This window comes from Emydura macquarii, unplaced genomic scaffold (genome assembly GCF_026122565.2).
Source record: "Emydura macquarii macquarii isolate MOO-44397 ecotype Brisbane River unplaced genomic scaffold, CSIRO-AGI_Emac_v2 contig_1363, whole genome shotgun sequence".
NCBI classification, from domain to species: domain Eukaryota; kingdom Metazoa; phylum Chordata; order Testudines; family Chelidae; genus Emydura; species Emydura macquarii.
This window is the reverse complement of record NW_027131500.1, coordinates 19,264,942-19,404,745: the sequence shown is the minus strand read 5'-3', so window position 1 is coordinate 19,404,745 and position 139,804 is coordinate 19,264,942. Positions and strand designations below refer to the sequence as shown.

General features: G+C 39.4%; 2 protein-coding genes across 3 annotated transcripts; one reads left to right on the top strand and one right to left on the bottom strand.

Annotated features, from left to right (window-relative positions):
• Positions 1–11,134: 11,134 nt before the first annotated feature.
• On the bottom strand, positions 11,135–18,209 carry FGG (fibrinogen gamma chain). Of its 2 annotated transcripts, XM_067551860.1 has the most exons (10): positions 18,029–18,208; positions 17,893–17,937; positions 17,189–17,372; positions 16,982–17,075; positions 15,375–15,505; positions 14,434–14,567; positions 14,132–14,316; positions 12,967–13,247; positions 11,778–11,950; positions 11,135–11,385 (listed from the first exon to the last, which is right to left on the bottom strand). In XM_067551860.1, exons 1-10 carry the CDS (start codon positions 18,095–18,097, stop codon positions 11,371–11,373), a joined length of 1,311 nt encoding a protein of 436 aa, XP_067407961.1. In that variant the 5' UTR covers positions 18,098–18,208; the 3' UTR covers positions 11,135–11,370. The 2 variants fall into 2 exon arrangements, with proteins under 2 accessions (XP_067407961.1, XP_067407960.1); XM_067551859.1 differs by lacking the exon at positions 11,135–11,385 and having other exon boundaries at positions 11,535–11,950; positions 18,029–18,209.
• A 14,710-nt stretch (positions 18,210–32,919) lies between these two features.
• LOC137155515 (uncharacterized) lies at positions 32,920–136,283 on the top strand. Its single transcript, XM_067551855.1, has 20 exons — positions 32,920–33,319; positions 34,627–34,727; positions 36,258–36,327; positions 37,669–37,799; positions 40,552–40,640; positions 44,034–44,133; positions 46,188–46,231; positions 47,121–47,198; positions 63,338–63,534; positions 66,008–66,072; positions 68,923–69,029; positions 72,700–72,811; positions 81,436–81,535; positions 104,835–104,874; positions 105,813–105,864; positions 108,541–108,652; positions 120,758–120,841; positions 123,091–123,214; positions 128,919–129,009; positions 131,118–136,283. The coding sequence occupies exons 1-20, from the start codon at positions 33,145–33,147 to the stop codon at positions 131,190–131,192; spliced, it is 1,947 nt and encodes a 648-aa protein (XP_067407956.1). The 5' UTR covers positions 32,920–33,144; the 3' UTR covers positions 131,193–136,283.
• Positions 136,284–139,804: the final 3,521 nt, after the last annotated feature.

Genomic DNA, 139,804 nt, shown 5'->3' with positions numbered 1-139,804 from the left:
CATACACTTTAAGATCCAGGCATTTCTAAAGGAAAGTATGAAGAACAGAAAATATAAGAACATACATTATGAGATGGGGTTTGATGGTGGAGGGGTTATTTCTCTCAAGTCATTATTTCTGCTGGGGAAATAGGGATTGGTTCAGTCTTGTTTAATATCACTGATTTAATGTCAATGTAGTTATTACTAGTGTGTAGTTTCATATTTTGAATGAAGTAGGTGCTTTTAGCATAGCAGAAATATTTTTAGAATTAACACATCACACTTAAAATCCCTGTACTGCATGGCATGGTGACTATTGCAATTATATCAATAGGTGTAACCATGCCATTATAGAAGGAACCTGTTTAATGAATAACATGATGGCACAAAACCATCAACATGTTGTTTATTTGATAGATGTTGGTCGACAGTATTATTAAATGTGCTTTGGCAGTCACACAAAAGAAAATACATTCATTTAGAATTTATGCTTTTACTAGTTCACCTTTCTTTATATTTTGCTTCTTAGAACTTTGGATTCTTATAGAGTTTATAAATCACATAGCATCCAGGCAAAATTATTAAGATCCAGTCCATGTGGAGGTTGTAAGTTTCTTGCTACAGAATTAATAAGGATGGTTCATCAGCTCATATGAAGCTTTTGTATATTGATCAGAGACATGAGCGTATTTTAACTGTAAATCCAACAGACTGGCAGAGTTTATAAACTCTGCTGGTGTGCAACTGTGCTTGTGCTGTTTATAAATTTCATTGGCTGAGCCTTTCCTATTGGATTAAAGAATAGGGTCCAGATTGGATAACAGATTTGCATTTGCCCTTAAATAGCAGGAGAGTTTCTCCTTCACTACAGTATAGTCTATGTACCTCTTCCACTCAGCTTTGACAATGACCTGTTTCTTTCAGTTAAGAGGCAAAACATTATAGGCTGCCATAATAACTTAAGAGCTGCGCATATGCACGTGTCTTTGCTGGAGTGGGGCCTTATTCTGTGAACTCTTCTAAACATGAATCGTGTGTGGTTCTGCGTGCCATTGGAATATAAAACAAAGATGATGATGATCATTGATAGCTATTTCAAAACAAAATTTGGAGTGTTTAAGGGAGGGGAGAATGAAGTAAATATTATACTGCCTCTCAAAAACTTGACTGGGGAACTTTTTTAGGGGGAAAAAAAAGGGTCACCAAAAATAACTAAATCTAGCATGTGCAAACGTGGGACTATGCAGTTTAGAAAGTGAATAAAACTTTCTCTTTTGTTTTTAAAACTGTGCCATGCTAAGCATTCACAAACTTCTCCATCACTCGTGTGCCATTCTATAGCAGCATTTTAAAACTTACTGCTAACTGCATGCAACAAAGTTAATTTGTAACAATTCCTTCTAACTGATCCAACAGTCCTTTTGTGTTCCCCTTCTCACCTTCTCAATTCTTATGCTCCTGCTTCTCCTCTATTCATTGCTCCCATTGCCAGTGAAATCAAAGGGAATTGAACTGAATCTTTTGTCTTTTTCTTCCATTCTTATCTTTATGCCCTGTTTTATGCTGCTCCTATGCTTGTCAACAAAGGGCTAGATTCACAAAGGGACTTTCTGTAAAGTCTAACTCCTAGTCACCCTTTTGCCTGGTGACATTCTCAGCCCCGAGTTAGGCATCCAGGCTACCCATAGAACGCATGGGGAGAGTTGGGCATCTGAGAAACAGATTCTCAGAAGTCAGCAACCTGAGCAAGGAGTTACCTATGCTAGATAGGAGTGATTATGCAGAGGAAAGGGTTGGGGTTTAAGGTGCAGATCCCAATGGGACATAGGTGCCCTAACCACCGGGCTATTGGGTATTCAGGGACACATACCAGTCACAAAAATTATTGATCTCACCCTGGATGGGGTCTGATCCAATAGGGGCCTGATCTAATAGGTGTGATCTGAGCACGCTCAGTGAATCAGGTCCCCAGGTTAGAAAGTCGGGGAACACCTAGTTTGACAATCCCACCAAGGTTTTGGCTTGCATTAGGGCTCGAAGTAGTTTGTTAGCTGTAGGGTAGTGTCAGGACTTAGGCAAGTTTTGTGCATGCCTACTGGCAACGATCTAGGTGCATACGGGACATTAGGTGCCTGTCAGGTTAGACAGCAGCGGAATAGTGATTTTAAGAATGTCAGGGGGGGCACTAAAAGTTGGACTTAGATGTCTAAAGAGGCACTTACATGCATAAGTCCCTTTGTGAATATAGTCCAAAGTGCTCTTCTCTCCCTTATAACCTACTTAATCTTGTTAGGACATAAAGAACACAAGAACGGTCGTATCTGGTCAGACCAGTGGACCATCTGGTTCAGTATCCTGTCTTCAACAGCGGGCAGTGCCAGATGCTTCAAAGGGAATGGAAAAAACAGGGCAGTTATCAAGTGATCCCTCTCCTGTCATCCAGTCCCAGCTTCTGATGGTCAGAGGTTTAGGGACACCCACAGCATAGGGTTGCATCCCTGCCCATCCTGGCTAATAGTCATTGATGGACTTATTTTCCATGAACTTATCTCATTCTTTTTTTAACCTAGTGACAATTTTGGCCTTCACAACATCCCCTGGCAAAGAGTTCCACAAGTTGACTGCGCATTGTGTAAAGAAATACTTCCTTTTGTTTGTTTTAAACCTGCTGCCTATTACTTTCATTGGGTGACCCCTGGTTTTTGTGTTATGTGGAGGGGTAAATAACACTTCCTTTTTCACTTTCTCCACACCAGTCATGATTTTATCGACCTCTTTCATATCCCCTCTTAGTCATCTTTTTTCCAAGATGAAAAGTCACAGTCTTTTTAATTTCTCCTCATATGGAAGCCGTTCCAAACCCTTAATTATTTCTGTGCCCTTTTGTGTACCTTTCCCACTTACATCTTTTTTGAGATGGGGTGACCATAACTGTATTCACGGTGCGAGCATACCATGGATTAGATAGTAGCATTATGATATCTACTGTCTTATTATCTACCCCTTTCCTAATGGTTCCTAGCATTCTGCTAGCTTTTTTGACTGCTGATACACATTGAGTGGATGTTTTCAGAGAACTATCCACACTGACTCCAAGATCTCTTTCTTGAGTGATAACAGCTAATTTAGGCCCCCTCATTTTATATGTATAGCTGGGATTATATTTTCTAAGATGCATTACTTTGAATTTATCAACATTGAATTTAATCTGCCATTTTGTTCTCCCAATCATCCAATTTTGTGAGATCCCTTTGTAACTCTTTGTAGTCTGCTTGGGACGTACCTATCTTGAGTAATCATCTGTAAACTTTCTATCTCACTGTTTACCCCTTTTCCCAGATCATTTATGAATATGTTGAACAGCAGTGGTTCCTGTGCACATCTCTGGGATACACCACTATTCACTTCTCTCCATTCTGAAAACTAATAATTTATTCCTACCCTTTGTTTCCTGTCTTTAAATCAGTTACTAATCCATGGGAGGACCTTCCCTCTTATTCCATGGCTGCTTATTTTTCTTAAGAGATTTCGGTGCCAGACCTCGTCAAAAGTTTTCTGAAAGTCCAAGTACACTATATTCACTGGATTACCTTTGTTAACATGTTTATTGACCCACTCAGAGTTCTAATAGATTGGTGAGGTGTGATTTCCCTTGACAAAAGCCGTATTGACTCTTCCACAAAAATCATGTTAATCTATGTTTCTGGTAATTTTATTCTTTACTATAGTCTCAACCAATTTGTCTGGTACTGAAGTTAGGTTTACCGACCTGTAATTGCCAGGATCACCTCTGGAGCCTTTTAAAAAAAATAGGCATTACATTAGCTATCCTCCAGTCATCTGGTACAGAAGCTGATTTAAATGATAGGTTACATACCAGAGTTAATAGTTCTGCAGTTTCACATTTGAGTTCTTTCAGAACTTTTGAGTGATTATTATCTGGGCCTGGTGGTTTATTACTGTTTAATTTATCAATTTGTTTCAAAACCTCCTCTACTGACACCTCAATCTGGGACAGTTCCTCAGATTTGTCACCTAAAAAGAATGGCTCAGCTGTGGAAAACTCCCTCATATCCTCTGCAATCATAACTGATGTAAAGAATGCATTTAGCTTCTCCACAATGACCTTATCATCCTTGAGTGCTCCTTTAGCACCTCTATTGTCTAGTGACTCTACTGATTGCTTGCCAGAGTTTATGATCCTTTCTATTTTTCTCAGAATGATTTGATTTCCAATTTTTAAAAGATATTTTTGTGCCTTTTCCCTTTTACCCTGATGTTTAGCCATAGTGGCTTTTTTTTTTTTTGGTCCTTTATTTATTTTTATTTTATTTGTGGTATACATTTAATTTGAATCTCTATTTTGGTGTTTTTAGAAAGATTCCATGCAGCTTGTAGGCATTTAGCTCTGGTGACTGTTCCTTTTAGTTTCCTTTTAACTGGCTTCCCCATTTTTGTTAACACTTTTTACATCGATCTAACCCATAGTAGATCAGATCCTCAGCTGGTATAAATCAATGAAGCTGTGCTGATTAACACCAGCTGTCTGTTTCTCTGTCTGTGTAGCTGTCTGATGCAGGGTGGCTGGTCTTTTTAAGAGGAAAAAGGTTCAGTTCTCCTGTGACTAGTTAGTTGACTCCTGACAAATGATGGGGCCTGACTGAGGCCTTTAAGGTTACGTCTACACTACAGTAAAGGACGTGTGGCATGGCTGTGGCTGACTCAGACTTGAGACACTCAGGATGCAGGGCTAAAGTATCAATGTAGGCTTTCAAGCTCAGGCTGGAGCCTGTGGGCTCTGAAAGCCCAAGCTATAGCTTGAGCCCAAACATCTGCACTGCAATTTTTAGCCCCACAGGCCATGCCTGGTGCTCCCAAATCAGCTGACTTGGGGTCTAAGACTCAGTGCTGTGGTTTTTTGATTGCCATTTAGATATATCCTCTAAAGACCCAGGAAAGAGTTGAGAAAGGGGAACAGAAAGGAGCAGCAGTGAACCAGTGAAAGTTACCAGGAGAGAGCTGCATGAAACGTAGGGTGTGTCTATACTAACGGTGGCAAGTCGCTGCTGCCAGATCGATCTTTCTGGATTGATTGAGCGGTCAGTGTAGACCCACTCAATCGATCAGGAACTCAACTGAGTAAAACCACCTCCTCAAGTAGCGCAGTGCAGTGAAAACGGCGCGTAGAAGGGAAGCACAGCAGTCGACGGGAGTTATGCAAGCTACTCTGTGTAGTTTGCGTAACTCCCGTCAACTGCCGCCGAATCTCCAGACAAGGGCTGAGAGAGCAGTAGCTGAGAGCTGTTGGGGAAGAGACTAAGCCCTGAGAGAGAATGGCTGAGAGCTGTTGGGAGATTATTGCAGATGAAAGCTATCGGGAAGAACTGACCAGAGTTGAGAAACCCAGCCAAGTAGAAATCTCCTGCAGAGGCCCTGAGGTAAAAGGGAGAAACTAGCTCAGAGAGGCAGGCTGAGCCCAGGAACAAAAGGAAGTTTGACTGAGCAGGGATAGGACTGACAGGCAAAGGGGAATGGGGAGTGGAACACTTCAGGGACAAAAAGATGTGAGTTGAGAGATGTGGAAGAAGAGCTGCAAGAAGCATGGAGAATTGACGGAGCTGTGGAGTTCCTGAAACAGTGGCACAGGAATTGGACAAGAGGGATTGTTGACCCTCGAATGGGCTTCTTTGAGATGGTGACCCTGGAACGTAGGGCTGGACGACTGCTGCATTTTAACTTGTCTTACTCTGGGGGGTTTGGAGAATTGTCTTAGCTGGAGAACTTGTTGAAGGTTGAAATTGTTCTAATAAATTATACCTGGCAGCAGGGCTTGTGTTGGATTCCAAGAAGAACAAAACTCCTGGCTTGGGTGGGTGAGATGATCGTCAATTGGATCGGTGGAGAAATCGTGCAACTCTAACACCCTTATCCCCCAGTGGGAGGGGAGATGAAGGGAAAACTGAGGCTTGTATTGCCATGGTTGTCCACAAGAGGGTGCCCTGGTAAGGGTGAGCCCTCTAAAGCCTTTCCCCTTCCACAGTTGTCCTTCTGCTCTGCTTTCTGTTTATTATTTTTAAGTTCATTGGGTCAGGGACGATGTCTTTTTCCACTTTGAAAGTAGATATTTAATTTATTTCTGTCTCCTAAGGCTACCTCTGGTAAAATTATCTATTGAATTTTAGTCTGTGGATAATAGCAATATGATTCAACAGTCTCTTCTAACTTCAGCAGTGGACGTGTAAAATGATCCCTAAACTGGATTCTTATAAAGCTAAGATTTTGTCACGGAGGTCATAGAAGTAACGGACTCCATGATGTTCAGAGACATCTGTGACATTATAGTGGCCCCGGAGCTCCCAGGCACTAAAAGAGTTTAAACCCCAAACCAAGAACACGCTAACGGCTTATGAAGAACCCACAGTTCGTGCTCATCAAGTCACAAATGACATGCGCGATCTGGCTTTGTGGGCAGAGAGCTGCTCTGAAACTTGTGAACACAACAGCAAAAACAGCACACTTGGAAAGCTCGAGAAAAATGAAGCCCCTTTCTTCAGTGCAGGCTGTGTATTTGAGCCAAATGAAGCAAAACACCTTGACATTTGTGAAAACACAGTATTTGAAAATATACCACTGATTGAAAACAACATTCCAGCACAGAGAGACTAATTTGAACTTACTGTGTAGCAGTTCAAGACTTGAGAAAGGAGGATGTTTTCCGGTTCTTGAGGAGCATGATGTCCAGACTCCCAGCTCCTTCAGTAGTTGCCCTGCGATGTTTAGCAGTACCAGTCAATAGTGTGGACGCCAAACGCCCCTTCTCTTCTAAAAATATGCATGGGGACAACAGATGCCACATAAAAAAAATCTATCTATGTATATAACTTGTTATACCAAAATTGCAACAGTTTGGAAAAGCGTCTTTACTAATAAGAATCAGTTATTTTTGTTCTATAGTTTTTTGTTGTTTTTGTTTTAAAATGTTTGCACAATAAGCATATATAATTTCAAAATTGTTTTCTATGTCAAAGAAGTGAAAACAAGTGCATTAACATTGTTTATTTCATGTAAATGTTACACTATAATACTTTATTGTTAAATTATTACACATTTCTGTGGCCATGACCATACCATGATTTTGTTCGTTTTTTACCATGACTGTTCTGTGAATTTTACCTAATTTTACCATGACAAAATCTTATCCATACTCATAAACTTCAGGTCAGACTGTAATGATGGCGTTGGCATATTACATCAGAAAAAAAGTGTGTAAGGATAAGGCTGATGTATAAATATGGAATCAGATTAAATCATGCTAACACATAAACAGACTCTTGGGCCCAGATTTTTAAAGATATTTAGGCAGTGTGGTGCTCTGTTTTGCAATATCTAACTGATTTAGGAGCCTAAATCTTATTTTCAAAAGTAATGTAGGCACTTTGGGGTGGAAATCCCACAGACTATAAAGGGGATTTTGAACAGGAGATTTAGGCTGTGAAATCAATCAGGCATTGCAATGCTGAGCCCAGCAATGGCTATATGCCATTAAAAATCTGGGCCTTAGCATCTAACTTCAGCAATCGTATGATTGACGGTGCCCTCTCACTTCAAATCCTCTTCAATTTTGTTCTCTCTATCTCAGAAATGATATAGCAAAACTAGAAAAGGCAAAGAGAAAAGTAAAATGGTTAGAGGCAGGAAAGAAAACACTAAAAGGATTTGGACAATTTGATTTCAAGAATTGATGAATAAGGGCCTGATCCAAAACCCATGAAGAGTCTCCCATTGTCTTAAGTGAGCACTGGATTAGGATCAAAGAGACCACAAGACAGATATGCATAAAATTGAGTATCTCTAAGATTGCAAACAAAGCACTGAATAATTAAGAAAAACCACAATTCAGACTGCTTGTGCCATCTTCTTTAGGCCCCTTTGTGAGTTTGCATTAAGATATTGTCTTTAAGTACCTGATCACATACGATTTTTCCCCCCACAGGATCCATGAATGACCAGCTATTCAATATTTTGTTTTATCCTCATTGTTCGGTGCATGGCTCTGGACATTATTCAAATCCTCAGGAGCTTTTCTGTGGTGCTCATCTCTATAGAATGTGAGTGCTTGACAAACTTAAATGTATATATTTTCCCAAGACTGCTATGAGTGGAGATGGGATTATTCCTATTTCAGCGATGGGGAGCTAAGGCAAAGGCGCTTAAAGCCACAAAGTTATTTAGATGCCTAACTGCTTCTAGGGACCTATGTCCAGCATTTATGTGCCATTGACATTCTCAAAACCATTACTCAGTTGTTGCCCAACTCTGAGGGTTTCTGTGGGGCTCAGGTGTCAAAGTTGTCACTCACAGGCATTCCCACAGCTGCCTAAGTACTGATACCACCTCCCAGCTAAAGAACACTCATAACTCTGGCAGCCCCAAGCAAGATTCTTAAAGTAGGCATGCCACTAGAGTATATCTTGCTAGCAGGATCAGACCCCATAAGCATGCTCAGAGCACACCTAAGAACTGATAGAGAAGTTGCAGAAGATAGTTGGCAAACAGGCCAGGAATCATTTGGGGGTGTGTGTGTGGGGGGGGAGGGGGGAGGAGATGGAGGGATGCCTCACCCATCCTTGTGGGTAGGCAGTCACCTGGGATGTGGAAGACCTGAGTTCCATCTCCCCGGTGAGTGCCGTAATCACCAGGCCATCTCTGTCGGTCTCTCCTGTTGTGAAGCTGTTCTACTTTGTACATATAACTAAATGTTATTGGGCCAAAGAGAAAAGGAAACTGCTTCTACAGCTAGCAGTTATGGGACTCACCTAGGACCAGATTTAAGTCTCTGTTCCAAATCATAGCAGAATAGGGACTTGAACTCAGGTCGTCAATCCCATGTGGGCTAGTCTATGGGGCTAGCGGGTATACGGGGATGAGGCTAGCTCTTCTGTCTAGGTTTCAGCTAATTGGATATGGGTTACATAGGTGGCTGATCTGTGCTAGGCAACTAACTCCAGGAGAGCATTCATGAGATGAGATTCCCGAGCAGAAGGAGATGCCTCCATGTTGACTCCATCAAATCAATGGGAGTGAGGCACCTAAATACTTCTGAGGAAATGGGTCTAAGTCCTGCCCCTTTCCTTTGCATGTCACTCCTGGCTGGCATAGGCAGCTCACCACTCAGCTTGCTGGCTTCTGAGGATCCCTTCTTTAGGTACCTACCACTCCCATGCCCTATATGTGGAGCTGGGGTGCCTTGCTCAGGGGTGAGGATTCCAGTAGGCGACACAGTGCCTAGGGTGTAAGCATTACACTGCTGAGCAGAACAACGCTTAAGTAACTTTGTGGACCTGGCCCAGAGAGGTTAAGGCCAGAGTGCTGACTAATTCTGTGATGTGTCGATCCTGATCTTGCTCAGGACTCAGCATTTTATAGCAGTTTACGTATTCGAAGCACAGCTTCTATTGAATTCAGTTTTGCTGTCATGCTCAGCTCCAGGATCTCAAGTAGAATATCCACAAAATGAGGAACATACAGTAGCCTACAATCCCATTTATGCAGAGTAAAGGGGCTGAAGCAGCATAAAGGGGCTCTAAAAATCCTGGATCCCATTGGGGAAGAATGTCCCAGTGCAGGAATTCAGGAAGAAAGCTACAGGCTGGCTTCTGAAGACACGCTGGCAGAGGAGATGTGCAGGGGGGCATGGATCCTTGGACTGAACAACTCTAGTCCCCAGACCCAGTGAAGTAAACAGGGGCTGTTCATAAATAACAGAATGCATTAGGGGATGGGTGAGTGGTTAATTTTCCATGTTTGCTGCAGTTTTACAAAGTATTACAAGGGTTGGGTGCATCAGGGTGTAGAAAATATATTCTGCAAATGTATTACACAACTTATGGACAGCACCACAACCAAAACTGAGAGATGCTCGAAGTGTGAGAGCAGCACTTAAAACACCACTATACAAGTCACAGGGAAGAGCAATCCAAAAACGGCAACAAGCTGGACTGCTTCAGATCCCTGCACTGACCAATGCACTAGCAGACATCACCGTGAAATGTATCTAACTAAGGCAGACTCTCACCAAAGACAGAATCAGTAACCATAAACTAGGGATGGAAATCAGGAGACACAAAGCACAGTCTAAACCCAAAGTCTGACTATGTAGTCAATGTGACTGAAGACAGAATGAGACAAACTCTACTCCCACGTCCCATATATAATAATATCTAGCTCGTATATAGCACTTTTCATCAACAGATCTCCAAGTGCTTTACAAAGGACAGCAGTATCATTATCTCCATTTTGCAGATGGGAAACTGAGGCACAGAGCTGAGAAGTGACTTGTCTAAGGTCATCCAGCAGATCTGTGACAGACCCAGGAATAGAACCAACTGCAAGTCCCAGTCCACTGCATTACCCACTAGGCCACCTCAGTGCCAGCCCAAGCTACGGTCTGACTGGGCAACAGCCCGGGACGCCTGATAGTATGGGGCACCAAAATGACTCCGGAGTGACTCCGGGCTCGCTGGCCGACTTATCAGGGATGCGCAGCAGCAGCGGAGCCTGGGGAAGGGGGTGAGAGAGACAGAGAAACAGGAGAGGGATGAGGCGGCCACACGGCAGGGTGGCAAAACGGCTCCCATGATCCCTCTCCGAAATGGGCGCGACACAATTATAATGTCTGCCCGGGGTGCAAGAATTGCTCGGGCCAGCCCTGGGCCATCCAGTACAATATGCGGGAATGTGAGAAATATACTCCTCAAACTACAATTAACCATGAAAGAAGTCTCAGTAAAAAACAATGAGGAAAAACTGTGCCTGACTCTGGTAGAAGGGAGATGGCATCATGTTTACAGCAACCTATCACCAGATTACAAATGGACTGTAATAACGATGACACATTGAGATCATAAACACCATGTGTAACCAAATCCTGGGTGGGTTGTACCTGCCTCTGACAGGTATCCAAAGAGTTAAATATGGGCATTTTGAAGAAAGCATAACAATGTGAAAAAAAACAGTGTATGGTTTTCAATGGCTTGTCTCTAAATTAATAATAGGAAAGTACCAGTTTATAAACAGATTTTTAGGACAACTTTTCAACCTTTGTAATATTTGTTTTGATTTGTTTGCTTGCTATTGGATCATTAATGGCAAGTTTTATGTGTTTTTTGTAATCAAATTTTATTGAAAGTGAATACAGAAAAATAACCATGCACAGAGCAGACACAGCAACCTGCTCATGGAGAAAGGCAGGGCATTTAATGATTTTGTTGTAATAGTGGGCATCAGTTAACAGCCAGAGCTGAACTGAAGAAGTTTAAATGAAGTCAGTATCCCAGAGGTAAAAGATTTTGTTTTCCTGTCCAGATAAATCTTTGTTAAACTGTCTCTTTAAATGTCTCCAACCTACAACAGAAGAAAAAAGTATTAAAATATTCAGCACCAAATGATGAAATATGTATGATTATGATAGTATGTTTATGGTGGTCATATATATTTATACTAGTTGAATTTCAACGGGACAGTGCTCAAAATATATAAAGGCTAAGAGTCAGTTCTGATTACAAGACCGAATCCCTTTATTTGTCAGTCAGCTGAAATAACAATTGTACAAAGATACTCAATTATACAAATATACTGATGGGATCTGGGGCCTGGTTTTCTGAGAAAAAGCTGCACAGTGATAGCTTTTATAGGCTATTCTGGAACTCAGAGTGCAGCTATAAATATATTATTGTTTGAACTGATAACTGCTTTCTGTTATGTTTCTAAATATCGCCTCGGCCATCTGATCCAACCTGTTTGGCACCACCGACGTTGGTCTGTTGTCCATCTCCTATTGAAAGTCTGTTGAATGGGATGACTTTCATCGTAGTTTTCTTCATGGAATACCACCGCGAACGCCAAGTTGCCCAGATAATACCATTGTCGTATCCAGCTTTACCGGTCTCTTTTGCTGTGTAAGTACCACCTAAAATATAAGTTGCAGCAGAATATAAAATTATTCGTAAAATAATTTATATGCACATGCATGTATGTAGTAAATCCCCATGTTAAATTACACTTATTGTACACAATTGACTGCCTCTACCTACTTATCTATCTCCCCCAGGATTTCTTGTAACATTCCATATCTCTGAGTAGCTTCAAACTGCTGTTATTGTAAAAATTGCCAACCTGCCAGAAAAAATGTTTCCATCTCGTTCTCCAAATCTAGTTTTCCCCTCAAATTACACTGTTCTCAGGTGCAGACAGCCAATATTCAGCCCTGCATGAGTGATAGGTTTAAGGTCTGAAATCTCTAGATCAACCATCAATCCATGGTGGTGTGGTGTGGAATAAAGGTTTTATTGGTACTTGGCATGAAACCTACATGACTCCATCATGGCTACATGATTTGAGAGTAATGTAGTTGTCCCAAACTTATACAGATAAACTCTTTCTGCCACATCACATCACCATGTACACAGTATATCCCAAACACTGCCAGTGCAGATTCCCTCTCCTCTTCTCCATTCATACAAATTGCTCTACTATCAAGTCTGTTTCTCTACTGAATTCCCCATCTCACCCTTTTTTTTCTTATCTTCTCCCTTCCCTTGTTTTTCTTTTTTTTAACCTGTCCTCCCCCCCGCCTGGATTATGATTCAGGCTCTGCTGCTGGAGACAACACTTTTGTAATCACAAAACCAAAGGGAGAAACTTCCTGTCTTTGCCACTAGCAACAGTTGAAGACAGCACCTGTGCTTTAGCTCTTGCATACTGTTTTTCCCCCTCCAGGCTCAGCAGGACTACTTGGAGTAACAAATAAAGGCAGGGTGTTAATCTGTGTCTCTCAGCAGCAAGGATCAGCTGTGAAGTGTAAGGAATGGGATGGCCAAAAATAAACAGCTAAAATCTACACAATATTTTTTTCCATCATTTGAATTTGTTGTAAAGCCACGAAGTTATTTTGTATATGAAGAAGGTGCCCAGATATCACAGTACCTGTATAATATTTGCCATTGAGGTTAGCAGCATGACATCTGTTCATCCACCATCCAGCTCCATCCTGATCAGCACAATTGCCCTCAAACTTGTCATTGTCATTGTCATAGGTACTGAACTGCATGCCATTATGGGATGTAAAAAATTTGTCACTTGGATCATCTCCAAAATCATAACCATCAAAACTATCCCCAGCTTCACCGCCAGTAATAAAATAGGCATAGGTCAGTCGGTACTTGTCTGTTTCAGCTCCCACTCTGAACATGGCATAGTCTGCAGTACTGTTAAAAAAAACAACAGTGAATTTGTGTACACTGTATTCCCAAAACAGACACAATCAGACCATGACTACAATAAGGAGATGGTTCCTGTATCACTCTGTGTCTAACTAGAAAAAAGATATTTCCTTGCAAAATTATAATACGTCACTTTAGTGCATCGTAATGAACCATTCTGTACCCCCCAACTTCAGATAATCACAGACAGGTAAAGTGAGTCATCTCAGTGGCCTTAGAGTAGTGCTTTGCAGTGGCATTCAGGAGATCTGAATTAGACAGATAATCACAGTGTCATATTGTCTATGTTGGGATGAAATGGGGAAGGTGGGAGCAAATTGCTCCTGGAAGGAGCAAATGGCTTGCACCCCTCAACACCTGTCTCTTTATGTGGAGAAGTATGACAGCCACAGGCTCAATGGAGTCTCATCTAATTTCCATCAGTTAGAAGGATGATAGCTATCAAAAGGGATGTCAGGGGTGTCATGGCATGCTAACCTAGGGGAAAAGGTAGAACACCCTAAGTGTTCCACATGGGGTGTGAAGAAACTGTGAAGGGAAGAAACAGATACATTCTGCAAAGTAAATTATATTTTCCCAGGAAGATGGCAACATGGAACTTTCATAAGCACAGACAGTTTCCTTTTTGATCACAAAGTTGCAGGTAGTGAGAGAAGATTCAACTGCAAATGTATTTATGGTTTTATAAACTGATAGAGAAGGTACTTTGCTATGAATGAGTTAATGACTAGGCATTATCCATTCTTCTGAAAGTTGTACAAGCTGATCTGGTAGTACAGACAGCTATCTGTGATTGTACTAAAAAATCAGTACAGCTGACAGGTGTGTGTTTTAAGTTGATTTTTTTAGAAGCCTCATTAGTAAAATACCTTTTTTTATTGTCCCAGTCTTCCAGTTCTATCCTTAAGGCATATGGAATAATAGATTGAGTGGTTATTAAATGAATCTTTTCATTTCCCAGCCAGTATTCTGACTGGTCATCCGGTGACAGGTGTCCAAATCCTTCTTTGTACTGAACCCAGTTTTTCTTGAAGTTCACGTTCCCATCCCGTCTCTGGTAACAGATTCAGAAAGAAAGAAAGAAAGAAAGTCAACCAAAGCAGCGTCCTTGTAAATTACATATGGTTTTATAATCAGATTTATTAATGACCTGAATTTACAAATGACATACTCTCTGGAACACTGTCCATCCATTGCCAAATGTGTCAATCTCACAATAGACTAGGAACTGCTGCTTAGCTTTTGCAGGTTTGATGAAGTAAAGACCACTGTGTCTGGCACCTTTATTTGCAATGTCTTGACAATCTGCAATAAACAAACACCACTGTTTGTATGCTGGCTACAGTCTTATCTTGTTTTAAACATGGTTTTAAAAGTATCTGATCTACCATTTTGGAGTACAATTCAACACATACAGTACATATAATAATTACTATGGCAAAGTTATCTATGTTGGCTAGGTCTTCATCTCATTCACACAGGAAGTCCTATTGAAGTTCATGGGACTTGCATAAAGATGAGCGGGATTTTGCTATTAATAAGTATCTAGGTAGTGTAACTTGAATGTAAAATAAATAATTGTATTCGTTTCTGCAGTCAGAAAAAGGGCATTTTTAGGCCTAATGTATTAGACTAAGTATCTCTGTGTGGCTGAGCAGAAATATTATAATATAATATCCTTCCTGTTTTTATAACTCTATAAAAGTACTTGCCTTTTCCATTGAACCCAATAAATATAGGGTTTACTGGGATAGTCAAATTCTGGCTAATCATGCAAAAATGAGACAATATGACCTCTTCCTCAGCCTACTGTATGCAGAACACCTGCCTAGTATTTCTGTTGAATGAAGAACTAACAATCAAACAAATAGCCATAAAAATAGCATTAAGAAAATGAAAATATGGAAGAATGTTCTTTATATTGGTCATGATGCTGTGTTCCTTATTCCCATGAGTAATCCTTACAGAAATCATGTGATTAAGAATAATTCCTGTAAGTAAGTTTTGCAGGCTAATCCTTTTAAGTACTAAAATGGCCTTCTCACTATTTTGTCCATCGATAACACTTAAAATAAGAATGAATATAAGCCACACAATGAGCATTTCATGTACCTCTTCCAGTTGTTTCCAGTATTTGGACTGTGTCTCTGCATGGCTCCTGACATTGTAACGCGAGCTGACTAGTCTTCTGTTTTAGTTGTGAAATCTTGTTAGTGTTTAATATCAACATATCTGTCAGTTGCCTAAAGAGAAAAACATAAAACGTACGTGTCATGCCAGTATTTTTTAATGAGAACAATGCATATTTCCCTGAAATATGCCTTGCATATCTAATGTACGAATCTAAAATGTGTTGCTTTATTTAATGATCAAGAATCTTTAAAGCAGGAGACAATCATTTTGAACTACAGTGTGGTATTTAGCCACAGTCCTACACTGCATGCAGTGTGTTCCCGTACAAGCAATTGGACATGCAGTCTGCCTTCCAGAGCTACCCATGTGCACTGGGAGGATAATAATTTGCTAAAACCAGTGCCTGGCTGGTGCACAAGGAAGGCTACACAAAGTGGGTAGGCTCCCTCCGCAATCCCATTCTCCGTATGCTGTTGCATAATGCCCAGCCACATTCTAGCCCTTTGCAAGTACCTCTGAGGGCTTCCATGTTTATACACGTTTTCTAGAATTTTCGCTATGATTCAATGTTTATTTCACGTATCAAGAACTGATATTGTATTTACCTGATCGGTTCCAAATTTTATCCCTTTGCTACCTCCCTGCTGTTTGAATATCTTTTGCCTTGTGTATGGCTCAGTCCTCCAACATACTGAGCACTCTGGCCCTAATCCAATGAAGTACTTAAACACATCCTTAAATTTGAGCAGGCGCATTGCCTGATTCAGGAAAGCACTGAAGCACATGCTTAACTTGGACCAGTATCTCTTTAACCAGTGAAGCCCCTTTCTGCAGTCAATACATAGATAAAGCTCTATGGGAATTTTTCTTTTGTGAAAATTGTACATCTGAGTTCTGGAGGTAAAATATGTAAGATGCATGAAAGTACAACAGAAACCTGATTTTATGAAGGTTTGGAGGACTCTTGAAACCTTCATAAAACTGGGCGTTCATAAAATCATGGGAACCTGAAATAACATGAAAAGATAACAGGAATCTGTATCCACAGCCATAAATATTATGAAAACTAACAATTGCATATTTATGTTCTAAAAAGAGTAAATACATTTGAGAGCAATTCAGTCTAATATTATACAGAGTATATTAATTAAAAATGTAATATATAATAAAAACTTCTAATATGAAAATTAAAATCTGTCATCAGTGGTAAGATTATTTGGTAAGATCCATGTTACAGTCTCATGTTACTAATATCTCTGAAGTCCAAGAATAATTAATAGAAAAATTTTGAACAATTACTTAAACAAAAATACTGATTGAAAAAAAAAAAAAAGAATAGCCAAACTTTCCTATATTCTTATAGCCTGTATTCCTTGTAAACCCAGTAGGAGATGTGGGTATTCAAGAAATGCAGGATCAGTTCCTAATTGTGGTTCAGTATGCAGTTATAAGAGAAAACCCAGCAAAATGGTCTTTATAAGCAGAAATGAAATGCTGTGAAAAATTGCAGCTGGTAAAATAAAATAAAGGAACAGATCTGCATTCTTAGACAATGTTAGATAATATAAAAAGTGAAAAATACCTACTGTATAGTATTTTCATGTTCCACAATAGTGTTTTCATATCTGATAATTTCATCAATTATTTTCCTGGTCTTTTGAGTAAAACCATCAATCACATCTGTAGAACAGGTATAAATATGTACAAAATATTAATGCAATTACATGTAAAAGTAAGAAAACTAAATTAATGCATATTTTTTCTCAATTTTGTAGTTGTTTTTATATTCTCACTTGGCTGAGTCTGTTTCTCTGGGGGGCTCAGATGTCGGATTTGGCGGATCAATTGTTCGGTTATAACTGAGGAGTTAGTTAGGTCCCGCAAGAGATTTTCAAGGACCTGCAGATCCTTATCCACATTACTGTGGTATTTATCCAAGAAGTCTGCAATGCCGCATGTGGTTGGGCAATAGCTACCCTAAAGGGAAAAGAATAATTAAACATGATAACAATAATAGTTAATAATAAATTATAGTAATAATAAAGGACCAGTCCAGTTTTTACAGTAAGGCAAAACAGATGGTCTCTTAGGACAGGAAAATATTAAGGGCAGTCAACGACTCAATAAGCATTTATGTAGGTGACTGTGGACAGTGAGGACTGGGTATTTGCTACTTTGCCTGTAGAATCAGAATCTGTAGAGACAGTCCTGATAATGCATATTAGCATTAAATATTAAAAATAACGACACATTATTGATAATAGTATATTTTATAATAATACATGCAACTATTAATAATGGAATTTACAGTAAATTTTAGAACAATGAAGGCTGTTATTAAGAGTGAACCTTAAAGCATAATAATACATTTAATAACAATAGCTATTGAAAATAACAATGCATGTTAAAATAAAATAATGATGAATGTTAATTATAAGCGCAACAAGATTTTATTAAATTTCTGAATTTAGAAGAAAGGAATCACACAGTTACTTACAAATCGTTCATCTAAGATGCAGCAGTTTTCTCTGGTAGGAATATACTGAAAGGGGAAAAACATTATGTTTTAGTTATTTTTCTCCTTATAGTACTTTTGGGGCATTGCACTTTTTTTACTGGTCAGTTTCACTTACTGCCATGCAAGCTGAAAAGAGTAAGCACAGGAGATGTGCGGTAGCCCAGCTGTGTAACTTCGGCACCATTGTGTCTATACCAACGTGTGCTCCCAGGTAGAGTGTGTGCGGAGTCAGTGGCTGAAGGGAGTCGAGCACTGTCCGGGCTGCTGTAACCTGCCCTGGCTCCTCTGCACTTCACAGCAGCAGTTTAAGGGAGCAGGCTAAATGTGGGGGCGGGCCCCCTGATGCAATGCGTAGGGGTGGTGAAAGAACAACCTCTCCTGCTTTCCTCATGGATTCCCAGAATTTGCACAGACGCTCCTCCCATTTTTAGCACCAGCTCCACACATGCCCACACTCTAAGTCTTTTGCAGCTAGGGCAGATTTAGCAGCTGCAGAAAGGTAAAGAGAGGCATGGAGCAATCACTTCCAGTAACACTAGTAATAAAACTAACATGCGATTCTGAACAATGCTGGAATGGTGCCTGAGATGAATCCCAGTTGTTTAGTCCAAGGAGAAGCCCCAGTAACTCTGAGAGGCTAACTGTGCGAGGCACAGGTTGTTTAATAAAAACATGCTGCTGTTTTTTCAGAGGGAGAGGAAGAGGGGTTCTCCCTGCCTCCAATTCAAGCAGTTGCATTCTTACAATCCACAGATTCCATTCTAGGGAACTGTGTGTGTCAGTGGCAAGGATCAAAGAGTTTTCCTTTCTAGTTACCACCCACTGGTTCAGAACTAATACTTGGAAAAGTGTATATTGCATCTGTAAGCAAGACTGGAAGTTCTTTGGGGGCAGGGACTGTCTCCTATGTTATGTATGTACAGTGCCTTGCCCATTAAGGCCTAGAGAAAGGACAACCTTGTGGTTCAGACATTGAACATAGGTTCTGTTCCCAGCTCTGCTACAGACTTCAGGCAAGGTCCCCAAAGAACTTAGGTATTCCAATCCTCAGCACTGCAGTGTCTACCTTTTACGTGCCCTGCACTCCAGTGGAATTCACAGCTCCAGATCAGCTCCAGTGGAATTCACAGCTCCAGGTTCATGGGGAAAGATTGGTGCTTAAGGAAGGAATTCTCAAAAGCCAGCAAGCTTACCAGGGAGCCACCTAACCTAACCAGTAGGAAATGCCTGCCAAAGATAGTTAGGTGCCTAACTCCAGGCCAGAGGGAATAGCCTATCTCTTCTCGGGAGTCACAGACTTGTGCCCTCTCCTGGAGTTAGGCATCTAATCCAGGTCAGCTCTTTCTCATGAACAACTACAGAAAGAGTGAATCTCTCTATGGCCAATAGCCGACTGGTTAGGGCACTCGTCTAGGAGACCAATTTTCAAGTCACTGCTCCGCCTGATTTGGAGCAGAGACTTGAATTCGGGTCTCCCATATCTTTGATTAGTGTCCTGACCACCAGACTATTGGGTATTCTAGAAAGGGGCTTTCTCAATCTCTTTGGCTAAAGCTGAACCATTTTGTATAAACAAATATTGATAGGAGCAAGGATATGAACTTGGTTTCCCACATCCCAAGTGAGTGCCCCAGCTATTGGGTATTCTGGGGCTCACTCACACCAGGCAGCTCCAAAAATTCCCAGTCAGGTTGCCCCCAGCTGTCTTTTATGTGAGGCCTATTTGGGCCCTGCAGATGAGACAGGCAGGGGAATGCCTAGTTTGAGGCTCCTAGAAGAGCTTAGGCCTGAGCTAAAGCACTGAGCAGCTTTAGGAGTTAGGTGCCTTTGCACATGCCCCCAGCAGAAACTTAAATGCCTAGGGGACTTCATTGATGACACCTATAGCATTTAGGAAGGGACGATGGATTGGCATTCACATGTCTCCCGTAAGTACCCAGCTGCAGCTTCTCTACGGTCTGGAGAAATGGATGATCCAACTACAAGATACATACACCAGATAAATAGAGTTTCAGCACTTTCAGGATTAGGTGGCATCTGAGCAGGACTTTTGAAGCTTTCAGTGTTGCCTAAACGTTGGACCAAGGCATCTAACATGACAGCTAAATTCTTTGCAGTTCTACCCCTTCCTGTATAACCAGCAGCAACTCACTTCACTGCTCTGTGCCTCAGTTTCCCAGCTGTAAAATAGGGATAATACTATAGCTCATCTGACATTCTTTACTTATCTCTTCCATTAGGACTGTAAATCTTATGATAGAAAGACTGTCTCTAACTTTGTTTTTGTACAATGCCTAGAGTTCTGAGGCCCTTATCTTGGTTGGGACCTCTAGGTGTAATTAATAATTGACTAATTGATGACAAGCAATATGGCCTCTTGGAATGAGGCTGAGACAGGATCCAGAGGCATCTAGAAAGCACTGTGTCAATAGTTGTGGACAACACCAATTTCAATGTTCCATTAGACCATCTAGGCTGTCTAAATTGAAAACACCAATGAAAAGTAACTGGACTAATCTTGAGTCCTAAATGTGTATTCACAAATGCACAAATGGACTTGAGGGCAGGAGAAGGGTCCTGCCCAACGTCTCTTCCTGCACAAGCTCCATTTGTTTGAGGGGTGAACTATATAACAAACTATTGATATGTTCGGTACTTTATCAGGACTAGAGAAAGTGACCTTCTTTCCTCCACAGAAGAGATATTATCCAGGCTTGAGATAGGCCCCTCAGTGACAAGCGTGTGTGGGATGTTGTTTATTTATTCTACGCAGGAGTTTCAGGGTTCATAAAGAATGTCAAGAGTCTACATTGGTGTTGATAACTACTATTATCCCTTGGGGGTAAATGTATTATTTCCAAAACATATAGCTTGAAAATGCTTTTGAGGGTAATGCAATAATTCTCAATGAAGTATCTATCCTCTGCTATCCTTACTAAGGAACATCCACTGCTAAGAATTTGACTGTCTTAGGTAATTGACAAGTTGGATTCTGCACACGATATCATAAGAACTAGCACTGGGTATCTGGGATCCAAATTTGTGGTAAATTGCTTGTATTACACAATAGTGATATTATTTATCTATGGCTTTAAAGTCTATGGAAAGATGAATTGGCTCGTCTGTATGGTGATTATCTGGTATCTGTTTCATTTCTAAATGTTACCATTTTTCATTCCCAACCAGCACCTACTTTACTTCTCAAAAGGAGCTGCAGGGTTCTACACCTCATAAAATATACATAGACTCATAGACTTTAAGGTCAGAAGGGACCATTATGATCATCTAGTCTGACCTCCTGCACAACACAGGCCACAGAACCTCACCCACCCTATTACCCACCACTATTACTCCTGTAATAGACCCCTTACCTGTGATTGAGTTATTGAAGTCCTCAAATAATGGTTTAAAGCCTTCAAGGTACAGAGAATCCACCCTGCTTCCTGAGCTTTGCCATGGTTTATGTGGTCATGATCTGGCCTAATGGGAGTTAGGTGCCTAAATATTGTTGAGGATCTGGATCTAACTCCATTGTATCTCTACTTTCTTACACCCTCATCCTGATCTATCATTTTGCATAAACCTGGAAATGAGTTATTCCTGGCTTTCTGCTGGCTCCATATCTGAAAATCAGATGTGTTCTTAGCATAAAGGACATATGGCATTTTTGCGGTTTTTTTACCTCCCTTGCATGCCACTTTCTTTGTGTTAGTTATGGCCCCAACAGAGTTAATCCATTTATAAAATGAATGTTCTCTTAGACAATGGATGATTCACGTTTTTGGAGATCTATTTGCCCTCTACGTGTCCAATTTAACTTGGCTATATTGATTTTTTTTGAGCAATTTTAGCTTTCCTGTGGTTTATTTACTCATTTGCTAAGAAATGATGAATGATTAATGTACTGCAGACAGAAGGAAGATTTCTTAAATTCAGTTTGCTTTTTCCATGGAGTGTATTTTTTGAGTAGATAGCAAAGGTGAATCAGTAGTTAAAAGAGGATTGTTGATCTAGTTCAAAAGGCTAGTGGCATACTTATTAATCAGATAAGGTGACAGGCAGAATTTGGGTTCATTTGTTGTTGTAAACACAGCTTTAATTCAATAGTGAGTTTTTGTTTTTTGTGTATGTGTGTTTTTGTCAAAGCGTCATTGAAAAGCTATCCAACACTTTCCTGTTAATGGTGATAAATCCTTATGTTCAGAAAAACAAAACCAAACCAGGAAATGTGTCCATGATTGTGAAGTAGTTGCTAATATCTAGGTCATTTTTAAAATTTCATTTGGAAAATTAAACTAGCTTCTACATATCTATTTCTCTCAGATTTTTTACATAGCATTTATTACTGTGCTATCTAATTATTGTCGCACTGATCATATCACAAAAGGCCTATTGTTGTAGCTTCCTATGAAAAATAGAAGCAAATGCACTTAAGTGGGCAGACATTAATGTGCAGAAACAGTATTATTTTATGCCCATATTTTGGGATAGATTCTAATCTCATTTACACTCATGTAAACCCAGACTAAGTCCACTCAGATCAATAGAGTTTTTTTTCAGATTTACATTGTTGTAATGAATACCAGAATCTGGCCCTTTGATTGGCAAACCTTGCCTCCGACTCCACAACCACTCACTAACATACATTATTCCTGCCTGGAGCACAAATAATCTGTACTAATAAGGGTGCATAATTCCCAGTGCCAGGTCAAAGGTACTACATGACAAAACTGGATGCATGTATGGACTGGTAATAGGGACAGAAGTAAAGATGATTTAAAAAATGAATTGACTATCCTTTTAAGCACTGCATAATATCAAAGTGTGTCAGTGTACTATAGACCTATTTATCTGAACTGTTACTTAATTCATAAATAGCTATGCAAAAGTGAAAATGAAAAAAGTTTCTGAGTCATTTCACCAATGCACACTTTCTGTTTCAATATGTAAATCTGGGGAAAGCAATAAAAAACAACATTTCCTTGCCAATTCAATAGTCCATTCCCTCCAGAAGACATGCTGCCTCATGCTTCCTGAAATACAATATGTGAAAATTTTCTGAATCAGCAAATTGTTAGCATGGCTCTATGGGTGATGTCAAATGTTTCTACTTCTTGCTAGTAAGAAACTGTTCCCTCCCTTTATTACAAATAGCCATGGACTGCATGGCATTTGTGCCCTTCCATTCAAACTTAGATTGGAAACTTATGTCTCTGAAATACAAATTTTAAAAGTGTGAAATTGCTTAGCTTCATGCCATTGGACAGCTTCTGTTTGGTGCATTTTTTAAAGAGTTTATAACATATTTAGCTGCTTATACTTCAGTTATAAAAATAACTAAAGATATTTTCAAATCTCTGAAGACTGTGTATTTATATATTTGTGTGTAAGTGGATGGATATATAAACAGATGCTTGATCTATGCCATTAAAACATGTAGCTCTTTTGGCAGGATTAATTTGCTTCCTTAAAAAAATTCTAACAGATGTTGGCTGCATGTATGGAGAACAGTATGCTGACATGTGGTGGGATAGCATGTGGTTGTATAGAAGTTACATTTCCATAAGAAATGTTGACTATTTCTGTTTTAAATAAAACTCAGATAAACTAGGATGTTATATAATTTAAAAATCACTCCTTCCTTCTCTAAATCCTCTTTTTTTTAAAAAAAATTGCTCTATAGAGCTCATGATGCTACAGTGGATGGGTGCTTTCGAAGTGACATTTCGTTTTTGTGGATCCAATTCAATACAAATATTAGGACAAAGAAAATGGATATTTTAAATAACAATAATGTTCTGTTTTAAAAATTGGGAAAGCAGACCCCTCCACTGCAAGTGTACTGCATCAAAATATTCCAAGTTCTTTATAAAAAAATCCCCAGACATTTGCACATGATAATGAATACTTTTTCTTAGAATTGGCACTGTAGTAAAACATCACTAATATGTACACTGATAATTTGGAAATCTGAAAAACTCTGATTACTTTGGATCTGTGTACCTCTAATTTCTAAACAATCTTGTCAGCTGGCCATCCTCAAGACTGGAAAAAAAAAAGTGTTTTGCTGCAGCACAAAGGCCTTATAACAATATATTTTATGCAATTTGTGTTTGTAAAATTCAGTATTTGCCAAGGATCTTGCAACACTCCATTGTTAAGGTAAATTAATGAGTTTGTATTGTAGGTGTCTGATCCAACAATATTTGTACAGGATCTCACAACATAGCCATTAATGCAGCAGAGTGAGATTGTACGATAAAGGTCTGATCCTACAGTCCATATAAATAAGTACTTCAAGATCAGACGGTGGCCTACATATTGTAGAGGAACAAAATAAAACAAAATGCAGTTAGAAACAAACATTACATTAAAGATACCTGCTAATCAGGATGCTTTAAAAACTGTGCTATTAGTATAGTACTTTTTCCTTTTGATAGGAATTATTTAGGGCCCAATCTTCTGCTTGGGTAAATCAGTGTAGCTCCATTAATTCCACAAAGCTACACTGATTTATACCAGCTGAGAATCTGGCCCACTGAGTGGCAATATTCAAAATTCATTGTTTTAACCAATCCCTAGGTACAATTGTTTAAATGTAGTATATTAAATGGGTTTTACTGCTGTAATTCCTTTTGAAAAATGCTTATATTTACTGGAATTCAGCCTGATCCTATGGTCAGATCTGTATAGGCAGAACCTTGAATCCATGCAAAGCTCCCCTGAAGTCAAGGATCAAAGCCTAAGGGTTGTACCACCATCTGTGGAAGCAAATTCCAGTGCCATTTACAGGAATTCCATCATGAACTAATCATACATATCATCACACCTATCAAGATCCATGGTTCCTACACATGCCTATCACAACATGGGGTGTACCTCTAAAATGTCCTAAATGCCCCGATAACAGCTATGTGGGTGAAGCCAGACAATCACTGAATGAACTCACACAGAAAAATGATAAAAAACAAAAACACCATATAACCTATGGACGAACGCTTTTCATAAAACAATCACTTCATATTTGACATCAGTCCTCATTCTCAAAGGAAACCTGAATAACACCCTCACAAGACAGGCCTGGGAGCTTAACATAACTTTGCTATACACAAAAAATCATGGTCTTAATAAAGATACTGGATTTTATTGCTTTATTACAACAATCTGTAACCCACCATCTACTTTTGTCCTATGACTGCAAGGGTGTTAACAGACCACTTCACCTTAAATGGTCCCTCTTGTAATATGTATTAACTACTTATGCTAAACAATCTGTTCCACCTTGTATTTAGCTGTGACACTCTGAGTACATTTCCCAGACTCCGAAGCTTCTCTGTCTCACCAACAGAAGTTGGTCCAATGAAAGATATTATCTCACCCACCTTGTCCATCATGAACTAAGGACAGTACAGGCACTGCTTGTTTTGATTTTTGTTTGAGAAGAGCAAATAAGTAGAAAGTGTAGGTCTATCTCTGCACTACAAGGACAGCACAGCTTACACAAAAAGCACTGCCAATTTAGGCAATTCTGTGTATGTGGATCTGCCAGTGGGCAGTGTTCCCATATCCGTTCTCTGATAAATACAGTTATAGTTTAAACCAGGCAGTGTCTGTCCTCAGATCCATACATTTATTTCAGTATCTAAAAAATTGATAAACTTTTTGTTTAGAGTACCTACGGTTGCTTGGAAGATTATGAAGATTTATACATGCCCAATCCTGTACTCCTTCCATGACCAATACTCTTTTGACATCAAAAGGAGTTATAAGTAAAATTTTCAGAAGCAACTGGTGGTTTAGGGATCCTGAAAATCAATGAGACTTAAGCTCCTAAATTACTTAAGTGCTTTTGAAAATTTTATGAAAGGCACTAAAGAACTTAGGACCAGGTTTTTAATAACCTGATGATTTGAAGGAATTATCAGCCTTTTGAAAAGTCTCTTCATATGCATTTTAAACTATGTGCACATTTAAATGATAAATAACACTAGTGATTTTGTTTAGCTACCATTCAATCCCAAGCAATTAAGAGAGAAAACGTCTTTAATAACAATAGATATGTGATACAAGGCAACAAGAGCAATAGTTTGTGCTTATAAAAGATTGTATGTTATTATTTTGCTCTATTGTAGCTGGGGTTTGTCTGGGTCATAGAGCATGTGATGGACCTTACATTTGTAATTTGTGTTTGCTAAAATTCCTAAACACAATAGGATGAGCTGGGAACGACTTCAGCATTAGCTTTGAATTATCCTGCTTTTGGGAGTTTGTGACCCAATGTTTTCTATAAAATGCTGCATTGCAAATTCCAGCTTTTTACTGATTTACACAGAACAGTTTAGATTGTTGGTTCATTCAGAAAGGTTAATTTTAGAGTATCTTCAAAAGAGAGATTACAAAGTATACTTTACCTTGAGTAGAAAAGTGGTGAACTCCATTTGTTTAACAAAAATGCGCACTAATTTGTAATGATAAGATAAGAAATCAATTCAAATATTTGCTGAATATTTTGAAATTAGTTGAGGCCAGAGTGTACAATAAACTGAACTATTTGTTGGTAGCTATTGATGCAGTAGTTTCAGAAAGGAACATGCAGATAATAACAACATTAATGGCAACGTAGAAAATGTATTACTGGATTGCAGGGTTTGGATTGTAGAACACTGTGTTACAACGGTTTAGGAAGTGTGATTTTTAATTGCATGCTAATAAAAAACCCAGCCGAACATGTTGAGATGTTTTTGCATACTTTCTTCAGCAATAAGAAAAACTCACTATCCTATGCCCTTCACTATCGTACAGGCTCCTCTACCTTATGCCTGGAGTCCAGCCATGAATGCTTCAGGATTATGAGAATGCAAAAGTGAGCTTTGTGCTACCTTTCCTCACTCTCTGACTTGCACTGTGTACTCCTCAGTCATAGCTGAGGATTTGGCTGAGTTTAGTCCCTAGTTTTACTATACTCCATTGCAGCATTATTAACTGCTGTAATTAGCTGCTCTCTTGATATAACCCAAGTTTCTTAAAGCATAATTTAAAGTGATTGTATCATGCTCATTCCTTGCTATTCTTGAGTTTTTCTGGTTAGAAACAAGAGCTATTGAGCATAAACAAGCTATCACAAAGCAAGTAAGCATTTCTCTTTTTTTTCAATTTCCAGGAGCAGCATAGATTTGTATCATGAGGATCAGGGGGACAATTACAATATCGATAAATCAGAATTTTGAGAATTAAAACTGGAAAATCTTTTGAGTGAAGAGACAATTTAAGTTATAAAATTCTCTTGAGGCCTCTTTTCTAGCAAATAACGACTACAGAGTTTCTAATCTCTGTAATGGCTATTCTATAGCTTCTAAATTCTGCAGCAGTCTCTCTGGAATTTATAAACTCGGTAATATTCCTTGTGACCTGTTCTTGCAGACAGTAGAAATGTTTGACATAGCTTATAATACCTGCAGGCAGAATCTGTGGGCACTGAAATAGCTAGTAAGGATTTTTTATTGTTTTTCACTGACTTCTGTGTGTGGGCTTTGGGGTCTGTCTGTATGGAGCTCTTTACAGGACTGGGTCTAATACTCTAAAAAGAGAACAATAAATCTGTGTAATAGAGGTCACTGGGGACAAATCTATAAAACAATTTTGAAGTTTTTAGGTCAACCTGTTTTTGAGTTGTAGACAGAGAATTTAGAATAATTTTCACTCACACTCACAAATATTTCTTTTATATTCTCTAACTTGAAGCAGGCTTGTTCAATCACTTTTTCCCAAAAGTATTCTCTGATATAAAAATTAGGCTAGTAAAATTTCAGGCCAGAAGGCATTTTTTTCTCTCTCAAATTTTAGGTGAAAGGGGAAAAGGCTCAAAATAGAAAGTGTTTTATAACCTGTTACACTAGCCACCAGTATCGGTGGCAACTGCCCTTTCCCAGATGACAGGATTTTCACCTTTTGTAATGCTGACCCTCATGTGACTATGGTTTGGAAATAAAGATATTTCTATCTTATCTATATCTTATCAGCAACCCTATGCATCATACCATTACTACATAATCTTTACTATGCGGTCACTGCTGGACTTCAGTAACCATCACATAGTGCCATCTAATGTTTTCTAAGTGCAATTTTACTTTTTTAAATCTGTATTAGGTGATTCAAGTAAAAAACCCAAATCACAAAATTGAAACTTACAACACTGCAATGTTTCCCAAACCCAGCATGAGCCCTTACGTAGCTCACTTACACTTTCACTGAGGCATAAAGAAGCATGTTAATCCTGTGGCAGTTGACAGTTAAGTGGTTCTTGTAGTTGCATCCCAACTGCTACAACCCAGTTCTTTCAGAGACACAGTAAGTACTTTCTAAAAGGCATGATTCGCCTTTATGCAGGGTTACTAGCTAGTGAATCGGCAATGAACTAGGAATCAGGACACCTGTTTTTTTATTCCTAGCTCTGCTGCAGACATGTTGTGTGGTTTTAAGCACCTCACCTCTCTATACCTCTGTTTCTCCTTCCCCTGGCCTTCATTTGTCTATTTAGATTGTAAGTTCTTCAGGAAAGCATCTATCTTTTTTTATGATGTGTTTGCACTCAGATCCTACAGTGATGGGCAGCAGGATAAAACTCAAAGTTAGATGGATCAAGCACAGTGGGACCCTGATCTCAGCAAACGTCTTAGGTGCTACTGGAATACAAATGCCTAATAAATAAAAATAATAATAATAAAAAATTAATAATAAGGGCTGGCTCTAGTTCTGCAGCTCTAAGCAAAATGGCAAATGACTGCCCTTAATTTCCCACAGGCACTGGCTCTTTTGTTGCCACTATCATTTAGATATCCTAGGTGACCACCTCTTCTGACTGTAAAGAAGAGCCGGTCCTTTGTAAATGTATACACCATTTTTATCTCATTTTTAATTACTCTGAGTTCAAAGAAAATGCAGCCCTCCACTCAAGTTAAATGAAGTTGATGAATACATAGACCACTAGAAGGGATTATGTGCTTGATTTAGTTTTAGCACATACAGACCTATAGGTTGCTTATCCACTCAGAGAGAGGTATGCATAAGGGATTTAAAATAGGTATGACAAAAGAAGTCCTGACCAATCAGAAAAGACCTGTGGACAATCACTGTAAAAATCTATGTTATGATAGTATGTGAAGACAGTTACAAGAATAAGTGAAGCATCTTCTGTCTCTCTGAGATCCAAGTGAATCCCCTGTGCAGTACATCAAAATAAGCTAACTCATGTTTGTGGTTTTTTTGCTCTGCCAAGCAATAAATACAACATTTGCCTGATAATATACCAGTTATATCACAAACTACCGTTGGCGTTGGCTAGAATAATGACATTTATTGGCTTGACAAAGGCACTTCTTTTTGACTAGATAATTCTTTTGCAGTGTTAGGTCAGGATCATGGATGTAACTGTGGTGCAACACAGCCATCTACTGGTCATTCTAGTAAAATTATTTGTACTAATAGCACCATCAGTTTGAGTAGTGTGCCTTTTAAACTCCAAACATTTGCTTTCTTGGTGTGTAATCATGGGTCCACAGAAGTCAATGGGAGTTTTGCCATTGACTTCAGTGGAACCAGGATTCATCCCAGTACATAGTATGCGAATGTACAGAGTTTTATACTAGGTAGTGATTGGCAGTTCCTTTGAACATTTCTCAACCACAGACATGAATAAGGTTGCTGTAGAGGAGCACTATTAGATCCTCAACTGATTATGGAGTCTCAGCTAGCCGCCAAGACTAAGTCTCCTTTATTACATTTGAATTTTGCCAAAAGGTCTGTGACCTTTCCTATCTGAATGCAGATCTCACTACAGATATCCATGCCTTTCTCACCTGTCCATTATTGTAAGGTGATCTACATGGGACTACACCTGAAGACCACTTTAAAACTTCCACTACTTCAGACTGTGGCAATCTATATTGCTAAGCAGATGGCTCTTGCGTTTTGTACCAGTTGGTGATTTTTCAGGCTGTGAGTCTATTCCTAAACATAATAAGCTACAATAAATATGTTTGGATCATTAGCACGTGAATCACTGTGGTCAGATCTGTGCGCGTTGTAGACAGACTGACAAGAGTATTTTTTATCCTACCATGGCTATCTAATAGCACTGAAGAATCCAAAAGGACCCCATCGGTATGTCTACACAGCAAAAAAAAAATCCCCCAAAACACTATATGGCAGTGAGTCTCAGAACCTGGGTAAATTGCTTCGGGTTTGTGCTTCAGGGCAAAAAACAGTGTAGATGTTCAGGCTTGGGCTGGAGCCCAGGCTCTGAAACCCAGCAAAGGGGGTAGGATCTTGAAGTCCAGGCTGCAGCTGGGGCCTGAATGGCTACATTGCTATTTTTAGCCCTGCTGCGAGAGCTTGAGTCAGTTGTCCTAGGCTCTAAGGCTTGCTCGCTGCTGGTTTTTTTTTTGTTTTTTTTTTACTGTGTGGACATATCCCATGACTGCAGATTTATTTAATAAACTGAGGGTAGACCTCTTGATAATGGAGATGATGTTTTGGAGGGAGCAAGTTTTTCTACGTGTTTCCCCTCTTCTTATCAGCATCACCTCCATTTTGCCAGCGTACGGCTTCAGCTTCGGCTAGGCATTGAGAAAGCCAAGAGATGGTGCAGTTTACATTTCCTAAAGGAGATGCAGAGTGGGTGTTATCTGCATGTTGCTGACAAATCAGCCTCAGTGATCTCACCAACTCTTCCAATGGCTCCATATCGTGTGGAAAATTACAGGAGAGGACACTGAGCCTTGAGGGACTTTGGAGGTGGAGAAACAGTTGCCTGTGATGGCCCCTTGAATATAGTCTGAAAGGAAGAACTGGAGTGTTTCCATTCACCTCTGCAATTGTGTGGAGACAGCTGGTGATCAGCAGTATCAAATGATTCAGCTAGGTCTAGCAGAATGAGTAGTGGTATACAAGTGCTGTGGATGGACAATGCTCTAACCCACTGGTTTCCAACCTGTGGCCTGCAGGGACTTTCAAAGTGGTCCACCACTCCCCTTCCACTGGCTGTAGAAGGGAGTTGCTGGCCTAAGGACCCATGCAGAGTGCTGCCACGGAGCTACGAGACTGGTGCAGACTCCTTGCTGCAGCCAAAGGGATGGGAGATCAGCTCTCCCTTCCCTCTGACTGTAGCAGGGATCCCGGCAAAGCACTCCGCCTGGGTGTCTAGCTGCTGGGGTCCCTGCTGGAGCCGGAGGGAGGGGAGATCAGCACTCCCCGCTGAACTCCTTCAGTCTGGCTGCACTGGGGGCGGGCGGGTGGGGAGGGAGGAGACTGGTGGCCCTTCAGGGCTGTAAAAATGATATCTGTGGCCCTTAAGCCAAAAAGGTTGGGAACCACTGCTCTAGCCTGAAGTCTGATTGACAAGGATCCAGGACTCTGGCAGTCAATTCACGGCACTGGAGATTGGTTTGTTTTTTTGCTAGCTTCTCCATAAGTTTCCCTACAAAAGTGGGGGTAGCAAAGGAAGAGGGGTAGGTTAGACACTGGGTGGTAGTTTTTGAGGTTTCTAGCATTGGTAATTTTAATTTTAATCTATATTTTCCAAGGCTGGATAATCTAAAACAAATAAGAGTTGTATGGCTTTATAAAATAAGTTTCAGTTAGAATAATCTTGAGCCTCATGAAATAAATTATACAATTGAGTTCTAAGATCAAGGTATAATTACATATTTTCCACCTTTACTCAGTTGTATAGTTTCTTTCAGATATTTTGTAGCCATTTATGTTGCCATCAGAGGTCCATATATTTTATAAACAATTTTAAAAACATTTAAATATTTTCTTCATGGATATTTTTATGCCAATAAAAACAATCTCTCCTTATAATTTCCTTGCAAGTGTTTCAGAGTTTGCTTTCAAATACATTTTTCAGCTTTTCTATCAAAACACAAAATAAACCATAGCTTTTCTTAATAGTCCAATCCTGCTACTACAGAAATTATAAAAGCAAAGTTAATTATAAACATTAAGATAAACACTGATCAAATCAGGAGAAAAATAGCACTTATATTGCTGTAATAGGATTAGCAGATGATCATTAAAAATAGCTTTCTATACAAAGTCATTCATGTTTCTCACAAATAACTCATGAGATGCAAGATGGATTAATTTATGCCTATATTTCAATAAAGGGCCAAATTTAGACCTGATGTAAGCAGTTGCAAATTCAGTTGCAGCATTTTGAATCAATTAGGAGAGAATGAGAGTTACCTTAGTTCATGGTTTAGGGAGACATTGTGAAGTAGTTTAGGATCGAAATGTGTATTTTAAGGATCATCTTCTGATTAATACACTGGACTAGGAAGGAGCTCTGCTGCAATTCTTGTCTCCACCACAGGCTTCTTTTGTCACCTTGGACAAATGCCTTTTTCTCTCTCTCTGCCCCAGTTCCCTATCTGTCAAATGGGGATAATTATGATCCTCATCATCTAGGATTGTTGTTGCCAGGACAAACTGATTTCTGTTTCTGAAGTGAGAGATATTAGATAAAAACCAGATTTGTAACCATTCATGTGAAATGTTGCTCTACTGGGCGTGCATAAAAATTAGAAAGTAAAACGAACGGAAGAAAACGGGAATCTGGCTGGTTCAGTTTCATTCTTCAAGGTGAAAAGTTCCAGAGGGGTAGCTGTGTTAGTCTGTATACAGCAAAAACAATGAGAGTCCTGTAGTACTTTAAAGACTAACAAATGGAGTGGGTTGCAGCGCAGGAAAGCTTATGCCTGCAGAAATTAAGTTTGTTAGTCTTCAAAGTGCTGCAGGACTCTCCTTATTCTTTAAGGTGCGAGGAATGTTTCTTTAGCTATGCCCCCCAGAAGGGCTCCCTGAGGCGACTGGTGGGTTCATGTGCATGCTTTTGGGGAGGTTCCATACGTTACAATATAGACACCACTCCCAGCACTGACATCTGAGCCGGGTCGGTCTGCTTCCCCGCCCCATGCTACAGCCCTTCTCCCCTCTCCTGAAGGGAGGCGGCCAGCCCAGGCCAGCTCCTCTCCCGCAGAGCCAGGGCAGGGCCGGCTCCCCGCGGCTCTGGTGGGCACAGGGCTGCACCGATCGGGCCCGATCCAGCCGCGGGGAGGCAGCGGGAGCCGCCGGATCGGGCCCGGGGCTGAGTCAGCGGCGGCGTCCAGCCCTTCGCCTCCGCCTCCCGCCGGCAGCGCGCCCCGGCCTCGCCCGTCCGGAGCCGGAGCCACCATGAGCTGCGCCGCGCTGCTCGGCCTGAGGGAGGCCGCCGCCGCCCCTCGGCTTCTGCGGGCAACGTGCAGCCGCCGCTGCGGCCGCCTGAGCAGCGGCTCCTGCGAGGCCCAGGCGGGCGCGGCCGTGCGGGTCGGCTGTGCCGCCGGCTTCTGGGGAGACACGGCGGCCTCAGGTACCGGGGAGGGGCCCAGCCGCCGGGGAGAACCGCTGCACGGTTCGGGCTCGCCGCGGGGGGAGGGGCGAGCCCCAGCACCACAAACCCCAGGCACCGGAAGCGGAGGGGCCGGGCCGGGTCGGGTGAGTCCCGCCAACGCTCCGCGGGCGCCTGCTGCTCCCGGCCCAGCTCCTGGGAATCCCCCAGTCCCCGGCGAAGGAGCAAAGCCGAGCCGGGGCCCGGGCCTGAGGAGATGTGTAGAGCCCGCACTCAGCTGAGGCGGGGCCGGCCCCGGGCACTGGCCAGGCAGGGATCCTTGAGCTGCTTGTCACAGCCCAACTTGATCTGAAGCAGCCACGTGTGGACGGGGCGCGCAGCGGTGGGGTTACACTCGCCGGCTACACTGGCATTAGGGCAGCAATTACCGCTGTGCTGCATGTCCCCACTCCAGCCCTTGGGTGGGTGGTGCACCGCCTCACCAAGGGTACTTCCACTGACCTAAGAGGGGCAGGGTGGGGAGCTTCGCTGCTCCCAGACTCCCTGCAGGCTGCCCCCTACTTCCCAACCCCCCTGGAGGAAGACGTCAGGGCTTCTCCCCTTCCTATTCCACAACAGGAGCCCGGGGCTTGTTTCCCTGGCTACCAGCTGGAAGTGGGGGCCAAAGCGACCCTGCTTTCAGCCAGGAGCTGAGTCTGAAGCCACTGGGGCTTCTTACCCCGGCTCCCAGCGGGGTCCAGCTGCTCAGCGCTTGCTTGTCAATTTCACAGCTCCTGCACTTGTATTGGGGGAGGAAGGCTATGGTGTAGACACTGACATAATTAGGTCCTGTGGACCTAATTGTGTAGTGTAGGCCAGCCCAGAGTCATTGGCAAAGCCAGTATGAGGCCTCTTTTTCCCCACTCCTCTTTTGTATATATAATTCTATACATGTAAGGTGTTTTGTGTTGGGGTTGTTTGTTTTTTAAAAACAGTTTCCCCTTCCACTCCAATACATAAATAAAACAGGGCTCACAGCACCAAGCAGGCATCAACCGCACAATAGCAAAATATTTAGAGTCCAATACTACAGACACCTATGCATGTGAGTAATTTATTCATACAATAGTCCCATTTACTTGAGTGGGACTGGTTACATGAGTAAAATACCTCTCATGTATGTTTGCAGGATTGGGCCCAAAATCTTAAAAGTGATATTTCCATCACTAATATATTGTGTTGTGCTTTGCAGTCATGTTTGTTTTACTGATTTAGTTTTTCAAAAATGAAATGGCTTTTTACTATAAAATATGACTTTCAATTAAGAGTTACTTAATATCTTTGATTAGTTCCTCAGCTTCTTTATGGAGGAAAACTGGATTTTCTGGTTTTTGATTATCTTTCTGAAATTACAATGTCTCTGTTGACTGCTGCAAAAGCCAAATCTCCGGTAAGAAAGCACGATTTTAATTATGAAATAATTCAAGCAAATTCACATGAGAAAGGAATCACATGAATTGTATAAATGATTGTTTGATTTAGTTAGCTACGTTTTACAATTTAAGTTGTTTGAAATGTTCAATTCTCAAAACAAAGTGATCAATATTTTAAAAGTGCTTCAAATCTTTGCAGTTGATGAGTGATGCCAGACAGTTGACTGGAAAGCATTGTCATACAAACATTAAGATTTTAAAATAACTCAGGCCCAGTCCTGTCAATTCTCATGGGAGTACTTGCATGAGTAAGAATCTGCAGGAGTATTTAGTATTAGTATTTTACATAGGAAAACGTTAATTGTCTCACAGTGCACATGATCAGTCCTGATCATTTGAATTTTAGATAATGACAGCTGGCAGATCTGATTTGATTGACTGAACATTAAATTTTACTATTCATGAATACCAGCAATAGAGCTCTTTTAGAAGGACACTGTTAGTTACAATGTAAACATACTGGAAGATCAGAGTAAGTGTCATTGTAGTTTCATTATTCATTCTTATTCTGTAAATTATAGTCATGTCTGAATACAAGATGTACTGTAATATAAACATAGTAAAAGTACCAGTAGCTTAATAAGTTAATAATACACATACTATAACAAAATTTGAGATTCAGATATTTGATCTTAGCCACTTCAGAGATCACTGCATTTCAGTAGAGGAGGAAATGATCCCTCACCATTGATATATCAATTTAAGGGTGTAATCTTGAGAGGTACTAAACATCATTAGCCTTTATTATTTCAGCAGTTGGTCAGTCCCTCACAAGGTTCAGGCCCATTGAATTAAAAAGGGGTTTTCCCATTATCTTCAGTAAGAGCAGGGTTGAGTCCTTAGACCCTGATCCTGCAAAAAACTAGTCACATGGGTAATGTTAGTCATATGCGTTGTCCGGTGATTATATAGTGGATGAATTCAATTTAGTGTTAAAAACAATCTGCCAAATTTTTGCTAATGAAACTGGCAGAACTTCATTGCCTTCAAAGGAGTTCCATCAATTTACACTAGCAAAGAGATGGGTATGCATGGCTTGAAACTTGAATGTGTGTCTTAGTTCAGATAGAGTCAATGAAACCTCTCCGGGGATAGTTGTGAATTTATTTTTGTTGTATGATGTCAACATTTTGTATTTTACTTTATAAATGGAATTGATTGGATCATTTGTTCCCTGTATGATTCCAAAGGCTATTTAAAAATAATTGTGTTTGTAATATATACTTAAACTCCTGTGAAATTATACTGATGTCCATTTGTATCGTATCTATTTTAACCTATATATTGTTAAATTAAGGATTTTTGTATTTCAGAGAAACATACATTTTCCTTTAGAAAAAGAAATTCATTATTTTTAATTATGTAATTATGAAAATGAGTATAGGCTGTTTTTCAATCTTTTCTGAAATGTAAGAGCCAATAAAGAGGAGTTATTTTACCCATGCAAAGATTTGGCAAGTAAATTATATAACTTCATGTTATTTCAGGACTTGGGTTACACTCCTGATTTTGTGGTGACCGCAATGGCTCCCTATATTAAGGACATTCACAGAAAAGGTATGTTACAGAATAATGCAGGTTGGATAACTTTAATAATTTATAGCTTGATCTTTGAAGTGCTCATCACTCTTAAACTATTGCCTTCAGTATTAGTGGGGGCACTCAGAACCACACAGGATCAGACCCTTAGTGTTCATATCTTCATTGTGTACTTTGTTATTTCAAAACTTTTTTTCTAGGGTTTGAATGAAACCGTTTAACAAAGGGAATTCTCATTTTCCCCATTCCTAATAATTATATATTATATACTGTATACATTGAACTATGAATTTATTTTAAAAGGGAAATTGAATTTTTCTGATCTCTTTTGAGATGTACTTTTATTCAGTTTCATGTTTTTATTGTTAACTCTTTAACGAGTGGTGTGGGAAATGGTTTTCCTGTCTCATGAGAATTTTCAGAATTAAAAAAACCTCCCAAAACCAATCCCCCCTCCCAAAAAACTATTCCCCATCCTGAATTGGAGGAAGAAGTTGAAATCTTGAAAACTTTAGTGAACAGAAAATCTGAATATAAAATTGGATTGGGTCAACTGAAATGTTTAACGTGGATAATTCTGAAACGTTTTGATTTCAACCTTTTTATTTTTCTGCTTTTTTTTTTACTATAAATTAACATAAATTTCAAAATGAAAAGTCATTTTGACCTGAAAAACTGAAGTTTTTCATTTAGAAAGCATCAAAACAGGATGTTTAGACAATTTCAAACTTTTTTTTTTTTCTTCAAAATGTTGTTGAAGAACAAAAATCCATCAAAACAAGTCTTTTCCCATGAACAATTTCGGTTTTGATAGATCGGCATTTTCCAATGAAAAAACATGTCAATGAAAAATTTGTGACCAGTTCTAACTATTTATATTAATAGACAAAGTAGATGAGGTAATATCTTTTACTGGACCAGCTTCTGTTGGTAGAAGAGACATACTAATCTACACTAATAGAATGTTTATACTAATAGTTAGTATGCAGCCGTGCCACTTTTCTTCACAACTCTCTAGAAGTCAGATTTATTTTAAAAGGGAAATTATAATTGTAATCTCCCTAAGATCCTCACACAATTCAAGACTATGCCTGTAATGTTAGAATAGCTCTTTGTTTATGCCAAAGTGATTTTAAGTGAAATAGTGAACAGCGTGGACATTTAAATTATCATTAGGTTTCAGAGTTGCACCTGTCAGAACAGTTGTTTATCTGTAGACTTAAGACAGCACAACACCTGGTTTGTTGTTCTGATTGATTATGTGCTTGGCAACATGCAACAGTGCATTCTGGGTCTCAGGTATAGCCTTTTTGGTAGTATCATTGGTGGTTTTAACACTGAACTTTTTGTTTTGTTAAGGTGTTCGAGTCATTAGTAATGCTGGTGGAATGAATCCACTTGCATGTGCTGCTGGTCTTCAAGAGGTGGCAAAGAAAGCTGATGTTGATTTGAAAATAGCTGTTGTTGCTGGAGACAATCTGATGGGCGAGGTATTTTATTGATATTTTATGGCTCAGTAAAAGTATGGGAAGTTTGATAATTCTTTCATGCAGCGCAGAGGTGACATTTAAAATATATGGTGTCACTGGGAGAACTTAATTTTGTTTAATTAATTGTTATACATTACATCATTGATATATTGATGATTGAAATAACCTCTATTCTTGATTTGTTTTGTATATAGTGTACACAGAAGTTAAACATATATTATTCAAATCAAATTTAACTCAAACAAGCTAGACTGATTGTAGACATAGCTGATTCCATAATCCCTGCTAAGGATCATGTTTTCTGTTTGCTAAACTCAGAGGACATGAGTTATCTGATCTGAGAGATTGCAAGAAAGAGCCCAACCTGGATCTGGTGTTTCAGTTCTCAGTGGTATGTTCACAAAAGTGATGTTTAGTACAGATAAATGGTAATGTGAGTGTGCCTAGAAGCTAATGAATTCTCTTTTTTGAGCTGACATTGTAAGACTAGTGTTGAGTTCTAATGTACTAATAGTCGGCCCTCTTATTATTCTATCTTATCTTTTGTCCATGGTTCAACAAAATTCTAATTTTGGTATTCCCAGTGGATCATGTTTCAAAAGTATCTATTTATTTGTCAGGGCAAGAGGAAAATGTTTACTAACCAGACAGGACATTTGAATTTCTAATAAGTTTAATATTCAGAAAAATGTCCAACTTTTCCCCCCAATTATTCATGAAGGATGTTACATAAATTATGTATGTTAGAAAAATAACTCACTTTAAAGGGAATGCTTTGTGTATTTCAGATCCATTTAAAAGAAAAGTTAATAATAAAGTCCTACTGAAAGCGGTGGGAGTTCTGCCATTGCCTTCAGTGGGGCCAGAATTTCATCCCAAATCTGCTCCAACTTCCCTTGTGCTGAATCTGGGTAGCCACTTTGCTTCTGGCTGTGTAGTGGCTGTAGAGTTGCTCAATTACTTTTGCCTTGAGGATACCTTTAATGGCAGATATCCTGGCCTGCCTCAGATACTGTAGTACTGGGCTTGGTAGCATGCAGCAGGTGCAACCCCACCGGCAAGTCCTTGTCCACCCTATACAGAACCTCAGCTGTTCCCTAAGCAATTGTTCTTTTTTTTTTGGGGGGGGGGCTACTTGCTGTATAAACTAAATAACAATGAATCTTTGATCTCTTACATTGAACGATAGTTTCCGTAGATGCAAAGCTTTCATGTCTGTTGACTGCTTCCAATAGCTTATAAAACACTAGCAGGATTCTTTAGTAGGTAATTTACTGTGATCAGTCTAAGATTGGGAGGTTTGAGTTTGGGTGCCTTAAGACATTTGAAATCTAGGTAATATTGTGCTAAGAGACCGCATTTTTCCTCTATCTGCAGAGCACCTCTGCAAAAACGGAATTAGAATGGAAAATGCTGTGTTTCGTATAGTATCTTTTGCAGATGTGATTATTATTACTTCAACTCAGGAAGTCTAGCATAAAACTGTTGGATATTTCAGTGCATTGTATATTACACTTGATTGGAAAACTGGTATAACCTATGACAGAGATGCCCACAGTATTGCTCAAATGTACTTCCAAGAGTCACAGATTGACCAGCACCCTCTTAAATTATTAATACAGAGGCAAGGCCAACTGACACTACAGTTCCTAGCATGCCATTAAATATGAAGAAAGCTGAAATCTGCTCTATTGTTTACAAATTAGATGCAACCCTTTGACTTCTGGGGTGAAATCCTGACCCTGTTGAAATCAATGAGTTTTGCCATTGATCTTAAAGGGGCCAGGAATTCACCCTTGGAATGTTGTTGATCTGATCATCCTGTGACCACATCTTGAACATTTCTGGGTAGTCACTTTGCAGTCAGCATTTATATTCTCTAATTTATTGTTAGTCCAGTAATCAAATGAGTGATGAATAGTTATGTAGAAGGTAATGATCTGGTTTGTTGACCAAGCATTTTAAATTGATAAATGCAGTGTGATACAAATTTACTGTGTCTGACATTCCAATTTTACACTTAATAAAAAGAAATGTAGCAGAAGTGGAGATTTTTGTCAAAGGCTAAGTTACTAATCAGTTAGAGTAGTCTCTGTCTTTAGCTTTGGTAATGAGAAATAGGGATGGACTGAAGAGAAAAGGTCAAAGATCAAGGCACTAAAATCCACTTTATTAATTGGATCAATACAGAAGGCCTGGCTGCACCTGTAACATTGACATACGTGGGGGTCCTCAGAAAGGTTGATGAGATAGGTATTCCGGATTCAAATGTTGTTGTATGTGACCCCAGAGAAGTTTTTCCACAATTAATGAACTGTCAGCTATCCACTTGAAGACTGAATAGATAGTGCGCTACTGAAACCAGTGAGGTGATGTTTAAGCCTCAGCACTAGCTTCATTTTCTGACCTTTAACTACTGTGATTACAGCAGATATATCTGTGAAAAAGGTTTGATTATGTTCAATTTTAAATGTGTTAAGGACATCTGAAGAAACTGTAACTTACAATGAGTTGATAAATTGTGTAGGTTTACTATCTTTGAACTGGAAGACTTTGTTTTCTCTGATTTCAAGAAAGGTCTGATGAAAAAAGACTAACTCAGCTTCTCTTGGACAGTGTTTGTTAAACTGATTTATTTTTTGTTAGGTATTTTAACAATACCATTTTGCCTAGAGTTGCTAAAAGATGGATATTTTGTTGTTGTCTGATATTTAATACTGTAAAATATTCAGAGATCTGGATGTTTTAACAGAAAGACAACCTACAAGGAGCTGGTATCACAGATCTGGAGAGTGGGAAACCATTTCCAAAGAGTATTCACAGCATGAATGCATATCTTGGGTGAGATATTTTTAAAAGGTTTATGTTTTGTATGTTGTTTTTAAAACTTTGATGTCATACACATTCTGTTGATTGCATCAGGATAGTTTGTTTTGGGTTGCAAGTAAAATAATATAGTGTAGTGAATTAATGGTGCCTGGCAACCTGCAATATCAGATTTATTTTCTTTCTGTCTCATAAATATTTTGCACTGAGCTTTTCCTGTGGTAGCTCTTTGGCATTGCATCTCTCCATTCGTCCTCAGCTTTTATTTCATGCCAAAAAAAATGTAGTTTCATTTAATTTTAAACAGTGCAAACAATCCCTTCAGATCCATGGGCAGAGGCTCTTCTCCTTGCAGAGAACAGGAGAGGGGGGCAACTGCACTGGAGGTATCATCCCTAGACTAAGGCAAATGTTGTGCCTGGAATCTGTGAAAAAAGTAAAATAATCTTAGGCTGCATTAACTTTTCTGTGGAGCTTCTCCCTGCTGTGAAACTCCCGATTGAGCTGAGCTGTATAGGAGCCGTGAAGCTCACAAGCCTCTGTGTAGCTGGCCCTGCCCTCCAGAACCTTCAGGCATCTGAGGATTCTGGGAACCAAACTCCCAGTCTGTCCCATGTGTAAGATAACTCTTCTTCCTGCCTGAAGGAATGGTTCAGAGAAAACTTCAGAAGAGGAACTTTCAAGTTTTCTTCTACTTGTCCCACTTCTGCAAGTTTTTCTATGAAAAGGGGTGGTCTGGCCCTTTATTCCTATTCTATATTCAGACTTTTTAAATAGCTGTTCATTTATAAGTATACACGCATTCCTGGTTTACTTGCAGACAATGAGTGTGTTGGCATATGATCCTTAAAAGACTAAATGTCTTTACTTCTCTTTTCTTTGTGAAAATACTACTCTTGTAACTCTTCTCTCTGATTTTTGGCAGTCCAAAGTCTGTTTTTTGCAGAGAACTCAAGATATGCTTTAGCTCAACCAGAAGTCATGAGCCCAATGCAGAATTTCTCACCAGGAGAAATTCTGTGGCCTATTTGATGCAGGAGCTCAGACTAGAATTAGGTGATCATAATTGTCACTTCTAGCCTTAAAATCTATGAATCCCTGTAACGTAATCAAAAAGAATACAAATATATTGTAAGCTTTTTGTTGTAAATTTACTGATGATGAAAGGTGCCAGAGTTCTAGCCCTGAATGCAATAGTAATCTCCTAACGTAACAGATACAAAATAAATAGAAGCAGTGCAGTAGTCCCCACATAGCCCCATTATTATTATTTTACACTGCTCAGTAGGGACAACTTCTGTGGATAACAGTAGTTTCTATCTCACTCATCCTCTTTGCTGTGACTTCCCAAAGGGCTGTCTATTGTAATGGTAATTTTAAAATATAGGTACCTGCCCACAGTAAAGTGGACAGAGTCCACCCGTTTCCTCCACATAGGCCACCAAAATTCATTAAATGGTTTAACCATCCTCCCCCTAAACCCTCCCAAAAACCCAAAACAAAAATAGCTAATGTTTCTACTTCTCGAACATTTTCTATCTACAAAAATCCATAGTCCTCCTGTGTGAAAGTGGAGTTTTTTAAGTATTCAAAGAACAATAGGGAGGTATTTAATGCACCATACATATTTTTCTAGATGGAACAAAAGAGTTGAAAGAGAGCGCTGTGTCAGTCAGTATTTTCTTTTGAAATTACTATTGGCTTGTTTACTTTTTGACCCTCAATATATAAAAAACCAGAGGTCACAGTGAGCTAAAAATGAGGCATCAGAACATAAGAACATGGTCATATTTGGTCAGACCAGTGGTCCATCTAGCCCAATATCCTGTTTTCTGACAGTAGCCAGTGCCAGATGGGTTTGGATTCTGAACTTTCTCCTAAATCCCCTCCCTCCCCCCAATTTTGTAGGTGTTCAGTTCTTGGCATTCGATTCAGATCCATCTTTAATTCATTTATTTTTTTTTAAAAAAAGATCACATTAGTTTATTTACTATGATGACCTTCAGTTTTTAAACATGTGAAGCCAGTTTGCCCTATAAAATGTTCTACAAGTATGCATGATTTATCATTGCTGTCTACTGCATATTTGTAGTCGGAGAACCCCATTGCTCATTTTAATATAAAAGAAGAGTTTTAATACAGAATACCATAGGAAAAGGTGTAAGTTGTTTCACTGTATTTTATCTTTTATTCTAAATATTATTGGTCATCATCAAGTAGCATATTTGTCTGCCTACTATCATTTTATGTATGTGCATTGCTTTAAAAAACCTGATATTTATGCCTGCCTCATTGAGATGATTGAAGTGCCTTCTCAATGTGTTCTAATTTGCTTTCTGGCAAAGAGACGGTTAAATCTATCTCTCAAGAGTTGCAGAAATGCAAAAGGCACTCATTTAATGTTAAAGTTCATAAGTGGGTTACAGGAAGGCAGTGTGATCCAGAGGATAGGGTACTGAACTGGGAGTCAGGAGATACAGATTCTGTTCCAAGTTCTTTCGCTGACTCATTGTGTAATCTTGGAAGTTCACTAAGGGTATGTCTACACTGCAATTAAAAGCCTGCAGCTGGCCTGTGTCAGCAGACTTTGGGCTTGCAGGGCTTGGGCTGCGGGGCTATAAAATTGCTGTGTAAATGTTTGGGCTTGGGCTGGCGCCCGAGCTCTGGGACTTCACGAGTGGGGGAGGTCCGAGAGCTCGGGCACCAGACCAAGTCTGAATGTCTACATTGCAGTTAAACAGACCCTTAGCCTGAGTCAGCTGACATGGGCCAGCAGCGGGTTTAATTGCAGTTTAGACATACCCAAAATTAATGGATTTAGGGTGGTCCAGTTTTTGACTGCCCAGCTTGAGATACCTAGATTTTCTGAAGTACAAAGCACCCATTATTACTTGCATCAATTAAAGTAGTGGGTGTTAGCACTTCTGAAAACCAGCCTTATGTGTCTCAAGTTGGGGAGCCAAACTTAGTGAACACTTTTGAAAATGTGAGTCTTGACATCTCTGAACATCAGTTTTCCCCTCTGTGAAATAATAATGATACTTGCCCTTCTTTGTAAAGCACTTTGAAATCTGCAGATCAGAGTGCTAAATATTATCGTTATTAATAAAAAAATGGAACCCACAGATTACACATATCTCTTAGTGTGTGTGAAGACCACATTTGGCTGTATAATTTAGGTGGCTAGTTATATTAGTTTGCCCTATTTGTTCTACTGAATGATCCTTATATAATGGAAATATTCAGATAGACAGAATGGGTGTTTTTAAGTTAATACCATAAAGGATGCGTGAGTGACGAAATATGATACCTCTAGCATAGATCTAATTTTTAAAAGAAATTTCAAAAATAGTTATTTAAAAATGTGAATTAAATACTCATAAAACATTGTTGTTTTTGTTATGTTAGAGCAAGACCAATAAGCAGGGCTCTGGACCTTGGAGCTGATATTGTTGTGACTGGTAGATGTGTTGACAGTGGCATTGTATTAGGACCCCTCATTCATTCTGTAAGTATGTCAGTTTTTCATAATTGGGGCTTAACCCTCTTTTCATAATATTGTGAATTCATATGAATGAATAGTCTGTAATCATTGTCAGGTTATTTTCTTTTTAATTTAATATCTATGTTTTAATAAAAATAATGAGATCATGCAGCTTTTGGCCTTTTCTTTGACATTTGACATTCATGTTAATTTGCCGTTAGGCACATGACGTTATTTCAGTTTCATTTAATACATATGTTAAAATGGTCCTTTATAACAGGATGGCTTGCCCTTTAAGGGCTGGCGGGCCTGAGGCTAGCCAACCAATACTAAAGAGACACCTCTGAGTTGTATCAGGTAATTCCCTATAAAGTGCAGCAGGTGGTTGCAGTGACGGTGGAAGCTCAGGAAATTGTAGAGAAACTGTAGCGAGTAAGAAAGGGCCCTGTAGTGAAGACCCTAATACCAGTAGATTTGAGTAGCCAGAGTCATGATGCTGAACTCCAGCCAGGTAAAACCTGGGAGTGAATGTGAATTAGGACCCAGCTTTGTGAAGGAGGGCTGGGAACCCTCTACCTAAGAGGGGGAGAGACACTGAATTGGGGTTGGCACCTTGAGGGCCAGTGTGTATTGATAAGACTAAATAAATTAGACCCCCCAGAAGGGGAGTGACTTAGTTACCTTTGGACTGAGTTATTGAGGGTCCTTGAAAAGGAGGATATGGAGGCAGTGTGCCACAGAGTGATCTGTGGCCGTAAGGGGGCATTCAAGAGATCCTGCTATAGTCCTATTACAAATTTAGGACCAGAAGAAACTGGCAAGCTTTCTTGTTCCATGTGGGATTTATTGTTCAAATAATGTTTTATCTGAAGTACAAAAACAGAGATGCTGGATGAAATCATGGCCCCCTTAAAGTCAATGAGAATTTCGATGTTGATTTCAGCAGAGCCAGGATTTCACCCTTAATCTTTCCTATGTTCAAATTGTGTAAGGTTGTGAAGTGGAAAATGTCCTTCACCACAAGGTGGCTCCAGTGGTTTTCTGTTTTGTTTATAAAATGATCATGAACAGTTCTTTCTACTCTTGTGCTGGTCTGTTTTCTATGGGTAAACAATTAAAAAAATAACTTGAGTTTTAGCGTGACATTTCTCAGATTAGTCAAGTTACAGAAACAACGCAAGGCAGAATGTGTGGTTTGCTTGAGCACTTGTATAGTTCCTTTATGACCACACACCCTGGAATGTTCACATTTTTTTTTCCTTTTTGGTCATGTTAAAATATTACTAGGTGTGTGTGAATATATGGTTCATAAATAGTTCATTTAAAAACCTTTATACTTTTTTTGACTGCATGCTTAGAAAACCAGCTAAACTTTTCCTTTTTTAGTTTAGGTCATTAGTAGTTTGTCTATCCATAACCTACTTAAATATATGAGAGGAAAATTATTTAGTTTCTCTCATGAAAAGTTGCCAGACTACATTATTAACCCCAGTGTGGCCAGTATGTGGTTTATCATATGTTGCTTGTCTTTTCTGTTAAATAGTGTAATGCTGAATACTTGATGGTTTGTATTGTGTTAATTTTAATCGATTAATGCATTATACCATTAAAACAAACACAAAAAAATCCATTCAGATTTTCAAGGAAGATTGGTCTGCTGCCAATCATTGGTAAGTTTCAAAGATCAGAAAAAATGCCATGACTCGGGTAGCTGGAAATTGGTGCTAAATAGCATACTCAGATTTTAAGGGTGCTAATCTTAATATTTTATATTTTTTTAATAATAGGGAAAAATATTAAAGAAGACCTACCCATTATTTTTTATTTATGTTGGGTGAATTGATATCAGAGAGGTCAATACAATGAGTTAGCACAGTAGTTCTGATCTGTGTGGCAATAAAATTTTATATATACAGTTTGAAAACCCTATCAATCAGTCAGAATGTTCTTTGATTTTTGTTCATTGTACAAATATAATTTTAAATGCTTTGTTACTCAGAGCATCCAGTTAATTTGATTCTCTCTCAAAGCCTGTGTGTGTGTGTGTGTGTGTACATAATGTATTTGTATTTTTTTAGTTTGGCTGGAACAGGGATGAGTTTGACTTATTAGCAGCTGGAAGGTAAATGATATAATTATTAGAAATTTTATAAAATTGTCTTCATTTTAAAATAAAATTGACATAAGTGAACTATTAAGGAGCTTCAACATACAGAATACATGGATGCCCATTTTATTAAATACACTTGTTTGGATGCTACAGTTTATTAAATAAACTTTTAAAAAAAGTAATATTCTGTGAAGCTTTGGAACCTAAATTTGAATAAAAGAATGAGGAAAATTAAAAACATCCTTTAAGAAACTATACAGATTTTCTTTGTCCATTTTATGAGAAAAAGAGTAAAACCTTTTATTAGAGAGAATAAGGCTATTGAGCTGAATGCAGGCATTATTGGGTAAACTAGATGGTCTCTTTTGGCCTTGAAATCTATAAAAGAGTGATACTCAGCTAATCCCCGGGGACCCATTAACAGAGCTGGTTGAAATTCAGAATATCTATTCTGCAGAAAATTCCGACACTTCAAAAAAGGTTTTGATCTGATTTGGTATGAAAACTTGAAATTTCAGAATTTCCTACAGAACAAACATTCTGAAAAGTTTTTGTTTTGGAAAAATTGAAACATTTTGGTTTGACTGTTCCAAACCAAGTCAGCAACCTGACTCCCGGTGAGTTCCTAGTGGATTCCTTGTCATGGAGCAGGGTCCCTAGAAACCCAGGATTTTAGCTGGAAGTTCCCAGGTCTGCCAGGCTCCCAGCTGGGTGCACTCAAAATCACTAGTCGTTATTTAAAATCTTGGCCTTGATACATAAAACTGCATCAAATGGCTATGAAGGTGTTGTCCAGCATGTTCCTTTCTGTCTTATTTAACTCCTCTAATACTGTATTTGTAGATAAGTGGCAGCTTGTTTTTCAGTGTAGTTACTCATTGGAGTGTTTTTTGTTTTCCAGTCTTGCAGGCCATCTCATTGAATGTGGTGCTCAGTGTACAGGTGGAATATTCACAGACTGGCATACTATACCAGACTGGTAGGGAGCAGTAATACTGATCTAAAAGTGTTTGTGTATAGCTATTAGGCCCAGTTTTCTACTCTGTGCTTTTTATTCTTTTCCTTTGTCTAGGTATTTTGTCATATTTCCTCTTTGATATTCATACTCTTTATTTCTGTTACCTTTCCTACCTAGGGCTATCATGTTCCAAATGGAGTCCTGCCATCCATTTTGATAAATGCAGCTCTGGGGCATTTATCAGCATGTTTATTGCCCTTTAGTATTGTTTTCTCTAAAATATTTTTTTATCTTCTACTCTTTAGAATGATCTGGTATCATTTTTGGTTCTCTGTCTGTTGTCTTCTTACTGTGTTGTTTGATAATGGTAATCATTTATTTGATAACTACTATGTCAAGTCTTCAGTTGGATCACCCAGGCTGCTATGCTTTTTCTGTTGCAAAATATGTTTTTGTCCAGGCTTGATTCTGCAAAGTGCTTAAACCCCTTTTGTGAATTACATAATGCCTCCAATTCCCATTCAAGAGAGAAAGAGCGCTCAGCATCTCTCAGGGTTAGATACTCTTTTTCTGGAACTTAGTTCATTTTTGGATAGTGTTCTCTGACACATAATAATCCTAATGATTGTATTGTTCAGCCTAAGAGTCAAATGACAGAGTTAGTGTTTGTGGGAACAAGACATTCTGTTCAGCTTACAAAATTATAAAACTAATCGTACTTATTGGCATATCCCCTTGTATCCTGCAGTACCATGAAACTGCTTAAAAATCCTATGTAACTGGATTCCTCAAGAGCCTTGTTATATAAAATAATGAGCAAAAGAAAATGTCTTTTTCCTGTAAAAATGCTAAAAAGGAGCTTTTGTTTCTGGGAGTTTTTAATACAAAATGATAGAGGTATATGGTTTTAATAAAAAAGGAAAAAAGATGTTTCAAATATATACAACTCTATGATCTGTACATGTACACACACTATCTGTAGGTGTAGTTAACCTACTTCAGTGTGTGTGTATGTCTGCTCACACATTATGTATGGGTATATGTATGCGTGAATATTTATGTACCTAAATATGGCTATCTAAAATCATGGTATTTCTGTGACACTAGTGCTGATTGCTGGTGGAATCATGCAGTTAGTGCATAATAGTAGCACTGATCAGTGGTCTTCTGTCATGTCCCATTCCCCCACCTGTGCACACACGTTTGCATTAATAATACTACCAATAGTTTCTCAGTAATTCTCTGCCCCTGCAGGTTAAATCTGTTGAAGAGGAAGGATTAGTTGCAGTGCTCTGAAACTGGGGAAATCTTTATTTTTAGATTTTGATTAAACACAGATTTTTAAACAATTTCTAAAATCAAAAAGCATTTTGTGTGTCCACCCATACTATCCTCTACTTTAAAGACACTGCAAGTAAATGATTAAAACACATTTAAAAGAAAAATTCCTCTGAGTTTTATTATTTTAAACTTAGAGGGGAAAAGAAGAGGGCTTGCTTGCTTGGCATAGTGGATTTGTGTTCAGCACTTCTGCCCTGGAACACAGTAAAGAAAATTGATTCATCATAAAGATGTCCTCTGAAAACTGGTCAGTTGTAAAAGAGTTGATTCCTATATATAGGCCCGGGTGTATTAAGAAGAAACATGTTATCAAAGGCTTCAGGCTGCAGATAACCAAATAAACTCAGAATCATAGTTAACTACTTCAAAATTATTAGACCATTGACTCTTACACTTATGGAAGTGTTCAGTCTTTTGTATTTGAATGTATGGAAGCGTACATTGGCTCACTTAGATCCAGGTGATTGTATAATGATCTTTTGTTTTATTGTAATAATGATCAAAATGCATCAATATCTTCTTCCCTATCAGCATACCACCAGTACGCTGATGAAGTGCCCAAAAAGAGCCAGCTGCAGCTAGTGGATTTGACAGCAGTCTTTACATACCTTAATAGGATTTTTACCAGGTTAGAAAGAACTAACTTTATCAGCTTCTCCAAAATGAATTTATATAGCTTAAAAATAAATGTTATAGTTTCTGAGGTATGCTCGGTTACCCACAATCCAATACCACCCAAATCAGAAATTGGGTAAGGAATCCATGTGCTGCCAGTAAAATACAGTTTCTGTATAACTCTTTTACACTCATGCATCCACTTGTGCAGCCAGTGCAAAAACTCTGATTAATCAACGCCAAAAATCTCTACTGGGCCCCTGCACTTAAGCTAAAGGGCTTTTAGCTTTCAGTAATAACAGGGTTTTTAAAAATTCTCTCTGTAGACTAGCCATTAGAGGGCAACCTTGCTCACCCACATGTTTTGCCATTTTCTTCTGTCCTCTTTCACCCTCCTGCCCACCAGTTAGGGTATAAGCAGCTTGGCTTTTTGTAAATTTCAGTACTCTATCTACTTACAAGAACAGAAGATAACAGCCAGGCCTATTGCTGAGAGAAAGTAACTCAGGTGACCTGGAAACAAAAACAAAGCTGGATCTGATAGATCAAGTTTTTGGCCTACAAGCCATAACTGTCTAAGCAGAAAATGTAATCATGCATAAATAAAAGGTGGTTTAATTTAAACTTAGTAAAGCCAGGCAAATCAGAATTAAACCTGTTATTTGATCTGTGTATTATTAGGGTTATATTACTGTATCTCTTTTGGTATTAAAATGGGAGCTGGTTGTTACCTATTCTATTTGTCTATGGATTTTTAAAACTTCACTCTGAAAAATTTGATATTGGCCACTCTTAGAAACAGAACATTAGAGCAGATGGAAGCATAGAAGAAGGCCAAGTTAAAGTAGTGGTTGCAACAGTAGTATGGTATTTCCTTGCAACAAGTGCTTTAGCTGGGCAAACCCTATCCTTCTCGTAACAGTGTTTTTGTTTTTTATTCCTCTTTGCTGAGGCAGAACAAAGTAATGAGGCAATGCCCTTATTCTGAATCATAACTCTAAAAGTTACTTTCATGAACTGAAGCTGAGCTTGAGGGTTTTTTCCCTTTCCATTATTGATTTAAAATGAATAAAAACCTCCAAAAAGTGACACAATTCCTTTTCTATCCTTCAGGTGTTATAATTAGTTAGAAATTCATTGTTTATGCATTGACCAACTTAGATATTTTTAGAAGATTGACATTAAGAGGTGGCTTATGCTGGTACTGGACTGTTACATACTATCACCACTGCTATTTAATATTGATGCACAGCCTATAGCAGAGAGAGAGTGAGACTAAATGGCCTGTGACGCCAGCAATATGCTGATGACATGCATTTCTGTTTTTCCTTTTCATCTACCCCACACACTGCTTCCTCTTATTTAGTGCTGGTGAGTGATTTGGAACGTGTTTGAAGACCAAAACTAAATCCAGGAAAGAGTGAAGTAATGCTAATTAGCAGAGTCATCACTCTTAAGGAGCCTCCTGGCTCTCAGTCAAGGGTGTTTTCCTTCCAGCAGTTAAGATATCAGAAAGCCCTTTGGGCCATACTGGATTTGTCACCGACCCTGGAGAACCAAATTGCAGCAGTCACTAAAGGTATTTCTTGACTAAGGATAAAAATGTTCTTCATGTCCATCGTTGCGGATCCCACTTTAGGAGTGTGTGTCCCATGGGCATGAGATTGGATATGCTTTCGAATAGCAGTGTCTGTTGGGGCTGTGTATTCGTTCTGTGCCTCCTGAGGCTCTTGCAGAGCCAGCACTCTCCCTCAGTTCCCCCTGGCCTCTGCAAGCCTCCTTACTGCCTCTGGCAAGTGAGATAGAACACAGTGAGTGTCCTCCAGCCACTGCTCTTATTAGAGACCCTAAAAACCATTTTCTTTATGAAATGTGTTCAGTCTGACCTCCACATGTGAAAATACCAAAATAAAATAAAAAGATTGGTGACCTTCCCAGTCACCTCCCTGTCCAGTGGGACGATGCAGTCTGTGCCAACTGCAGCACCTCACAGCAGATTCAAAACCCTCACGGTTCAACCCTGCCAGTCCTGCAACAGGCTGATCCCCCATCAAAGACAGGCACAGTTGATGCCTTTTCTGTCCAGAGGAGAGCCCCATCCAGGACAGATATACAGTGTACAAGACTTTCTCCACTAGGACCCACAGATCCAGAGATGCTCCGCTCAAGTTACATTTGCTAGAACAGTCCAGGCAGGTCACTTTGGACCCAGAAGTGATTATCTGAAGAAGGCCAGATAAACCGGTATTGATCGTCCAGTACTCTTTTGAGCACACATCATGCCCTGGGATCTCAGGTAGGGGAAAGAAGGCAAAAAGGATGCTGACAGATCTGGCACTGGTGATTTCAATGTTGATCACCTCATTGAAATCCCCTGCTCCAAGAGCCTCGGCCATGGCCATCTTGACAATATAGTAGCCCTGGCACCGACATCTCTGGCACCTATACCAGCCACACCAATACCAACACTCTAGGCAATAAAACTCTGGGACCCTCTCACAAAGGGAGAAACTGAGCCATGGGGCCACATGGAGCCTAAACATAGTTCCAAAGCCAAAGGAAAGTCTTGAAAGGAAGACATAAAACAACAATCCTCCAAGGACAGAGCCTTTAAGCTCTTGGTCAGGGCATCTCAGGGAGTGAGAACCTGGCAGTGAAATGATTAAGCCCTGAAAGGGCCCAAGATATACCCTGGAGGAATTAACATCACTTCTGAAGATGATCCCAGTGCAAAAAGTCACTGTGGTCATATCACTCCATGGCACCACCATTTGAAGAAATACCATTGCCAACATATTCCTTGTCACCAGCATCAAGTAAGGTGACTGTTTACCAAATATAATTACTGCATTTGAGAGAAGGTATGCATTTTCTATCAAAAATCCTGCAGATGGACAGAGGTAAATTGAGGGAAATCATCAAGGAGGGCCAGATGGTGGTGAGAACATCATTACAGGTGGCCATGGACACTTTTGATACAGCTGTAAGGTTGATGGCCAGAGCCATTAAAATGATGATGGCTTTGTGGCTTCCAGCATACATGCAAGGTACAGGCTACTCTAAAGGACCTGCCCTTCAAGAGAATGGAGTTATTCAGTCAAAGAATTGATGAATACTCAACTTCCTCAAGGATTTGAAGGCCACACTACAGTTGCTGGGGATCTATACACCGGCTCCCTATAGAAAATCATATTTTGTCACAAGGTGTGACAAAAATGGGAACTGTCTAATATTTTTATATATACTATGCATAGCAGTGACTTATTTGACTTGGTATTGCTCCCTGCTGGGTGTAAAAGGAATAAAATACTGTTTTTGGGGCAGTGCAGAAGACATGAGGTGCTTGTCATATGACTGTCTGGGGTGATATGAATGGGTCATTAAGGACTGGCTGGAACCAACCCATATCAATGGGGGATCCAAAAGGACAGTGCCAACTCTGCCGACTGAACATTTGGAGCTTCCCATTGTTATGTGTTGGCAGGCTGAACGTGTGACCTCAGCATGGCTCTGCAGGAGGAAGACAATGGACTATGAAGTAATGGGAGGCTAATGATAAGAGCTGCCATTTCAGAGACACACAACCTCTCACTAGGGAGTCAGACAAAAGGAACAGAGATGGAGAAAGGAAGCAAAGGTGGTTCCTAAGCAGCTTGGCTCAAGGGAGCCCTAACTTGGTCAGTGTGGACTGTGTCTTCATCTCTGCTTTTCTGTGCTAACCTAAGGACTTCCCTGTACTATATTCCAGTTGACTAATGACCCCTACTCTGCTTTGAAAAGGCTGCATGGAGTCGCTGCTGATACTTGCTAAACGGGGTAAAAGTCTGTGATCCTGAGTCTGCTTCAGTCAGACTCAGTGGGCTGAGCTCTTGGTGAGAAACAGGAGTGCTAAAGCCTGCACAGTCTAGGAGGCATTGAAGCCTCCTTTGGGAGTTTCTTTTTCCCTTTCCACTGAGCTTGGCTGACCATCACAGCTGACAAATAGGCATTAAAAATCATTGCCCAAGAACACTCTATCCGTTACTACTCCTTGTCTCTACTCATCCCCTGCTCCCATACTTCTTCAGGGACTCTTCTCACAAGAGCCTGTTACAACCAGAAATTGCCTTGTTGCTCCTTCTAGGAGACACAGACCTGCAGTATTTCTTCTATCTTCATCCTATCCTAGACCTGAGAAGACTCAACAAATACAAATGCTATCACAGATTCAAGATGGTAACACTTGTCTCCAACATCCCATCCCTTCATGCTCAAGGCTGGTTCATGGCTCTCAACTTGTAGGATGCATGCATTCACATAGCCATCCATCTGGCCCACAGAGAATCCTAAGATTCATATTGGAGTCTGGTCATTACCAACACAAAGTACTGCTATTTGGACTCTATGCAGCACCAAAAGTCTTAGTGCCTAGCGGTAGTAGTGGCACACCTCTGACGGGCATTCATATTTATCCTTACCTAGACAATTTGCTGATCCCAGCAGGAGGCAGTGACAAACTTAGACCACATCTTCTCCTTGTTCTCTCAGCTGGGCCTCCTAGTGAACTATGAAAATTCTCTTGTCCCATTGCAGGTGATTTGAGCTCATAAGAGCTGTGATCGACTCCAGATTCATGAGAGTATATCTTCCTGAGGACAGGTTCCTGTCAGTGTAGTCCCTAGTGCTCAGGATAGAGGCAAACCCAACTACAAAGGTATGAACGTGTCTGGGACTGCTAGGCCATATGCCATTGTGCACACTCCTGATACCGGTTGCCAGACTTCACTTGTGGCCACTCCAACTCTGGCTCAGGTCAGTTTATTCCCCAGCAAAACACCTAATGAGCAAGAACGAGGTCGTGGTCCCACTTCACGTAATAACAGAACTGAATTGGTGGAAGGAACATGCAAATGTAATGGAGAAATATGGTTGGTTTTTTTTCTTCCTCCCCAACAATAATTTTAATCACAGATGCCACTGGGATAGGTTGGGGAGTCCACTTGGATCATGTGCAGATGTAAGGGAATTGGTACCCAGAGGACATGAGGCTCCATATTAATGTCCTGGAACTCACATCCATGAGGCTAGCTTGCATGACCTTCCTACCTGTTCTTCAAAACTCTACAGTGCAGATCCTGACGGAAAACATCTCCATGATGCACTATATAAACAATTAAGGAGATGCATGCTTCTCTCTCCTCTGTTCAGAACTATCAAGCTCTGGAAGTGGTGCCATCAATGCAGGATAACTCCCAATGGTTCTTCACCTCCTGGGAGTGGATAACAAGTTGGCAGACTTCATGAGTGGTCACAATGGAGGTCCATCATAGAGCATCTGTTCCTGCATTGGGATACCCCTGTGATTAGACTTGTTTGCCTCTAGTGTCAACATCAAGTGTCAGAACTTCTGTTTCAGAGAGGGTATGAGCCCGGGTTCACTACCAGGCAGTGATTCCCAAGGCCTCCTGTATACTTTTCTACTAATTTCCCCTGATCACCAGGGTGATTTCCAAAACCAGAAGAGACAAAGCCATGATCATTCTTGTAGTTCTGTACTGACTGAGGTAGTTTTGGCTGACAGATCTACTACAAATGTCCATCCACCTTCTGATGCAACTCCTAGACTGTGATCTCCCAACACTACAGCCTGATACTCCATTCAGGCCTGTATTAGACACTAAGCAGGTTTGAGCCTTTCCAAGCTCCTAGTGCTAACCAGCTTGTGTAGGCATCATCCCCACAGAGCAAGTCAGCATGTTCCTTCTATCTCAGGGCTACAGGGGTGAATCTAGACTTTCCCTGCAATGGCGGTTCCTGGTGACTTTGGGGTGAGAGAGGCACTGGAAATGAGAGCAGGGAGCCTGTTTTTCCTGTTCTCTCAATGACTTCCCTGCTGGCACCCAGGCTGTGTGGAGGAGTAAGCTGACTGATTTAAATGTATAGGTGACAAGATCCGGTTTGAGCGAGGAGTCTGGGGGAGTAGACTGGAACAAGGCAGCTGGAGGCTGGCTGGGGAGACTGGGACTATCAATCAGGAGGCAGAGACTGGGATTGGCAGGGCAAGGAGCCTGGAACTGGCAATCAGTGAGATGGAAGGAAGGAGACAGATTTGACAAGTTTGGGTGCAAGGGAAAAACTGGGACTGGGCAAAGAGACTGGGACTCCGAGCTGGGGGAGGTAAGGGCACTGGGGTTGGATGAGAAGCCTGGGGACGGAGACTGAGAGAGTAAGGTGGGGATGGAGAATGTGGGTGGGGGAGAGATGCAGATCGGAGAATGGTGGAGGGAACTGGAACTGACTGGGCAAAGAGCTGGGGGGGGGGGGAAAGGATGGAACTAGGGGGACTGACCAAGCCAGAAGAGTGGGTGTAGGAGAGACTGGGATAAGTAGTCTGAAATGGTTGAGGGTAGGATTTATTGGGCAGGGGCACTGAGACTAGGATCAGAAACCTGAGGAGTGGAGACTGTGATTGACTAAGTAGGGAGAATGGGACTGGGACAAAGAGCCAGTGGTGAGGTAGAGACAGGATTGAGACAGGCTGAGGGGAAAGTGTAGAAGGGGGTCACACTTGTGGGGAATGTGAAGAAGCCTGTTCCCACCAGAGTGCACACCCCTCTAGAGCCTGAAATGGAACCCAGGATTCCTGAATCTCACCATTCCTCTGCTGCCAGCAAATATCTGTGAAATCCACCGACAAAGTATCTCATTCCTTTCTAATGCTAATCCACTAGAGGACAGCAACCTCCAGGGCTTCTTATTTTTTATTTTAACCAATAAAATAGCCTTGATTTAAAAAAAAAAACAAAACAAAAAGAAATTGGTGTTTATCCAGTTAACATTGGAAAAACCCTGGAATGGTTACCTGTATCACAGGGCTTGTCTACACAGGGTCATAATGCCAACTGTGGGTGTGTGATTTCTAAAGCACACTACCATGTTGTGCATTTATGGGTCCATGTAGAACCTAAAGGTTCCCTAGTGTGCTTTAACGTAGTGCTGTGTGAAACAGTAATATCTTAAAATTCTGTAGGGGACATTACAAAGAGATTACTCATAACAATATACATTACTGTAATCAATAATATACATTACTCTTTACAGCATATACAAAGAGAACCCTGAAAAACCCAGCCCAAGATTTTTGGACCTCTACATGAAAGTCAAAAATAGCTAAAAATAAACCCTGAAAAATGAAATAAATAAGCACTGAAAAACAGAAGCCCTACAACTTACTGCTGTGATCAGTTACTGCTTTAGTTTAAGGGACTGAAGTTGGGATTGTGGATGAACCAATTGGGTCTTAATATTATGCTATATAATGGAACTTCTCTTTCCTTTTTTAAAAACCAAGGAAATTATATAAAACCCCTTTAAAATATTTAAAGAACATTATTAAGGGTTGCAAATTCAAGCACTCAACCTTAGTTCTGGCATTTCCTAACTTTTATCTGTGTAACCTTAATTCAGCCCCTTTGGGCCTATGCATTTATGATACAATCTTTGATTACATCATCATATATTGTTTTCCCACAGGGCCCATTTCATTCAGTGTACAGCTAGGATGGTGCTCACTTAATGAGCAGCTTTTCAATATTTTGGTTTCTTTTCGTTCAGTGTGTGAACATGTTATTTAATGACACTATTCACACCTTGCTCTGAAGACAGAATTATTAATTTCCTTATAAGTTTTCCTATGGTGCTCATCATTTGTGAGTGCTTCACAAACATTAATGAATTTATTTTCACAACTCCCCTGTGAAATGACTGGGCATTATCTCCATTATATGGTTGGCAAGTTGAGGCATAGAGAGATTAATATCAAAAGTTTCCACTAATTTTGGGTGCCCAGTCTGAGACCCCTAGTACATGATTTTTCAGAGAACTTTTCATTAGCTAACACTTCGTATGTCCAAAGCACATCTTCCACTGAATTCAGTTGCAGCTATGAGTGCTCAATTCTTCTGCAAATCAGACCCCACGGTCTCAAGTGAGGGACTCATAAAAAAAGAGGAACATGCAATTAGTGACTACCTGTGAAAAGTGGGGTGCTTAAGGGTGGGCCCTTAGTTGGGAGTGAATCACCTCAGAAAATTGGTGCTTGTATATCTTTCCCTCATTATTTCAATTAAAGTCATTCATTGTCCCAGGGACAAGTTTGTCCTTTCTGCAAAGTAAATTAAAATACCGTAAACTGATACTATCAATACAACCTTCTTAGATGATGAAAGGTGCAACAGTCCATTTCCTACACATTCGAATGCTAGAATCAGTTCTGTGGAGACATATGCTTTTTTAAAGACACAAAACTTTCTGGTACAAAGGGAGACAATGGCAGGTAGCCCATTTTGGATCTTGGGTCTCTCCACAAGTCCATAAAGACATCAGTATTCCTTGTGGAAATACTGAAATCTGTCATGCCCTTATCCTTCCAACACTTCAGAATATGAAAATAAACTTCCTGGAGATTCCTGAAAATATGATCAGGGAGAGTCACCCAGTGATATTTTAGCTTTTGCTGCAACAAGCATTTCGATGCACAGTGCTCCTCTTTTGGACTTGTAACTTCTCCAAAAGTCATATCATGCCTCTCTATTCAAGCAAATCATCTTATGTTACACAGAATCCAGGCTAAAAACCTGCAGGTACATGACTTTGAGTGAACAAGTGGAAGGGCCAATTACAACCCTTACAAAACTCTGGAATCTAAGTTACCATTTAAGGCAATCTTTATTTCAGAGGAGAGATGGAAGAAGATAGTAGCCAAACATTAGCACACCTCTCCTAAAATATAGTCTCACTCAGTTCCTGGGCTAGTGGGTCTCGTATGGATGCCTGGCACAATTCTTGCTTTGCTTCCAGCTAGGAATTGCAGTAAATCTGTATATTAAAATCTTGGTTCAGATCGAGTACTAGCTTCTCTTGGGGAATTCATTTTTAATATTATTTAATAGCTACCTGGTATCAGGTCTATAGAAACTGGTCATGAGGAGAGATACCAGCCCCTATGTAGGGAGAACATTTCTGGGCTCCAATATGACCTGGGGGGTGGACTGTGGCCCAAGGATGAGACATGGAGTTTTTAACCTGTCTCATGCTATGTACCAACAGGCTCGCTTCTCCATTTCTTGTAGATGATTCTTCAGAACCACTGGGTATATATAACTGCTAGGAAGGCAGAAAACCTTTAACACTGCGCAGAGAAGCAGCCTTGTTCATGTCCTGTGGAGAAGATGTCATTCTATTCCTTGGTTCTTTACCAAGAAGGAAAGTCATGGTTGGCCGGCTTAGCAAGAACCGAAGACTGCAGTCTATAAAGCTCCTTGTCACTTTATTGGGATTTGGTATTCTTTTACACTTCTTTTACTGTAAAGCTGGTTTACAAGGCTACTGAAACCATTCTGGTGTCTGCAATATTCTACTCCAGAAGTGACTGCATTTTGGAGGTGGGCAAGGTATAGACCCCATTATCTATCTAATTTGTATGTGTGTTAATACCTGCAAAAGGGAGCTATAGAACTCACTAAATAACCACTACTTCTTAATAGTTGTAGATCCACAGACCCTGACCCCACTCCTTCCTAGCCCTAAACCCCACAATAAAAAAAAAAGGTCAGATTGGAGACCTATTGATAAACCTATTGGCATCTAAATCCAGCTGGAAAAACAAGAGAGGTTTTACATGGAAAAGAGACACTTGAGAGTGGAGGGTGTGGTCCCTTTATCTCAGATGTGGGCTAAAAAGCCTCCTTTATGCCTTCCTGCTCCTCCAGCCACTCAGAGTAAAGATGGTGAGAAGATAGTGAAGGAACAGGCTACAGTGATTATAACCAACTTCTCATTTAACCCTCAGGTTTTTGGTTCTTAAACCTGATTTAGATGTAACTGGAACCTCTTCTCAAACTCCCATGCACACACAAAAGTGCAATCCTGAACCACAATCCAAAACCAAAATGCCTATCCTGTCAGCTAGGAAGCTGAGAGGAAGAAACTACAGTTATCTTGTACACAGCCCACAGCAGCCTCCTGGGTCAACAGACTCAGGCTTGTGCGGCTTGTGCTAGCAATCTACAAGTAGCTGTTTAGACAGAGCTTTGAAGAAGTCGTAGCTCGGGCTCTGAAGTTTAGGGAACAAGGTGGGGTTCAGAGCCCCAGCTCCAGCTTGAGCCACAACTTCAAAGTGATGTCTATACAGATATTTTTAGAGCACTAGTGCAGGCCCCACAAACCCGAGTCTGTCAACCCAGACTTGGTACCACTGACTGTGTAGACGTACTCTATGTTTTTCTCAAACCCTATAGAGTACCTAACATCCTTGCTGATGCAGCATTTGGTAGAAGGGTGTTAAAGAAAAGGGTATCCCCCCCCGCCTGCCCTCCCTTCCTAGACTCTCTGACATGAAGGGAATTGAGAAAAGGAAAATTTTATCTTACCTGTGAATCTAGTCTAGGACCCTCCATGTCAGACCGTCTAACCCTTTCTTGGAAGATTGCATTATGTCCAGGGTTTTTTCCCCCCTTCTATTGCTTGCTTGTTAACTAGTTTGAAAAAGGAAAAGGAAGTTCCTCCAGGAAATCCCTAAATTTCGTGTCATGGCTCTGCTTCCAGTTATTTGAATTGAACAGCACTTTTAAGCTATTGTATAGTTAGTATTTTTCTGCTTTGAAAGCTGCTGTTCTGGAAAGTTCTTCCTGAAGGGCTGTTCTAAACCCAGGGTTAGATTCAGTCTACCCCCAAATGCCATGTAGATGGGGAATGCCCCACTGTGAAGACTGTCTGACATGGAGGGTCCTAGAATGAAAATTCACAGATAAGACTTGGTGAAAAGTTCCAGAGGGGTAGCCGTGTTAGTCTGTATACAGCAAAAACAACGAGAGTCCTGTAGCACTTTAAAGACTAAGAAATTAAATTTCTGCAGGCATAAGTTTTTGTGGGCTACAGGACTCTCATTGTTTTTACAGGTAAGACAGAAATATTTTCCTTTTTTTTTACGTATTGAAGGGCTTGAATGACAATAGCTGCTATTAGATGGCCTGACATTTTCCATTAGAACTCTGTTATACTCTGTCACATACAGCTGCTTTTAGCTATCTGTGACTTTGTCAGATATTTAACTTTGTGAGCTGAAATTTTCCATACTTCATCTCTGCCTCGGGGTGGGTTTTTTTTTTTTTTTTTTTTTTTTTTGCAAGTTTAGCAAAACCAGTTCAGTTTTTGAGAATGAAGTTTGTTGAGGAAAAATGCAGTTTGTTTAATGTTAATTTTTTGCAAACTTTTATTTTCGACAAGCTTCAGTGTCTCCGTGGTTTAGAGTGGAAAGTTGAATTTCATCAGCAATACAGTCCTGGATTGGAGAGTTACCTTTACTCTCCCCATGAAATTGGCCAGATTTGGCCAAGGTATGGGAAGATCATTATTTCCATGTATACAGTAGGGCCCATAGTTAATTGGTGGTATGGATATAGTGTGGGCTGGAGCTTGGACATTCCATTTCCTCCATGCCCTGCTCCTGCTAGTCATGAGTTTGGTAGGAGATTTCAAAGGAAATGAAAACTTCCACTCTGCAGAATTTGGATTTGCCTGGGTGCCTCAAGCAGGCGGGATCCAATCCAAAGGCAGGGTGTTTGCATTACTGCTTTAAGCCATTTATTCTGTTCACGGGACTGTGCTGCCTATATGTGCTGAAGTAAGCATGGAGAAGAAGCCAAGAACTCCTTAGTTCTAGTTCCGATTCTGCTACTGACTTGCTGTGTGGCCTTAGACAAGTCACTTTGCCTTTCTTTGTGTCTGTTTCCCCCACATGCAATTTGAGATCATTGGTGTTAGTGTACCTTCTCATAGCAATGTTGTGATGTTAATTTTTGTGTTTTTTACAGTATTATAAAGTGCTAAGTAAGTGTTAAAGGTTGTTTAATTTCCTTTCCAATTATTTTCTGATCTAAGACCATACCAAATAACTTTTCAATATCTCAGTATACTATGTTCAGTGAATTTTCCTTATCTGTTTATGGCTCAAATAGCTTCAAAGACCAGATTAATGAAGTGACCTTTCCTGTGTGAATTCAGGGTGGGCTTTTCTACGTTTCCTTCAGCACCGCGAACAATCCTTGCTGATCTGTAGTCACAGAACTTGTCTCTTAATCCTTTATTTAAATAATGGAATTATGTTTGCAGATTCCCCATGCTAAGGAATCTCTGCAAACTCCTGTGAACTTTTACAAATGTCAATTAAGAGTTCACTGGTTTCTTTGCTTATTTCCCTTAAAACTTCATGTATATATGTTCTCCAGACTTTGTGCATCTAACTTTTATATAACCAATTTTGCTGTGTGTAGTGTATACTGCCCATATTAGAAGAAGAACATCATGAGTTCAGGAGGACCGTTCCAAAAGCAAACCAATTTTAAGTATGCATTTAGAGCTTGATGATCACTGATTTCAATGAGAATTGTGATGCTCACCATTTATCACAAGCAAGCCCTGAGAGAGAAGCTTTGGAGGACTGTATAGCTCAGCATTCTTCATTGCAAGGCCTGGCAGCCAGTGGCGGCTCCCATTGACCCTAAGTGGAGCTCCCTGGCTAATTATTTATATTCAAATTTATTTTATTTTTAACATTAGACTATGTACTGAGCCTATCAGAGTCTGCCTTCTTTACACGTCACATTGACCACATAATAACCATAATATTACCATAGCAACCAGCGTAGAACGGGGAGTGTTCAATCGTATGTGTCGTATATTAGTTTTTGGCCCCAATGATTTACCGAAAAGAATGGATAGATTCTTAATTCCGTTGAAGAGAAAATCGGAAAGTGAGACAGGAGAAAAGGCAGATAAGAACGTAACTGTGGATATTAATGAAACAAACAAACAAAAGTTTTACTTACACAAGTCCCTCTGTAACATTACATCATTAAGGAGTAGCAAGCAATATGTTAATTTAGTAGTTGATGTGGCTCTCACATTTTTGCCCAAGTGTCCCCCACTTGAAAAATAGTGAAGATCACTGATATAGCTCCTTAGCCACTCTAATTCCACTATTTGTTCTTCTCCTGTCTCTGGAAAATTTATCCTGGATAGATCTCCACCTTCTTATGAGAGGAGGTGAGCCAGGTGGCCTCTTTAGAAGATATAAAAGTTTGGTTTAATTTTGTGTCTTTTTTGATCATTGCTTCTACTCAGAGAAGTTCTTTGAAACAGAAACCTTTAAGCTGGGAAAGCATCAATTAAAGGTTTTGTCCAGATACTCATGAAAAGTCAACCACATTTTAACAGTGATGGAACTTGTACTTATTACTGCTTGTTTATCATTTTCCCAATATTTTCCCTATGCAATTACATTGTTTTTTATGAAAACCTTCTGTTTCTCTCTATCATACTGCTCTTCTGATTTTGCCTCACTGTTTTCTCTTACCTGTCTGGGTTTTATTATTTCACTGCACTGAATTTTGATTTATTTGTGTTGTTAAATACTTTGTTTTCTGATGCTGATTTTCCATTTATTATTTATTATAAAATCCACAAAGTATCTCCAAAAGATATAATTAACCTAATCTCCGTACTTCCCTTTGCCTCCAAAATCCTTGAGCCCAGTCTGCTCCTGCTGCTTTGACTGCTCCTCTAGTACATTCCTAGGTACTCTAATCTGTTTTCTCTATCCGCCATTCCACTTTTCCTGCTCTAATAAATCACCAGTGATCTCCTGGCCAAGTTGTAGGGCCAGTTTTCCATTCTGATTTCCTGTATCTGCCTGTCTACTTTCAGAACTGTTGGCCACACCCTTCTTTCTGTGTTCTAGCTCTTCCTTGGGTTTTCATGAGTCTTTACTCCTCTGATTCTCTTCCCACCTCTCCAACCACTACTTTAGTGTCTTAGTCTATGGCTCCTCCTTCACCCTTCTTCTGGCCACTGTTGGTGTCTTCAGGGTTCTGTCTATGATTCTTTCTACATTTTATTATTGGGCAACATAATCCATAAATGTATGGTCTTATTTGTCTTATCACAGGTAGTACAGTTATTTGAATGTCTTGACTGTTTTTTCAATATTTTCTTGAGTTTGTGTCTATAAAGGCTCTATTCTGTATCTTATTGGTTAATGATATTTAACTTAGTTGCTTCTATAAAAATGTTGGTATGTGGTCTTATTACTTATGAAGTGATTAATAATATTTACTTTTTTCTTTTATTCTGAACTCTTAACATTTTTAATGTTTTTAACTCTTTAGGCATAACATGGGGTTTCCCATTGTAGAATGTTCTTCTGATGGACACTTTACTCTATCCAAACCACCTGACACAGGGGGCCTAATCTCTTTTGGCACGGTGGCGGAACAGTTGGTGTATGAAATTGGCAACCCTCAGCGTTATCTCTTACCAGATGTCACATGTGACTTTTCTCAAGTTTCCATTACTGAAATTCCAGGTTAGTGGCTGCTGCAGTCAGAGGATCATAATATTGAGGAAATCTATTAAGTAAGTTATGTTGGCAGTCTAAAGTAGTTACTGTAGTTTTCATATTTTCCATGTAACTTCACTTGTTAAGTCTGTTCTTTTGAAGCGGATAGTAAAACAGACTATTACACAAAAATATCCAGATTGCTTTGTGCCATTCTTTGGAAATTTAGATTAGCTGTGAAGTATTCAGCATATTTTTGAGTAATCTAAAACTTTGTTTCTTTTATTAAAATATATATAGAATATCTACTAAGTTTATAAACTATGTATTTCTATAGCACTTAAAAATGTATTTGCTGTGTCTTTCAGGAAGTACTCCTCTACTTTATTAGACCCTACATTTTAGTCCAGCTCACCCTTCCTTTTGTTGATGCAGCTCCCCTTCTCTCTCACTCCCACACACACATTCTCTCTCTCTCTCTCTGCAATGGGTAGCCATTCTGCTTAAGATAGCATGTGATAAAGCTTTGTTTTCTAGCCACTTGACTGTGTCACCTTAAAAACGGTAAGATTTCTCAGCTAGTGAACAACTGTTACAGAAATCCCACCCTACTGCTCTCCAGAATACTTTAATGTTAGGCCCAAATTTGAGTAGTAGACTTCAAGATCAGGCATTTGGATGAGCCACCTTGCTAAACTGATCATTTAGAATAACTTAACAATTTAAAATTCTTAGTCCCTATGTCTTTTAGACAAACCAGTGTAAAAAAAGGAATTTGGTTTTTTTTATCCAATATGGAAATCTAGTTCCCTTATAAAACCCACAACAATTAAAACACAAACTAAAAACTCATTAGGATAAAATCCTAAACTTCATATTAGCCTTATTTTTTAAGCAAAACATTTCTATCTTAAAATTGTACAGTGAACCTTCAGCTCATGCAACATAATCAAATGACAAATAGTCTGATAAGGGTTGTTGCTTTTAGCCACTAGTCTTTTTAAAAAAAATAGAACCTTAACCTTCCAATGAACTTTTAGCTTGTAAATGACCCAATATGACACATTTGAACTTAAAATGAACTTTCACATGAACTTTCAGTTAGTCCTCCTCTTAGAAATATAACAGATGGAAGATAGGCAGATTTCTTAAATATTTTTAGTTTTAAGTGCTTTGACACGTACACCAGAAAGCACAGGGCAGGCTATCTATTTTTGATGTTCACTTTGCTGATTTTATTGTACTGCAGGATTAATTACAATAGGCGTTTGAACTAAGAGGTATTGCTGTTTTCTTTTTGTTGATGGATGTCATGCATTTCTTCTTCACCTGGTATAAAAATCCTGCAGATCTTCAGTCTGATTGTAGAGATATTATTCTATAATAGCAGAAGGGCAAGTTAAATTAACAGTAAGTGAACCATGCTGATTGATTGTTGTTGTTGTTTTGACAGTGACATTTAAGATTATTGTAAATTTTCATTCTTCATAAAATGTCTGAAGAAGTGCTCTTTATTTTTGGTCTCTACTCGATTCAGAATATTTGTATGAAGGCTTTCATATTTTGCTAAACATTCACAGGCATAGATTTGTTAGAGATAAACTGCATCTAATTTAGATGTAGGTAGTCTTATATGTACTGTATTTGAGTTAAGACCCTGATCCGGCATTACTGAAGTCAATGGAAATATAGCTGTTGACTTCACTATGTGAAGGATCAAACCCTAAGACTAGACTAGACTTTGACTGACTCTTCGCTGGTGTTACTATGTGCAGTGCCAAGTATATTATTTGCCCTGAAATGTTCTCTAGATTATTTTGTTACAGTTATCAACAGTAAGATTAAGGCTACATAGGATCTACATCTGTACAACATTTGCCATCCAGTTCCAGCCAGGACATATTCTCCCACCCTGTTTCTCCAGACAGATGCTTGTCTTTCTCCTACTGTTAATTCCTTAATCTTCCCAAGGGAGGCAGCCCAGCCCACTCCAGCCAAATGCGGTCAGTGGCATTGTACATTAACATCCAATGCTCTCTTTCCAACCCCCTTTCTGTCAAGGCCTTCTCAGACTGGGAAGGGGAATCAGTCCCAAAGATCCAAGAATTTCTCCTTAACAATGCTGCAGGGTGTAAATAGTTTGTGTGTGTTTTTTTTTCCTTGAATTTGCCAAGAATTATAGATGTGTGTTGTCACTGGCAATCGAGTAGAAGACAATGATTGAGTCTTAAGCCATGTCATGTATTATGTATTCAAATACACTGTGAATAAATATGTCAACAGTTAGGTTAAAAGGCAAATTGAGCATAGTCCATGGATTTATACTCTGTAGATTTGATGCTTGAGTTGCTAAGGCTGATGTGGCTGCTTTTGCATGGATCTTGATGATAGTAGTATCAGTGACATTTTAGTTTTGTATTATGTCACATAAGGAGAATCGGTAGTACTTCCTTAGAAATTATATTGAAGTAATTAAAATAGATGTTTTTAACCATTCTAGGTATTGAAGGTGGGGCAGTGAAAGTTCATGGAGCAAAAGGATCGCCTCCTTCAACATTTTATAAGGTTCTTTTCTTATTGCTTTGATAGTTATATGGAGTGAAATGCTCTTGATTTGTGAAACATTGGTATTTTGGAGAAAAAGTATTACTACCAGGTGAAACATTTATTTTTTCACACCATAACTGAAATTACTATATACAAAATTGAGGTTATGTTATAAGTCCTTTTGGGAAGTCTCTGGTATACAAGAGTAATTAAGACTGAGATGATGCTTTAATTAAAAAATTCTGCTTCCAGTCACAAAATCATATTTTAACAATAGTTATCATTATTTGTAAGTTAGCACAAAAATCTTGTCTTGTTTCAATATGAAACACATTAAGCACGTGATACTCAAAGCCAAACACTGCATAATCACTTATATCAGGATAATTCTTTACTGTCTCATAAGGGTGCTGTGAAAAATTAATGAATTAATGTTTCTAAAGTCTTTTGATATCCCCTCTTGGAAGATGCTATATAAGGCCATTTTTTAAAAAAGTATGTGTTGTTATAGTCTTCTAGTGGTCCTTACTTCCCTGCAGGACACTAATTTAGGCAACTGCATCGGAGTACAAATAGGGCAAACCTAATCCCATTTACCAATAGCAAAACTTCAACTGACTTTCTATGGGAACAAGATTGGAACCCATACCTTAAAGTTGCTTTTAGTAGTGAAATATCAAAAGAGAGTTGATTTGACTGGATCCATTTAAAACTTTAAAAATATTTTTTTAGAGAAAGTGTATAATCTGTAAATATGCCGACAACTATGATTTGAGTGATAAACTATAGCTCAGACATACCTTTTTAAAAGTCCAGTGATCACATTTAAAATGTTTCACCCAGTTTGAAAGTTGTATATATTATGTATGTAGCTAATATATTTTATATATAAAGGTAGTGGTTAAGTGATCACTTTATAAAGTTTATTTAAGATTTAAAAAATAAGCAGTATTGTTTTCAAAGAAGATGGAAGAACAGTTTTGGCCATGGGTGATCTCCGTGCAGAAGCCAAAGAAATCTCTAAAGTCATGGGGTTGGAGTATATTACTAACTCTTTTTCAGATAAACGAATATCTCCTATTTCATTTTTCTCAGGTACTCAAACAGTCCTTAAGCTTTCCACTCATGCAATGGGGTCTTGGTTTTTGGTAGACATAGTTTCCAAATTCTGTACAAAATTAACTGGTCTGCCTGGTATTTTTTTCAGTCTTTTGTGTATTAGATCAAGATTTCTAATTATATAATGTTAGAATAAAAAATCTCTTTTGTTCCGTATGGTCTGTGCTTGGGATCAAACTTTTCCCTCAAGTTTGGGGGAAAAGAGTTTTAATTGTTTTTGAACTCTAAGGGTATGTCTACACTGACAGCGGCAAAATCGCCTCCGTCAGATCGATCTTTCTGGATCGATTGAGCGGTCAATGTAGACCTGGTCTGGATTCAGAGCTCCATTTGAATGAACCAGCAAATAATTTAGATGCAAAACATTTTATATAAGAAAAACGGATTAAAATATGCACTCTTTTTCATATATTACATGACATTAAGATAGTACTAAAATTAATTGTACATGTCAGTAGGCCATTTTAAAATATACTAGTTTAGAGACATTTTTAGAATACATACTGGAATTAAAATGATAAATATCATTTAAAATGAGATGCCATACTTAATTTTTGTTCTGAAAAATCAATATGACATTAATAAAACTTCTTTAGATATCCATATATTAGTTTTGTATAACATTTTGTTCACTCAGAATCTCAGATACTATAATAAAGGATGGACAGATGTCTTGCTTACATACTCCCCGCCACAAAACAAAACAAAAAAACTTAGGCTTTATTACGTGATCTATGAGGAAAGATCTAAATATGTATAGCTTTGGTAAGTGGTGAGTGGAGAGGCATGCTAATAGACTAGAAGTGTTTGAAGGGTGGAAACAACATGCAGGAGGAAAAAATATCTAGTGTGTTACACAGAGGTGTAACTAGAGTTAATTCAATGAAATTAAGAAAAGGGGAATTTTAGTCTCCCACAAGAGCTGCACCAGCTGGAGCTGAGGAGCAGTGCCCCCAGGAGCAGCAGCCCCAAGATTCATGCCAGCCAGATTGGAGTAATTTAGTGTTATTATTATCATTATATGTATTTATAGGGGTTATATGTGTTTATGGCTGGTGAGGGGATGAGTCGGGGGGATGGGGCAGGCGAGTGTTTTACCTAGTGTTAACTAGGGGGGCTTTCACTCAGAAAGGTTGGGAACCACTGTGCTAGATGACCTAGCAAGTCCTTCCATCTCTAATTTCTATAGTTTTACTACAACAAAGTTAATATACTCATCAAATTAATGAAAAAATGTATCCATCAATAAGAACGTACCGTGCTATAGTCTGACAATAAATGCCTTTTATCATGATGAATTCTAGAGATCTGGTAAATAGTCTTTAACATTAGAAGCACAAGAAAATATATGTTGGACCACAATATATAACATATATTTTTTTCAACATTTACTGTAATATTTATCACTGCAGAAAAGTGTTTCAATGCAAACTACTTAATAACTGATACTTCTTTAAGTTTTCTTTATGGTAATGCAACTTTGCATGGTCCAAATGTCGAACACATATGTGCAATGGGGTTGAGTTAAGGTGGCAATGGGAGATTTAACTTTGAATGTCATGATTTTGTAGTTAAATTTCCCCTTAGGTTTTAGTTTTGAATAGCAGAACAAGAGTTTGTAACTATTTGCTATATGGATGATTTTTGCTTATTTTATTTCTCATTAATATGTGGGTGATGACTTCTAAGTGAGCTTTTACAGTACACTATGTGAAATCCCTCAATTCATTTAGTAACTTTAATTGCCAGGTAAATGCCACTTACCTGGATGGTTTTAGAGCTACAGCAGTCTGTCCAGTGGTAGGGCCAAAGGCCGTGGAAAAAGGAAGACAAACAGCAGAAAGCATTCTGAAAAGGTGAGTATTTAATAGAGAGATGCTTTATTTTGCCTTTTAAATTTAAAATCAACATGTAATGGTAAATTGTACTAAGAAGATGGCAGCCATATCAATGCAGAGGTATCCTTGAAGGTAGCATTCTTTTACATGGAAGGACATTTCAAGATGTAAATTATAGAACCTCTTTTTCTTTCTGCAGAAAATCCATTATACAGCTACAAAATACTAGTAATGTTATTTATCAGCAAATAGATTGTTTCTGGTTAGTGTGAGAAGTTGGACTCTGTTGTTTAGCCAGTTTTGGTCCTAGACCTTGGTGCTTTAGTGAACGGAATAGCTAGCAATACTTGGACCAGGGGCCAGTTTCTATCCTAAGTCACTCTGAGGACTATATTAGTCATTTTGGAACCTCAGTACATTTTACTTATTTTATTGATTTCTTCAAACTTGAAAAATGCATCTAGGGCTCTGGGCACATATTCTGCCATAGATGTAAAAATCACAACATAAAGGACTGTCTATAAAAAAAATATCCAATTCCACCTCAGCCCATACCCTTCTCAACAGCTTGAACAAAAAGAGGATTAAATGGATGCCCAGAAGTTTAATGCATATGAACTTTGATGAACCAAGGGTGGGGAAGAGAGTTCTACAATCAGTGACCCCTCTCAGAGAATACTCTGCCAGAAGCACCCTTTTGTTTATTTTGAGGGAACGCCAGCTCAGGTGCTTCTGCTGATTTTGGTTGTGCCAGAATAAGACTGGGAGAGACGCAGTCTCCCAAGTAACTAGGACTTGTCTACACAGGGAAAAAGCCAGCAGTAGCTGGTGCACGCACATTCGTTACGCCACACTAGCTCCCCCTGCAGACACTCTTACCATGCACTAAGAGTGCCTTTGTGCACATTAGCTTAATGCACAATGGAAATGTACTAGGTTAAACCATCTGAGGGAACTCTTAATGTACAGTAGGAATGTCCACAGGGGGAGTTAATGCACAGTAAACCCACACGCTAGCTTATTGCTCTCTAACTTTCCTGTGTAGAAAAGCCCAAGGTCTCAAACCCTTAGGGCTTTATAGATTAAAACCAACATCCTGAATTCTACCCAGAAATGTACTGGAATCCAGTGCAGACCCCGGAGCACTGGGCTAACATGCTCTTAATGTGCAACTCTACTTAGAATGCTGCAGACTGCTTACTCCACTAACTTCTTCAGCTTGTGGCAAACAATCTCTCTGTCTTCTTCATTCTTCCCTTCCTTCCTCTCCATTGTTCAAAATGAATAATTTGCAGAAGCCTTATGAGTGATCTTCAGTGTCTCTTCCCCGCCCCCCCCCCCCCCCGGATTTTTTTTGGTGTGTGCATTCTCGTGCCTTACAAAGGCACAAGAAGTGCTCTTAACAATTATCACTGTGTTGCTATCAAGTTTTCCCAAGTAAATACATGGTTGGGTAGTATCCAGAGAAGGGAATGAATTCCATTCAAAGCAAAGAAATTCTCTCCATCTCCACTTTAACTCAAACACTGGTGGATGGATTAAAGGGCCTGCTAAGGTAGGACTGAACTGGCTTCTACAGGAGAAAACAAAGCTATAATGCTTCTTTGGATAGGCTCTCTGTAGAGCAGCAATGCTATGAGAACTGCAGTGGAACCACTGCAAGTCCCACAACATGAGTTGGATCAAGCGACCCACAGGACATAGCTGTGTACTGAAAGTTGCCTACAGAACATATTTCAGACTTAAGCACCTAAATTTTATATATATCTGTTTACTTCATTGGGGGCTCGGGGTGCTCAGTGCATCGAAAAATCTGCCATTTGGATTTTGGTGTGATAAATATGAATTTAGGTGCCTGATTTTAGGCACCCAAGTTTGCACATTTTGACCGTAATGAGTAATATGGGAATATTCTGTTTATGAATCACCTTTTAAATTAATCTTAAATACCTTTGTCACTTTATTGCTGGTCCCAAGTGCGATATTGACAATTCAGTGAGCATATACAGTGGTGCATTTAAAATCTTCCATTGGTGTGAAAGATTCTGTGGGTTTTAACATAATTCCCTGTAAAATCTCTTAAACTGATAGAACTGTGTAAGGATGCCAGATACATGGTATTGCACTTCATGAATGTGTGTTGCCTCATATACTTGGTATGGTAAGGAAGCATTGAAGTTGTTAAAGGGAAACTGAAGAGCATTTTACATTGTTTTTAATGTACTTCTATGTACTGCCCTCACAAAGTTGAACTTTTTGTCTCTACTAATTTTGATTTCTTCTCACCTTTTTAATATTGATATTTTCTTGTAATTTAAATGGCCTGGAGTTATTATGACGATCTTTGGTTTGGTTACTTCCTTGGTTTTGCATCTGCAAAATTGAATATATCTAGTTCTGGGAATAGGGTATAGAACATCACCTCTACTAGAAGAATGGCTTTTGCAGACACTAAGAATTATGGGTTCTCTTACAGCAATCACTGTGAAGGCTCTGAAAACTTGTTTCTAGTGTGTACTTCTCCATGTCACTAGATGACATTATAGAGTGTTTTGCCACTTCTGAGAGAAAACACAACCTCTGGTGTGTTTTTGCATCTGTGATTTGAGGATGAGGAAAGAATATGGAGGATTTTAAACACAGACACATTCAAACTGTAAGAGCCACTAGGGTTTGCCCAGCTCTGTGTAGAAGAAAGAAAGGGTTTTGCCCCAGGTTCCATGGATCCCCCCAAGAACTGTGCAGATTCCAGAGGATCCAGTAGAGAGAGGCCATATGTGCAATTTGTTCGGGATTCTGTGTCCTGAATCAATGCATCCATCAGCCATCTTGGCTGCTTCTCCTCTCTAGTCAGAGCAGTCTACTTTTGGGGCTGTGCTGATTGGCTTCAGGCTCCCTAGCAGAGTGGACAACTACTCTGGTTTGGTGGGGGGAGAGGTCTCAAAGCCCAAGCTCCAGCCGTAGCCCGAAAATCTACACTGCAATTTTTAGCTCTGCAGCCCAAGCCTTGCAAGCCTGAGTCAGTTGACCCAAGCTTTGAGATTCGATGCCACAGGTCTTTCATTGCAGTGTAGACATACCCAGAGTGAGTTAGTAGCTGAGATCACGTTAGGACTCAGGAGGTCCTGGCTCCTTATGATAGACCATGTTGTCTGGTATCTGGAACACTGTAACTCCTATTCTTTATTCTTGCTTCCAGTTGTTTTGACATCTGTTAAAGTTCAAATCTGAAGTGTGACATTCATTGTATGGCAATTTGCTTTTAAATAATAGAAGTTATGTATATACCATCTGAAGTTAAATCTTAATCTAGCAAAAACAGGTTAATTCATATTATCTGTGGTTCTACTGAAGGTGACCTGCAGTGTAAAAAAAATGGATATATACTTTTTTAATACAGTATGAAGAAGACTGGAAGGATGTTTTTCCACTATTTTCCCCCCTTTCCCCTCTTGTTGTTAACCATAGATACTTGGGAATGTCAAGTAGAATCAAGAGGTCAGGACATATTTTGAGTGTAACTAACTTGATATTGTCACTTGAACTGTGATATAGGAGTAAATTTGCCCAGATAAGAAGCATTCAAATCCAAATTTAGCTAGTACTCAGAACTAACACTGATGGACTGCACTGGTACTTCATATAATCTTTTTGAAGCAGTTTGCTAATAACAAATAATCTGTTGCAGGACTCGCCTTATTTTCAGTCAGCTTGGGTATGAAGATTACTGTGCAGTTAACGTACAGGTTTTAGGTTCTGAAGATACATATGGACCTCATGCCAAAAGGAAAATAGATGGTGTAAGTACTAAGCAGAAAAATGTCAAGTCTTTACTGACCCATTTTAATATCCCCATGTTGTTATCTTTTTGTAACTTTAAAAGAGGTTACTTACTGGGGCAAAATTCTGAGATGACATCTTTTTGCAAAGACTTTTGCACATGCCTAACTTTAAGTTCATGGGTAGACCCGTGAACATCTATGTGAGTACTCAAAAGTTAAGTAATGAGTAAATCTTTGCAGGATTGAGACCTTGATGTGCAACAAAGTACCACAAATGCATTGTTATGAAATCCTTTAGAAACATTTTGTAACGGGTGTGTATGTGTATATATAAAGAAATATCTGCCCAAGAGCAAACCTCTTAATAGTAGGAGTTCCATTGATGTGAACATATTGCACAAATTTAAATTATATTAAAATACTTTAAAAGAATGTTAAGGTTACACAGTTAAGCCCTCAGAAGATAGGAAATACCAGAACTAAAGTTGCCTTAATTAGGCCCCCTTGTGCGTATGCACTATGATAGTCTTGAATTACATGATCATGTACTATGTTTTGTGACTCATTAAATTCATATGTACAAATTTGAATCAGCCAGAATGGGTGCAACTACCGTGCATCTAAATCTACTGCTGCAACTAAATCCATACACATGAAGGTCTGTAAAAGACAGCAATAAATCTTGAGTTAAGTCATACACTTAAATATTTAGGTTGTATGGCTTGTTCCAAAACAGTAGCATCTAATTCTTCTTTGTCAGTTGCAAAGTCTTGCAATACTCCAAGATACATGTTTGGCAAAACTCAGTTCTATGAATCTGATGTGAGGAATGTGTCAGCATTTTAAAATGGCTGGATATAGATGTTTATAGGAGACAGGAACATGTGTTATGTAGAAAGTTAACAAACTGTTTCTGAACAGTCCATTTCTACAATAGAATTAGGTAACTTATCGCTGTAACTGTTCATTTTAAATGATTGTGCTTAACTTCATTCTGCAGGGCAGCAAAACTCCCTCTCTGCTAAATCAGCTGTGTAATGCTTATGTGGCTGCCTTATCCCTTCCCTTTCCGGGATCATATACTCTGATTCTCTATTTTAAACACACACAAAAACTATATTAAATAATATTACTAAGGTTGCAAAGTCAACCTCTTAGAAGTTAGGAAATGTCAGAATTAAAGTTGCCAGTGCATTGTGGTACTGTCTTTAATTACATGATTGCATACTATTCCCTATCGCTATTCAGTATGTTTGTTTTCTCCTCCTTGTTCCATCTGTAGTCCCAGGCCTTATTTACTGCACAATATTCAAACCCTGCTCTGAAGACAGAATTATTAATTTCTTCATGAGCTTTTCTGTGGCGATCATCATTATAGTATCTGAGTACTTCACAAACATGTAATTTATTTTTGCAACTCTCCCATGAGATGAGCGGTTATTATTTTACAGATGGGGAACTGAGGCACAGAGAGGATAAGATCAAAAGTGGAAGATCACCACTTCTGAGTGCCCAATTTGAGATGCTGATTTTTTCAGAGCACTTAGAATTGTATAGCACTTCATGTGTTCAAAGCACAGGCCCCCTTGATTTCAGTTGCAGCTGTGAGAACTCAGCGATTATGCAAATCAAACCCCAGGGTCTCAAGTCAAGAACCAAAAAATGAGGAACATGTAATTAGTTACTATCTGTGAAAAAGTTACCATCAGTGACTTGCTTAGCATCACATATAAAGTTTTTGGTAGAGACCAGGATAGAATCTAATTCTCCAGAACAACATTCTGCTGCCTCAACCAAAGACCATCCTTTCTCTTCCTGCAATCCTCTGCCTCATTCATGACACACCTTCCAAGTTCTGAAACAAATTATGCAGTTGTCCTACAGATAGTTTCCTTCACTACACACCCTTATTCATCCCCAGAGCAGGTCAATCTTGTGCACTGAATGAGTCAGGGAGCCTATTGAAAAAATATGTGATCATGTCATTAGATATGTGCCATGAGGGACTGAATTAAGTTTGTACAGGCAACTTTAATGTTGGCATTTCCGTAGTTTTGGGTTTTTGCAACCTTAATGTTCTGTTAATGTTTTAAAGCATATTGGAAAAAAACAGAAATTCCATCATGTGGAACCATATTGAAACCCACCTGGTTCATCAGCAGGTTTGAAAGCCTAAGATTTATCCCTACAGACCTCTGGCACTTGAGCTAATAGAATAACTGATAGCAGTAGTAAATTGTCATCCTTTATGGAGACCAGCACTACAAGGGAATGAAATACTTTACCAATAGGTTTCACAGATATTTGCTGACAGCAGAGGAATGGTGAGACTGAGCAAGCTTGGGTTCCGTTTCAGGCTCTGGAGGAAAGTGCGCTAGTGGGCATAGACTCTTCTGCCTATTCACCATAGGTGTAATTCCTTTTCCACTTTCCCTTCCAACCTGTCCTTGACCCAGTCTTGTCTCTTCCCTACCCATGGCCCCTTGTCCCCGTCCCATTCTTCCCACCTAATCAATTCCAGTCTCCATTCCTCAGGTTTCTCATCTCAGTCCCAGTCTTCCTCTCTGTCCTTACCCATCCATTCCAAGTTTCTCCTCACCACCAGATCATTGTCCCCAGCCAATCCCAGGCCCCCCACTTCTGGCTCCTCCTTTTCAAAGCCTTATCACTTGGCCACATTTTGGCAGATTTTCATGAGGATGGCAAAAAAACACATCCCTGACACTGGCCACTTCCCAACCAAATTTCAAGTCTCTAGTCCAAAGCATGGGGGCACTAAAACATCTCAAAGAAAAGGTCGTCAGATTTTTAAGCATGGACAAAAATCATATTTTTCACTAGCTTAGTTCTTGGAAACAGCTGAACCGTTTTGGCTGAAATTAAATATACAACTTGAGGCACACACCTTTCTTGGGCAGCCCAAATCATTAGTTTGGCTAAATTATAAACAACTGAAAACAGGGTTTTATAATTGGAAATATCAGGCAACCTTCATAATAGACTGTGCTACCAGCCCTGCATGTATCAGTCTTAGTTAGGTGGAGGAGAATAATGTCCAGGGAAGCATTAAACATGCAGTGGCACTGACACATGAGTGGTATGGCTTGAACGCTGCTGGTAGTTTCTAGCCAGGGAGATTGGATGGGGCCTATTAAGCCAAACATTTTATGGGTGGCATTTGTAGAGCTGCTTGGGATGGAGACTTATGAAAATGTAAAAGCAGATAGACCTGTGCAGAGCATGGCTGCCTCTCTGCCTCCCACTGGCCACGTAAGTTCCTGTAGCCCCTGCAAAGCTCCTGGGTGGAAGTGGAGAGCACCAGTGGGGAGACTGGGGATTCCTCCCGTCGTCCGTCCGTGTCGTGTCTCCCCCCCCCCCCCCTAGTAAAGAAGAGCAAACATTTTCTTGAAGCTGAGCACAGTGGAAATTTCTGGGAATGTCTTTCCTGCCCCTACCTTTCGGTTACCTGGAGTATTAAAGCTGAAACGGCCAAGGCCTCATTTGTACTCCCTAGTTGGCAGCTCAGTTTCTGAGCTGTAAACTATAGACAGCGCTCTTTCTGCTGAGCAGCCATTCAGTCTGATTTAAGTTTGTCTAGCTAGCACTTTTTGCTAAATAGATGTCCACTAGATTTTTAAACATGACCATGTAAATCTGGATGTATTAAATGTCTATGCAAATATACTCTACATCTGTAGTTCCCAACACTGGATTCAGCCACTCAAAAGGACAGCAACTTACTGTGTTTTTTTATTTTTTAAATTACTGCAGCATCCTTTATCTGAAGGCCAGGAAGTAAGCATAAGGGTTAAATGGAGATATTAAAGGGCTGATATAGTTCAGAAACAGGAAACATGTAAATTCGTAAATACTTTATTTTGCCTAGAAATGTTTCCTACTAATTACCAGGTGACTTAATTGCACTAATTTAGTCTTTAATGCTTGAAGCTGTGGATGTGAAAAATACATTCCTTGTTAAATTTGAGGTGGAGGCTGTTATGTAGTAACAGTTTTTATAGAAAGATGCAAGATGGTTGCCACTTTATTTAATTTTTGCAGTTGTAGAAATGTGGTCAGAGCACTTACTGTTTGCACATTTTATAAAAGAGATCCTTAAAGTTTGCTTTAGTGGCACACTGGCACATGTAATGTGAACTATGAAAAATTGACTGTAATTTCAGTTCTGTTTTAATAACTCTTATTAGGGCCTGTGTACATGGGAAGTTAAGCCAAATTAACTAACGGTGCATTAAAACCCCTGGGTGGGTGCTCTCGTACAGAAGTAAAGTGGTCTAAGGGCTTGTCTACGTAGTGCCAAAATGTGGGCTGAAGGGGTGTGAATTATAGAGCGCTCTGAAGAGTGGTGCTTTAACTGTCCCATTTGGTCACTGCTGCTGTGAATTAAAAAGTACTTAGTTCATGTTAACGTAGTCACAGGACTATATCAGTGCTTTAGCTAGTACACTAGGTGAAAGTGAGCTAAGGCTACTTTTATTTCTGAATGAAAATGTTCATGCAGGGGTTTAATGTGGTTTAACTAACACACTTTAAATTTACAACTTTAGTTCATTCGGCTTAACTTTCCTGAGTGTCCCAGTGTAGATATGCTCTTAGAATAGGAGAGGATGGAAATGTCCCAACTTTACAAACAGGCTATTTGCATTTACTAATTCAGGCTTGTATTGATCATATAAAGTGTTTGAGCAAAAGGGGAGAAAAGAAAGTCAAATTATTATAATTTCATTATGAAAGCTCATGATTGGGTGATTTTGGTTGTGGAGTAGTGGAATCCTTGATCTTCATGTCTTGAATGTGATGACTGAGTGGAATGAATTAATTGACCTGATCATATTTGCTGAACATTAAAGATAATTTTTACAAAGGTATTCATACCATCTCCTCTTGTTCATTAAGGACAAGTAGGAGTATTTCCATGTAATTTAGTGGGGGTCGGATTGGGCATTACAAGAAGGTTCCAGAGTTGACAGCACTGCTAGGACATTGGGTAGACTCTAGTGTGTTTGTCCTTTGAATGAAGAGTGCATTTGGGTGCTTTTGTAGCTTCTTTTTCTCACAGCACTAGTATGCTCCAGCTGCTTTCCATTCACTCTGAGTGAATGGGAACAAATATGATCTGGGACATTGTGGATTTTTATGTGAGAAGACATTAAAATTGTTGAGAAAGAAGAAGAGTAAAAAAAGTTGAGATGATTTATTAAAGGGTAGCATAAGGAAAACTAGTAAAACACCCCTATTTACTTTTCCCATTTATAATATGAACAACTGGGAACTCTCAATGAGATTATAAGGCAGTAATTTTAAAATAATATATGGAAATGTTTTTGAATCAAAGCATGGTCCAGGTCTGAAACTCATTGCCACATAATATGATTGAGGCAGATGCTGCATCTTAGAAAAATTTAAAAACCTAAATATAAATTAGGGTAGCATCTGCAAGTACACTAGCAAGAATTTAAAAAAACCAAAACAAAACAACTTGTCAGTCCTCCCACATCAGGCACAAGCTGTGTCATGCTGTCTGGAATGGCTCACAACTATGAGTGCCTACCTCAGGGCAGGATACCCCAAACTGATGGTACATTCTATAATTAGATTTCACCAAACCAGTAACAAATATGAACTCCTGGATCACTATATCAGTCTTACCAGAATCCTGGCAATAGCACCAAGCAAGTGCTTTCTCTGCGGAAAGTAAACAGTGTTTCTGTTAGTTCCGCAAATATTATCAATGTGTGTAAACCCTGCAGTAGGTATCTAGTAGTAGGGTAAACTACCATACTGTTGCAATAAAATGTCACCTGGCATGAGCCACAGTGGTGCATATTTCAAGCACTGTATCTTGAGAGGTACTGGGCTGTATATTGGCTAAGTGATTTTAAGCACCAGGGAAGTTCCCTAGCAGTATATTAATACAAACCCAAGAGTATTTTCTTTATTAGTGAGCCCCAGCTGTGATGTGGATCTATGTCCTTCTTGGCTGGTTAAGGCTAGTGGGGATTGTACTGGATCCATAGTTGATAGATTAGTTTTTGGGACAGTTTATTATCTTCTCTGTATCTGTTTCCTGATCTATAAAATGTGGATGATACCTACTTCCCAGGCGTAGTTGTAAAGTGTTATCTGTTTGTAAAGTACTTTGAGATTGTCCAGGAAAAGGTTGCTAGAATAAATAATATTAACTTTCATTTAAAAGCAAATGCTGGTAGCTATCTAGGTCTTTCTGCTTCACATATTATAAACTGATTGTGAGGACCGATGATGAATTTTTTCTAAATAACATGGATTATTCAGTTTTCATGCACAGAGCTACCCAGCCTTACATTTGAGGTTTACAAGGGTTGTAGTGGAGGACTCCCCATTTTGGGGAGAGGGGGAACCCTTGGCCTTTTATGGGTTTCCACTGGCAGCATTAGGACCATTACAACCTCCCTCCCACCCAATGGCTTGCTACCTGCAACTGAGCCAATTCCTCCTATGAGTTACTAGTGCAACCTCTAGCTATAAGGGGGGGAAAAGCTAAGTGAAGGAACTGATACAGTGGTAGGCTGCTGGCATATGGATGGGTAGAGGAAGAGGGAAAATGGCCTCCCCACTTACCCACAGCCGTTCCCTGTGAGGGGGAGAGAAAGTAATAGTGGAAGGGCAGAAGAAGTATACGAGCTGTTGGGGAGGAGAAAATTAAAGGAAAGTGAGCAGAGATGGTGACTTGTTCTCTCTAGGGCCCTGCAGGGATGGTTCTAATGGGAAAATGAAATAAAATGTGTAAGAGACAATGTAATGAAGTAGAAAGCAAAGAGGGCATTGGACAAACAGAGAATGAGGATAATCTCTGACTGGTTTGGCTCCACTTTGTTGGATTCTCCCTCTTTGGTTGCCTTACTTCTTTTCTTTGCCCATTTTTTGCTAGAATATATAATTATATTCTTTATGTACTGCATTCCAGAAGCAGAGTCTAAAGTGGGTTCTGTAGAAACTAATAAAATGTTTGATATTTAATTTTTGTGTGTTTTCATAGAACTTCTCCTTTCTCTGTGAAAATTCTTGATAGCAAAATGACAGAAGAAAATGGAAATGAGGAAAAAAAACCTGGTCTTAAGAGGCCAAATCCTGCTCCTGTTTGAAGCAATGAACGTTTTGCCATTGTCTGAAATGGGACCAGGATTTCATGTGAATTTATCAAAGAAACAATTAGAATTTTTCTCCATGTTCATTAATGGAGGGTAAATCTCTTAGCAAAATTAGCTTTGAGACACAAAGTCTGCAGTGAAGAAATTAAAGTTTATATAAGTCTAAGATGACCTTGGATAAACCTAATGGGGTTGCAAGAAGAACTTAGCATGAACTGTAAATTGTATAGTATAGCTGACTACTAGGAAGAGGACATATTCCATAACACTTTATAATTCCATGTGAGAAAAATCTGAACTGTAGGATTATAACCTTGTGCAATCCCATTTCATATAAAAAGTAGAAACATTTATTATTGTTCCTAAGAGACTGAGTGTGGTATATTAGATTTGCATTCCAAATAACTGATATAGGATAGACTAGGTATTTGAGTATTGGAAATTTGATCAAAAGAGGAGAGTCAAAGCAGACCCATGCATTTACCTTACTGAAAAATATAAATTCCTGCTTGAAAAAACACAGGTATGGTTGGTTGCTTGTTGTAAAAAGAAACCTAAAACTGATAGAGGCTGTCATTGGAATTAGAGTGAAAGCAGAAAACAACCAGAGGAGACTGGAGAAGGAATTTTATCCCAGCTGCAAAAAAGGAGAGTATTTAGAAATGCTGTGTTTAGGCAGATATAGTTAGAGATTACGTCTGCATAAGACAACAATTTTTTGCTTACGTATAAAGAGAAAAACATACAATAGAGAACTTTTAAAAAGGGTGAAATCCTGGCTCCATTGAAGTCAGTGGGAGCCAAGGTTTCATCCTAAAGTTTTTGCCAGTGTGTAGACCTCAGTAGAGGATCCTCCAGTGGCAGGAGGGTGGCAGTGGAGGGTAGACTTTGCAGAATGAGAAAGCGAAGTGAGAATAGTGAGGTATTGCCGGCCTGGGAAGTGGAGTGTGGCTAGGGCAGCTAGAGGAGGGTATGGGAAGGTGGCACTGTGATTTAGTGCTTCCCCAAAGCAGTTTCTGCTAGCAGTATGAGGATCCTGATGGATTTTTAAAAGTGCCTTCCTCTCCTGGAACCACCTGCCCTTTATGAATGAATCCCTCATGGCACAGCAGGCTCTCCTCATGTACGGTTTGAGCCTGGCCCATTAACTCTGACCCCACAATGTTTTCAATAAATTCAAAATGAGTTAGCCCATCCCAATTTGAAAGTGAATTGAGTGTTTCTTTTACTTAAATATTGATTGAGATCAAACTAAACTCAAACGTTTCGGGAGAGAAAGATGGATTGGAATGCCACCTCAGGCTTGAATGTCACTGGATGCAAATGGTTATAGTGCTTAGTAATACTATATAGTGATTGTCTTCAGTGTCTCAACTACAGTAGTGGTAGTTCAGTTTTGGATGATTCTACATGTTTAAATTTACTAGAACTCTGCATGGAAGTTAACCTTTGTTTATCATTCTTCAACCCATTATTTCTAATATTTGGAAATAGGGTCCACGAGAAGCTGTTATCTGGCTTGCTGTACACCATAAGCAGAAAAAGGCTGTGGAAATCTTCTCAAGAGAGATTGCACCCGCTGGAACTGGAATGGGTAAATATTCACTCCTCTTTCTTTAGTATCTGGCACTTCCTTTGTCGTTGTTGTTGTTATTGTTCATTAATATTGTGATAGAACACAAAGGTCCAGTTACAGTGTGTCCCCTGATGCTATGTGCTGTATAAACACAAACTTGAGCATGTGCTTTGCTGAAATGGGGCCTAAGACATTATCAAACTTTTAAATTGTTAATTTTGCTTGGGGACTCACCTTTTACTCCTATCATGTTCCTCAGCCTTTCTGCTGCTGCTACTTATTTTTTTAAAAACTTTTTATTAAGGCAAAGTTGCAATAAAATGTTAACATATTACATCGTACTTTATTTATTACTTACACAGGATCAGGTTAATATTCAAAGAATCTGGGCTGGGTTGCTGGCTGAGGAGCCCTCCTTATCTGGGTATTCATCCTTTTTTCCTTTCTAATTCTTCCCTCCACTTTTTATTGCCCTTGCGACTTACCTGTATGGCTATAACTTTATTCTGTTGCACCACATCCTTTAAAAACTCACGAATATCACTATATTTCACTAGAGGAATGCTATTTACTAGCAAAACTGGATTATAGACTGCCATTTTGCTATTGAAATAACATTTGTATCAGGACATGAATAACTCCTCGGCTGTGGAAGGCTATCAACTAAGCACTTAATATCTGAAGTTAGCACACAGACTCTTGTGAGCGGGTAATTACTTTTAATTTGTTTAATATGATTCACCATCAGTTATAATGATATGATGTTTGTTGTAATTCAATATTTATTTTTACTAATTTAATATGTTAGTGATGATGATGACCTGAATAATTCTTTACTTCATACTACAAGAAGGTCCAAACTTGGGCCATGATACTGCAGTTGGATAAGCATGGGCAGACTTTTGCACCCATGGAGACTTTCATTGTCTTTCAGATTGTGTGTAACTTTCATTGTCTTTCAGATTGTGTGTATTGTATTAATTCAGCATAAAACTAATCTGTTATTAACACTTGAATTTAATGAGCTTGCAGTACATTTTATCCAGAACCTGATTCATTACATTGGCTTCTGAGGTAATGGTAAAATGCAAAGATTTCATAACATGTCAGCGGGAAATAGTTTCTTAAAGATGGATTTTTATAGTAGTCATGTGAAACCTTCTTTACATATAACAACAGTCAGTTTTGTATTTAATGTCATTAATGAGCGTTTCAGGATGTTGGTAATGGATAGGAAAGATTGTTCGTTCAGGATTTTTATTTACTGACTTGTTCTTTAATATATTCCTTCAGAAGACAGTCCTACATATTAAGAATGAGCTTGAGTGTCAAGAAATTCTGGCAGCAAGACACGGAACTATAACATTTTAGAAAGACAATATTTTTAGCATATTTTGTATGTATATGCAGTGGCCATCTGAACCTTTTTTTTTTTTTTCCGAAACTATATACATTTTATCTCTTAGTTACCCTCTTGTCCTGGAAAATCCTTGATATTAATTCCTGATAAGTGTTATTGATTTCTCTTTTGACTTTAGTATACAGGTCTGTAATTGTTATTGTCATATGTGGTAATATTAACAAAAAGGGCCAGGTATGTCCCATCCTGTGGCCTCTTTGCACCATCTGAGTGGTGCATAACGGTAGTAAAAGTGCTCTAGAAATGGTAGCTGAGGATTTCTCTGCGTGGTAGAATCTCTGGCTGAGTAGCCAGTTCTACAGTAACTCCCTCTCATTCCCCAGCATTTGGGGCATGTTGGGACATATTTGGAATGAGCTATGGTTGGCATAATTGCCTCTATAGGGTTGTTACAAGTGGCTTTTCTGCTGCTTGTCTGGTCTTTCTTCCTACTTCCCCAGGGCCTCCAGCTTATCCTCCCCCACAGACTGCACAGTCCAGGTTTGATAGGAGGCAAGCTGCCAGGATTTTGAGTGGGTTTGGGGCCCTGGATTTGCCACCCAGGATTCACTGCCCAAACCAAAGTTTGGGTCTACATAAGGAAGTTAGACAGTAACACTTCAGAGCGCTTTACAGTCACCACTGTCTGTGGCTTGGACAGTGAATCCAGAACCCAAACCCCACTCATAATACCTGCAGCTTGCCTTCTATCAGACCGTGACAGCGCAGTCTGCACGTGGACTACAGAGGTGGTGCAGAAAAACTCTTTGAGTCTGCTACTAAATAAGAATCACAAATACAGAAAATTTATGCTGTTTGCAATTTGTATTTAGTCTCTCTCTCACACACACACACACACTCATAAGTGTGTGCATTTGCATACCAACACTCTCTAACTCCCTATAAATGTTACTTTTTTTTGTAAATGCTGGGAAGAATGTAGCATCCTAGCTTTAAAGTGATGCACTCTTTAACATAGGGCTTTATTTACTGAAAAACTATCCTCCCTTCTCACCTGAATTTAAAAATCGGGTAATTCAGATTCCACTGTAGTAACAGCGGGTATACATGGATTTTTTCTTCAACATTAATACTGTGCTATTAAGGCTGCTAATTAGTCTTATTTCTGATTTAATCAGGCATGTCAGATTAGTTAAAGAATGTAGAGACTTTTTTACTAATTAATTTTAAGGTTTTGCTGTTTGGGTGATTTACTTGTGGGGAGTAGACTAGAGCTTATCCGAAACATCTGTTGAATTTTGCAGTTGCTTCCAGGTAACTTGCAATAGATCAAATTTACAGAATACACGAATCTTTAAATTTTAATTACATGAATTTAGCCCAGAACATTTCTATTTTCATGATAACTTTGGAATATCAATCAAGGATTTATTTTTTATACTTTGCAGTTGAATGATTAATGCAACCTCAGTTTTTCAGTACATTAGAAATTAGATATTTGTATGTGCATGTGAAAGTTCTGTACAATTTCTTGTTGCCTTTACAGTGGTGTGGAGATAGGGAAAATGCAGTGTTTGTTGATATTAAAGTTGTGTTTATAGAGGCAGGGTCAGTGTGTGGTCACTGTCTGCAAATAAGAATACATTTTTCTGCCAGTTAGAACACAGTGCAGGACTAATAAGGGGATATTCCATATATATGATATGAAAGGCTTGGCAAATATTAGGGATATTAATAATTAATAATAGTTTTGCAATTCATTGCAGATGTAGTTTGCTTCCATTAAAAAATGGTTACCTTTTATTGTTGTTTGGTAAAAATATTGTATTTGCTTTATTATTAGAGTCTTCAAACATACAATATTTTAAACAAGGAATTCAGACTTAATCATGAACTCATTCTTTAGTTTCATTATTTCAAATAGCCTATGCATTGTTTAATGGAATGAAAAGCTAATAAATATAACCATCAGCAGTGTAACATTGCTGGTAGGCTATATACATTGTCTCCTATATGCCTTTCTCTGTCTTTTATTCACTGAATGAAGAAAGGCTGATTGGATTTTAAAACAATTTAATGTTTTTAAGATATGACTTGCACTCCTCTTTCCAAAGTTTTAATCTGAGCTTCATATCATATAAAGCAACTATTGTATAAGAAAACCCTGTTTGCAGGCTGCAGTCTTGGTGTTTTATAATGTTATAATGTTGCAGTTTCTTCTTTCAAATAATTCTCCATAGAATAAAAAAGACCAGAATGCCGAGTTGCCCAGGATAATGAAGTGCGGGTGGAGTATGTACATTATCAGAATCCTTGAGATTAACAATGAGCTGTGAGTGTGAGAGTGATCCAGGGAGATTGCCTGCCCTCCTAACAGCTTTCATTACCAGAGCTTCTTGAAAAGAACACTTCTTTCCTGAAATGGTTTGGCACAGTAATGTGTTTCTTTTACCATTATAAAGTGTGTCCATTATGGGGTGGATTTGCAAATTACTGCATGCTGCTTGTGTATATAAAATAAAATAATTTAAAAAATGTAATATAAATGTTTAGTAAAATAACCCACTGAGCCCACTGTATATAGAGAAGGGCTTAGAGTTAGTTTCTTGGTTGATCTTAAGTGCTTTACAGTACTTGTAGGACTAGGGGTGCCCACTGCTAAACCCCCTTATAGACTACTTAAAACTCTTATCTCTAGCATACAGAAGATTACACAATTGTCCTCTTTCCACCCCCTTCTTCTCCACAGACCACAAACGAGCTTCTCTCTACTGCTCTGAGGAGCAAAGAGAATCATTGCTAGCATCCCCAACAGTCAAAAAAGTTAGAGAAGTCAGCTCTGGTGACCAGCTGCTTCTCTTCCTCTCCCCCACCTCCACCCACTCCAAAAAAAGAAAAAGGGGGGAGGCGGAATGTAGGCTTTTGGCCTACATAGGACACAGTGGAGATTGAACCAGAGTCCTCCAGAGCTAAAATCATGAGCTGCTACAGTTTGAGCTAAAGACACAAGGTTTTACAGCTGGGGGTCATAACAATTTAGATCCTCTGTGGACTGGCTCAGAGGCTCTAACATTTGTAACCCATTTACCAGTGGGTTACATACTTCCTAACATTTGGGGAACCAGGCAGGAGAGATTGAATTGCAATGATCTGACCTCCCCAAGGCCTGAACCTGCCTAAAAGCTGCTGTAGACTCTTCCAGGAAAAGCTGCCAGAGAATAGATGGATGATCAGGAATTGTTTACACTGCTGGAGTTAAAAAATCAGATTTTACACCTCGGTACTAAAAAAAAAAAAGAAGCAAACTGAATTAATTAAAATACAGACAATTCAGAAACTGTATGCTGAAAAATTAAAATTACTTGAGACAGCTTCAGAAAGCATGGAGGAAATTAAAAGCCCAACCCCCTGTGAAAAATCTGTCATCCACACACTAGAAAACAAAACCAGGTTTTTAAAAATAAGACTTTGGCAACTCTCTGCAAAAGGAATAGGATAAGTAGGATTCAAAAGGGGTACACTGAGGCAGAGATAATGGAAGCTGTAATCAGGCCAGTTTGCCCAGGACTCAGCCTCAGAAACGCCATAAAGGGGAAACTTGATCTGAGCCTGCCAAAACTGAGGTGGATCTTAAAGTCCTATTAGCAGGAGATAAACCTGAGAACATTGTATCTAATTTACTAGGAGTAGCCTACATTTGGCATCTAACACCCAGGCAGCAAAAGAGAGTAGGTAATTTAGTTGGAAAGAGATTTAAGGTGCAGCATTTCCTCAATAAAGTAAAAACTCAAGACTTATGGGACACTGGGGCAAAGGTATGCCTGGTCTCAAGTCAGTGAGTAAAATTATAATTTCCCAGGAACATTCCTTAGAAAGCTTGAAGTTATTGGAAATGGACAATAGGCTTGATTTTTAAAGCAGTCAGTAGAACGCGAATCCCTTACAAAGGGTGGATTAAATTCCTGTTTTAATTAAGCAAAAATTGTGACATCTTGACTGTTCCTGTGCCAATCAGTTCAGACAAATTATAGAATGTAATCATTGGCTACAATGTTATTGAGGAGCTAGTCAGACATCATTGCGGCAATTCATCTTATGAGTCATCAGGACTTAGCCTTATTAACCATATGAATGTGTATTTCCTCATGTTGGTATGGCAAAAGAGGAAGCTCTTGTGAACTTCATCAGAAACAACAATTCAGACACTTGTGCATGGTTAAAATTCATTCATTCATTATCCCTGAAGGAAAAACCGCTAAAATGTAACATGTTGGGCTCATGCAGGCCTGGATACTGAAAGTTTAATTGAAGTATTTGAACCAGTTTCTGCTGCTCTGTGGTTTGAGGATTTGGACGTAAATAAGACACTAGTCAAAATACCTAAAGGATGATCTTGCTGGTTAAACCACTCAAAATGTGACATTATTTTGAAGAGATGAACTGTCCTGGGAAGTTTATAGAAGATTAAATCTGAAATTCCAATGGATACTCAGCAAATAAAACCCTTACAGGTGGCATTAGTGCCAAAAGAGAGAGATGGAAGTACAAAGATCAAGAAATAAGTCAATAAAGAGAACAAGCCTCTTAGCAGATGATTGAGATCTCTTTGAACCAGCAGTGACCCTGAGCCATTTATGAGAGATGCGAAGAAAAATGGCCCAGCAGATGCTGAAAGAGGAGTACAAAGCCTTTCCAGATCTGATGGAGACATGGGATGGATCCCCAGTTTGCAAATGCATATCAAGCTACAAGCCAGCAATCTGTGCAAAAAGCTTACATCTCAATGTCTTATCTGCTATTTAAAGAGTTAAAGGAATATCTGCAAGATCTCCTGAAAAGGGAATGGATCACAAAGTGAAAGTCATCACCAGTTGTTTGAAACAAGGATAGTAGTCCAAGACTCTGCTTCAACTCTTGGGAATTAACTAGCAAAACCATATGAGACAGACAAACCATCCCGCAAATGCAAGATGTTCTGAATGGACTAGGAGGCAAATCTTAGTTCTCTGGTTTAGACCAAGGAAAGGGTTCATGACTGAACAAAACTGCCATCTCGCAGCTTCATTATACCATGAGGTCTGTATGAATCAGTTAGAATCCCATTTGGTTTAACAAATACACCCCTACTGCCTTCCAGGTGCATATGGAAGAGTGACTTAAGGAACTTAGGGATGAGGTATATATTCCCTATCTGAATGATATTTTTGAGTATGATGGTACTTTTTGAAGAACATATGGAGAATGTAAGAAAAGTATTGCAGTAGTTACAGAAACAGAGAATTAACCTGAAATTGGACTTCTTTTAGAGAGAGGTACGTTACCAGGGAATGGTGGTGTCTGCTGAAGTTTATAAGAGAGATCCTGCTGACACTTTGGTTATTTTATGCTCTTCCAGAGGAATCACCAAGCACCATAGGGGAACTTTGAAAGATTCTAGGTTTCCTCACCTGCTATCAAAAGTTTAAGACTTTTCTCAAATAGCAAAGCCATTGTCTGACTTGTTGACTGCTCCATTTGAATCAGACACAAACACTGTCGACAATTGACTCAAAAAGAAGAAAACCAAAGGACAAGGGAACGGTTATAGACAGATATCCTTCAAACAGCTAGTTACTACCTGGGCTGAGCAACATCAAAGAGTCAATCAGCTGATTGACTGCCTGATACAGCCACTAATAATATCCTATCCAATTTTGGCTTGCCTTTTATCCCACATGTTGATTCTTTCAGTAAAGGACTAGATGTTGTATTATAACAATGTCATTGGTTATGGGTCAAGAACACTAACTGCAGCTGAGAAGAATTCCACCTTAATTCAGAGAAGCTGGAGTTTCTGTCTTTCAAATGGGTTGTAGCTGATAAATTTCATGACTACCTCTACTATGCACAGTTCTTCAGGGTTTGCAGTCAGAACAACCCCTTACCCTATGTTTTCATCTCTGCAAGGCTGACTGTCACAGCACACCAGTGTGCTGCCAAATTAGCCTTAACTTCAAAGTTAAATACTGTCCATCCAGGGAAACCTAAAGTGGAGGCAGGTGCTTTATCCAGAATGTCCCTTGATATGGAAAAATGACAGAATGGACTAAAAAGAGAAAGTATGAAGGTGAGGCCTTGCTGAGTTGGTTGCATGGACTCTTTCTCAGTATATGGAGTACTGAAGATATACCACAATACTTCAAACATACCACCATTGTCACCGTATACAAGAGGAAAGGTAAAAAGTCCAACTGTGGCAATTATTGTGGTATCTCATTACTCTCCATTGCTGGAAAGGTTTTAGACAGAGTATTTCTTTGATTGTGTGCTACGCAACATCGCTAATCATGTGCTGTTGGAGTCCCAATATGGTTTCAGGCCAACAAAAGGAACAGCAGACATGATATTGCGAGCTTGTCAGATGCAGGAGAAATGCAGACAACAGCAACAAGATCTTTACACTGTCTTCATTGACCTAGCTAAAGCATTTGACATAACCAGCAGACCTGGACTTTGGCAACTGTTACATAAGTTTGACTGTCCAGAAAAATTCACTAACCATCTGAGGCTATTTTATGACAGAATGTGCCAATGAGTCTGTGTAGATGGTGTTCTGTCTGACCCATTTCCTATCACTAATGGTATTAAGCAGGGCTGCATAATTTGATCCAATCATGTTCAGTCTCTTCTATGTAACAATGCATGATGATGCTACAAGAGACCTAAATGCCAGTATCAGAATACATTTCTGATCCTCTGGAAAATTATTCAACCTGAACAGGCAGTGATCTTCTATGAAGGTCTTTAAGGTCTTTGTTCATGAGCTGCTGTATGCCAATTACTGTGCTGTAGAGGCACATACTCAAGAAGAGATACAATTGATTACGGACAGATTCACAGTCTGGAAAAAGGTACGGGCTGTAATGTATCAATCTGCGCACAGAAAACCAAAAGTCACCATCAGCAGCACACAGCAGAAGTCTGTAACAGCATTCAGCTATCTGGCTAGCAAACTGTCGAACGATACTAGAGAAGTTCATTTTATGACATCTGCATGCCATACTCAGCATCAAATGGCAGGATAAAGTTACAAATAATGAGGCTCTGTAATGTAGCCACTCCACAGGGATTGAAGCCATGCTCATCACATCAGAAATACATTTGACTGGTAATGTGTTGAGGATTGATGAAACCAGAATGCCAAAGCAATTGCCGTACAGTGAGCTGAAAGTGGAGATAATTATAGGAGATGTCCAGAAGAAACACTTCAAGGACACACTGAAGCATAATTTGATGCCAGCGGTTGGGAGTCGTTAGTAACAGGTAGATCACGCTGATGAACAGCCGTCAATGATGGGATTTCTCAGTTCAAGATTACTCACCATATGGATTTTGAGGCACAGAGACTGAATTGTAAACAGTGGCAGATTCAGCAGGCACAGACTGATCCCTTCTTTGATATTGAGTTACGTATGCACTCAACGTGGAAAGGACTGCCACTTACTCATCTGCCTTTTTAGTTATGATTGTACTTATAAGACATGATGCTGTTGTCAGCATCATCTTCGGTCACGAAGGACAACAACAACTATCAACACTTTGGCAATGGAAAATTTCTCAATAGACGTTTAATCGACTATAAAGCCTATTCCATGAGAAGACATTTTGGCAGCTCAGAAGGAAGATCCAGGTATTACTAAAATTCTTCATTATAAGTCTAATAACCAAGAGAACACAGGAGATTGTGGTAAGATCTCCTGCTGATGTGTGAATGGTATCGAGTGCATTTGGACAAAGTAGGAATTCCTTTTATTTCTACACCTTGGTGGAACTCCTTTTATTTCTTCATCTTATCACCTCCATAATGTATGTTATTCCCACTTGACACATCTAAAACTAGTAAACTCTCTGGGGCAGAGACCATATCTTTCTGTTTTTACTGTGAATAGCCTAATACTTTTGGATGCTGTAAAGGTGATCATTAATTATTAGCTTTTCGTCTATTTTCTGTAGATTTGACAGGATTTTTTTTTAATCTAAAGAAAGGTTTTATCGTTTACAGTTTCTACTGTGGTTTTGGTTTGCTTAGTGGTCACCGATAGGTGTACAATAGTGATATCTATTTCGAAGTAGGTGAAAGCTTTCATTGCGTATCTGTGTAAAGACTATTGCTTGGGCAAGGCACATCTTCAGACATCACTTCCAGATTTGCTTTATTTAAGAGGTACTCTATATTTCTGTTGTTTTTTGTTAATGGTGCATTATGACCATCCAGTAAGACCTCAAAGCAACTAATTGCTTAACTGCAGCTAAGAACAAGATGTCACTGTGTTAGAAAAAGAGACTTGCTTCAGGGTACATGTTAATATTCATGACTGTGGCTCGTAGGCACTGCAATAATATAAATAATATACTCAGTACTGTACTAGTTTAGGTAATCCAATATGATTTTGTTTATTTTAAAATGTTTGTAACATTGCAAGAAATGACTGAAAAAATATTTTCAATGCAATTCAATAATTCAGTTCAATAATAATTTTTTAAAAGGTGATTACCCTCTGTTGAGTTTATATAGTGATGTTCTAGTTGGTAGAGGATTTTAATTTCTGTGTTTTGGACCTGTAGTTGGTTACATGTTTGTATATGATGATTTGTGCTTTGAAAAGGCAAATATGTTGGGCATTGGGTAGACCCAAGCAGCAGTTGGTGTAGCTGTGATTGTTTGTTTGAGAGGCTCCTGATCGTAGGCACTGTAGGTTCACTTACAAAGAGGCTCAGAATCCAAAAGTTTAATTGCCTCATTATTAAGATAGGATCATTTGCAAAACTTGGATCTGTGTCCAGATTTGAAACATTTCCAAAATGTGTGAGTACTTCGTTCCACAGTTTTGGCTTGATATCACTTTCAAACTAATTTTTTCCTTTGTGAGAATATGCATTCATATTCCACTCTCCTGTGTTTAAACTGTTTTTTGAAAACACTATGTTTTTAAGTGTTCAGATATCTAAAGGAGAATTCAAACCTTGAAGAGCTCTGTTATCTTAAGGCCTAGACCTCAGGCTTCCAGTCATTCATCTGCCTAACTCCAGTTGTTTCTCACTGATAACCATTTCAATCAAATACAATTCTAGTAAAGAAATATTTTATTTCTTTAATGATTTTTAAAATGTTATAATTAAAGATACTGTGATATAGGGAGGGCAGAGGACAGTAGGAGAGTGGTGGAAGAGAGGTATGTGAGCCCCAGAATGCTCAGGGCTCTGTTCCCTGCTGACTAGCTAAGAGCCATTAGGGGGCAATTAGGAGCAGCTGAGGCCAATTAAGGACTAGCCAGATGCTTGATAAAAGCCCTCTGCTCCAAACAGTCAGGGCGCCAGCTGGAGGAGTAGGAGTGCTGTGCTGTGGAGTGGAGTGGAGTGCTGAGTGGAGTGGAGGAGCAGATCGGAGTGCAGAGTTCTGTGGACAGAAGGAAGGTACCAGGCTCAAGAAGCCAGAAGGAGGGGGGAAATTAGCCCGGGGAAGACAGTGCAGCTGGGAACACGGTGCCAGTAGCACATAGCTGCTTCTCATAGGGCCCCTGGGCTGGGACCCAGAGGAGCGGGTCGGCCCGGGTCCCTACCCCCTCCTTGGGGAAGGATGGGGTGACTGGAGACACCCTGGCCCACTACAAACAGTACAAGCATGAGACCCACTAGAGGGGAGCCAGCTGCTTGCCACAATGCCTAAATAGCTTTGCAGGGAAATATATATGGTGTTTCAGCCCAGTGTAACATCTTGGAAAAACGCTTAGTTCCAAAATACAAAAACTCCAAAGCATCAACCTTTTCAAGAAGCTATTTTAGAATAACCTGATGGAAGAAAACAGACTCAGGAAGAAAGTTGAGTGTCAAATCCACAGAGGTAATGTTGGAATCTTAGGAATGCCTGAAAATAAGGCAAATGGGTGATATTTCAGCCTTCATGGGGAAAATCTCTTACTTGCACTCTCCTGAACTTTGATATCAAAAGAGAACTGGTATCTGAAGAGAGATGATATTTTATTCTTTTAAGTAGCAAAGAGATTAGCAATGGGTAATACAGTATTGCTATCCAGTCTGCGGAAGCAGGGCAAGAATTTAAATGCAGCATGTGATAAGACAAAGTAATAAGGATTTAAAGTCCATCAGTGAAATGCTGGTCCCATTGAAGTCAATGGGAGTTTTGTCATTGACTTCAATGGGGAAAGGATTTCACCCCATATAGTAAACCCAGACTAGAATCCCGGTATATAAACCAAGTGAAGGAAACTTAGTCTTATATGACAGGAGGAGGAGTAATGGCTACAGTAATACTGCCAAACAAATTATATATTTTATGGATATCAAGTCTAATGAAAAATTACTGAAAAAGGCAACAAATAAGAATCCTTTGGGTCCAAAAAGAAGAGAGGTTACATTATTAAACTCAAAAGGTGATTTGATCTGAATTGAAGTTTTTCTTTCTATTTCTTTATCACATTTAGAAAATATTCTTTGTAGGAGACACACAGAGATAGTGTATTGAGTTAGTCTATACCAGATGTGTAAAAGGAAAAGTAATTGGAAAAGTGTTTTTTTTTTCTTCCTTTTCCCATCTGTATTGCAGATTGATGTTACTTTATAGTGCGTGTTTCTGCATGCACACTTCTGTGCCAAAGTAATACCTTTTACTTATGGCACCTTTCATCACAAAGTGCTTTGCGAAATCTAATGAGATATGAAAATGTTTTTTTCTGGTTTATAGATGAGCTAATACAGAGAATCTCAGTGCAAGAAGGAGGAATAGAAATCAGAATTCTAGATTCCCATCCCTCTTTTCTAATGCTAAACTAATTGTTCTTCTTATTGGAGATAACACAGTTGTGAGAGCAATATAAATTATAGGCAGTGCAGATAGTGACACCTCTAGTTAAAATTGCCCAACACTTTTAATTTAGAATTCTGTTTCCAGTTTTTTAATAAATTTGTCAAATGTAAACCACTCAGGTCCAAATTTTCCAAGCTGGGTATTTGCATAAGGCTGAATATTTTGAGGAAGTTTCTGAGGTCTAGATTAGGGGAAAATACATAGTTTTATCTAATTAAAAAAATTCTTACAACAGGTTTCTTGAGAAGCTCCAGAGCTTTCATGATCTGGAGCAGGGACTTGGAATTTGCCTGTGGGATCTCCCTAGTGTTGGCAATGTGCTTTTTGCTGTTGCTGTGAAACATTTGCGCCCTTTAGTTCTGATGTTTCCTAACTTTTGAGTGCTTGCTTTTGCAACCTTAACGTTCCTGTAGGGTGTGTTTGTTTGTTTGGTTGGTTTTTTTTGGGATGTAATACATAGCTACAGATTGACTTAGGGGATAGTAAAAAAATATAGATATTCATAATAGCAAAAACCATTATAATTTCTGATCAGTAAGTGATTATTGAAATAAACTTTTTCTTCTATGGCGGTTTACATTGTTTAAAATCAGTATAGACTTTAAAATAAGACAGGTGTGCAATAAGTAGTTATGCTGATTTGGAAAGAGATTGGAATTCCATAGCAAAAACCAGTGTCAGAGAAGAAGATATAGGAATGTTGCCTGTGTGTTGGAATTTGCTTGTGTATGTGTTCCTATACTTTAAAATAAATAAAAGGTGTTAGATCTGTCAAAGATAATGTTGGAAGAGCAGCATCTTTTAAAAATGTAAACCTCCATAATGAAAAGTGATTGAGTTAAAATTCCTAACATATTCTTCCTAATCTTTATTTTTTAAAGCCTAATGCTTCTTTAAAGAATGTTTGCAGATGCAAATATGATACATCAGTAATGCTACCTAAATACAAATTTTAATTTCACATTATCAGAATTACATTTGATTTTCTTTCTCAGGCCATTGAAAAGTTTGAAATTACAACCTATAGGTGATATATTGAAGAAGTTAGATCCTGATTTGTTACTTATTTTTCTTTATTGCACACTTCAGCTGATCATTAGCTTTAGTTTGTCAGTTTATACACAGGCTCAGACTGGATTTAAATGAGGCTGCTCTCAGTGTGATTAAAAGGATACTGTCAAATAAAAAGTTATTTATAAAGACAAAACCAATATCTTAAAGACAAAACCAATATCTTTATCTGCCTTACTTTTTACCATGTATTCTTTGGTTATTCCTTTTTATTTCTCTGTGCTCTGAAAATTAAAAGATCAATCAATATCCGTTTCTAAATCCCTTCTAGCAACTTCAGGTACTTGTCTTCATGCATTTAAATACAGTATTGTTATATTTGGGTTACGAAAAAAGGCAAGGGGATATTTAAATACAAAAAGAAAATGTTTTACATTTCATCTAAATATTTCTAATATTAGGTTTTTTTACAAAGCAAAATATTTTTGAATTTAAAGATTATATAGTGTTTAGTCCAAGTAGAAAGCCTCTGCTAAGGCTGTAGTAAGACTTAAGCATGTGGTTGCAATTGAGCACATGCTTAAGCACGCTTCCTGAAAAGGGATTCTTTCCTGAACTGAGATCTTTAGTTGCTTCCTGGTGATTCTCCCAGTGTTAGTAGAATTCCTTCATGGCATCAGGGCATAGTATTTTAAGATGAAACTTTCAAAGCCAAAATTTTAAATATAGCCACAATTTTTTCAGTCTGAAGGGTGTTTTGCACATGCAAAAATGTGTAATTTGATGGCTACCCAGCAGTAGCAGAAAAATGCAGTTTGCAAGTACATATCAGAGTTCTGATGCACACAGAAATTTAGTGATGACAAAGCACAGACACATTAATAGAGACTAGGATCATAGATTCATAAATGTTAAAGCCAGAATGGCTAATGGCCATCTGGCCTGACCTTCTGCATAACACAGGCTATAGAAATTCACCCAGTAATTATGGAATTGAGACCATTAACTTTTGTTTGAGGCCTCTGAAAATATGGCTAAAAGGAAAAAAGGTTTTTAGTATTAATTGAAAATGTCTTTATAATGATTTTAAGTCAGACCCTTAGCATTTAAATAATTGTTGTTGTTGATTTGTTGGGGTTTTTTGTTTGTTTGGTTTTATTAGTCCAAAATTTTTTTTTATTCATATAATAGCACTAACAAAATGTCACTGAAGAATTCTTAAGAGTGTCAGTAAGGTACGTTGTTGTAGCCGTGTTGGTTCCAGGATATTAGTGAGATGAGGTGGATGAGGTAATATCTTTTATTGGACCAACTTCTGTTGGTGAGAGTGACAAACTTTCACGTTCACACAGAGTTCTTCAAGTTTTTTGGTTTAATAAGAGTTCAGTAGCTAAGAAAGATTTTACTAATAGCAAAAAATCATGTGCTGACCCTTATTTCACATTAAAGTGACCGGAGTTTGACATCAAAATGACAGCTGGTTAATACAGCTTGAGATTTCAAAGTGCTTGAGTATATGTAAACATTATGATTGATCTCATAAGTGTGTTGGAAGACACTTCAAGAAATGTCCTAGTTGTAACAGTTTACTCCAGTCCCCTTCTTTGTTTGAGGATAATATGCCACAGGATGTTTTATCTGCTGAATGTAGAGGAAATGAATAGAATAATTAAGAACATATAATTGACCTCAGTAAACAAAGATTATACTTATGTGCTCTACAGTATTATTGTAACATAAGTGCAGTTCACAGCAGAACACAGAATTTCAGATTCCTGTAGCTTGATAATTTAAAAAGATAATGCTTCAAAACCAGTTTGTTATAAAGGAATGTCAGTCCCTAAAATATGCTGCAAGTTCATTGATAACATGTGGTTCAGCCACTTCCCTTCCAAGGAAAATATGAAGGAAGTAGGAGGAATGTCAGATCAAAAAAAAGTAAGTCAGTATGGCCAGAGCCACGGCTACACTGTGAGAACCTGTGAAGTTTCAATCTGCTATGAAATGTGAAGTATTCAAAGCATTATTTCTGTATATTCCTTTTTCTTTTTACCTTAAAGCATTTTAGAGAATAATGCAATGTTGTGGTCTAGCATCTGCCATTTAAGTATTACAAAATACCTTATTCTGTTGCAAAATACAGATTTGCACAAAGAATATGAATTGATATTGATAATAACCAAAGCTTATATACTGACAAAGTAAATTAAAGAGGGTAGGACCTAAAGGCAATAAGCCAAAATCAGAGAGATGAGATGTGGCTTTTTAGATAGGGTCTGAATAAATTAAGATATTGAGACAAAATTCATTAAGACGGTGTTCTCTAAAAAAGGACAGTATTGACTTCAGGCTCCATCAATAAGTAGAAGGATGGATGAGGAAATTGAAAGTAGCCTAGAGGGAGTGATGAAATCAAAGGATGAGGTGGGATTGTACAAGGAGTGGAACAAACATAAGCAGAAAAAGAACTATATTCTTTAGGGAGTATGAAATTCCATGGAGGTCAATATGGACCGAAGGCCAACATTTTCAAACCTGGGTGCCTAAAGTTAGCCTCCTAAATCAATACTGAGCCACCTAAATATAAGTAGCCTGATATTCAAAAGATGTTATATACCTGCAGCTCCTACTAACTTCAATGGGATTTGTGAGTGCTTAACATTTCTGCAAACATTCAATTTAGTTAAAGTGCCTAAATATGGATTTAGTTGCATAACTTATCTGAAACTTTTGACCAAAGTAAAATGATCTCAGTGTTTTTTCAAGACAATGTTGGTAATTATTTTCTAGATATGATAGAGTTTGGTTCAAAGAATGTTAGGGAAATCAGGAAATAAAGAATTGCAGTGATTGAGATGGGCAGTAATGTGAACATGGGAAAATATGTTGGCTAATGCAGAGTAATGATAAGGTCAGGTCTGGACATTATTGCTCATGTTAATGTGGTGGGAAGACATCAAGAAGGACATTGAGTTTTTCTATCATTTGGCAAGTAAAAAATTGGAATTAGTGATGTGGATTATGGAGAGGAAGAGTACTTGATTTTCTTCTTGCCTAAAAGGAAAACTGCAAAGTCCTTCTATTGGGATAAAACAGAAATGACAGGAAAGCGTGGATTAGCTGACATGCTACTTTCCAATTACATACATACTCACTAAGCACACTGTTCTAAAGTTATCAATAGATCAGCCTTTTGCAACCTTCTTCTCCAGGCTTCAAACCTTTTCCCCAGTGTTTCCCAAACTCTGAAAGCCAAGCATCCCTTTGGGAAAATGAAACCAATCATGTCCTTTCAAGCCTATTGTGTGTTGTTAAAGTCCTTCTCCAAACAAGCAGATGGTCAAGGAGATTGTGCAGGGTTTTTGTAATATCACACTTCTGCTCCATTCTTACATAGTTTGATTAAGGACAAAATAGTTTAAAAATTTGACATTTAAAATATCATCAGTGACATCTAAATTAACACCCATTAAGATAAATGACACAGTTCATACCTGAAAGCTATTTTTCAGACTCTCTGCAAACAGGCAGATGTTGCTGCATCACTTACGCTCGAGTCACGTGTTCAAGGTTTTCTTCACAACAAATGAGACCTATCCATGCACCCTGATGAGGCCTTCATGCTCCTCTGAATAAGAGGCACATGCTAGACTTCGGGAAACACTGCTCTGCTTGAGCACAGTAACTTACTATACAAAAGGTGGAGGATCAGAGGAACTTCACCTGTAGCTGACACTTGCCTGTTATATATGTATGCTCCTAATGTGGAATTGGAAATGGATATTTTCTGCAGTACCCTTTTTGAGCAGCAAGTAATAATCAGATTGAGTGATGAATGACCAGGAGATGGCATCTGGGAAGCATTTTATCTATGATCATCAGGCATCCATGAGCATGACTGATGGCTTGTTGTTGTTGTTGTATGTGAAAATACTGAAGTGGGGAAAAAAAACTATTAGAGTAATCAACAATCTGTATTTTGGAGGCAAGGACAGGTTGACAAATAACTAGGTTAGCTGATTAGACTTCTAATTCTCTACTTTTGTCTCTGATCTTTTCTCCCCTCCTCCCCCCCACCAGAGCAAAGGGTCTTATCAGCCTCCACCCTGCTAAGCAGGCAGGAGTCAGCAGAGCACTATTGATGTAGGGTGGGAGTCCCAGTTGGAGCCTGTCTCTCTGCCCTCTCATCTCCCTAGATCTGGACCTGAGTAGGGGACCCCCCATCTCCAGGATATAAGGGCCCCAAGTGGCTTTCCTGTCCCCTGCCACGTGGTCTCTGGGAAGAAGACCTGGGCTCCTAGGACAGACACAGCTCTGGGAGTAAAGTACACTATCCCCAAAGTTAGAGCTTAAGGCCCAGATGGGATCATGCCTTTAATATCTTCAGAACCCCCAGGCTCACTGTGAGAGCCACAGTTATAAAGTTTGGACAACATACCTGAATCAATCAATTGATGACTTTTTGTAAATTTTAAACTACCATGAACATTTAGTACAGTAATAGAAAAGGCAAACTTTCCTTGGTGGCTAATAATATAAATAGCACTTCTTTAAAGAAACTGTGCTTGGAGGCCCTGATCCTGCAACCTGATCTGTGTGGACAGACCCTTGTACTGTTAGAGTTCCATCAAAGGTAATGGAGTTGTACGTATGCTCAGTGGTCTGCCCACGGATTGCGGGATTGGGATAATAGTTTATAGGTGCTTTGTATTTGGTCGTTTAACATTGCTGTGTATGCTGTTGTGAAGAATAAATTATTCTGAATTTTAAACAGCAGTCAGACATTATTTTTCTAAATGCCAATATCATCCCCTGCATGGAGTCACTCAGCCTAGTCCCTTACCCTAATTATTTAAAATAATAAAACGCATGTGTTACAGACCTGGCTGCTTGGTTGGTCACCAGTGTGATGTAATTGGACCCAACCTTGGAAACCCACATGCTTCCAAGGAAGCAGTGTCTGTCACTGCTTCTAGCTCTGGGCCACCGAAGCACGCTCTGGGCTCTAGACTCCTTATCTGGCACCCCATTTTAAGACGTGGGACTTCACAGTCCAACTAGTCCTTTGAAACCAGTGCTGAGCCCCTCCCCTCAGCCTATCCAGTTACTTATGCATGCTCCCTCCAGAGGTCCACCTTACCATGGGCTAGGTAGTTTATACTGTAACTCCTTGAGGAATGCCTGACAGGTAAAGTAGGGAACTCAGGCTTCATACAGGAGTTGCTTAAGCACAGCAAATTTTACCCTTAAAGCATTCAAATCTTTTAAGAAAAACAACAAAGGCCTAAATGCTCTGTTCCTTAAGTTTATGTTCATCTCTTCTTATAAATCCTAGACTAGTCGGTGTGTCAAGTGAGTAGGGCATTATGCCTCCTGCATTTCTTTCGTTGTCAGGTGATGGTCAGGCAGTGAAAGAGAGAGGGAGTCCGGAGGGAGTCCTTAAATAAGGATTCTGTCCTCTTTGTCATGTGACCATCTGATCAGCTACAGCCGGTTGCCAGGAAGTCCAAGCCCTCCCATGGAGTCTGAACTGCAATAACCCATTCCCTACAGCCCAGCTCTTCTCTGGCAAAACCATTGTTGTATGGATGAACCTGTTGAATACAAGGCAATCACAGTTGATGAATCCTGTGTTAGCCCTTCAGAGAGATGCCAGGCATTATAAGCTGCCCTTGGTCTGTTCTTTTGTAGCACTAGGCCACTAATTATATTCTCAAAATCTAGGTCACAGTCTTCAAAATGGCAGTTGCATTGTCATTTACAGGTTACAATTTAATATTGACATATATATATCAATCTGCTACAACATGCTCCTTAGCTAGCTAATGTAAATAAATAGGAAGTAGCATCTCAGGGCACGTCTTCAGTACCACGCTAAATCAGTGCTTCTGCCATCAATGCAGCGGCATCGGTTTTGCAGGTCTGGTGAAGACGTGCTAAGTCAATGGGAGAATGCTCTCCTGTTGACGTCTGTAATCCACCTCAACGAGAGGTGGAAGCTGTGTCAATGGGAGAGCATCTCCTCTTTACCTTGCATAGTGTGGACACCATTGCATGTCGATCTAAGATATGTTGACTTAAGCTACATTACTTACGTAACTTAACTAGCGTAACTTAGATCAACTTAGTGTGGTAGTGAAGACATGCCCTCAGAAGAAATACAAGAAAGATAATGCATTTGAATCAAAATTAAAATGCTCAGATGAGTTTTATTCAAAATACACCAAATTTGAAGTTTGTTTAAAACAAATGAATGGATGCTGCTGAGCTGCTTTTAGTCAAATTTCCACTACACATTTTGCAAGTTAAAATACACTAAGTATCATGTGATAACATAAGGAACTTTTTACTTATTCATAACACTAAAGAGTCATCTCCAAGTCAGGGGTGAGGTACTTCTTAAAAATTCAGTTTTACTGTATTAACCAAGGGCTGATCATATTGGGCATTGCATTTGGTTTAGTTACAACAAAGCTTTTATCACTAAGAACCATCAAACTACCATCCTTTGAACAGACTTTTGTGAAACTAGTGAATGCAGTTCTGAACTGTGGTGTGTTTAGTGCAAATAATGGTTGATGATTTCATGAAGAGATTGTAAAACTGTAAAAATATCTTTCCTACCTTCACAAGGAATACACGCACCCTCCCTCTGTGCTGAGAGAAAGGGACTGGGGTTGGTGCCAGCAGCAACATGAGCACTTGAGTGTCTGCCATTTTATACCAGCTCGAGCACATTGTCTGGACACACAGAAGGGGCAACTCCTCAACACTCTGAGCTGCCGGCTGCATCCTGAGGCCATTTTGCACAGCATCTTTCCCACACCAACATGTATCCAAACATGTTAATGGGAATGATACTGAAGAGCCCATGGATATTTCTGCTACAGTTACACATTCTGAGCATTTCCAGACTTTGCTTGATGCTGGTTTACAACTGCAAGTTGCTGAAAAACTAGATGACATTTACCTTGCACACAGTGATCTAGGTAAAAGAGCTATTGAAGTTTTAGAGGAATTTAAAAGAAGGTCAGTTAGCAGTGCTTCCGCACTTTAAAGACCATAATGTCTCCCATATTCAGAACAACAGTGCTTTTATTATGTAGAGTCAAGAAGACACATGCAGAGATAAAAACAGGGGACCAAGGTGGCAGAGTAGTAAAAAGCCAGATGAATAAAAAAATTAAGATATTCTTGAAAAGAACAGGTTGCACATTGATGTAACTAGTGGACAGAGGAAGCATGGTGGTCCCTCCTCCAGATTCTGTGTTCTCTACCAGTGGTTCTCAAACTTATTTGAATGTAGCCACCTTCTTTGTGTCTATAATAGTTTACACTCCGCCATCCTGCTGTTTATTTTATAAGTATAACACTCCCCCTCTGCCACACAAGCACATATACCAATTTTTTTTTAAATCAATATGCAACTCTCACTAAATATTAAAAACAATAAGGCATTGATTCAAACAGAGCCAATGATCTATCTAAAAAGAGCAAAAACAAAACTGCGATTGTGGTCGATGCTTACAATTAAATGCGCACATTGCATCATAGCAAACGGATGGCAACAACTTTCTATAATGCTATGCAAGCTTAACAGAAATCCATCAAAATGCACAGTGCCATCTGAGGACCTGATATGTCTGGAGGAATCAGTTTTGTTAGTTATTCGTTGCTGTGGGTAAAATGTGCACAGTAGGTCTTTTATTTTTTGTTTTTTCCCCTAAAGCTTCTCATGCCTCCCCCAGAATACAGTCTGCGCCTCCCCAGTGGGACCCATCCCGAAGTTTGAGAACTTCTGTGCTGGACAAAAGCCTTCTGTTGATACAGAGATATTTATCCAGCAAGATTCCAAAAGACTTGAGGATGAGCTTGTTCCATATTTAAGAAAGCTGAATCTCTCTGGGATCTGCACTTCATGATGGGTCAGTTAAAGGGTCTAAATAGAGGATATTCTTTTGTCCCTTTCTGTGCTAAAGAGGCAGCTCAGGAGGCTGCTAAATCAAAATGTAATTTTAACAGTAAATCATAATTGAGCAGCTGTGTTTTTGTTGAGATCCTGCAGGGATCAGTTCTTGGCCCTATGCTATTTAACATTTTTATCAATGACCTCGAAAAAAAACTATAAAATCACTCAAAGGTTGCAGATGGCTCAGATTGGAAGGAGTCATTAATAATGAAGAGTACAGATAACTGATATAAATCTGTCTGGATTGCTTGGCAAAATAAGGGACTCTATCCTAGTAAACAGTGACTGTGAAAAAGACTTGAGGGTCATTGTGGATAATCAGCTGAACATGAGCTCCTAGTATGTGATGCTTGGGAGAAAGGGTTAATATAATCCTTGCGTGTTTCCCTTGAAACTGGGGAATCTCAAGAAGAAGTAAGGACGTAATATTGCCACTGTATTTGGCAATTGCGCGACCGTTGTTGGAATACTGTGTTCAGTTCTGGTGTCCACAATTCAGGATGGCTGTTGATAAATGGAGAGGGTTCAGAGAAAAGCCTCAAGAATAACTAGCGGATTGGAAAACTTGCCTTATAGTGATAAACTCCAGGAGCTCAATCTGTTTCGTTTAATCAAGAGAAGGATAACAGGTGATTTGACTAGTCTATATGTACCTATAAGGGGAACAAAACTGTGATAATGGGTTGTTCAATCTAGCAGACAAAAATATAACAAAATCCAATGGCTGGAAGTGGAAGCTAGGCAAATTCAGACTAGAAATAAAGCACAATTTTTAAGTGAATGTAATTAGCCATTGAAACAATTTATCAAGATTTGTGGTGGATTCTCCATCAATGGCAATTTTTAAATTGTTTGGTTGTTTCCTGAAAGCTATATTGTAGTTAGAATGTATTAATTCATGGATGTCCTATGGTCAGTGTTCTACAGGATGTCAGATTAGATGCTCAGAGTGGTCCCTTCTGGCATTATAATCTGTGAATCCATTTAATTCTTAATAGTAAAATATCATGGAGATTTAGGGATGGCATTGTCACAGAACTCCTAAATTATAACCACATAGAAATGTGGTTCCGCTAATGTGCTAGAAGTAACTGAAGTTCCAAGCTGAAAGCTTAGCTGTCTAAAAAATTGATGTCCTAGCTTTTTTTGGAAGCAACTAGAGATTTGAAAGATGCTCACGTTCTTCTGAGAATGCTGTCATGTAAAGCCTAAGTTGAAATACAGTGCTGCATGCCTTTGAAATTAATCTACCAAATCACGTGTTGCTTTTCACAGTTCTTTATGTCTACACTGAAGTTGGAAAGAAGCCTCTGAGTTCAGGTAGACAGATGTGTGCTCGTGGGGCTCTAACTAGCGCACTAAAAATAATTCTGTGGACAATGGGACTTAGATGGAGGTTCAGGCTAGCCACCTGACTCGACCCCATCCTAGCCTCGAGGTCTGAGCTTGAGTGGCTAGCTGGAGCCTCCACCGGTGCTATAATGTCTACACCACTATATTTAGCATGCTAGCGTGAGCCCAGGCTGGGAAGCTCACTCCCAGATGCAGTGCAGATGCACTTTAAGAGACCCTTTTTACTAATGCTTTACCTATTGATTTCTAGGTAAAACTGACCAGTAAAACTTTTCCCTGTGGCATATGACTATAATTTATCAATTCTATGTATGCATGATGTCACTCATGCAAAAAATAAATAGCAGAAGTTATGCAGAGTTCTATAATTTTCATGAAAAGGTTAACAATTCGTATTAAACTACTCTTCAGCTCAGAATTGTCTGTTTTGTTCTGTTTTAACACAGTCTGTTTCTTTTCTACCAAATTTATATACATGTTTGGGTTTTGAAAATCAATTCATATATATGATTTCATGAATGTTTGAAAACCATATCAGATGTTTTGTGAAAATCTCAATTTCTTTCATAATTTCATGAAAACTTTTTATTTCGTATGTCTGGGGTAACACACGTACTTCACTAGAATCTCCCCAGTATTTTGGTAAGAGAGAATCATAAGAAGGGTTCAGGGTACAGTAAAATCTGAACTACAGTTGTTTGGGGGATAAATTTCTATTAAGAAATTAAGCTGTTTTGATGTATTTCGTTTCCATTTTTAGCACCTGGTCTTACTGCAGTTGTTGGAGGGCGTCCAAAAGTGTAAGTTCACTTCTGATCTTTAGTCGCTTTACTGTGTGCATATATTATCCTTTTTTTTAAAAAAAGGGTTCAGTTGTTGTCTTGTGTTATGTGTATCACTGGTCACAAGATAATGATACTGCAAGATTCTTGTTCATTTATCAAACTTCTCTATGTGGATACTGGACACACTATATTTACCTCAGCTGAGACTCTATCAAGGATCTTTGTGGCAACATCTCTACTAGGTGAGCCACAAGGAAAACTGTGCTAACTTTGTGTCAGCTGGCACTGGCTCTTTATACCAGCTAAGAGCTGTAGTTAGATCATTTATGCTTACAAAACAGTCTCCTTTTGTAATCATGGGTTGAAAGCTATGAAGCAAATTAGCTTTAGAGTAATTTTGAGCATACCTATAAACTGGTTTTGGATCAGTATTTTTTCATATTTAAAATTCTTTTGATGACTTAAATCTTTCTATGTTTTAAATGTACAAGCTCACAACTGTCAACAGCCACTTATAGTAGAAACTCCTCAGGATGGTCAGGGTACTCAGATTGAGTACTATCTTTATCTGCTACCATAACCTGACTCTTAGCATATACTTTTGTCAGTTTTGCCTAACCACTTGCAAAATACAATACCATATTGGACAGATATTCAGAAGATGCATGAATTTTGATTGGCCATCCTCAGTGTTATAAGCATATCAATGATACCATTTAAGACTGCCTTGCTGCTTTTCCTTCCCTTTTTTATTTCACTTTCTTAATAAGATATTATAGGTGTAGGGAGTTATTGCATTTTTCAGAATAGCTCAGAAAAGTACTTCTGATAATGGCTTTTAATCCTGTACTGTGGATTTTCAAATGCTGAATGATATTAAAAATATGTAACCTGACATTTGCAATTTTTTTTATTTATATCTATTATGATATCTATTGCTTTTGTATGTCCAGGTCTCCAGTTCTGAAACCATTTTTCTTCCTTTATCCCAAAAGAAATGTCAAGGTAAGAGCTACTCCTTAAGGGTGTGATTCTGTTCTCACTGAAGTCAATAGAAAGATAATATTAATTGCACCTGGAATAGGATCAGGCCTTAAAGCTACAAAATACATTAGTCAATTGTATGAAAAGAATATTTTCCTAGCAGGTTGTTGTGATACAAAAAGTGTTAAAGCTGTCTATCATAAATTAATTTTAAAGTACTTCCTTTCTAGTGATTACTGAAATACTAGATTTCTCCTGATAGGTTTCTAGAACTGTATATTTGCATATACAGTTGCATGTACAGTTGAATGCAAAGATAGCTCGTGAGAGACACAATGTTAAAAGATATTTCTTCACCTATCTTGCGTGTCTCATATCCTGGGAGCTACATGGCTACAACAACACTGCAAACAAGATAGTTTATAAATACTACAATATATTACCTTAAATTAGTGGTCTTGTTGTATAGGCAATGAACTGGGAATCAGGAAATCTGGATTCTAATCCTCCGTGACCTTGAGTATATCTTTTAATCCCTTTGAGTCTGATTCTACTCTCTTGAACATGGGTGCAAGTCAGAAGTGACTGCTGAAATCAATAGAGTTATAGTGGTGTAAACCTTGTGTAAGTGAGAGAAGAATTGGCCCTATGTGTCTCAGTTCCTCATCTGTAAAATTGAGAATAGTAATTCTCTGTCTCACATCATGATGTAAGACTAAAATCATGAATGTTTGTGAGATACTCTACTCAGATACTACAGTAATGAGTTCCATAGAAATGTCTATGAGTAGAGATCAAACTATGTCCTATAAATCCTTTTAGTTCACAATAAGAGTTTTTTTCAGCCTGTGTAGTTCATGTTCAAGTGGCTGGACCGCATGATCTGAAAAATTACAGTGGTATGGGTATATTTGGAGCTGGAGGAGGAATTTCCAGTTTAGGTAGATATACCCACTCTATTGGATTGAGTTAGCACACTAAAAGTAGAAGCATAGCCATTGCAAGTGGGTGGAGAAACTAGTCGACCACTTACATACTTAGGGATTCAGAAAGGATCATATAGCCCATCCCATCTCTAACATCACCATGGTTATACTTCTGTTTTTAGTGTTCTAGCTCAATCAGAGCTCCAGTGTAGACATACTTGATGTGATGTAGCCCCACATCTTTTTCGTTATGCCTGCACTTCCATGCACTAGAATTAGGTCTTTTGTGAGACCAGCTGGAACAGGTGACTAGTGTTTTTGTGAATGTAGTGTACTTATTCTTCTATGACAGTGTTGGTCTCATTGCACTTCAGATAGAAACTAGTTCCTTTAGCTTTTGGAGACTGAAGACCAAACTGCATATATGCCCTTCCTCCTCATGATCGTTTATTTGACTGTTACTCCTTAAATTTTGGCTATTGCTTATTATGATGAGGCATCCTAAGTGAAATTGCAGCTGATACAAAAGCTTTTTGGCCTATCCAATATCAAGAGGTAGACCCCAACATATGTTGACCTTTGGTCAGAGTTTAGGCTGCACAGCGACAGTCTTCTAAATGGTGTGAAGATGGGGGAGCCAGAACACCATTTAGACTTCTAATTTAGACTCCTTGTACTGCCTTTCTGTTTAAAGGGGTATGTGTAGTGGCAATCATCTCCACCTGGTATATTTCCAAACTAAAGAGACTATCTGTAAAATCTCAGTACTGCACTTTTAATGCAAAATAGTGTTTCATCCAGATTAGTCTTCATCCCTAAGATCAACACAATCTTCCATCATGCTTAAGAAGTATAGTTTATCTTTCCTTTTACCCCAAGATCATGGGGAAAAATATAAGCGATGTTCTAATTTATCTAAAAAGGGATAAAGCCTTCAGAAATTCATTTCTAATTCATCTTCTGCCAGCCTACAGTTAAAACTTTGAAATCCACGATTTCTTGATGGCTAAAACTGTGCATTTTGAAGCTAACAAATCAGTAAATGCACATTAAACCAGAACTGTCAATGAGTGGAGAAATCCTTTGTATTTTATGAGATCTGCAAAGACAGGCATTTAGTCCTCTGTGAACACCTTTCCTAAACATTAAAATTGGTTGCCTAGGCCGCAAATGATGCTTTTGGAAGATTTGAACTACTTGCTAACAGCTCTACTTGCTTCTCATTTACATTTATTAAACTTATTTATTAAATAGTTAGCTATTAATTTGATTTCCACTGGTAAACACACACATGTATACACAGAGATTTACTGCTGCTATCATGATAGTAAACTTGGCCAAGAATGATGAAGGACATCCAATAGAACTGAAAGGCAACAAATTTAAAACTAACAAAGGCATTTAAGAGTTATAAACTTTCAAGCTTCAAGGCTTAAGCCAACCATTAACTTTATGGGGCTAGGAAGGGTATTTTAAGGGTACTGTAATTGTCCATTATGCATTTCTTTCACTTTCCTTTGAAGCATATGGTAGTAGTCCGTGTCAGAGACCGGTTACTCAACTATATGGAGCCCTTGTTTGATCTGATAAGACACCCCTACAATATGTTCCTGTATTAAAATAAGCTATGTAGTCCGTCACACTTTCCATCATACTTGAAGATGAGTTTTAGGAGTAGAGAATTACAAAGCAGAAAATTTAATAAAATTCACATGCATTGCACTGAATTTCTTTGTGTAATTTAATAGTTTAAAAATGGGTATTTTTTCAGATCAACATCTTTTTGAATGGACAGCATGTTGAAACATTTGAAGAAGATCTTACATTTACATCAGATGAAGTTGTTTCACTTGATTCACCAAAGACTGAAGATGAGTTAAAAGGTATGTTTATCTTTAATATCACTGACTTTTCTCTCTAATTATTACTTATACTTTTTTCTAAGTATTCATCTTTGTCTCTGAGTAAACCTCAGTGTCACGAGAAATACTTACATAAAGTTTTAATTCATGTAGCACATAACACTCTCCACATGCTAGATGCAGGGACGAGAACAACTTTTTTCCAACGGGGACAGAGAGTGGAAAGCATTGCACTGGGAGCATCTCCTACTTGCAACAGGAGTGTGACACTTACATGTGGGAGAGAGAAGGGGGAGAGCAAGGTTGGAAGTTGTAGGGAGGAAGTGATGGTGTAGAACAGGCAAAAAGCCATGTGGCTAACCACTTAGATTGACTTTATAGAAGTCCCGCCTTTGAGACACGAGTCCCTTTGGGTATGTCTACACTGCAGAGGTGTGATTGCAGCATGGGTAGACCTACTCGAGCTATCTTTGATCTAGCTAGCTTGAGTAAGAATATAATGGAGCCATGCAGTGCAGACTTCGGCATAGGCTAGCCACTCGAGCATGAGTACACTTGAGGGTCCTGAGCTGAAGTCTGTGCTGCTGCAGTTTCATTGCTTTGATTACTTGACTAGCTAGATCAAAGCTAGATCAAATATGGATACCCGGGTTTCAGTCAAACTTCCTGATTGCATTGTAGACATATCCTTTGTTATATACCTATTGTCACAGGTTACTGAGCAAAATACACTTTTGGCTTATCTACCTGTGGTATACATTAGGAAAAGGAATGGCTATTTACTTTACTTTGCTCTTCCAAAGTTCTTGTACCGATAATAATAATAATACCTAATACCTAGCTCATATATGGCATTTTTCATCTGTAGATCTCAAAGTTCTGCTAAGATTACTTTTCTGCTTTGTACATTTAATTACATTTACTAAGTTGAAATAATTGTCTATATGTTAAAATTTCACCTGGACAGTAGTAATTGCAGTAAATCAACAGCAACAGCATGGTTTTCTCGAGATATCCTATGCTCCTTTTTCTTCACTGCTGAGTAGTGTGCATTCTGGGATTTTTCTTGTTGTGCATTGTGGGATGCATAGCCGAAGCCAGATTAGTTCAGAGTTTTTTTTTAAATCCCATGGTTCATCCATCCCCTTCCCCATACTTCCGGTTGAGCTAAATCCGGGTGAGCTAAACCCATTTTTGAATTAGTGTCGGATAGCAGGAACCCAACAATGCTCCGCACCACTATGCTGGTAACCTCAAATATGTAGCGGTTGCTTGGGCTGTATTTCAGCACTCAAAGCCAAATGAATTTGGCTTGGGACTTCACCTCCTGCGCCACCAAGCAGACAATGTGGCAGCAGCTCCTCTAGCGGCAGGAGGATTTTCAGTGATGGTGGAACCAGGACACAGATGAAGAAGAGGAAGACACTGAGCAACTAATAGAAGACCAGTTCCTGGAGTAGCTTTATAGCATGCAGCATTGTTTCTGGGCTCAGGAAACCAGCTCGGATTAGTGGGAAAGAATTATTCTTCGGACCTGGGATGACCAGCAGTGGCGAGAGAATTTCAGGATGAGGGACGCAAACTTTTTTTTTAGATATGTGATGAAGTAACCCTAGGGCTACAGTGGGAGCATACTAAGCGTACCCACACTTGTGGACAAGCGGGTTAATGGCAACTCACAAATGCTACTGATCTGCAGAGAACCTATTTGGCAGGGGGAGATTGACTGTTGAGGCCATTGTCAGGCAGGTATGTGATGCCAAGGACAAGGTACTATTGCTCTGGGTTATAAAGCTTGATAATGCTCAGGCGATTATTGATGGGTTTGCATGCATGAGATTCCCAAACTGTATTGGAGCAACTGATGGGACGTGTGTGCCTATTTCCCCCATACACACATCTCAGTCAGGGTTCAGAATTCATAAACAGAAAGGTGTATTTCTCCATGGTGCTCTAAGAGCTTGTTGACCACTGTGGCGGGTTTACAGACATAAATGATATGTGGTCTGGAAGGATCCAGGATATTAGGATCTTTGAAAGGTCGGCTCCATTTAAATTAATGGAGAGAGGATTGTTTGCCCCTGGGAACACATTGGACATTAATAGTGTGGAGATTGCTCGGGTTATCAACTTACTTAGCTTACCCTCTGCTTCCTTGGTAAAGAAGCCATTCATGGACCACTTGGATAGAAGGAAGGAACCATTTAACTACCATAGCTGCCATTTTCTTGCCCACTTATTCAGTTTTAACTCTTCACAGTCTGCTTTGGACTTAACTATCTTGAGTAATTTGGTATCGTGTGCAAACTTTGCCATCTCACTGTTTACCCCTTTTTCCAGATCATTTATGAATAAGTTGAACAGCACTGGTCCCAGTACAGATCCCTGGGGGAGCCAACAATATTTACTGTGTACCTCTCTCCATTCTGAAAACTGATCATTTATTCTTACTCTTTGTTTCCTGTCTTTTAACCAGTTACTGATCCATGAGAGAACCTTCCCTTTTATCCGATGACTGCTTACTTTGCTTTGCCTTTGGTGAAGCCTTTGTTGTAAAATGCTTTCTGAAAGTATAAGTACATTATATCCACTGGATCACCCTTGTCCACATGCTTGTTGACCCCCTCAAAGTATTCTAATAGATTGGTGAGACATAATTTCCCTTTACAAAAGCCGTGTTGACTCTTCCCCAACAAATGGTGTTCATCTGTGTCTGATAATTCTGTTCTTCACTATAGTTTCAACCAATTTGTCTGGTATTTAATTTAGGTTTACTGGCCTATAATTGCCATGGTTACCTGTGAAGCCTTTTGTAAAAGTTGACATCACATTAGCTATCCTCCATTCATGTGGAACGGAGGTTGATTTAAGTGATAGGTTACATACCATAGTTAGTAGTTCTACAATTTCATATTTGAGTTCCTTCAGAACTCTTGGGTGAATACTATTGGGTCCTGGTGACGTATTACTATTTAATTTATCAATTTGTTCCAAAAACTCCTCTCTTGACACCTCAATCTGGGACAGTTCCTCATATTTGTCACCTAAAAAGAATGGCTCAAATGTGGGAATCTCCCTCACATCCTCTACATTGAAGACGATGGAAAGGAGCAATGTGGGATAGCCATTGGAAGACTGAATGCCAAAGTAGTTCTCAGCAGCTTTGTGTTCACATGGACAATAGACTGGAGTAATGTGCTTCACAGTAGTTTGTTCACTTTGAAATAGGACTCCACAGTTCAAAATAAATGCAGAGCCAGTGTTCTGTAACAAATTGCATTGTGTGTACGCAAGCATTTTCAAAGCAGATTAAAGCTTCAGCACTGCTTAAACCCCCTGTATGGACAAGCCCTGAGCCAATAATTTTAAGGGGTTTCCCTTTCTGTATACACAAAGTTTGCTCACACAGTTGAGCATGTCAGTTTCTAGCTACCTCATTTTCACATTAAAGTGTGGCAACTACTTGTGTGATAAGATGTGCACACACAAAAGAGAGACCTTCAATAACGTGACCCTAAGTACAAGATTTCTGGCATGCCATATTACTACTATTTGCAATTGGAGACATTATCTCCTGTTAATTCCTTATAATAGATGAATTCCACAAAAGTTTAAGAAAAAAAGGAATGCCCATTCATTCAAGCAGCCATAAGAGTCTTGTCTTCTACATTACGCAAACTGGTATTAGATAATGAGACTAACTATGGTTATATAACCATACGTGGGAAAGGGACTTGGACAAACAGATTACAGCAAATGTTTAAGCTCCATACAAATCTCCATCTCGCTAGGCACACAAACTATGTTCCTGTCTTGGGTTTGCACCTCTTTCACCTTCTTCCCCAAAAATACATGCTCACTGGCTGTTGAACTTTTTTATGCAAGTTAGATAAGAATCAGTTTTTGGTCCCTGTTCCATTTAAATAATGTAAAAATTGCATGCAAGCAAATCCTCTTAACCATGTCTCAAAAAAATACTGAAAACATATTAAAGACTGAAATCTTGTCCAACTTAATGCACATGTACTAGTGTATATAACTATTCGCAAGATGCTGAAGCTTAGTGGAATTATAGCTGTCCTTTTCCATTATTAAAAGACATGCTGGACAGCAAATGCCAAAATTATTGATCTTATACAACTTGTTGTAGGATGCCAAGTGATTTCATGGTTAAGAATTATACTACCGTGATTATGTGGCTTTAAGCAGTGCCATATTATAGTGGCCCGGGAGCACCACTATAAAAGTTGTCTCAACTTCAGTTTAATGTTCTCTAAAATGGATATGCGTAGTCAGATTCCTTTGAAATTTGGTGGGGAGTCCAGGTTGGGGTTAGTGATAAAAATTTGGGGTTACTTGAACAAGGGGTTGCAGAGATACAAGTCCTGAGGGAAAAATAGCCATTTTTCAAAAAGTTTCTAGGTAGGTTTTTTGTGCAGAGCTAGAAGTCAAACTACTTATGTGATACTGATCAAAATGATCTCAATCTGTTGAGTTGTATCCCAGGTCACAGTGCATGGCACGTGCGAAATCATCCAGGGACCCAAAATGGAGAATGGTATTTAAGAACGCATTCAACTTCTTTGCTTGCATAGGTGTGCAGTCTGGAAGAATTACACTGTGCATACACCATTAAAGAAAAAAAACCGTGGGTGTTCCTGTGCAGCCACATTATGCTTACCCTGGAACTACCCAGGCATGTGCTGACACCATTGCTTCCGATATACACTCCGCCACTGACATTTCCGAACCTTGTCCGAACCTTCGTATGTCTGTGCAGTAAAGAATTAATAATTCATGTTGCTTTCTACAAATTGTCTCTTTTATAAAATGGTATATTTTTATTTTACTGTGATCACAGCAGAACAGTCAGCTGCTGGTCTAACCAAAATTGTGTAATGTATTGGGTGGAGGAGCTGGAGATGCAGCACAGTGTGTGTGTGATGGGGAAGAGGAACTGAGAGAGGGGTTGTGGCTGTGGAGTGGTTGGGCAATGAGGATGGGTGGTAGGAAAACCTTGGATTGGTTTTTTGAAGAAAATCTATATTCTACTAGCTCCTTGGGGGCTGGGGAAGGAGAGAAAGTGGCTACTTCCTGATCTTAGGGCAGATTAATGTGGTGTTTCCAAAGACAAATAGCATGGAGGTTTGGAACTGACAGTACAGGCACATAGACCACTGAGGGAAAAGAAATGTGTGTGCTGGCAGCGGGATTGCCAACATGTGGATTCTGGACAATTCATGAATCACAAGGTTGCAGAAGTTTGCTGGAGAGCAAGGACTACAAGATGACATGGGGATTGCAGAGAGAGGTGGCCTGTATTGGCATCATGTTTTGCCCACTCTGCAGAGTCTAAGCAATGGCTTAAGAGGTTGTGATCTACTGCACATTGTGTTGATTCATTTGGGCAAAAATGATCTGGGCCTTATTTCTGGTGCACCTCACACATTGTATGAGAGCAGATTTGGACTGCAACAGAGCCTTGTGTCCAGGAACTGTTATAGTTTTCTCTGATTTGGCTGAGTGTCTGAATAATTGCAGTAGCACAATTATTAAGGCTATTCATTGGTGTTGGAAGAACATTAACTGAGAAATTGGACAGTTACTGGCTGACCCAAAAATATGTCCTGGGTGGCATAGAAATATTACAAGCTCTGACCCCTCAGTGTCCTCCAGAGATGGGGTACATCTCTTGGACAGGGGTCAAAGGATCTCTCTCTCTCAAAGATAAAATTGTCAGGATTGTCTGTGACCTCTCGCCGGCCCTGCCACAAACTCCACCCTCTAAGAGTTCTGAAACACCATCAGGAATACCATTCCACTGTGACATAGTTATCCTTTGCTCCAGGCACTGCGTGTGTGTCGGGTTAGAGGAGGAGTGGAAGTAATGGCAATAGAAACATTTTGTATACCAGGGAATGAGGACTTTAGGGAGACTTTTTCCCTGCTTGCGATGGGTGGACCTGGTGGTCAGATTGGAGGGGGAAACGCAATGAATGGATCAAGGGTGTGGCTGGGGAGGTGTGCTGAAGCAGGGCAGCTGGGGCACAGTTGCTGAGGAGGCCTGGCTGTCTTGGTATGCAAATTATGGGAAATGAGGCTTATGACTGCCTGAATGACTTACTGCTACCAACAACTTATCTTTCCCTGTCCAGAAAACTAGGAAAGTCAGTGGCAACAAACTGTTGAAGCAACCTTACCTCTGTCATCCCCATGCAAAATGCTGAGTTGAGTATAATGTTCTGAAAACCAGGAAATACAGCATTGTTTGCCAATGTAACCGTAATTCTGCCCTCTTTCAGCAATGTCCCGATATGCCCCGTTAACACCGACTCCTTTCCTCTGCCAATCCCACAGTTGTTGAAATGTTAAAAGTTCTTCACCTCCTTTTATAGCCCATTCACTCTCACCCATAGGATTCCATTTACCACTGTGGAAAGATAAAAAGAAAAAATTGCTCACACCACCTTTCCTCCACCCTCTTAAACTTCTGTACCAGTACATGGGTGCCCTGGTTTGGTGTAAGGAGGGTAGGGGGCTGCCCCTGAGAGTTATGATGAGAGACAACTCAAAGGCATGGAACTTCAGAATCCAGAGTGAGAATGAGAGTCCAAAAGAACATGTAACACTGACCCACACACAGGCATTGGCAGCAGTGATCAAACCTGGGACTTTTTGGAGCTTAATGCATAAGCTTCTACCCCATGAGCTAAAAGATGCATTCATTTTAGCCCAGGCTGTAGCAGGGTCATCATTCTCTGGGGCGCCTAGCCACCACTAGAGGATGACTGCACCACACCAGGTAAGTAAGGGTGACAAATAGCTGAGCAGGGCTGAGAACTTCTGGGAGGGATGCCCTTGAAGGAGGGAGTAGTGAGAGTTCGCTGGCTGAGCTGTGGAGCCAGATCAGGCTGGTGGAAGCAGAAGGCAATCAGAGGGTCACCAACAAACTTCCCCAGGCTATAGAACCATGACCAGAAAGGATATCCAGAGAGGGCTGAAGGCTGGGGAATGATGGAGGGATGAATTACCTGTTGTTTTCGGGTGAAAGCTAGACCCAGACCCGAGAATGAAACAAGGGCGGAGAAGCAGTCAACTAGAGGGGCTAGAGTAAGGGATGGTGAGAGATGCCAGAGCCATACTTGAGAGGTGAGGCGCTAAGAGATGCCAGAGCCAAACCTGAGAATCTAAGCAGAGTGAGAAATGCCGGAGCTGTACCGGAGAGCTGGAGCATAGTGAGAGACACCAGACACATACTGGATGTGTGATGGACTATTGGGACTTGAAAGACTTGATGTATTGTTTGGACTGAGCTGGGGAATTCTGATTTATGGTTGTGGGACTTTTGTAACAAATTACCCCATAAACAGAGAGTTGTACTCAAAAAGCTTGCTTGGAGTTACTGCAGACTCTGAAAGAAAGGGGAAACTCAAGCAGGCATATCTGTTGTACTGCAGCTTGCCACAGGAGGATGCCCCAGGCAGGGCTTGCCTTATCACATATGGTGGAGAATGTGGGCAGGCGACTGGCTCTGGGAAGAGGGAAGCTGCGAGTGTCTAGAAGTTGGAAGGGACCACCATGAGGCCTCCCCATGTCAGACAAACATGGAGTTCACAAGAAACCAATTCCTATGTTCCTGTCAAACTTAGCTTATCAAATGCTTTGAAGGAGTGGCAAATAAATTCAAAGAGGGCAAAGCAGCAGCTGAGCCGAACATACCTCTCATCAAGACAAAACTTTCCATAAAAATAAATATATTTAGAGAATTTGGGGCTCAGAGCTAAAACTTGTGGGAGTGTACGGTACTCAGAGTCATAGTGATGGGCTGGAAAGTAACAATTAACTGGAAACTGAAGGCTTTTCATAGACTATATACTGACAAAATTGCACACTGTATTTTAATAATGTATATAATAGATGTGAGAATTCCCTTCAGGTCAGTACAGAATTTTCATTATTCAGGTCTGCCCACCAGAGAAATGTGAGATGTTCTATCAAGCTTTTGAGTTGTGTTTTCAGGTATTCTCAACATTTAGATTTTATCTTACAATTGTTTTTCCTAATTTATATAATTCTTCGTAACAGTTTAAAGGAACATACTAAAGAACAGATCTGCCAAGATGTTTAGATGTATCTTGGGTACCAGATCTAAGTCAGCTGATGCAGTATTCTCAACACTGGCCAAAATATTCTATGGTAATGGAGCAGATATAGATAATTGGTGATTCTGAGGAACACACTACTGGTGTGTGACTGTGCTTGAGTAAGAATTGCAGGATCAAAAGTCAATGGGAGTTCAGTGCTTAATTGCCATTTGTGCCTTTAAAAATATCCCTCTCTATTTATAATATTATTTTTTCAATCAGAAGCTTTTTATTATATGGTTATTTATAGGTAACATAGTACCAACCTTTGTTAGATACTTGAAACTCTCATTTAAATTGGCTGTGAATGCTGGTCTGAGAGCACAATTTGGTCTATAGCTGGGTGTTCCAGGAAGAGTTTAATTAAGATTGGGAAATGGCAACGTGGTCTAGTTAGGAAACAAGAAGCTATTGCCCTGTTTAATAAGTGCTGACAGTCTATTGTGTCCCCAGTCTGTCAAGGAAATTGTTAACGTTAAATGTTAATGAAACTCATTGCTATCAGCATCAGGGAGAGATCATGACTCCTGAGCTATTTGACATCCACATTTAAGACTTAAGTGCTTAAATCCTGCAATCTTTATTCAGAGAAAACTCCCATTGACTTCTCAAAAATGAATCCCCGTGTCAGTTTTCTCTGAGTAAGAACTGTAAGATTTGGCCGTTAATGCATAAGGTGAATTATTTTCTAAACATGGCTCAAGATTTACCCACTTCTGAGGAATTAAACTATAGACGCGTACTACTAGACTTAGAGCAGTAGACTAGATTCTGAGGGGAATAACTTTAGCTGCATTTTTTCTGTCAGCATTTTGCAAGGAGATGAGAGAAGTATTTTTCTTATGTTGCTTGGTTATCTTGAGTGTGAGGGACTGTTAGTTGTCTTTGAATTAGTAGATAAGGGAAATATGTGGAAATGGATTTCAGCAATGCTGCTTGCTGTGGCTCTGGGTGGTGGAATGGGAATTCACCATTTGCTCTAGCTTCAGAGAGAATGCTTCTTTGGTGGTTTTGCTGAGAAATTTATTAAATAAAAAACAACTTACTGATAAATAGATGAAGGATAAATTGATTTGTCTAATAATCAATAGAAACACCAGAAGACTTTCTAGGTCAGTTTTCTTTAAAGAGACATGGTCAAAGACTTGATTCATGTAAAATACTGTGCGATGGAAATAGCAATACTGCAGTTACCAGACACACAAACAAATAAGGTAAAAACGGTGATAATTTTTAAAGGAACACTACATTTAATTTTCTTTACCAACTATGAAAAAGATACAAATGACCACAAGTGGGATGACTTGTGGGGTTGCAGATCCAGCCAAAACAACTGGAGGACTTTGAGGGTGGATCTGAGGTAGGTCAGACTTCCTATCTGGTGAACAGATAGTGACATGAATCTTAACTAATATTTCCTCTGTTAAATAAGAAGTACAAAACTTTAATCATGTACATCTCAGGATATTTTCCTTTAAGTTTCATACCACAGTCCCACTAGCAGTTGCCCTGCCATGTATGTTGGTGTGATAGGATCACGAGCACTGGGAATGAGTTTTGTGTGCATTTCAGATTGGAAATACATCTCATGCATTTATTTTGTTTTATCTTATGATGCTTGTACTCTTGGGTTTGATAATACTATGGCTTCCTAATCAGGAAGCATCATGTCAGACACACCTCTTTTAGCTCATCTTGAACAGAGGCCTGGTCTACTTTATAAAACTTGTATAGGCTTAATTAAATCATTTTCAAATTGATCTACTTGCACTAGTGCAAACCCTAACATAGATGCACTTAAACCATTTTAAATCACACTTAAATTTACCACATTAAACTAAATTGCACTGGTGTACAGGCATACCAGCATAGCAAGAGTGATTTTAAATTTACTTAATTACACCAGTGCCAGTTTTTAATATAGTCGAGCCCATGGTCGTGCAAATTTAGGACATATCACCTTGGTATCTGACTTTCTGTTCTCTGATATTAGAACACCTCCTTGTCTTCATCAACAGAACTAACAGCCATATAGCAAATGTAAATGGTTGTGTTTTCAAGTAGTAATATATATATTAGGCTGTGCAGGCAGTAATGCTTAGTTGCTTTCCATGATGAAACCTTGTAATCAGTTGCTTTTAACTTTGCCAAAATTTAATAAATGGGGCTGAAATTTTTCATGCCTCAGACTGATTTGTTTTTGTTTGTTTGTTTGTTTTTGTTGGGGGGTGAGGAGGAGGGAGGTTGTATGTAAAATTTCAGAAATAAATGGTTCAGGCATTTCTTAAAAAGAGATCAGGGAAAATAAATTTTGTTGCCCAAGTTAAAAATTCTTACAACTGTTTCATTGAGAAGTTCTAGTGCCTCCTTGCTTTGGTGCAGGGACTTGAAATTTGGCAGGGGAGTCACCCTGGTGACAAGGAGGTGGCTTGTGCGGTTTTCATAAATATCTGATCAAATTTGGCCAAGTTCTGAGACTCTGAATCTATTTGCCCACACTTGGTGGAAACTTGCTATAGTTTGGCAACTAAATTGGGCTGTTACCCAGTGACAGGAATGGGTCTCAGCGCTTAGGCTGTAACCAGAGTGGGAACATCTGTGCTGCTATTTTTAGCCACATAGCATGAGCCTAAATCAGTTGACCGGGCTCTGAGACTCACTGCCAGGGGTGGTTTTTTGCAGTGTAGACATACCCTTAGTGCTCTTTCTCCTTGCTGCCTGGGCATCAGCAGGAGACGGGGGATGAAGCTGTTGACTGGCATGCTGAGGGGCGAGGAGCCAGGCCTGAGAAGGTGGCAAGGAGGGGAGACTGAGATAAGGAGCTAAGAGACAGCTTGGACATAGAACCGAGGGGGGCCGGAGGGGATGCAGGGACTGGGACAAGGACAGACTGGAGTGGCCAGTGGCAGAAGTGATCAGTCTTGGGGGGATAAGACAGCAGGGTATGCAACCGCTACATACTCTCCCTTCAGAGCCTTGAACAGAACCCAGCATTCATGAGTCTGTGTTCTTACTCTGCTCTCAGCATAAGTGTGAAACTCACTGGCAAAATATCTCTGGCCTCATCTCCTTCTACTGGCTGGTCCACACAGATGATAACAACCTATTACAGCTCTCAGTTACTCTGTTAGCTCAATTGGCAGAGGTCTTTGCAGAGGAGCTAAAGACCCAACCTGCTCTCATGAACCATGTGGCTGTCAATATGTCTCCACATCATGTCATGGAATTTCTGTTTTTTCAGTTTGTTTTTTTAAAACCTAGGAAATGGCACTCAAAAGTTAGGAAATGGAAGAATTAAGATTGCCTTTGTAATTTTAATTCAATCTCCTTGTGCATATGAATTATCATACAGTCTTTAACTATATGATCACATACTATTTTTTCCACAGTTCTCTTGTTAGAAAGTGAGAGACCTGACACTTCAAACAGTGAAATCATATTCTGTATTCCAGGACTGTCAGAAAAAAAACAACCCTATACTCCAAAATTCAACTTAATTGTTGGATTGCCACACAAAAAAGTTTATTAAAAAAAAGTAAAGTTTGAAAGTGTGTTTTAATAGAGTTCAGCTAACCCCCTCTACTCCCAAAATGTTACATCTTTAGGGGGCTTCTTCAACTTGAAAAAGCCTTATATATTAGAAAGTCTAGAAATGAACATTTAAGATAGCCAACAATTCTTCTTTGAGTGCTGGTCCCTATATGTATTCCAGATGTGGGTACTCCACTGACTTGCACTTTTTCCTCCAAGAAATACATTTCCAATATACTAAAATATTAAAACATATACACTATTATTCACTAAAAAATATCCTTATTTCCGACACAATTAAAAATACAACCTTTATAAGTTGATCTTAATGGAAATACTAGAGACAGTACACAAAGCACAAACTTCAAAGACACCTATTCCATCAAAATATACTATTATTTATTTGTATGTATCGTTAAATTATATTAATTTATTTTGTATTTTTACACAGATCTGCCATGTGGTCCACATACATATCGTTTAGAAGATCTTGCTTATACTAGAAGTGGAGACAAAGGCAACTCTGCAAATATAGGTATTTTTCTATTCTAATGTTTTAATGTAGGGGAAACTTTCAAAGGCATAAATGGCAACTTAGCTTTTCAATGATTGGTGCTGAACTGTCATTTGTGCCTTTTAGCAGCATAATGTGAGGCTAAGTCAGTTGACCTGGGCTCCGACACTCACTGCTGGAACAAGTAGATTCCGATGAATCTGCAAATTGCGATTTAGAAAAAAAAAAGTTATGATGAAATATTTTTGACCAGCTCTACTCCAGTATAAATGGTAACATTCTGGTATATGACTACATACTTGAGTTCGCCATTTAAAGGAAAGAGCACAGATTGGTTCCTTCTCTGGAGTAAAAAAGAGAACACCCATCATAATTGGATTCTTTTCTTATTATCTGGATGCTAAAAAGAAAATAAATAAATCTACCCTGTAACATCAGCACTAGTGATCTCTTGATGAAATATGTTTGATTCTCTGTAGTTTATTTTAAACATCCATGCAAGTGTGTTAGCTGCTTAACTGAAGTTTATTCAACATGTGTTTATTTTATGTGTACTTTATATGTATTTGTATGTCATATTGCATAAAACACTTCCCCCCAACACACACACACACTTTGTTAGAATGTTGTTGTCATTGCAAAGTCAAGCACTCAAAAGTTAGGAAATGCCAGAATTAAGGTTGTCTATGCAACTTTATTTCTATTCTCTTGTGCATCATATGCACTGTAACTATTGATTGATTACAGGGATTCTCAAACAGGATCCCTCAAGGGATCATCAGATTATTTTGAGGGAGGGGAATCACAAGCTGTCAGCCCCCACACATGCTGTGGCTGTGGCTGTCAACCCTGTGCATGGCTGACAGCCAGAGCCCTTCAGAGCTGGGTGGCCGGAGAACAGCAGCTGCTGGCCGGGTGCTCTGTAGTCAGTGCTGCTCCCAGCAGCAGCACAGAAGTAATGATGTCTTGGCATGGGGGGGCATCACTTTTTTTTTTTTTTTGGGTGGGGGCGGGAGAGTCGTCACAACCTGAAATATGTTCAAATATTTTTTTGCTGGGGTCCCAGCAAAAAAATCTTTGAGAACCCCTGGATTACATGACCACATACTGTTTTTTCCCCATATAAATCATATAACTTGTATATAGCTAAAAACATTGATAGTGTTTAGAAATCGAAAATCTCTATTTACATGTAAGGAATTGTTTTGAATTATATTTTGACACCAAGAAGCATTGTATGCCAATGCTGCAAACTCATATTGATTAGCCACCTTCTTGTATTTTTTAATAATTCCTTCTGTTCCTTACTTCTGCATGCATCAAATGGCTCTCTTACTTGTTGGAAGATGAGTGTGTGTGATGTTCAAAGCTCATTATGAGTTAAAGGTGCGTTTGGGATTTGATTTGCTAACGGCTGTCATGCTAAAACTGATAATGTAGATTATTTATTAATTTATGTGTAAGGAGAACAACCTTCTTATCCCTGTCTGTGCAATTGTTTCCTGTTCCGTAGTGGTGGAATTTGATGATTTCTGTTGTATAACTACATGCAGTGGCTTCATAGCATTGCCAAACCATGAATGAACGCCATAATTCATGGACTTCCTTGAAATATTCAGAGAAGGTATTTCTTGAATGAAATTTGAAATAACAGTTTAGCTCTATAGGACAAGGACTAACTTCAAAGTCTGCAGATACCAAGGCCAGTACAGGCAACCAAATATGAGATGCTATCATCCTGCTCGATTGATCTCCCTAGAGAACCTCAGTTTCACTGTAGAGTTAAACCAACCTTTTGGGAATCTACTATGCCTTGAGAACAATGGAGTTATGTCCACCCCTCACAACCTATCTCATACATGGAAAGGGCAAAACAATAGATACACCTTCTATCCCCATGACTGATCCTACCTACCATAATGCCTTCTCCAACTACAGCACGTGCACGTGAGTTACTCTGGGGCAGGGGGAAAACAACACACCCTGTCCTGTACTTTGTCCTTCATGAATTGGCAAGGACTATCCTCAACCAGAAAACAGTTGCAACAACAACATGCGGCCTGGCAGCATTCCTACATGTCATGCACCTAGTTATGTCTTCACCCCACTGCAGGGCATTAAGCTGTTCTAGCTATTTTTGTGTAGCTGTTGATTAAAAAGGACCTATGTGCACAGTTTCAAATGACAGGTGATCTCAATCAGTTTTGAAAAATAAAGATATAACTCGATTAAATTGGTTGTATTCTAACTAACTGTGTCACATGTAACAGGTGTGATAGCACGACATCCCCTGTATTATCCATACCTAAAGAAAACTTTAAGTGCTCAGGCTATAGAGGATTATTTCCAGCATCTTTTAGAGCGAGAACAACCTGAAGAGAAGTTAGTCACAAGGTATGTATCTTCCTGACTTGTCCACATTAGCACATCCATGCATTGTTGCTGGAGAGAAATAATTTTCCATTATTTTAATGTAAAGACACATAAATTCAGGTTTGCAATCTTTTATTCTGATGCACAGATTGTTTACATCAGTGCATCTCAAACTTATTTGATCGCTCCCCCTCGTTCGTGTCTGGAGTAGTATATGCCCCCTCCCCCACCACACAATTACATATACTGATTAAAAAAAACCCAACGTGCAACTCTCACTAAATATGAAAAGCAGCAAGGCATTGATTGAAACAGACCCCATGATCCATTGTAATAAGAGCAAAAGCAAAACTGCCCTGGTGATGGGTGCTTGCAATTAAATGTGCACACTGTGTCGTAGCAAACGGATGAAAGTATATATGGCAACAACTTTATATAATGCTATGCAAGCTTAACAGAAATCCATCCAAATGCACAGCGCCATCTTGAGTCCAGTGCACAGCACCAGCTAAGGACCTGATCTGTCTGGAGGGATCACCTTGGCTAGTTATTCATGGCCGTGGATAAAATGTGCGCAGTAAGTTTTTTTTCTTAAAGCTTCTCATGCCCCCCTCAGAATACACTCCCCGCCCCCCAGTTTGAGAACTTCTGGTTTACATAGCATCATTAAATGCACAGGCTGAGCAATCACCACCTTAAAAAAACTCCAGTATAGAGATGTCTGGAGAAAAGTAATTCCATTTTGTTCTAATTAAACCCAAAACCCAAAAGTGTTTAAATTCTCTGCAAAACAGAAATCTGAAAATGTTTTCTTTCAGAAACATCAAAATGACATTTAGTTTCCAAGGCTTCCCAAGCTGTCCAGAGTCCCAGCACCCTGCCAGGCCAGGTGATGGGACGCTGCGTGCTCTGGATTTGGCTCAGGACGCACAGCAGGCTGCCCTGGAGCCCGGGACCCTGGGAGCCCGAACTGCCTGAAAGTCCACCTTGTGAACTGCCCTGGAACTGGGGATCCCAGGAGCCCTGGCTTTCCTGGCAGGCTGCCCTGGAGCTGGGGACTTGGAAGTTCTGAGACCTAGGGCTTTTAGGCTCTCAGCTGCCCCTCAGCCCACCAGACAGGTTATCAGAGAGCCAGGCAGGTGAGCTGGCAGGAAACCAAGCAGGCTTCGAAACCTAATGAACCCTACTTGGTTTTTGTTGGAACGTCTAAATGGAATATATAGATTCCAATGAATCTGCAAATTGCGATTTAAAAAAAAAAAAGCGTTGAAACCTCACCAGGCCCTCACATGTTTTGGCTGAAGAATTTGTCACAGTATCAACCCTTGCCTCAGAATTGTACTCTAGAATCTAAGTTAAGAAAGTAAAATTCTAACCCTTAGGATGGTGAAGAAGCCACGTTATCCCATGCTGCGGGGCCTCTAGCATGTCAGTCTCCAATAACTGGCTTAGGAATCCATTTCTTTATAAGGTACTGGTTCTATAGCCATCTGCAAAAGCTACACTCCTCAGAATCATTACATATTTCTATCTAAATCACACCAGGGACCTTTCTTGTTCCTGGAGCAGCTCAGGATTGGAAGGAGGCTTAAAGTCCACCTTAGTGACACCCCACTCCTGCTGGAATTCTGTGTGTGCGTCTTAGAGAGAGAGCACAGAATCTCACCTGCTATTTATTAAATGCTACCAAGTGAATTTACTGATAAATGTTTTGTGTTAAATTTAAAAATAGTTTAATCTGTAACTGAGTAGAGGGAAACAAAAATGAGAAAATACTATGCATTTAATAGATCTGCTACAAGAATTGCTACGTACATCAAACAACTCAGATTGGCATTGTCCTTTCTGCTTAGTTACTAGAGGTTTGCTTGCTCCTTAGTGCTGTTTAGGCTGACAGGCTGAAGTTTCCCTCTGTTTTGGATAGCAACAATTTATTTTGATTAATTAGATCATCTCTGGTTTTGGCTTCTTTTAATGATGTAATAATGGGACTCTGTGATTAAAATGAAAAGCTACTGGGGAAAATAATGGATCCTTTTATAGAGTTTTTTTTTAGATTATAAGGATTATGCTCACATGTTTCAGATCTGAAAGTTTCTTTTTAGACTACAACACATTTTTATGAATGTGAAAACTAGAAATAAACCAAGCAATCTTGCTGTTTAAACAGACAGTGTTGGAAATATGGAAAAGTGAATGACTTTTTGAAAATTATAATTTGAAAACCAAAATAATATTTTTGTACCTTTTTTTTAAAAGAGTGTGTTCTAGCATGGCTGTGCTTCGTTACAGATCAGAAATTAACATCATTTTGCCTGTTATGACATTTCTTTAAGGCTGGTAAAATACATAGGCATACAGCCTGGAAGGGAAATTACTTTTGTTAGACATACCTGTAATTGCATACTCGCTGAAGCTTTCAGAGTTTCAGGTAACATCTAACAACAAAGGTCATATTCTCCACATAAAGCAAATTTGTCTTGAATTAATTGCACTTTTTGCCTTTTTCATAAGTGATATGCAACCTCAAAATGGAATAGTCAGACAAATTTGGATATCTTTTCTGACAGCAAGGAAAATATAACATTCGCCCAGAAACTAGCTCTAACTTTAGAAAAGAATGCCAGTCTCTGGAACTCTGCAAAAAGACAGGCCTGAGCAATGCTGCAGTTGAAAGCAGTGTGAATGTGTTAGCAAGGCACTGCAATACATATAGAATCATAGAACTCAAAGATGTAAAAGATTTTCTAAGTCACCTTATCCACCTGCCTGCCAGCGCAGGGTTATTTGTGAATCACTACATTTTTCAGAGTTATACACAACACATTGCATATTCATATTCAGATTTATTTAGAGAAAGATTAGAAATACAGAATAAAACTGTAGAAATAAACTTTGTCTTCCTTTCTTCAAAAGGAAATAATAAATTCTTTCTAAAAAACTAATAAAATCCTTCTCTTTTGTCTTAATTAGTTCATTATATGCCATCGTTTGCACTATTAATCAGATACAAACTCTGAGGCTCTTGTCAGCACTTCAGCTGCACCTAGCTTTTATCACTTTTAATTCTGCATGCTTCTAATTGTATGTGTGTGTGTATATATATATACACACATAGTAAAGGAAAATGTCAGAATCATACATATAAATTGTTATATTCAGAATTATGGCTAAATTTAGGAAACAAGATTAAAAATAGTTACAGTTCTGAGGTCTCTATTCTCTTGAATGAGGGAGAGTAACAAAGTTGCTCTGGGAGCATTTTCTGGCTTCTTTGTTTCTCTTTGGGGTATGGTTATTTTCTTTTCCTATAGATAAGGGTTCCCATGTTCAAAAAGACAATATTTGTGAGATAAATTCTAGTAAACATATGAGTCATTTTAAACAAAATTAAGCAATGAGAAAACTATACTTACATGCGTACGGAGACTTAAAATCCACTGTTATGTCTATCCGTAGATTTAATGCGCAATAATCAGCCTCCTATATTATTCCTACCACACACCTCTTACACAAACATCTCTTCTCAAAAACCTGTAATTTCACCTCCAGCTCACTCTTAACTAGGAAGAGTGCTCTCTTTCTCTTCATGTATAAATTCACTTAACAAAAATACATGCAAAGTGTAATGTGGCTAGAGTTAACAGGGAACTCACAGGAAAGTCTTCTCTCTAATGAAATACCTACGCACTGCACTTTAAAGGAAGTAATTAAAGAGGCACCCCATTGTGCCTAGTTATGGAATTCAGTTAGAACAGTGAATTTTCTTTGTTTCATTAGTTTCTGTCACAAGCTTAATGTTCTTTGAAGTGTTTTTATTTGTTGTTTTTTTTTTGGGGGGGGGTCAGCTATTTAAAAGCATATTTCAAAAATATTGAGTGAATTGCACAAATATAATCTTTTCTTAAATTGTTTTAGATTTTACACAATTACAGTATATATCAATGCTGGGTAAATTTACTGGGTAACACGTATTTTGGTTGATGCAGTATAACGCATTGTAATCCATCATTACAGCCTTTTTTGTGTTTGAACAGTGTTCACATTTGAACCTCCACAAATGTACCCATAATATTTCCTGGTGCTTTTGTTTGTGCATCTATATAAAGTAGTTGCCATTTTATGCACTGATTTGCAGAATCATAGTATGGTTATTTCTCAATAACTGATAGCATATGTATTCCTAATTGGCTAAAAGCCATTTTTAGCCAAAGAAAGATCAGGGATTTAATTAACTACTGTACACATGCAAATGTTGTGTTTTGTACGCACAAACACATGGACCCACTGATAATGAAAATACTGCCTATCACAGTGTTTCTGCAATCCTAATGTTTAGCTAGAAATGTTATAAAAAATTACTGCAAAGCTATTGAAGTAAATGTGCCATTAACTGCTCTTTTAAGTTAATATCTATTAGCCTAAGCAAAATTGTTTTACCTTATCAAAGAGCACAGATCCAAACAGTTACGGAAGAATAATTCTACATTTTTATTCCACTAAAATTCCCTACATTCTAATTGGTTTTGGATGTCTGATTTGCAAAATCATAAAATGGCTATTTCTCAATAACTGATAGCATCTGAATTCCTGATTGGCTGAATCTTGAATACTTCATGCAGATGTGGTCGCCCTATCTCAAAAAAGATATATTGGAATTGGTAAAGGTACAGAAAAGGGCAACAAAAATGATTAAGGGTATGGAACAGCTTCCATATGAGGAGAGGTTAATAAGACTGGGACTTTTCAGCTTACAAAAGAGATGACCAAGGGGGGATATGATGGAGGCCTATAAAATCATGACTGGTGTGCAGAAAGTAAATAAGGAAGTGTTATTTATTCCTTCTCATAACACAAGAACTAGGGGTCAAATGAAATTAATAGGCAGCAGGTTTAAAACAAACAAAAGGAAGTATGTATTCACACAGTCAACCTGTGGAATTCTTTGCCAGAGGATGTTGTGAAGGACAAGACTATAACAGGGTTCAAAAAGAACTAGATAAGTTCATTGAGGATAAGTCCATCAATGGCTATTAGCCAGGATTAGCAGGGATGCAAAACAATGCTCTGAAGTGTACCTAGCCTCTGTTTGCCAAAAGTTGGGAATGGGCGACGGGATAGATCACTTGATGATTTACCTGTTCTGTTCATTCCCTCTGAAACACCTGGCATTGGCCACGGTCAGAAGACAAGATAGTGGGCTAGATGGACCATTGGTCTGACCCAGTATGGCTGTTCTTATGTTCTTACGAAAGCCATTCTTAGCTAAAACAATGTCAGAGATTTGATTTATTACTATACAGATACTTTTCAGTAACAGGACTTTGAAATATTACAGTCCTCCTACTCTGGACACTATAATCCCTCTGTTTGGATTGGTTCCTGCACTAAAGTTTTGCAATTTGCCCATCCAATTTAGGATACAGTTGTTACCTAATTAAAAGAAAACTACCTTAGTTTATTAATATTATAACATGATATAGTCAGAATTGTTGTACAGCTTAATTAGAAAAGACCAACCAAGTTTATATCCTACCTTGTTACAATTAAGGTGGAGTTTGTTTAGTTTATTTCACTTCTAATTTTTGTGCTTGAGTCAAAATGAGGGCATCATCACAGTCCTTAAATAATTATTTGGATCTTGAATTTCTAAGTGCTGACTTTCACTAGAAATTAATCTAAATCTACTGTAAAACAAACTTAATTCTAAATCTTACCTTTAAAGATATGAATTGCCAGGAATACATGGATTAAATTTTGTTTTGAAAAATTCCCTTGGTGGTGGCGGCATTGCATCCTTAAGAAGTGACCCACAGGTATGTATCCTGGCCTTGAGTTTGATTTTAGTTATTTTTCATGACTTTATATTACAGACTCTTTTTAACAAACACTGAGATGGAGTAATAATCTGCTTTTGACTGCACAGCTACCTTTAAATTTCACAGAAACAGAGTCTCTCATTCATTCTTCCAAGTTTGAAATCTAAGCAGTGATGCATAGTGCAGTTGGTGGAAAAGATTGGTTTTATATGCAAAATGATGGATTTGTAGGCTTTATGAACGGTGAAGTTGCTATGCTTTGTGATGTGTCAGCTGTGTTTTTGACATACCAGTGAATTTAGCTTCTCAAAAAAATGCAGTCATGTTTTTGGAGAGTAAGTATTTGCTAGACTACTTGGTTTTGTGTGTATTCTAGTATACAGAGGACCAGATTCCCAACTGGTGTAACTCCATTGATTTTGGTCAGATATTTAATTGGTGTAGCTCCACCGACTTTTATGGAGCCACACCAATTCACACCAACTGAGAATCTGGCCAGGATTTAATTCTGGTTAATCCTATGTAAGTGTGCAGAGGGAAGATGGAGGCACGGAAGTTTGTTAGGGTGTGTTTACACTGCAGTCAGTCACCTGTGGCTGGCCCATGCCAGGTATCTTGGGCTTGCAGGGCTTGGGCTAAGGGGCTATTTAATTGAGGTGTGGATGTTTGGGCTTGGACTACATCCTTGCGGGGTCCTAGAGCCAGAGCTCCAGCCCGAGCCCAAATGTCTACACCTCAGTTAAACAGTGTCTTAGCCTAAGGTCAAAGTCAACTGCCCGAGGCCAGCCCCGGGTTTTTAACTGCAATGTAGACATACTCCTAGTCCGCCCACCCCAGCATAATTTGCAGGACACAGGCAGAGTACTATTGCCATCATGTCCACTAGTACACTTTCTTCACAAAGGGTATGGCCTGTAGGTTATGGGTGTGGTGAGAATCCTGTGCCTTTGTGAACCTGAGTGGGAATGCATGTTAAACTATGCTGCAGCTATTGTAAAATGTTCCGCTCTTTGCGTTCCTCGCTTGCCTCCCCACTCTCCTACAGCTTTCTGCCTGCCTACCCTGTCCCAGAAAGCTTGCTCAGTCACTTTGATAGATGTGACTAAATAAAAGATTATTTTTAGCATGGAAAGTTCTTTTGATGTCAAATTCTTGAAAAAGTACCAAAAAAAAAGGAGGAGGAGCCAGACCCAACACTGACAGAGAGACTGGGATAACATTTTGCCAGGAATCAGTCAAATCATCCAAAACTAAGTCAAATCAAGAGTTTTGCCATTGTACTCCACATGTATGGTCTTTCTCCAAGTACAACCCAGATGCTAGAAATGAGACTAACTTTGTGTGTGCATTAGTTTCATGTTATTGGGGAGGCAGGAAAAAAAAAATCCCTTTGAAAACCTACATCCCAAATATTAAGTGACATTAAAGATCAGAAATACCTTGTAAACTGTGCACAAAGGCCCAACAGTACACACATGGTATTGGTGGCCAATTCTGCCATCCTTATTCATGCTGAGAAATACCTTATTTCACAAGTAGACCCACTGAAATCAACCAAACTATTCACAGAATAAAATACAATTCGACATGAATTGTGTCAGAATTGAGCCCTAAATAAAAAAACCTATAAAGCAAACAGATCAAGCTCACTGAACTCTGATATGCAGTATTTAAAATAAGTAAATAAATAAATTAAAACAGGAAAAGCTTAGCTCTACCTACCAAAGTTTAAATGATTGTAAATCTTAAGTAAAAGTTCAAAAACTTGACTTAGGAAAGTCTGACATGAGTAGCAAAGTCAAAGAAATAGAAGAGAGAGAACCTATGTGGATTTGCAGTTCAAGGCCTGAGGAAATGACCCCAAAAGCTGGTTGAAACATTATATAATTGGATATTGTTTTAGTCTGCAAAATTCAGATCCAGACTTGAAATACATCAAAATTCAGGGATGTTATGTAATGTTGAAGTGTGATATCCTGTTTGTTTCAACAACTTTTTTAATTTAAAAAATATTTTTGCAAAGATGGTATATTTAAATATGTAAATTAATTTTTGATACTTGTTTCACACAATGCAGTCTATTTTTTGTTTTGTTCTTTCTACAGGGCAAGGCATTTGGACAGATGTTACTGGACTTCCAGATAAAAAATGTTCCAGATTTAAAGTCCTTAATAGAATGATGGTTATTGGGTTCATTCATTTTTAAAACTCTGAATACAAACAAACATGCTAAACAAAAAATGGCTTTTTGAGTCAAATTCAAGAAACTGCAAAATAAAGTGGTGGTGACAGTTATCTCTCATAGGCTTAACAGTAAGGCACAGATGAGTGAATGTTTTGAGTATTACCAGACAAATAGCGTTGTCTGTTGCTGATAGTATTTCCTATCTAGTTAGTATATTGGATGAAGAGTTAATTTATTTCCTGTAAAATATAATTAAGCAATAAAATACAAAATAACAATTTTATTGGGAGATAACCAGATAATCACTCTTCCAAAATGAAAACTACCTTTCCACCCAGTTCTCCTCCTCTTTCCTTCTTTAGAGCTCTTGATAATTAAGAAGAATATTGTTGAACTCTAGCTGCTCAAGTCCACCACCTTCAGTCTGCATTGTGATCTTGCACAGCATATCCCTTAGGCATACAGAACAGTCAGATAACTTGGTGCTCGTCTATTAAAAAAATTACAATTTCCCAATGACTGTCAAACTGTTGTAGCTGAGGTCAGTTTTTCCCTATATTTAGGGCAGTAACTCAAGCACCACTTGTGTGTTAACTGATGGTGAATATTGACTTTTAATGGTGATCACTACATTTCAAGGTATTCTGCTGCAGTCCATGAGTGAAAGCTGAGTATTTTCTATCTCCAACTTCTCTCATTGACTGTAACTCTCCAGTTGAAGAGCCCTTAAGTAACTACAAAATGGAGCTCTTTTCATGTGGATTATTTTGAAAAAGGAAAAACAGTAAGAGCCAGATTCTCTCCCCCCTCCATCTCTTTTGTTGTGCTACAAAGGGGATGGAATCTGGACTTATCACTTCTGTTGGAGATTCCCCAAGTGCACAGGAGTGGCGCTGAGTCAGGATAGCTGCCTCTTACATCACCCTTCCCCACAACCCTGGGAAGGAGCAATATGTTGAAGGCAGAAAAGAGGCATGTCTGATGTAACACTGTATTCCATCTATCCTCAGCTTCCTTTGGGGACCATTGCCAGCTGGTGCAGGTTAGGCCATAGGCTGACCTATTCTTCACCAGGGCTGGTGCCAGATGGAGAATTAGAACTATATCCAGCTCCCTGAAAAGAAACTCAACCTAAGAGAGATTCAGCCCTGATAATTCTCTGTATCACCTACCACAGCATAAAGATAGATCTGTATGGGTGGGGTTTTTTAAATTTCTTAGTGGACAAAGTTTAGGTACTTTTACATTCAGAAATGTTCATGTTCCTTTTATTTTCAGAAGAATTTATTAATTGTTAATGCTGATAAAATTGAGATTATGGTAATAATGAATGATGTGTAGGTGCTTTGTAACCCTTATCAGAAATCTTTGCCAGTGCCTCTCAGTTCTAATCTGTTTTATCACTGCTATCCATTTGCTAGCCTGCCATTAGGAGGAATTGTAGCTGAATTGTTCCAGTTTGCACTGTGGTTTTGTCCACTTGAGGAATATGTTTAGAACATCAAGTATGGAATCTTGAGCCTGTTAAAGCCTATGACAAAACTCCCATTGAAATTGATGGGGCCAGGATTTTACCCATATTTTTTTCCCTTGTGACCTAAGCAGGATGTAAGAAGATAATATACTAAATCACTGTGTTAACTAGTCATATGTAGTATTATTTGTATATCATTTGTTAGGTCTGATTGTAATGATAAAAATGGGAAAGTGATGGCTTTGTCACAGAAAAATATGCAAAATTCAGAATATTGCAGGGAGTGGGTTAAAAAGGAAAAAACTAAGGCATACAATATTTAAATTGTTTACATTTCTTTTCCATTAGAAAAGTGTTAAACAGCTATTAATAGTCTGAAACCATTTTAAGACAGGACAACAGAAAAACCCAATAAAGAGTCAAATCTGTAAATAATAATTAATGGAAGAGATTCTTGCTCAGTAGCAGACAGACCAGGATGAAAAAGGACCAGGGGCCAGATCCTCAACTGGTGCAAATCAGTGCAACTCAGTAAAGTTCAATAGAGTTATGCTGATTTACACCAGCTGGGGATCTGACCCCACGATGATGTTACAATACCTTAAAAGTGACATTTTTGGTCACGGAAATCATAGCAATGCCAAACACATACAGCCTTAATCACTGTGCTGTTTAAATGATTTTGTAATTGTGTAAGAAGCCACTTTGATATGAAAAGCAAATTTGTAAAAAGGCTAGTTATTTCAGTCATTTAAATAGTTTCTTTGAGTATATTTTCCAATTGGAACTTAGTTTAAAAGTTTTTAATTGTGTGAGTGTTTTTTTGTATTTTCTGAGATTGCATACTAGTCAGTTCCCATTTTATATTGTATCTCGCCCCATTCTGCACCAAATTAAACATTCACTGTTGGTCAATATAAAAATTGAAAGACTAAACAATGAACACTTTAGTCCCACTGGTAGGAATGGCCTGTTGGCAGGGAGCTGCAGAGCATTCACCACTTTACAACAGAGGCATAGTTTGTTCAAGAATTAAACCATGTAGTGTTCATGTTGATGGGGTAGGGAATGGAGAGGGCTTTCTCTATCTTTGTTGGAATTCCTACCCCTCTGCACACTACTAAACCATCCCTGATAGGGATAACTGGGTTTTGTTTATTTGTTTGCTTTTGCAAAGCACTAAATTGCACCAAATGGCATATATTTTCATAATATTTTTCCTAGGGAATATGTATCAAGATCCCTTATACAAAGACTTTATTCCCTGGTCCTGATACCACAGTTATGCAATAGTTGGTATAAATTCATGAATTTGTATCTATCCTAACAATCCAGAACTAACCTGAAAAGCTATATTAAAATTGCATTTATTTCTTCATCTAGAATGGAGTCTGAATAATTACAAACAGAAGATGCAAATGACTTCCAGTACTTGGAATAATATTTCCTACTTGTTAAATTACTTATTGGAATGACTCACAGAGCAGGCGTCTTATAAATGTAAATAGTTTGGCTACTCTGAAGAATGGGATAAACAAACATAGGGATTTACCATCATTATAAAGCAACAAGGAATATTCAACCAATAAGATCACTAAATTCTCTGTATTCTGAACTGCTCCTGACTCTTTGGGGGTTTGGAAAGTGCAGCTCAGGCCTATCTCTGATGCTAACCCCTATATTAGGACAATTTGTGCAATGGATTATCTAACAGACCATTTTGCTGTCACCCTGAGAGAGATGAGCCTTCACTTTTTTTTAATTACATTTCTTCAGTTTGAGTCTTTTTTGAACAGTTTCAAGACAAAACATTTTTTTTAAACGTGAGGATTGCATGATGGCATTGATAATTGCTCTTGCTGTCTGTGAGAGTTGCATTGTCAAGTTAGACAAAATAGAAGTGTTCAGTTTTGATTTGGGTCTTTATGCAATCACCCTGTAACATGAAAATAAGTGTGGTGCCATAAATGGCTGACCTATCCTACCTTTCTGAGGCCTTATTTACACAAGAGTGTTGCACCAGTTTAACTAAAGGTGTGATGTTAAACCAATTTCGTTTAAATCAGTGAAAATTCCTACGTGCATACTCTTGTTTTGAAAGGCTTTTTTCAATGTAGCTTAAACAAATTTCTAATTGATTTAAACTAAATCAAAACAAGAGTGTGTACATAGGTATTCACTGGTTTAATTTAAATATATATTGTTAAATTGGTGCAACTTTCTGATGTAGACAAGGCCTTACTCTTCCAACTCTTTCTGTTCCTGTCTTTTGTTGGCTATGAGAGCAGGGCAGGGATTAATATGACACTGGATGGAGATTTGTTTGGCTGTAGGCAGGAGGCTGTGTAGGCACCCTCCTAGTGTGGGGGAGTTCATATATAACAGAGGTGAGTCTATGCCACAAAGTTGGGAACAACTTCACCTCTGCCCTAGCCCATAACCTACCATGCTCTAGTTCAAACAGGAATTAATTCTGGCCAATTATATGGGCTGCCTTATACAGGAGGTCAGACTAGTTGATCACAGTGGTTCCTTCTGTCATTATAATCTCTCAACACCCATCTCCAAAACACAGTAATTTAAATTAAAAGTTGTAAATTGTCACTTGCCTTTGAGCTTTCTATTCTTACTGTTTCTCATGACTGATCTAATTCTCAAAGTAAAGTATGTAATGTATCATAAAATGTTGCACAGTCCCTAACATTCAAAACAAATTGTTGGTGTTCAGAGAGGTAGCCGTGTTCGTCTGTATACAGCAAAAACAAAGAGAGATCTGTAGCACTTTAAAGACTAACAAATTTAATTTCTGCAGGCATAAGCTTTCGTGAGCTTCAGCTCATTTCCTCAGATGCAGTAGGTAGAAATGATGCAGCAAATAGGTAACATATATAGGAGGCAACATATACATATCCCTACAGATCTTTCGTTTTTGTTGGTGTTCAATTTATCATATATTTAAAGTAATATTTTGGAATAGTTTTGCCATTTTTGTGACAATTTAATCTGCCCATTAAACAGGACACAGAATTACTGTGTCCTGCAATGACCGTCCAAAACAGGCTGAAAAAGTAGTGTCCTAAAGTTGGATTAGAGAAGTGCCTTTTTATATTTTAATTATAATGTAATAGATTAAATTAATAAGATGTTTTTTCATCTCTAAAATATTGTTTTCTTTCTGGAGAAGTGTGTCTTTCCAAGAGATTAGTCTCTTATTTTTATGGCATTAACAAAAACTATAGACAACCTCCAGAAACAAGGACAAGAAATATATATAAACACATCTTGTTTTGTTTTACTGAGAAACAGAATAGAGGGGGAAAGCGTTTATATGTTTATTGCTTGTTTTGCTCCCATATTAGTTGAAAGGAATAGAGGTACAGGAGCCAGAGCTGGAAAGAACCTAATATAGGCGCTCAGCCAGAGATTTCCATGCAGAACCTGAAAGGTTTTACTGCTTTTCAAAAATAGCTTTAAATGTCTGTTTACTAAAAAAGAAAAATGTTATCAGTGTGTAAGTTAAGTTTAAATGTATATTTTTGTAATAATAAGCAGGTACATTGCACCTTCCATCCAAAGATCTGAAACTGTATGAGCATTAATAAATTAAATCTCACAACAGCCTTGAGGTGGTGGGCTATTATCTGATTGCATCTCCATCGTTGCCCTGGGGCCATGTGTCTGGGCTGGGGGGCAGTAACGCTACATGTCATTGACTTCTTGTTATGTGATGCCTTCCTGTGGCTTTCCAGCCCTTGGTGTAAGCCAGCTATTAGGAAAGGTGCGGCTTTTTCATGCTTCAGGTGCTTCCCTGCTATGTGGGTGTGGGTTACTCAGTGCAGTAATGCCACAGCCTTCGCTTTGTTCCTTTGAAACTCTCACGAGAACAAAGGCCTTGAGCCTCCTCTCCCTGTGGGGACCCACTTCTCTTATCGGGTTTCATCTTGGGTTTCCGTCCCGGATTTACTTGTAATGGACCCTGACAATTTGGGGATTAAACGAAATGGCTTTTAACAAGCAAAACAAAAGCTGCCTCTGACTAAGCAGTGCGAGACCCAGCGTGGCAACATGTATTTGCACCAACCCAGGAGCTGAGCTCCCCCCCCCCCCGCTTCAATCTAACGGTGCTACTGAGGAGTAGACCCTAGGATCCCCCCCTCACCGGGCCTCACCTATTTTTGCTGAGTGCCTCAAACTGATTGGGCAAAGACCCGCAGGAATCCCTGCCAGCGGTGTGCAGGTGTTCCTCTGAGTCAGCTGGGGGAAGCCAATGCAGCAAGGCATGGGGGTTGTGTGGGGTGCAAGTAGGGCTCTAGGGAGCCGCTTCTTTATTAAGTATAATTGTTTCCAAAGGAGCCGTTTGCGTCTGTCATTCCGCGTGGCGAAAATCAGTGTCTGCTCCCGCGACCAGTAAAAAAAAAACCAGAGGGCAGCGAGAGGATTTACCGCGTTTCTCCTTTCCCTTCAGTCCAGTCCCCCGTTGGTCGTGGGGCTGCTGTCAATCCGCAAAGCAGCTGTCAGGGGCCGAGCGCCCTCCTCGCCCATTGGGCCTGGACCTGCTGCTACTGAAACCCAGAGAAGCTGGGCTGGGGGGGCTCAGCCCTTTGGAAAATCTGGCCCACGGCGCCGCGTCTTCACGTGCTCGGCTGCCCTGTCATTGGGAGAGCGTCCTCAGCCGCTAGGAAATGGTGCGGGAGGGGGGGCATGGTGTGTAGTGTTACGTGCGTTAGTTAGTGGGCATGGTGTGTAGTGTTTTACGTGCGTTAGTTAGTGGGGATGGTGTGCAGTGTTTTACGTGCGTTAGTGGGGATGGTGTGTAGTATTACGTGCGTTAGTTAGTGGGGATGGTGTGTGGTGTTACGTGCGTTAGGTAGTGGGGATGGTGTGCAGTGTTTTACGTGCGGTAGTTAGTGGGGATGGTGTGTGGTGTTTTACGTGCGGTAGTTAGTGGGGATGGTGTGTGGTGTTACGTGCGTTAGTTAGTGGGGATGGTGTGTGGTGTTACGTGCGTTAGTTAGTGGGGATGGTGTGTAGTGTTTTACGTGCGGTAGTTAGTGGGAAGCTGGCAGCGGAGAAGGGCTCGGAAGAGGCACCGCTAATGCAGGTGTTCCGGGGCCGCTGACCCGACCTACGTGGGCTATGGCCCTAATATCTGACTAAGGATTTAACAAGCGGTCCCGCACTGCGCTGAGCACCTTGCATGTGAGTTCAGGGTGAGACGAGGGCTTTGCAGCCCGGGCCGATCTACCCCTCCGGGTGTGTGCCGAGAGCAAGGCGAGGGGAGGGAGCCGGGGGCCAGGCGCCTTGGCGTCTTCTCGGCGTCGGGTCTGGGGTGTTGCAATGACGGCAGGGTTCCCGCTGCTCGTTCAGAAAGGCGAGGAGACCCCACGGGGCGAACCAACAGGAGTCGCTTGGCCAAGGGAGCCCCCGACATGGGTGGAGATCGTGTCCACGAGTTGTGCTCGTGCCTGGCAGCCTGGATAGACAAGGGGCCATCCGCAAGTCGCTCCGCTTTTGAATCGTTACCGTCCCCCTCGCTGCCTGCTCCAGGTACACTTGGGCGCATTTAGGGTTAATCTGGTGCCACTGCTCAGAAACGGCTCCTGTTGTTCATCTGCTGTGACATTCTTGCTGCTGATCGCCCTCCTGCTTTTCACCAGACCTTGGGCGCTGACTAAACCGCTGAATCTTTTCTGACGATGCACTCCAACGTGAGGCTTGGTTTGCCTTTACCAACCACCCCCCATGTGTGGCCATCTAACGGGGGGAAAGCCCACGTTTTGAAAGGAAGGGCTTTCTTTTCTTGTTGTTTGTTTTAAAAGCCATCGTAACGGCGCATCCTTTAAATCGCTGCTTCTGCTGCTTGGCTCGCTCCAGGTTTGTCTGCAGCGCGGTTCGGACAAAAGTTCCTACAACTTTCTCCTATGGGCAACTGCGTCTTACTAGAAATAGATCATCCCCTTACACCCCCGTCGGGCTAAATGACTGTTTCCAGGATAGGCTGCAGTATTGTTGGGCGGTGGGGGTGGGGGTGAACCAACCACCAGCCAAACAAGCAGCTCCCCCTCCCCCCCGAAATAGCCTGGACACCGTCTACACGCTATTTTCTCCTTTATACCTGGCAGGCTCGGGCGCAGATGCGCGCCATGGCTAACCCCGCATTATCTCACGCGGCTGGGACTCTCAAAAGAAAAGCCCTAACGCCTGATTCCCTCCGTCCCCCACCAGCCCGAGGTGCGGGGGCAGTAGCCAGCAGTGAAGTGGCTTACGCAGGAGGTTAGTGAGGGCTGGACACCCCGTTTGCAGATTAGGGAGGGGCTTGTCACGTCTTCTGAGCAAAGTCAAAGCCGATGGTTGAAGACTGGGGAATGGCCCTTTAAAATCATCCGCATTTGGAGAAATCCACCTTTCGGTTCCAGCCCCAGAGCCTGTGAAGAAGGCCCCTTGGTTGAAATACCGCCTCCTCCAAGGGGCGAAGAGGTGATCAGCAGACATAGGCCCCGCACTCCTTGTTTCGCAGAAGCTTCTCTCATTTCTTACTCTCCGCTGCGCCCGGCTGGGACGTGATATTCACCAGCCGCTGAAGAACCACCCGAAACACATTGATCGTCCAGGGCAAATGGCCTGGGGAGGGGAGGGGAGGGGAAAGGAAAGGCCACAACCCCGAATAATCCTCGAAAGCTCTGCCTCCAGTATGCCAGCTCTGGACAGGGTTTTACAACGCGGTTTCAAACACTTGTCCGTAGGGTAGAGCCCTTTACGATTCGTGATTAATTATAAAAAGGCGCCCAGGATTTTTGGGTTTCGGATCCATTCCTAAATGCCCGATCTATTGCCATGTCATAGTCAGCAGCCCACCCTGGACGCCGGTGCAATGACTGAAAATATGTATTTGCTCTAAGCGAGTCCGGCTTTTCCCACAGAACTGCATCGAGCCTTTCTACAGACACATGCCGCCTTCTCCTCAACAAGTGTTTGTAGCCCACCAAAACCGGTAAATCATCTTCTTTGGAGATGTTCAGGCGAACAAAACTGCAGGAAATGAGATAATAAAAATCTCCCAGCCTAGCAATCTGCCATAGAAAGAGGGACAGTGTGAAAAGCCGGCCTGGCCTCGCCTTTTAGTTCCCACCCCT

Coding starts and splice junctions, on each gene's coding strand:
- FGG (XM_067551859.1), bottom strand. CDS start 18,097: ATGGTGCCGAAGTTACACAGCTGGGCTACCGCACATCTCCTGTGCTTA. Junction 17,076..17,188: donor AGAGAAACAGACTCAGCCAA/GTGAGAATATAA, acceptor CCTGTTCTACAG/ATGTGATTGATGGTTTTACT. Junction 15,506..16,981: donor GAACATGAAAATACTATACA/GTAGGTATTTTT, acceptor TTTTCTCTTTAG/GCAACTGACAGATATGTTGA.
- LOC137155515 (XM_067551855.1), top strand. CDS start 33,145: ATGAGCTGCGCCGCGCTGCTCGGCCTGAGGGAGGCCGCCGCCGCCCCT. Junction 81,536..104,834: donor ACCCGCTGGAACTGGAATGG/GTAAATATTCAC, acceptor TTCCATTTTTAG/CACCTGGTCTTACTGCAGTT. Junction 120,842..123,090: donor AGGCAACTCTGCAAATATAG/GTATTTTTCTAT, acceptor CACATGTAACAG/GTGTGATAGCACGACATCCC.